General features: G+C 42.3%; 3 protein-coding genes across 3 annotated transcripts; all 3 read left to right on the top strand.

The window, feature by feature from the left end:
* Positions 1-447: 447 nt before the first annotated feature.
* On the top strand, positions 448-36,698 carry foxn2a (forkhead box N2a). Its single transcript, XM_080739886.1, is given in 7 exon segments — positions 448-627; positions 22,703-23,181; positions 23,183-23,281; positions 28,308-28,432; positions 28,975-29,024; positions 30,106-30,174; positions 31,902-36,698. Coding segments are annotated over 6 exon segments (1,254 nt in total). The 5' UTR covers positions 448-627; positions 22,703-22,716; the 3' UTR covers positions 32,348-36,698.
* Positions 36,699-39,740: 3,042 nt separating this feature from the next.
* Positions 39,741-81,255, top strand: ppp1r21 (protein phosphatase 1, regulatory subunit 21). Its single transcript, XM_080739824.1, has 22 exons — positions 39,741-40,686; positions 42,506-42,574; positions 43,741-43,887; positions 44,989-45,090; positions 46,062-46,226; positions 55,603-55,661; positions 56,443-56,537; positions 57,729-57,781; positions 58,029-58,178; positions 59,070-59,171; positions 59,279-59,367; positions 59,647-59,783; positions 61,339-61,431; positions 65,586-65,713; positions 72,080-72,232; positions 72,321-72,413; positions 73,262-73,519; positions 74,541-74,576; positions 74,761-74,877; positions 77,200-77,298; positions 78,078-78,206; positions 79,582-81,255. The coding sequence occupies exons 1-22, from the start codon at positions 40,633-40,635 to the stop codon at positions 79,609-79,611; spliced, it is 2,358 nt and encodes a 785-aa protein (XP_080595950.1). The 5' UTR covers positions 39,741-40,632; the 3' UTR covers positions 79,612-81,255.
* A 1,712-nt stretch (positions 81,256-82,967) lies between these two features.
* ston1 (stonin 1) lies at positions 82,968-102,789 on the top strand. The gene is made up of 11 exons (XM_080740673.1): positions 82,968-83,137; positions 86,513-88,471; positions 88,627-88,829; positions 89,339-89,400; positions 95,220-95,259; positions 98,935-99,028; positions 99,478-99,662; positions 100,190-100,405; positions 101,672-101,893; positions 102,170-102,259; positions 102,375-102,789. The coding sequence occupies exons 2-11, from the start codon at positions 86,599-86,601 to the stop codon at positions 102,480-102,482; spliced, it is 3,093 nt and encodes a 1,030-aa protein (XP_080596799.1). The 5' UTR covers positions 82,968-83,137; positions 86,513-86,598; the 3' UTR covers positions 102,483-102,789.
* The last annotated feature ends 19,107 nt before the right edge of the window (positions 102,790-121,896 follow it).

Raw genomic sequence — 121,896 nt, 5'->3', positions numbered from 1 at the left:
TGAACTATCCCTTTGCTTTAAGTTCTGTATACGTCTTTCTTGATATGTTTGAGTGTGTTGGTAGTTTTAGTTTTTAGTTACACCTTTAACTGGGCAACTACATTTACATGGCACTTGAGAATACAACTGGTAACAAGAAAACAAAAAAAAGATAGATATTCCCAACAGCAACACACACACACACACACAGCCCCCTTTTCCGTGTGAAAGCCACAAGGCAGCCAGCCGGCGTCCCAAAAAAAAAGTGAAAGCAATGCACATTGGACGCAGCGTGCGTGCGTGCGTGCGCGTTCACAGCGGCAGACTAGAGCGTCTGCGCTGCGGCAGTTGCCAGGGGATATAGGGAGGGGAGGAGCTTCTGATTGGCTGGAGCGGGGTTTGTTGCCATGGCGACGGTAAGGGGGTTCGGTAGCGTTGTGGCACTGTGTGATCTGCGTGCATGGAGGAAGCAGCTGCCGCTCTGATCTCTGACATTACTGTGAAGAGACCAGAGAGAGAGAGACGTCCGAATAAACTGAGAAATACACGTTTTTTATAGTTTTTAGGGATTTATTTTTTAGTTTTTGGTTGTTTTTTATATATTTATATAACGCCGGGCACTGGTCTTAAGGCACCGCGTGCATGATTGTGAGTATTGGAGCGCATGTTTTATTTATTAATAATGATAACTGTTTGGATACGGGTTTGAATATGAGCTGTGTTCCTGTAAAGTGAAATGTGACTTGGCTAGAGAGAGCCAGCATGGCAGACTGACTTCAAGCGACACAAGCATGTGGTCACACGCACACACAGTCAGAGCTAGCTCAACGTGACTTCCCCGTCATTGGTATTATTTGGGGTTTTTAAAAAGCTTCGGCTCGGTTTGAGTTTTATAATGTTTCATATTATCGGCACGAGTTGAAAGCAAAAGCCGTGAACTGAACCGCTAACAACAAGAAGGAACTGGTTGTATTATGGGTTTAGTAAACTTGCTATTGTCGAACATAATAATATCGAACAAAAACGAAACTTCGAGTTGCCCGATAGGGTCACCGTTCGCCACGCAGAGTTTCACCAAGTAAAAGTACTCATTATGTAGAATGTTTTCATATGTAGGTCTACCTTGTGTATCTTTTGAAAATGGCAGATCTACAAGCTCACAATGCGTCGCGAGTGTGAGCTTGTATATCGGCTATTTTCAATTGTAGTGGAGTAAAAAGTACAATATTTGGATCTTGTGATGTTGTGGAGTAAATGTAAAAGTATTGGAAATTGGACATGACAAGTAAAAAATACCTCGAAATTGTACTTATCAAGTAAATGTACTTAGTTACTTTACACACCACTGGCATTGGTCCTCTTGTGACTCGTCCTGTGCCTGTGTGCGTGTGTGTGGTTTTAGTGCTACGTCGCAGTGTCACACTTTCCTAATTGCTGTATTCGGTGGTACGACGGTGTCGCTCGCCAAAATAAGAGTAGATCTACAAGCCAACCATGCGTTGTAGCTTGTAGTAGATCTGATTGTTATCGCAGAGGCTCATGGGCAAAGTTTAGCTGCTAGATCCATGTTCCTTCATGTGTGGGAATGATTGTGACTGACTGACGAGGCACACAGGAGGAAAAAAACCCCCACAGAGAACAGTTTTGTTCTGGAAACTTGTTTATACAACATGTTGAACAGCTATAGGGTTGACCCACTGAGATTTAAATTGTTCAACTTTTAGAATGAAACACAAAACTAGTGCTACAGAATAACATTGGTCTTGTCAACTTATGTTGTTTTGGTTCCTGTGGTTGTAAGACATGCCCTCCAACTCCAGCAAACTATAAATAGTTCAAAGTTGTGTGTTGTTGTGTTGTATTGAGTAGTACTAGTAGTTACTACAACCAGCAGTGACAGGCTGGTAGGAGGCTTGCTATTGCTAAGCACATGATGATGTAATGGATTATCACAAGACTGTCCCACATACAGAATGCTCTCCAAAACATGTGTACGTATGTGTATTGGATAAATCATTTGTGCTAAATCCGCCTTTTGTGTGGAGTTATTGAATAGTTAGGCTATATGTTTGATGGCACAAAATACTATCCCTCACTTGTCTGCTGTTTTCTGACCCCGTTGCTTTCTCTGTGTGCTTAATTGTGCCCGTGAGTAATGTAGGCTGCCCTACAACTCTAAAAAAAATACATTTAAAATGGAATATGCACCATTTAATTAATAAGCATATATGAGAAAGGTAATGCGGAAAATGTATATATATTTTTTGTTTGTTTTTTTACAGCAAGGTCATGGCATTAATGTAGACTGACACTGTCCCGTCCTTGGGTGACAGATGTTTAGGCTTCAGTGATTAAGCAGAAGACAAAAGTGACAGGAGATAGAAGAAACAGATGTGATTAACATGTCATCGCTTTATTGCCAGGAACTCATGGCCACAGTGTAGGTAGGAACCATCTGTTGTTGTTGTTGTTGTTGTTGTGGTGTGTGATTTTCGTATGTATTCAAATGTATATGTTGGTGTGCACATAGAGGCCACTGAAGGGTATAAGTATTTTTGGCTCCCAGAGAGTTGAGTAGGACATGGTTACTTTACAGACATTCACTACTATAAATAAAACTACCAGAGCTCAGTGATGCTCTTATTGCTGGCATGAAATGGTTTTCATGGTCATTGGACAGTAGACACATGCAGCTAAAATGTTGTCACAAGTGGAGAGAGGGTCTAGTTTACTTGTGTGGCATAATAAGGCTGGCGTGATATTGTTAGTAAACTATTCCAGGGATTTCGGGTCTTTTTACGTTTCATTAAAGGGTGAAATAGAAAACCAGCTGCTCAATATGTGTGAATGTTCTGGTATTTTCCTTACCACATAACCAGTAAGACTCCCTAATCGGGAGATAAGCGACCGTAGGTCTCGCTAGAAGAGGGCCATGTGAGAAATGAGGGGTGGGGTCTCCGCGTTGCCTTGGCGGACGAATAGGTACCGGCCCCGGCTCTCCCAGACGCTCCTAGGCCGAGTTAGGGCATTTTATGTGAGCTGCAGTGGAGGGGGTCCTCCACTGGGGGCGCCACCACTTTTGCATCCGTTCTGGAGTAGCAGGAGTGGGTGGTCCCTGGTAATTCCCCGTGAGCAGCCCCGTGGGGGTGGTCATTTGGTCATTTTTGCACATTTGGTATTTTTTTTACACCTGGGGGTCCCTCAGGGACCTGGGGGTCCCTGGAACTCCGGGGGTCCTTGGAGGTTGTAGTTTGGCAGGTAAGGAGTGTGTGTGCAAAATCTGGCATGGATCGGGGCAACGGTTGCGGAGATATGAGCAGGGCAAAAGTGTGACGTCTGACGTGTGACGGACTGACTGACGGACGCACGGACACCTGGTGGAGCTTTCTGTAGTAAGTGCGACCTACGGTCGCAATAAACTCTAGCATCCCCGTTCTTAGGTGTAGAGATTTGGTGTAGAGGGAGAAAAGGAAGGGGCCTATTGTATATCCCACGGGGACTTTGGTCAATTAAGTATAGACAGTATGAGTTTAAGTATAGTAGCTGAGGAGTCAGTAATAAAACAGGAGGGTTGGAGCAGAATTTACCTACATAATGACTTAATACATTTTTTGATCTCTGATATAATCAGAGAGATCACAACTGTCAGGAAAGTCTGACACAGCCCAGGGTTATGGGTCTGCTTGCCAAATTAGGCCTATACAGATTAGATTAGATTAGCTGGCACCATCATCAGATTCATGGCTACATACTGTAGTCACCTTACAGACACAGTGAAAGCAGTTCATATAGCAGTTTTCCATGCTTTTCCCCATAATGAGATATTTGGTATTTGTTCACGTCAATTCAAGTGTCGAAGGGATTTCACCTTTCCAGTGCATCGGAAAATATATTTTTTACACCTCCTAAAACCACAGCACTAAATTGAATCGTAAGGTTCACTTTTTCTTTTTAAAGTTCTTCACTTGTACTGTGGGTTTAAGTGCTGTCTAGTGCAGAAGAAGTGTTCAGTGTCGACAACATTCCGCAGGACCCACATGGTCAAAATGGTGGCGTTGCCCTTTAAACTGCCTTATCATAAAATTCTGTACTCTGCCCCAGAGCAAATGAAAGGTTAGCCTACAGTATATCGCCACAAAGCAGAAGTGCATCTTGTGTTTCTCTGGATTTAACTTCATTAGGGAAGCTGAACCAATGTATTGTTACAGCCATGTATTAAAGTTCTCTATGGCGATGTCTTTATGGCTTATTGCTTGGTTTAATAGTTATCCACAACTTTCCAACATCCCATCGTGCATTGCGCAGAAGTTGCACGGAGCTTCTGGCGCCGCAGCCGAGTGTGATCTACAAGCTCACAACGGTTGCATCTGCGACGTGACGTGAGCTTGTATGTCTGCTGTTAACCGGAAGTGTGGTGTAAAAAATTCTCCAGTAAATTCCTGCGGAAAGAGGTGCATAAGATCCCAACAGTTTTATTCTGTATATGCTAAAGGGAAGAACCACTACTTGTACATTATAAACATTTGAAAGTGTTGTGATACACACACATATGACTGTGTCTGCCGATTGTGTTGGATTGTCCTAAATTGTTAGGTCGTTTTGTCCTTTTCATGACTTTAGATGCACTGGGAACAAACATGTATGGACGATGGCAGCACAAAGAATTTGACTCAGTTTAATTTAATGTACGTGCTCATTATATAATGGGTCTAATTTATGTCATTGACATTATACATGATGAATACTATATTACTCACATGGAATGATTTGACGTGCACTGCTGCAAAATCTGAATATACTTATTTTTTATTTTTAAATATCTTTACAAATATCAGGCAAGTTTGACAAGCCAGGGCATTTAGATTTTTAAAAATGTTTTTCCCCATCCTTCCCCCACATTGTTATCCTGAATATACTTTTCAAAGAGAGATTTATTTTTGGGGTATTTCTGATTGGTCAGTGTGTAGAGAGACAGGAAATCAAGGGCAGGTAGAGAGGACAGACGTGAGACCAGGCAGGGCCCTGATTCCATCTGGGTCCTCGCTCTTACAAGGAGCATGTCGTCCAGGCACCAACACCACCAGACACTGACCCCATAATCTCAATATACTTGTTGATGCCGGTAGTCATGACTTGTTACACTTGCCTCTCATGCACATGTTGAGCTGATTATGCTTACTGTTGTTATTACAGTTATTTGTTTACATTCTGGATTCACGCCTCCATCACAGTCAGCATAGCATGAGATGTGGGAAATGTACATTGTAACTATCACCAGAGCCATGCAACTGAGTCTATGACAGGAGGACGCAATGATAGTAGTTATCCATGGGGGAGAATAATGAATGGTGACCTATTGATTATACATAATTGCATTAAAACTGGAGTATTCAGAAAGGTATGGATTTTGTACGCAAATCACATTATCCCATGGTCATATAGTGAGAGTGGCATTTGATATGTCATCTGTGAAACATTTGAAATACAGTGTCTAGTAAGCTTCAGTAGTTCCCAAACTTTTCAGGTCGAGACCTAAAAGAGACATGCCCCGGGACTCAAACATGTGAAAATAGCAGATCTACAATTGCAGAATTTTCTCCAAATGCTCGCCCATTATGCCATGCCCAGAAAAATGATGCGACGGTTCCAAGTGTTTGGAAATGAAAGAAAGTTTCATCCCCCCCCTCCCCCCCACCTCTGTAGACATGGTCTAGTTTTGGTTTTACTCAAGCAATCATTGTTTTGGCTATTGTATGACCCCCACCCCCTCTCCTGTGCTGACCTCTGGTCTTACATTGACCCATCAAACATCCAATGAAGATCGAGTGGCACTCCTCTGACTACTGAGCTATCTGATCTTTGTGTGGCTGTGTTGACTGCCTCTTGGGTGCATCACACGATTTTGTGATGGTTGATTTGAATGACTGCAGCTGACACACTTTTCATTCCCTGTTCACATCCCTGTCCCCTTTTTTATGCCCTGACCAACCCAGCCCAACAGAAGAAGGGACATCCCCTGGAGTGACAAGTCGCACCACCTTCAGTTGTCTTGGTTACGTGACACTAGGGTGCACTAATCAAATGTAGGTGGTAGCCGTGAATTTGGGTTGCAAATGTGTACCTCTTGACAGACACCCATATGTACCCTGCCCCCTTCCCCCTTCCTCAACCTTGGACCTCCAATAATAAACAAACATTTCTCATGAGTGTTCTCACTCCCTAGAGATGTTTTTAATTATTATATCCCCCCCCCCCCCCACCGTTGGTGAAATACATTTTCATGCCCATACTAGTCTCTCTTTATGACCGTTAATGTCTTTTAGCGCAAAATATTACCTACGACTTGGTTCACCAGTGCAACCAGTGTAATAGATGTGTTTTGGATGGGTTTGAGTTGTGTATAATCTGCTGCCCCCCCCCCCCCCCCCCCCCCATTCCGTGTGTATCTATCTACAGGAGATTGGACAGTGTGAGTGTTCCTGTTTACGCGCCTCAGAGTCTACTGTTATTTATTGTTTAACATTACTTCAGTGGCTATGTGTTGAATCCATCAGGAACCCCTTTCCCTTGCTTTTAACCCCCCCCCCCCCCCCTTACTGTTGCTCTCTCTGTCTGATTCTCCAGGCGTGGACACAAGACGCAGACCCCATTAGAGCCTGCCTCATTGAAAGCAATGCTAATGCGACCGTTTACTTGATTGAGAGAGGGAATCACGGCTGTGTCCCCCGTCACAATAGGCCTTTGTTCTTGTCACTCGTGGCTGAATTAACCAGGTTTATTTAATTGAGATGGTAGTGTGACAATGAGCCTGTACACCAGTTTGTGTTAACCACTCAATCCCTATTTTTTTTTTTAAATCAAAATTTCTGTAACATCTTAACGCCATGTGGTTAAAGTGTCAAGCGTTTTTTTTCCCCACCCCATTTTTTTCCTCTTTTAAATAGAAGTTGCCAACATGTTGGTCAGACAATACATTTTGATGTTGGTTGCCACAGGACATTACAAACCATCTTGGATTATTATTATATTTCACTAAGGTATTTGTGTTGTAAAATAGTGAATAATGAGTTTACATGGACTTTAATCGAGAGTTGTCTGAAAATAAGTTTCCTTGTAAAATGTTTAGCAAATTGAGCTGTGTGTAAATAAACGTAAAATTAAGTATTTGAACAGATTGCGGGTTTGATAATGTATGTCATTTGAAAATGTGATGATGCCATCTCAGATACCGTTCCATTCGGTTGCTCTGAAATGTCTGTCTAAAGTCTTTTTTCTGACATTATCGTACCTGGAACAAGAGTACTACTGGCAATGACAGCGGAAAAAACATACACCTTTAAATTACGCTCTGCACCATGGGGTACCGCCCATAAGCAAGTACACAGCGCTGTTGTTTACTAGAGCATGTTAAGACCTGGGCTATTTTTAATTGTAGTCGTCCCCTACCATCTCATTGTTGACTTGTGAACCTTTAGCCTACCTCACTAGGCATATAGCAAAATTAGAGATGGGACATGATTGGTACTGTTGTATACTTTAGTGCAGTGGTTCTCAACCTGTGGTTCGGGACCCCCAGAGGGGTCCCCAAATTATTTTGAGGAGTCCCCAGATCTTTAGCTAAATGTTATACATTATTTTCTCACTCAACAGTAAACAGTCCAACATACTGAATACTGTAAGTGTATACAGGGTATCTAAAGTGACAATTTAAGGACTGGTCAAACATTAGTCAAATTGTCAAATATTAGAGGCAGAGATTGTGAAAATAGCCAATCTACATGCTCGTTGCGAGGCGTTTTGAGCATGTAGATGGGCTATTTTCACAATGGTATAGATAAAGTCAAGCTAAATGTAATGGCAACTCCTACAATTCCAAGTGGTTGTGCAGGGTGGGGGGTCCCCAGTTCAAATATATTATGATTATGTTGAGGGTGGCGGCCTGAAAAGATTGAGAACCACTGTTTTAGTGCAGCATGTCAGAACTCTACTTTTAAAGAGTATTGAGTAGAGTAGTTCAAACCACTTAAACCCAATAGACGTCATTGACCGGTGTCCCCAGGGCTCTCTACTAGGCCTCCTCCTTTTTGTCCCTCTGCACCAAATCTCTTGACTGATAGTAGCTGATCGCCAAGTTCTCAACGTGTCGAGTTGTGACACATGCTCGTAGCTGGTAGATAAACAAATGTTCACCTCAAAGTACAGATGCTAGAGTTCATATGGCCCACCATGAATTTAATTTTTTTGTCTTGTTTTTTGGTCTTCCCAGTGTCTCTTTCAGCCCAAAACCCCCCCCCCCCAAAAAAACTCTAAGCCTTGCCTTTCATTTCAGTGATTTTCTGAATGGGTGTGTCTGAACGGTACTATTTTGAAAGTCACAGGGGGCTCATTTCCTATTGGGCCCCCTCGAGCAGGGGGCGGTACTTTTTGGGAGGCTATATTCTATTGAGACTATATATATGAGGTGGAACCATGAGGTAAAGTGGTACTAAAATTAGAATGATACAGAGCATATTACAATGGACTCTACATGGTTCTCATCGTGGTTCTCTAATATTCTCTGTATCGTTCCAATTTTTTTTTAGCCCAAAGACAGTGCCCCATTGCCAACAAAGGGCATTTTGGTATTGCATCTGAAACGGCTTGGAATTAGAGACAGAAAGAACATGACATTTCAATATTCGAGTGGTTGTTTAGGCTAAAACCTGTATAAAACCGTATTATGGACCAATATTTATATAAAATATATATTTTGAAAAGCATGGTGGGGCCCCTTTAACTGGAGCACAAGCCTTATTTTCAGCATGGTGCTGGTGTTGCAAACGCTTCTCTGTTTATGATGGGTACAATAAAATCCTTGGTTGATGATGCATGCATGCTTTGTGCTATCAGGATTTCACTCAATACTGTGCCTCTGTGATTATTCTGACCATTCATTGATTTCCTTGTCAGCATTTGCTTACTAATCAATGTACAGTTGTAATGTAACGGCCAGGACAGTAATCATGAAAACTGCTCATTTACTTTACTTTTAGCAACTTACTTACAATCAATTTACACATTTGGAAACTCCCAGAGCTGTTGATGTTGAAACTAAAGGCACAATCAAATAGCCTACAAAAATAGCATTTCACTTCCCCCAATGATTCCATAATATTTTTAACTATTCAGTTTATTTATGTCCAAGACAAGTTGAGTTGTTTATTTTGGGTATTAGAGTATGAGGCACGTGCTAGGTCGGCCATGTTGAATTTTGGTGCATGTTTGCACTCTGGACTCTTAACCACATGACCCCAGGAGATAAGCTTTCACTGTTGGCTGGAGTCTGACTTGTACTTTGGAAGGCCTTCACCCTTTTTGACAGTCCAAACAGTCCTGTGTGTGTGTGTGTGTGTGTGTGTGTGTGTGTGTGTGTGTGTGTGTGTGTGTGTGTGTGTGTGTGTGTGTGTGTGTGTGTGTGTGTGTGTGTGTGTGTGTGTGTGTGTGTGTGTGTGTGTGTGTGTGTGTGTGTGTGTGTGTGTGTGTGTGTGTGTGTGTGTGTGCGTAAGGTAAACTAATGTCTGCCTAACCACATTATCAGCGTGTCGCCTTGCATTGCTTTGTGGTCATTTGATACATTGGCTGCATTTTCACATAAGAAATGAAGTCGCCAGTATGTGTTGGTAATATTAATTTACATAGATAACAGGGATAATTGGTTTATATTCACTGACAGATGAAATGTCCTGGAAATATTAATAAAAAGAATCCTTGTAGACTAACAAGAAAATGGGTCGATTTGTAGGCTCTAAGAGTTGAAGTACACAATATAATCCTTTGTTACTCTGTAACAATTTGTATGTAACTTATTTACTTATGGAGATACAGTGTGTACGTATGTGTCCATTTGGTTACATAATTATATACACTCTCAGAGTTGAATAACGGTGTAGAATGGGGCATTTTGTCATCATGTACTGGTATGGACGGTCAACCATACTGTATCAGTCCACAGCAGGCCCAACTGTCCGTCAGTGTGTTAAGGCACAATTTGTTTGCTGAAAATGAACTTCCTGAACAGGCAGGAGGTGTTTCCTTCCCTCTGTTTAATACTGTGAGGCGAATACTGAGCACTTTAGAAACTTTACTTGAGCAAAAACAACTGCTCCTTTGTACGAGAAAGAATGCAGGGCCAATTGTATTTGGCTTTGTGTGAGCTTGAGCCCTTGTTTGCTTTCACCTCGGGGACAAGAGTAGATCCATTCTTACTTGTGAGTTGTGATGTAGTCTTATTTAATTTAATAAACATAGCATGTAGATGATATAGTCTAACAATGCCCCTTAGTAGTGACATGCAGGAACTGATATTCTAATTTATTTATTTATTGTTGTTGTTGTGTGTGTGAGGTAGTTTGACCTAGTCTTGAAACTGGATCACAGACACACCTCTCAAAGAAGACCTTCACTTGGCTAACTCTAGTTCTCACACCATTCACTTGCACTCACTTGCACTTGATCTCTTACGCACGCACGCGCGCACACACACACGCACACACACACGCACGCACACACGCACACACGCACACACACACACACACACACACACGCACAACACACACACGCACACACACACGCACACACACACACGCACACACGTTTGTATTACTGTACGGCAGCGTCTCAAGGTGGTGATTTTATCAATGTCATTTTCATTCATCTTTTAAAAACAAGCATTTCTCTTGTGAGGAGGACCAGAAAAATGGTCCTCCATGTATATTTCTCAAATTCTATTCTACTATACTTGTGGGGACATTTTGGCCCTCACAAGTTTAGTAATACAAACACACACACACACACACACGCACACGCACACACACGCACACGCACGCACACACACACACACACACACACACACACACACGTACACGCACACATGAAGACGAAAGTAGCGAGCCAGACTGCAGGCTTGTAGCCTAAATATCGGTTAGGGTTTCAAATAACAACCCTTGCCATGGGATTCTGTGACACACCTTTGTGTATCTATTACATAGGTGTAACTTGGTTTGTTTCAACTGGTTCAGCTCCTGGAAAGCGGGTGTGGTGTATACACCTGTGTCATACAGACCGGCTCCGCAGCAGGTTCAAGAGCATTTGGCTGCGCTCTCATGTCTTGTCCTGTTATTGACTGGAGCGTATTCTAGTAGAAGTTATGGCTGGGTGAGATAACTTCAACTCAATATAACAATATAGAATTATTTCACACTTTAAAATAAATAGTAAAAATAAGCGCACACCTACAAGCTCACAACGCAATGTGATTCAACTTTGTTACTTTATTTTCCTTTCTGAACTTTCTTTGTGCAGTGGTTAAAAGACAACATATACATTCAGAATGCATACGTAGGTGGTCACCATAAAATAAAAACACTACCTACATTTAAAACTAGTTCTTAAAAGCATAATGTATATTATGATGATGAGTGATATCATAATATGATGATTGCTGCACATTATGAGCTTCTTGACCAGCTATCTTGGCTACGTTTGCACGCCACCATTGTACAACACAGTTTAATACAGTGCTTAAGTGGGTAATCGGACTAATCGATTTAGTCAGTTACAAAAAAATCTATTTGAACTTTTTTTTGTCTTGTTGATTCATTTAATTCAAATTATCATGCTCCTAGGTAATTCGGTTTACAGTTAGAGGTTCCAAATGTCGATTTTCGATATACTTTGGGTTAATTGCCCAGCCGTAGTACAGGTGATCTGCAGGGTGCGTTTATGGCCCTGTGAAGTGGTGTTATGACATCCGGGTTGGCCCTGGCCCCTCCCAGAGCTCTCTTTGTCAGACAGGTTTGCGGAGAATGGGGGTAGACTGCTGGCCTCAGCGCTTTGAGGACGTATTGATCTCCCCACATTAGGCTCTCTCTTCATGCACAGACATGAGTACAATTGCTTCCCTTAACAGCATTCGCTGCCCTGGCAACTGAGTACTGATTGTGAGATTGGCCCCTGGTATGCTGTCTCTTACATCACCATCATCTCCCCACAAAACATCTCAATCCAGACTCTTCATTTTGTTGCTGGCGATATCCCTTGCCCTCCTTCACGATTCTTGTGTAAATATTTGACATGGAATAGCCAGAATTTGCTATGAAAGCGTGTCCAATAATTGTCTTTGTGTTTTTTGTTCAATAGGCTAAGTGCTTAACAGGATAAAGGAGCTGTTTGAAAAGGGGGGTAAAAAGTGCCTTGGCACCTGCTGCTAGCGTCTGCCTGTTTGCACATGAATATGATTGGACCAGCGGTGTACCGGACTGTTTTAACTTGCAGATGAGCCATTGGGTCAGTATCAGTAGCAGCTTTGTTGTATTTTCAAGGATGAGCTGCAGTCAACAGGCTAGTTGAGCTCATTAGCTCAGTCCTCTCCTCCACCCGGTGACGGACTAGTGCTCCATTACACATGGCATCCCAGCCACCCCTCTCTTTGATGCCTTTTGATAAGAGCAGCGATAAGGGCGACAATCATAACAGCAAATGGTAATTGGCTCACAGTAATCGCATTAAAACACTTCCTGTGCTTGGATGGACTTTTTTGTGTGCGCCTCCTACCTTTTCCTTTGTTGATATTTAAATTGCAGCGTTCTAGAGGAGCACTTAGAAGTGGATAAGTGCTCTCAAGCACCCCAGGGCCCAGATGAGAGGTCAAAGGGTGTACTGATGGGCTGAGGTAAAACAAAAAGAAACCTTGATGGTTTCTTGAGGCTAATCGCAGATCTGATACGGTGCTTTTCCCGCTGCATAGTGCTGGCTCAACTTATTTCTATTTATTTCTATTTTTATTTCGATTTATATAATCGAAGATAGGGCAAGTGCTACCGTAAGTGCTATGGGCTAAGGTGGAGTCCTAAGAGGTGAGTCTTCAGATTACCTGTCGAGCTGAGACATGTACACACGGCAGACTACCCATTGGTCAGACAGAATCGTCACCACTAGCGCGGTAGTTTGTTTTATTGTGTCACGACGGACCTTAACTCATGGATGGAAAGTTGTAAACCTGTGAATACTGTGAACAAACCTTCAAACTAGTGAATCAATATTGAGCTCTTAAGCCATTAAAACCAGGGAAAGCATCTGTGTCCATCACTGATATAGCAACATATGTTTTTTTCTGAAAACGTTTGTGGTATCGGCCTCAGGTCTTTTTTTTCCAACTGGTGTCCCCTGTGAGTCTGTACTTGGCCCTCTCCTTTTCCTCTCCACAACAAAACTCACCACCGAAAATAGCCGCTCACAACGCGTCGCAATGCAACTCATTGATGATTGTGAGCATGTTGGTCGGCTATGTTTGGGTCAGGGTTCATGTGGTTAAGCCCTATTTAAACAGAAATATGTCCGCCAGCCAGGGTGAAAGCAGTTAAACTACAAGGACTGAGTGTGTCTTAGGGCTGCCCACGTCGTGTTGAAAGCAGATACGGGTGGAAACCAAAACAGCTCCTTTTTTATTATTCTATAACAGGGGTCTTCAATGTTAGCAGGCCGAGGACCCCTTAGTTGAGAGAGAGATGAAGCAGGGACCCCACAACCTTTCCAAAGATTCCATATAGTTTCATTGTTGACAGCACAATCATCAGTGTATTTTGGATTCATGTCAATTTGTGTTTTCAGATATTTAACCACTTAAAACATTAATGGTTTATAAACTGGACCTTTCACTCTGTACTTAGTCTGCTCTTTTTCCCCTCTACACCAAACCTCTTTGCCGAAAATAGCCGATCTACAAGCTTGTAGATCTGCTAATTTTGGCTAAGGTTCTCAGAATATGGACTCTAGGGTTCAAGTGGTTAATCTACTGTAAAAAGAAGAAACAAAGTTTCTATCATACAAAGATTTGGAGGACCCCCTGAAGTAACTCTGAGGACCCCCTAGGGGTCCCGGACCCCCTGTTGAAGACCCTTGTTCTATTAAGAAAATACATTTAAAATAGTGAAAATAGACGATCCACAAGCTCACAATGTAGATCTGCTATTTTCACTACATGTATGTGACACTCTTGTTTGATGAAGCCTTTAGCCTACTAACTAAGAAACTTAGATTATTGCCTGACACTGTAAGTCCAGGCCCAGGGTTTGATTTCGGAGCCCGAAGGACCTTTGCTGCGGGTCACTCCCTGTTGATCTTCACTGTACTAGCAGAAAAGCCCAACGTTTCAGTATGGAGATGGGAGTATTCAGTCTACAGCAGCGATAGGGTTAGGGAATGGATGGTATTCACAGTACGCTCTTGTGACCACACCTGTTTGTCAAATTCAGACCTGCAGCACAAACTGTGGTTTTTTGCCACACCTGTGATGGGGTTCTGCAGGGTATGTTATAATCGTTCATTGACCTAATTGCTCATGATGGATCTACTCTTAAATTTCAACTTCTAAGCAGTGATATTTGACCTACAGTGCACTGCGTATGCCACTATAGCCATACTACTGCTTGGGCATCTTTGTCTGAATGTAGCCCTATATACTGTACCTTGTACGATAATGTAAATGGACGGTCTACAATCTCACAACGTGTCCAATCGCAATGCTCACAACAGAGCTTGTAGTTGTAGATTGGCTATTTTACCTGGGGGAGTTTTTGTTTTATTTCTTTGAAAATGTAGTTCATTAATGGTTATTCATTGTAGTTAATTGAATTCTGACTGAGTAAAATAACTGTCAGTTGGCTGCGTGTGTGTCCATGAATGAATTAATCTGGCTGAGGAATCCATTATGTAACTTAAAAAGGAAATGCATTTGGACGTTGCGTGCAGAGTGGAGCTTAGCTGTAAGACACTTCTCTGCACTCCTTGACTTGTCTGATTGCTCTATACTTTAATGCTGAGAGTTGTGATTCATCCTAGACTGAGGATGACTTGTATCCTTAACCAAGCCATTCAGGCTCTCTCTCATTCACTTGCTCTGTCTTGCATTATCTCTGTCTCTCTCTCTCAATGTCTGTCTGTCTGTCTGTGTGTCTGTCTGTCTGTCTGTCTGTCTGTCTGTCTGTCTGTCTGTCTGTCTGTCTGTCTGTCTGTCTGTCTGTCTGTCTGTCTGTCTGTCTGTCTGTCTGTCTGTCTGTCTGTCTGTGTCTGTCTGTCTGTCTGTCTGTCTGTCTGTATGTCTGTCTCTCTCTCTCTCTCTCTGCCTATCTCCTGTCTGTCTCATGTCTCTCTCTCTGTGTCTCTCTCTCTTTCTCTGTGTGTGTCTCACTGTCTCTTCCTTTTCCTTATTGTTCATGTTCCCATGGTCTTGCTTCCTCTTCTCCCCTCCCTGTATTTCTGGTGTTCCTCTCAGTCTGGTCCTGACTGTTTTTCCTCAGGCTTTCTGTGTACTTTTTGTGTTGTTGCTGTTGTGCTGACAGCCTTAGACCCCCCCCCCCCAATTCCCTCTGAATTAAAATGTTGTCTGTCCTGCTCTATGCATTTATCACCTCATGGCGAGTGGAGGGAGCAAAGGTTTTGTTAATGCAGTCAGTGGTTCTCAACCTTTTCGGCCAGTGACCCCCAAAAATATATTGTCACTTTAGATGTTGTGCAGATACCCTCTATAGGTTGTGCAGATACCCACAGGTTGAGAACCACTGTGTTAATGCAGTGGTTCTCAACCTTTTTAGGCCGCGACCCCCCAAATAATCATATTTTAACTGGGGACCCCCCAGCCTGACGAGCACTAAGAGTTGAGGCATTACATTTTCGCCTCGCGTTGCGAGGCGTTGTGAGCATGTAGATCGACTATTTTCACAATTTCTGCCTCTAATATTTGACAATTTGGCCAGTGTTTAATTTGTCATTTTAGAGGTATTAAAAGGTCCTTAAATTGTCACATTAGAAATGTGCATATATACAGTACACTTAAACCTCATGTTGGTTTGTTTACTTTTGAGTGAGAAAACAATGTTTCACATTAAGTTTATCATCTGGAGACCCCCCCCCCCCCCAAAATAATTTGGTGACCCCCCTGGGGGGGTCCCGACCCACAGGTTGAGAACCACTGTGTTAATGGACCAGGGCATCCATCCTATTACCCTCCCTCCTCCCGTCCTCGCTGGTTAGCGCTCTCTCTCTCCCCCTCCTGTCTCACGCATCTTGTAAAACGCAATTCAGAGCTTGACCCAATTCCTGTCTCACAGCAGCAGTGAAAGGATATGTAGCCCCCCCCCCCCCCCACCCCCACCACCCATAACCCCCAACCAGGGGTGTCGCACCAAATTCTGGGCCCTGGGTACAAGGATTCACTGTGGGGCCCCTGTGCTTTAACTATTGAAAAATAGCAGATATACAAGCTCACAGCGCGGCACCGAGTGCCGCGCTGCGAGCTTGTAGATCTGCTATTTTTGAAAAATCATGAAAGTCTTTGAATATTTCAAATCCTTCTAAGGTTTTTTTTGAAAAACGATGTCAGTGGAGCTCAAACCTTTTCATGTGCAGGACCCCCAAAATGGTATGTATTTGGCCACGGACCCCCATCTCAAAATATTTAGTTCCAGGGACCCCCCAGAAGCAAGATTTGAGTTAACAAATGTTCGCAAAAAAAATACATATATTCAAAGATTTGCACACATTTTCACGACATTTTCAAAAATAGCAGATCTACAAGCTCGCAGCTTGTAGATCTGCTATTTTTCAATAGCAAAAGTATAAAATAATTAAGGCCCCTCCAACAGCTTGGGCCCTAGTAACTCAGTCCTACCCCTTGTGACGCCCCTGCCCCCAACCCTTATTCAGTTTCAAGATACAGTACCTCATTGTTTGTCAAGGTAGGGTCCGGGGTCCACCGGGGGTCCAAATGGACCCTTACAGTGTCGGTAACTCTGAACGTCTATAGGCCTACAGAACACGCTTCTGTAATCAGCGGTGTAAAGTAACTAAGTACATTTACTTAAGTAGAACTTTGAGGTATTTGCACTTGAGTATTTCCAATTTCCAATACTTTTACTTCTACTCCACTACATCTTGGATCCAAATATTGAACTTTTACTCCACTACATTGATTTGAAAACTTAGTTACTAGTTACTTTGTAGATGTAAATTATAATATTATAAAACATACATAACCCCCCTAAGCCCTATATTGTACCTACTAGGCCAGTTGAAAATAACCGATCTACAAGCTCACAATGCGTCGCAACCCGTAGATCTGCTATTTTCAAAGATTTTGTACTTTTACTTTAAGTACATTTTGATGCCAACACTTTCATACTTTTTCTCAAGTACCTTTTGAATTTCAGACTTTTACTTGTAACAGAGTAGGCCTATTTCTAGTATTGTTACTTTTACTTAAGTAAAACATTTGAGTACTTTTTCCACCACTTGTCTGTAACTTGTGTACAGTAAACGCTTCTCGCTTAGAGATAAGTTATCGCTGAAGAGGTTACAGTATAGATTGGGGACACCCAGAGATCAAAGGGGGTTAGTGGCCTAATGCACTGTTTCCCAAACAGCAGGCCGGGAACCATTTGTGGGTCACAGACCAATTTTTATGGGTGACTCGGGTAAAAATCCCGTAGTGGAAATATTTTCACTAGTTTGGGTCCGGGGCAAACATCGAATGTATTTTTTGGGTCTTGACTTGAAAAGTTTGGGAACCACTGGCCTAATGCATATGAAACTGGGGGACTTTTGAAAAAAAAAGAAAAGTTGAGAAAAAGAAGGTGCCAGCAGCATCCCTCCCTGTGATCCCAGAATGGGCTCTTTGGAGCAGAAGCATAATACACTAGCAGCGTTTCAGTTAGGGCCGGGTAATTAACCGAAAATATATCAAAGTCGACATTTAGAACCAATAACTGCTGTGTAACCGAATAATCGAAAGCAGCCTGATTAACCACTTAGCCCTGTATTATTCTTTGTTTGTTTGTTGTTCTTAGATGGTGTTGTTAGCATACATAAATGGCTAAAATAGCCGCTGTACAAGCTCACTGTGGGCATGTAGATTTGCTATTTTGACTTTAGGGAATTGATAAATAAATCATCTTTCATTAATCATAATCGAGGCGAAAGTTTTTAAATAATTGTGGTATTGATTTAAAGTCCTATCTCCCAGGCCTCAGTACAGGGTGAGTGCTGAGTGTGGTCCTTATAGTGGCAGAGCCGGCGGAGCCAAGATGGATTTCTTATTTTCCCATTACCTCTTTGTTTGGCAGATTTCTGCTCTTAAATGAAGTGACAGCATGGTCGTCATGGTGACACACAGAGAGCATAGATTAGAGGTTGTTGTGAGCCGAGCGGATGGACGGACGGACAAGCCATCTCTTTGTCCTCTTGGCCTCGTTGGCCATGCACGATCACAACCTACCTGTCGTAGCATGAGCGCTGATTTCAAGTAAGAAGTGAATTGTTGTGTTGTAGTCTATTGGAAAAACCAAAGCTCACCTACCTCCTAGATCCAGATCCTAGATCTCATTTTCAAACAAAAACCACTGTGAACCAAGCCAAGTACAGTATAAGGTTTCATATCGAATACCACAGATTAAGCACAAAGTTATGCTCCTTGTGTCTATTTTGTCTTGATTCATATAAGTTAGCTTTATACATAGCTGGTCAATTGTATGGTTACACAACATTTTCTAATGGGAATACATGAGCTGAGTCCAGTGACAACTGAGGTTTCTTTGAACAAAGCGGTAATCTAGGATGATTGATTGCAAGTCTGCTTACTGTAAAGGGAAGACTTTTTTTTTCTTCTCTTTTACGTCTGATGTATTGATCTCTATGTCAGGCCCAGAACCAGAAAACGTTTTTCACGCTGGTTTTGAGATACTAATTACTGTCTGGTGGAATAATAGTATGCAGAGGCCTTCTTAGTCGAGGAAGGCCTGCCAAAACTGCATGCAAGAACTAGAGGAACTGGAAAATCCAATTCATACTGTGGACGTTTTGTGTTCTTACGTCACACTCAGGGAGGGGATAATGATGTGAGCACAAAAATGGCAGCCGTGGTAGTATATGTTTTTGGAAACTGCTAATGGCTAAAATGTATTCAGATTCCAAAGGCAACAATAGGCGAGCATCCATAAATCACTCATCGGCTCCAATCAACGGCACCATTTGGCCGCGTGCTAAATGGGGACATGAGAGTTTGCCTGTTTAGAATCCTGTTTGTCCTGGTGACATTGGTGCGGAGTGGAGAGAACAAGAGAAGCCTGGTGCATTCTGAAACACATGTTGCATAAGGACATTATACATGACCTCGACATTCAGTGCTATGCGACCGTGGAAAACATAAACCGGACAGTTAGGCCATACATAGACGTCTATTCTACATAACTGTGTACATTCAACGCTCTGCCGCTGTGTGTGTTTGAGCCGCGTAACATGTGCATAACAAGTGCGTAAGAAGCCAGGCAGCTTAGCTAGCCTGTAGAGCGGGAATGTGTGGTGACAGAGCAGGAATCAGTGGTGGAACAAGTACTGCATTTCTTTACTTAAATAAAAGTATCAATACTGCAATGTAGAAATACTGTTACAAGTAGAAGTCCGGAATTCAAAATGCACTCGTGTAAAAGTACAAAAGTATTGGCATAAAAATGTACTTAAGTACCTAAAGTAGAAAGTGCTCATACTCACAATGCGTTGCATCGCATCACGATTCATTGTGAGCTTGTAAATTGGCTATTTTCAAATGGCTGAACTACATAGAGGGCGTTAAGTGGTTAATGTACGTTTTGTAATAATAATCAAAATCTACAAAGTAATTTGTAACTAACATTTTCAAATAATTGTAGTGGAGTAAAAGTACAATGTTTGCCTCTGAGATGCACAATAGTGGAGTAGAAGTAAAAGTATTGGAAATTGGAAATACTTGGTAAAAAACAAATACTTTCAAGATTGTACTTAAGTACAGTGCTTAAGATACATGTACTTAGGCCTGTCACGATTATGACATTTTACATGATGATTATTTGTCACTCAAATAATTGCGATTAACGATTTAATTGTGTTTCTGTTGTTGACAATTACATTTCTGCTTTTAAGTTGCACATGGTAGATATGACACATAATTACTGACATATTTGACAACTTTATACTTAAAAAAGAACATTGATAGTGGAAATAGCCGATCTACAAGCTCACAACGCGTTGCGATGCGACGCGTTGTGAGCTTGTAGATCTGCTATTTCCACTATTTTTTACCTTTTATTTAAATATATGAACATTTTTCAACATGGAAATGATTATGAAGATTATGAAAAATAACCACGATTATGTCCAAAAAAATCACGATTAGACGATTATGTAATAATTGTGACAGCCCTACATGTACTTAGTTACTTTCCACCACTGGCAGGAATACGGTGTGGTAAAATATGCCACGCACCATGAAGTTCCACCCAGTAGACTGGGAGGCTGCATGGGGATAAGTGATGATGAGCCTGGGAGACCTACATTCCTGTGGCTGAAGGGCCTCAGGTAGAAGGCACACAGACACCGTGTCGTTCAGTTGTACCTTTTGTTATCAGGGTCTTCAACAAGGGGGTCCTTAGAGTTACTACAGGGGGTCCTCCAAATCTTGGTGTGACATTTTTATATTAACCACTTGAACCCCAGGGTCCATAGAGAACTTTGCCAAAAATAGCCGATCTACAAGCTCACAACGCCTTGCGCTGTGAGGCGTTGTGTCGTCTATTTTCGGCTAAGAGGTAATTCGTGTTTTCAGATATTTAACCACTTGAACCGTCAATACTTAAAAAAGAACTTGACCTTTCACTCTACTTGGTCTGCTCTTTTTCCCCTCTACACCAAAGCTCTTTGCCGAAAATAGCCGATCTACAAGCTCTAGATCTGCTATTTTTGGCTAAAGTTCTCAGAATATGGACACTATAGGGGTTCAACTGGTTAATATAAAAAAGGAGAAAACATTTCGATCACACAAAGATTTGGAGGACCCCCTGTAGTAACTCTGAGGACCACATGGGGGTCCCGGACCCCCTGTTGAAGACCCCTGGTGTAGAGGGGAAAAAGAGCAGATGTGAAAGGTCAAGTTTATTAAGTATTGACGGTTCAAGTGGTTAAATATCTGAAAACAAATTGACATGAATCCAAAATACACTAATGATTGTGCTGTGAAACGATGAAACTAAATGGAATCTATGAACTGGTTGTGGGGGTCCCTGCTTCATCTCTCTCTCAACTAAGGGGTCCTCGGGGGGGGGGGGGGGGGGGGGGGGGGGGGGGCAAGAATGAGGCAGCACAGCTCTCAGCCACGATGCAAAGTATATTAAATGGAAGCAGCCATGGTGCCCGCGGCGCTGGCCTAGTGGTCCAGGTGCATACCACCACATAGGCTTAGATGCCCGACAGCGTGTTGCTGGTTCGAGTCCCGACCTTGACGTCCTTCGCTGCATGTCTCTCCCCATCTCTTTCTCTCCCTCTTTCCTGTAAATCTTCACTTGAACTATCAATAAAGGCAGAAAAGCCAAAGAAATCTTTTAAAAATACAAAATAAAAATGGAAACAACCAACATCTCGACTGTGACAATCTTCCTCAGAGTATCCAGACCAGCAGCACTACAAGCTCACAACATGTCACCTCATCGTGAGCTTGTAGATCTGCTATTTTGACCATTTGTCCAACAAAGATGTAGGGCTTAAACGGTTAAGAAAATGTCAACCCTCCCCCCTCCACTGTTATTTTCAGAAATATAACCCTGCTTGTTATTGGTTACTACTCTGCTGCATATTGATAAACAGTTAACTAGTTAACCATCTCTGTTACATTTTAATTTTCTTTCATGCACTATGTACTGTGTACTTAAAGTTTTAGGGGCCACCTGATAGCCAAGTGGTTAGGGCACATGCATGGCTTTCTTTTAAAGTTAAAAAAAATGTTTGCCTGTAACGGCATACCGGAAATCGGGATGCCAGGTTGGAAGGGGCATAAATAAATGTGCTGTAAAGGTGATGGGGGTGCCTATTCCAAAGCACAGGGCTTCTTGGATAGTATCACTAATAACTATCTTCGTGCCATCCCGGCTCTTGCTACGGCCGCAGATTAAATCCCAAGGGCTTGTTGTGGTGGCTCTTGTCAGAGATGCAGACCTGACAGAAACCTTGAATTTCTTATTACCACAGAATTACTGAGGACACGGAGGTCCCACAGCCTCTCTTCACCACTTCATCTGGCATGTGGCAGGTTGAGTGATCTTATGGCCAGAGGGCAGCTCAGTGTTTTTTAAGAGCCATCCACTCTGCGAGACCGAGGCCCTCCACTCGTCCTCGTAGCAGTGGCCATGATTTTGCGGCTGGTTTCATGCTCATTTACACTTAACGAGCAGCTGCGTCTGATTCCGAAATGAGGTGGGCGTTGAGGAGAGGAGCCTTAAGTCAGCTCAGCCCCTCGAGAGGCTCTCCTCCAGAGGTCCTCGGCTGGAGTCTAGAAGGGGAGTGGAGAGGCTCTCGTTCCTCGCCAGGTGAGAGGGGAAGCGAGAGAGAGCGCCAGGTAGAGCACAGAGAGCAGCGGCAAGTGGGGCTTACGGGGGGGGGCGCCCCCCCCCCCCCCCCCCTCCCCCCAGGGAACACCCCAGCAAAACAAGTTCAGCCGTGTGTGGAAGAGCGTGTCATTCCGACGCATCGCGTCCATTTACCTCTCATTGCCAGACGTGTTTTGAAATGGGCTCACCATCAATGCTGTTTATTTAATTTCCTCCCCCTGGTGTGTAGCCTGTAACTCTGTTTTACACTAACGGCCTCTTGTTCTCTTTCCCCTCTATAGACCTCCCTGGTTTAATGGGTCCAATCATTGGGATGTCACCAGACAAGAAAGTGGAAATTCCGGGTATGCAGGAGGAGCGGTCAGGCCTCCGAGGTGTGTGCGGTGCAGGGACCCTACCCGAGGCAGAGTGCGCCGCGAGCCCACTGGCCACCAGCATAGACTGCAACGGAGTTTCTGAGGACGAGGAGCTGACCAATCTCAACTGGCTCCATGAGAACCTGCTCCAGAACTTCACCCTGGGAGGACCTGAAGCCCAGGCGAGCACCAGCCCCCTCTTTGACATCGAGGGGGACAACGGGGCCATTCAGGGCCCGTCCTCGTCCTCTTCGTCCTCGTCGCACGGCAGAGGCAGGGAAAGGGACTCGTTGAAGTCCAAACCCCCTTTCTCCTTCTCTCTCCTCATCTACATGGCCATCGAGCAGTCGCCCAGCAAGTCCTTACCCGTCAAGGAGATCTATGGGTGGATTCTCGAGCACTTCCCCCTACTTTTCCAACGCGCCCACTGGCTGGAAGAACTCGGTGCGCCACAACCTGTCCCTGAACAAATGCTTCCGCAAGGTGGAAAGGAGTTTGGGAAAGGTGAGTTGGCAAAGTCTCTCGCTGCGCATCTCATTTACACTCGGCACGTGCAAAACCAGAAAAGCCTGCTAGTGCTGCTGCTGCTGCTGTTGCACGCATTTATATACAGTATGGCTATATGTATTTAGGACAATACCATCTCAGGTTTGACTTTTGACTCAGGGGGGATAATCTCTTCTGTACCATGTACCCAAACAGCCCCGTGTGTGCATTGAGAATGCATTGAGAATGCTGCTGTTTGGGAACAGTGGAGCAGAGAGCTGCAGTGCGGCTCACATAACAGTGGTCGGTGCTGTAAAGCAGTCACAGGACCTCTGACTCCTCTGCGATAAGGGGGGTGAATTCCTCTCAAGGTCATAGGCCCTCCTCGAGAGAGAGAAATGCAAGCACAGCACACTGAGATAGGGCTTTATCTGTCGCAGCACAGCGAGGTAGTGCAACTGTTTTAAGGGCAGGCAGATGAGCAGCTGAAAAGCCTGTGCATTCACACCGGGTGAGGGTGGCAAGCATGAACAACAGTGTGGAGAGAGGAGACGAGGGGACAAATGTCTGTCCTGGTGCAGCACCAGTCTCTGTTATATCTCAAAGAAGGACAACATGGAGACAGATATATCGTCGTTGTCGGGTGGAAACCTTGTATGTCCAAAACCGTTGTTTTGTATTTATAATTTTAAAGATGATCTACAAGCACACAAGCACGCCTCGCAAAGCGAGGCGTTGTGTGCTTGTAGATCATCTTTTTTCACTATTTTTGTGCGACAGTCTTGTGTGATGAAGCAGGGCTTTACTTTACGAATAAAACATTTGAAACTTTTGAGAGATACAAGGTTTCTGCCTGACAGTGAGGATATCCATCTTGTGCACTTGAGATACGTTTGCTGATGTATAAACAGACAGATCTAGTACACATTTCTAAGCATGTGTGTGTATAGGTAAATATAATGACAGGTAGCAAATAACACTGAACTCCCCTCATCAAGTGATTATTTTGTTGCTTTTTTTAATTGTTCCTATTATGCGATGCACACAGAGTCAGTGCTTCATCGGTTATGCCAGGCCTTGTTGGCCTCACACCAAATGCCTTTTCAAGCGATTTAACCGCTAAAGACAAAATGTCCAATGTTTGACTCCCATCATCTTGATCGTTTGGAGAGGCGGTATATAAAACTCATGTCCAAGCTGTCTTCATTCGGTCCTTTTCTCGTTCTAGCCTTCTGATAAAATCAAACATGCTTAATGTTATCGGAAGTCTTCTAAAGAGTAAAGACTTCGGATGATATAAAACATGCTTGATTTTTATCTCGCTGCATGGTCAGTCATGTGAAGTTTACATTGTCAACAACTGAACCAATGTCTTGCGCTCCCTCACCAACGCCAAACAGGACAAACCACTGCACACAAAACGGCTGCTGAGCCTCCATTGTTTCCTCTTGCATATTTCCACCGGGAGTATGCTGGGAAGTAATCTCAAAAGCAATCTTATTGTATTCCTGCAAACAGCGACCCTGGCTGCAAGTCTTTACAAAAATCCTATAATCTGACTAAAAACTCTGTGTGACTTATGATGCCACGTTGTCTTTAGACGTGTCGAGGGTGTTAGACTTGAGCCCTTTAAAAGTATTTAAAAAAGTGCATTGTCGGCATTTGGACGTCAACATGCACACGCGCGCGCGCCTCCTCGCTGCCACAAAGTGCCACTTACAGTAAGCGGCACACACAACAGGCTTATCAGCAATGACGGCTGACGCGACGCAGCGTTTGGTGTAAACTCTGTAGGGGTGAAGAGACTGTGCCAGCCAGGGAGAAAGCCGCTATACAGCGGTGGTTGCCGGGGCGGTGAGGCGGTGCTCGAGTGCAGTGCAATGTTGTTTTTGACAGCACATTTTGATTTAGTTTTAGTCATAGTCTTTTGAATAAATTGTCATTCAATTTTAGTCATAATTTAGTCACCTGAAAAGTTTTAGTTTTAGTCTAATTTTAGTCGACTAAATATCATACGTTTTTAGGCGACTAAATCTACAGTTGATTTTGTCAACTAAAATGTGTTTTGGCGGACCTTGATGCCATCATAATGACTGATTTTACACTTGGTTGCGTGCTGAAAATAGCAGATCTACAAGCTCACAACGCGCCGCAGCTTGTAGATCGGCTATTTTCAACACGCAACACCTGAGAGCAACCAAACATAAAATGACTCTCTTCTCCACTAGTCCCTCCCTAATGTTTTAGTCTCGTTTTTGTTTTGTTGACGAAATTGTCAATATATTTAGTCTTAGTTTTAGTCATCACAGCTTAGTTTTTATTTCGTTTTTGTCAGTGAAAAAAACGCAGTCAACAAACATTTTTCGTCATAGTTTTAGTCGACACAATCAACACTGGTGCAGTGGTTCTCAACCTGTGGGTCGGAACCCCCAGGGGGGTCCCCAAATTATTTTGGGGGGTTCCCCCCCAGATGATTAACTTAATGTGTAACATTGTTTTCTCGCTCAACTGTAAACAAACCAACATAACGTTTAAGTGTTTAGAGGGTATATCTGCACATTTCTAAAGTGACAATTTAAGGACTTTTTAAATACCTCTAAAATGACAAATTAAACATTAGCCAAATTGTCAAATATTAGAGACAGAAATTGTGAAAATAGCAGGCGCTGTGAGCATGCAGATCGGCTATTTTCACATTAGAACCGTGTTGTACAAAATGTAATGCCTCAACTCTTAGTGCTCATAGGGTCAGGGGGTCCCCAGTTAAAATATGATGATTTTGGGAGGTCGCGGCCTGAAAAGGTTGAGAACCACTGCTCTGGTGCAGACGCTCAGAATGCAGGTGCGCCGCAGTGAGCCCTCTGAGTGAGTCTGCCGAGAGAGACCAGCACCGGTTTCACATGACACTGCTTTGGTGGTTTCCGTTGCCATGGTGACGTTTCCTCCTTCCTGCCTTCTGAGCTGGCTGGTAATCTGAGTCAAGGTTATTCTCCTCCTCCCCGCCTCTCGCTCCCTCCCTCGCTCCCTCCCTCCCTCCCTCCCCAGACTTGGGTAAGAATACACCGCCATGAGATAAGGCGACCGTTTGCACACTCGCAGGCAAAACTCATTCCTCACATACTGCGTGTGTGTGTGTGTGTGTGTGTGTGTGTGTGTGTGTGTGTGTGTGTGTGTGTGTGTGTGTGTGTGTGTGTGTGTGTGTGTGTGTGTGTGTGTGTGTGTGTGTGTGTGTGTGTGTGTGTGTGTGTGTGTGTGTGTGTGTGTGTTCCTCCTTTTGCACATTTCTAACTCTGAAGGAATTCGAGGTGGGCCGGCGTCGGCTACGCACGTTGGTCATTTGAGACCTAACCTGTTTGATTATTTTTAGCTTTCGAATCGGGAGGGAAGCCTTTTCACGCCTGAGCGGAAGCCTGGGTGATGATGCTTTAGCCTCATTTATGAATTGCATTTCCCTTTTCGCCAAATTGTTTTCGTGGGGCTAAAATTAATGTCATTTAAAAGGAGTTAGAATAAGTGTCTGCTAATGTCTGTCTGTGTTAATATCTTTCCTGACAGCTGTTCAAAGCCAAATGATATCCAGAAGCCATATAGCAGTGCTTTGTCATATATAGTATAAACAACATACTGTACCCATACCAACTATCATACCTGTATACCATAGTCTGTGTGTGCATCTCACTTTGGCTGACAAACAACAAGGGTAATGGTTCCATGTCACTCATTCTGTTCTTTACAATCTCAGTCTTCAGAGAATTGTCTGACATTGTGTAAATAGGAACAACTGACAGTGCACCAGGGGTCTTCAACAGGGGGTCCGGGACCCCTAGGGGGTCCTCGGAGTTACTACAGGGGGTCCTTCAAATCTTTGTGAGATAGAAACCTTTTTTTCTCCTTTTTTATATTAAACACTTGAACCCTAACATCCATATTCTGAGAACTTTAGCCAAAAATAGCAGATCTACAAGCTCACAACGCGTTGTGAGCTTGTAGATCTGCTATTTTCGGCAAAGAGGTTTGGTGTAGATGGGAAAAGTATGGAGTGAAAGGTCACGTTTATTGTATTGACGGTTCAAGTGGTTAAATGTCTGAAAACACAAATTGACATGAATCCAAAATACACTGATGGTTGTGCTGTCAAACGATGAAACTATATGGAATCTATGAAAAAGATTGTGGGGGTCCTTGCTTTATCTCTCTCTCAACTAATATAAGGGGTCCTTGGCCTGAAACCGTTGAAGACCCCTGCAGTGCACAAAGTACCAGTAGAACAATTCGAGTGTGCCAGATGTCCTTATTGAAGAGTCCAATCTTTTGTTTTTTGCATTGTGTTGTTCTTGACTCTTGACTTTAGTTTTGTCAAAGAAGTGTGGCTTTTTTTTTTATAGAGGAAAACACTTCAGCAACACTTAACCACTTGTGATCTATTTTATATGTTGGATTTTTGTCCAAATAGAGACTTGAAGTTGATCGTGGTTAATGTTGTTGAATGATCAAGGCTTTGATTTGCGCCTCCCAGTCATGTACATTCTCAAAACTTTAAAAAAACGAAAACCTGTAAAGCCATAGGCTTCCAATGTCCTCCTGTGTAGGGCTGTCATGATTATGACATTTTACATGAAGATTAATTGTCACTCAAATAATTGCGATTAACAATTTAATTGTGTTTTTGTCGTTGACAATTACATTTCTGTTTGGCTTGTAGGCTTTGAATTTGCACATGTCAGATATGACGCATAACCTAAATATACAAAGAAATTACTGACATATCTGTCTATATAACGTTATACTTAAAAAAGAACATTGATAGTAGAAATAGACTATCTACAAGCGCTTGTAGATCTGCTATTTCCACTATCTCTGAAAGTTTTTGAAAATATATGAACATTTTTCAACATGAAAAGATTATGATGATTATGACAAAATAATTGCGATTATGTCAAATAATTGCGATTGGACGATTATGTAATAATTGTGACAGGCCTACTCCTGTGTTGCCTAACAAGCCCCCCCCCCCCCCCCCCCCCCATCTCTTTTTGTGCTGCAGGCCAATGGAAAGGGTTCTCTGTGGTGTGTCGACCCTGAGTACCGACCCAACCTGATCCAAGCTCTTCGGAAGCAGCACTACCCTGCCGCACATGCCTTCTGCACGCCACCCGCCTCCCCACCCAGGTGAGCCCTCACACCCACGTGTATCAAAACAGCAACGCATTATCGCCAGTGGAAGCTTGTGATTGGCTGAACCGGAGGTAGGGGGCTCCGTTGTGTTCGCCTGGACCGCGCGGAGGTGACGAAATTTGGGGGGATGAAGCTATTCTGTCCATAACAGCCCAAGAAACCGTAGAAATGGGGGAAAAAGTTAAATGTACTTCTTAAAATAAATGTATCATGCCTGTTGCTAAGGTATGGCAAAATGACTGGTGTCTTGCACGCGCGCGAAGTCATGTTACCATACCTTAGCTTTTTCTGAACTGACGCCACTGGGCGTTTCATGGAACCCCCCAACACCTCTCCCCCCCCTCCAAGGACCCCTGGTGGTCCCCGGGCCCCACTTTGAGAACCACTGGCGTAAGGAAGTTCAAAAACAGTGAAAATGTGGATATATAAGCTCACGACATGTTGCGTCTAGATCGTCTATTTTCGCTACCTAAATGGTTACTTGACCGAAAGACTCGTAGGGCCATACTGTAATTGTCTTTGCTTTTCCCCTACAGTGCCTCTTCACCTTCTCGCCACCTCTTCCTGCAAGGCTGTTCATTGAAAGGTGAGTGTCCATGACCACCCGTCTCTCTCCAGCTTCTCTACCATGTGAAGCTTTGTTAAGGTTCCGTCGGCACATGAAATGAAATTCCGATCGATCCATACCTGCTATGAAATGATATTCCTTCACTCCAGTTCTGGCTTCTGTTTAGTGCGTGTGTGTGTGTGTGTGTGTGGTTTTTATTTTCTTCGTCGCTTCTGCACATTCCAGTCACAGTGCATCCAAGCATCGCTATGCTTTTCATCCTCAACAATTGCGTTGCCATTGTTTTGTTTTTGTCAGAGTTTTTCTTTTTATCCATTCAAGTCATGGATGCCTCATGTTAGACCATAATGGTCTCAGACCCCTCTCTCTCTCCCTCAGCCTCACGCTTTCGTTACCTTGACGACAGGCAGAGGTTTAGTCGGTGCTGAGCGCGGAGCACTCAGTCTCAACATAATCATTAATAATTTACAGCCCCTCAAGTGAGTTACGGTGCCTTTGCTTTAGAACTGTAAAGATTGGACACAATGTAAACATGGCACCGATGGCCTGATACCTTCCTTACGCCTTGTGGAGATTCTTACTTTTTTGATTAATAAAATAATCGAGAAGCGTGTTTTTTAAATATATATATATATATATATATATATATATATATATATATATATATATCGATGGACCACCTTTTTTTTGGGGGACATTATTTTATGCCTTGTTGCTCAACAGTTTCGTGCAGCAATAAAGAAAATAGACGATCTACAAACTCACTACGAGTTGCATTGCAAGCTTGTTGATCGCCCATTTTCACTATTTTTGAACATTACTTAAAAAATAAAAATAATAATCACCTATAATGACATGCCCAAAATAGGGATTGATTATTAATCGATTATTTTATTAAATTATCAATATATACAGTATCTTTTTTTACAATCGATTACGATCTATTGCAACCTAACATTCCCAACACACCAACTGATCTTTAAGTCGGTGTCGATGGAGTTCGCGTTGATCCCGCGGACTTCCTCCTTGGAAGGCAGACTCCCGGCCCCGCTTTTAAGACCTCAGGACTGACCATCATGCATGTTCTCTCCTCTTCCAGAGTCTGACATTGACGCTGCCACTGCCATGATGCTCTTAAACTCGGCCCCCGGGCACCACGTCGACCCATGTAAGAGAGGCTGCACCCCACGCCGCCATGCATTGTTTTAGTTCTGCTCTGTTTGGTTTCTCTCATCGTCACGTGTGCCAGCCCACACCATCCATTGCATGATTTATTACTTTTTGTGCTGCACATTTATGAGACGTGGTCAGGGGTGTCGCACCATATTTTGGGCCCCGGGTACTTTAACTGTTGAAAAATAGCAGATATACAAGCTCGCAGCGCGTCACTGAGTGCCGTGCTGCGAGCTTGTAGATCTGCTATGTTTGAAAAATCGTGAATATGTCAAATCCTTCTACGTTTTTTTTTTTTTAAAAACCTATGTTTCTATGTCAGTGGTGCTCAAACCTTTTCATGTGAAGGACCCCCAAAATGATATGTATTTAGCCACGGACCCCCATCTCAAAATATTTCGTTCCAGGGACCCCCCCCAGAAGCAAAATTTGAGTTCCACATGTTCGCTTAAAAAAAATACATATTCAAAGATTTGCACAGATTTTCACGACTTTTCAAAAATAGCAGATCTACAAGCTCGCAGCGCGGCACTCGGTCCCGCGCTGTGATCTTGTAGACCTGCTATTTTTCAATAGTTAAATTTAAAATAATTCCAGGCCCCTGCACCTTGGGCCCTACTAACTCAGTCCCACTCCCCACCCCCCCCCCCCCCCTTGTGACTGGCTGTGGTTCACCCTGTTTATGCTTTATATAGCATATTAGCATATTCCTTGACTCATCCCTTTCATAAATGTCCCGAGGCGAGTTAACAGATTTTCATGTGTATAGATTTTCACCTAAAAAGGTGCTTCAGTGGAAGTGGTGAAGACTTCCATTTCCCCTTTATCTTCATTGCCATTCATTAAGTATCCTTTGACTCAAAGCAGCAATCCATACGCTTTATTGTCCTCCCACACGGGAGAGACCACATCTCCAAAACACTGGCAAAAGGGAATCCCTGCTTGCCCAGAGGAGATCGTTGTGCTTATGGGCTTCAGGCAGTACTATTTGTCAACCAGTAGGCGTCCTAGCTAACACCAGGGTCTAAATGACTCAGTGGAAGAGTAGGGAGAGACCACCTCCAAACACTGTAGATGTGCTATGTTATATTGTATGAACACACTTGATATACAGCATTTTATTCATGAAAACAAGTTCTGGATTGCAGCTTTTAAACCTTCTCTGTTTAAACGAGGGGTCTTAAACGTTTTCAGGCCAAGGACCCCTTAATTGAGAGAGAGATGAAGCAGGGACCCCCACAACCTTCTCATAGATTCCATTTAGTTTCATTGTTTGACAGCACAAGCATCAATGTATTTTGGATTCATGTCAAGTTGTGTTTTCAGATATTTAACCACTTGAACCGTCAAGACTTAATAAACTTGACCTTTCACTCCGTACTTAGTCTGCTTTTTTACCCCTCTACACCAACCCCCTTTGCCGAAAATATCTGCTGCGAGGTGTTGTGAGCTTGTAGATCTGCTATTTTTGGCTCAAGTTCTCAGAATATGGATGCTAGGGTTCAAGTTGTTAATATAAAAAAAAAAGGTTTCTATCACACAAAGATTTGGAGGACCCCCTGTAGTAACTCTGAGGAAACCCTAGGGGTCCGGGACCCCCTATTGAAGACCCTTGGTTTAAACGCCTGCTTAGTGCTTTGTAAACTCACCAAAAATGTTCACAAAGAAAACATATATTTTTTTAAACCATGTCTTTATTCTTGGGAATGTCTGTCCCGCCAGGCGACCCCGACAGTCCCCTGGACCTGTCCCGACCCGACACTGTAGTGGTGAGCAGCGACCCCAAGCAGGACCACAACTACAGCAGCATGGCGCTGCAGCGCTGCTCGTCGCGCTCTTCCTCCTCCTCCATGTCCTCCCTGGACGACGGCGGCTGCGGGGACAGAGCCGGGCAGACCCGGCGCGCCGGCAGCGAGGGCTTCCACAGCGACACGGAGGACTCTGACCTCTGGGACGAGAGGGGCGCCCCCCAGCAGCAGCCCGCGCGGCGCGCTCCCCCCTCCTCCGCCAAGTGGCCCGCGGGCAAGAGGGCACGGCGCGAGGCCAAGCCGGAGTTGGACGAGGAGCTGAAGGAGGCGGCCGGCTCTCTGCTGCACCTGGCCGGCGTCCGCAGCTGTATGGAGGTCTCCAAACGCACTGCCAAGAGCAAAAAACTGAGCAGGAAATGAAGCGATCCTCTCATCAGACTCCTGACCCCGTGGTCCCCAGCCTCTGACCCCCGATTAATGTGTCCTGGTGTGCCTCCTTCTCCTTATCCGAACGCTGATTGGCCATTTTGAGCCTTTTTCTTTTGTTTTGTTTTGTTTGTTTTGGGAAATCCCTGTCTAAGAAAACAAATGGCAATAGTATCGTTCACACAGGAGAACAAAGCCATATAGAGACTTTTGTAACTCGGGGGTTAACTGTTGGGTTGGGTGTCTTGGGCTATGGAGAAACATCATAATACCTATCCAAAATGACCTGCCCGCTTCCGCTGGACTACATCGTTGTGAGTCAAGGATTTTTGTCCTAAAAAAGACAAAAATGGGAAAAGCTGAAGGTTTTATAACTCAAAGCGTTGCATGCTTCCTCCTCAAACCTGTATCCTCTTCCAAGTGAATCTATTTATGAAGCAAATGAGTGCATGTTTGTAAGAAACAAATTCTAACCTCCTGGTGTAGTCAGTTCCTCCTCCTTTTTGTGCTGAAGAAAAGAAAAAGAAAAAAGCCACTGTTTTTTGAAAGGCATTCGTGGTCTTTAAAGAGAGATGCAATAATTAATCCACAACCTTAACTGCTCTTTTTAACGTTGTTTAATGGTGGTATTTTTCTGGGTTGTGTACACTGGTTAAACTTTGCATTTAAGTGAATGAATGAAGTAGTATTATGTTCATATCATCAGCTAACCTCATTATGTCTGAGTTTTGTCTCTCTTTTCAGGATTAGCACAGTGCGGTAGTTAATAGCAAAAATCAGCCACTGCCAAATGTAGTATCAAAGTTGTCTGTAAGTAGTTTGCTACGATTTGTGAAGCCAAGTCCATTACAGTGCTATACAAAGGAAGGCTATACAATATTTTGCAAAACCACTCAACTTATCAATCCCGCCTAGCCCATCTTTGTGTTGTTTTCGTTTTTTTAGTTTGATTTGTGTACAAACGTTACAACTCGCCCTGTTCATTGTTCCTGCTCACAACCTATGCAAGGTGTAGTGCTTAGTCCAGTCCTTGGCATGGCAGATGTTGACAATGTGCTAACATATGCCGTTAATAGATTTGCGAGGATGTGTGTATGCGTGTATCATACATATGGGATTAAGTTGCATGTTTACTTGAGCCCAAGTCTAAAATGGCTGGAAATTGGCATGACGGGAAAGTGTTCTATGTAGTCCGTCTGGCTACCATTGCTCCAGTTCAAATATTGGCCTATTAGTTATTTATACTGCCTGGGTTTGGGTAACCCCTGATGTAAAGACACAGTTAACAGCATTACTGCAGCTATACCATGACAGTCAGCTATGAGCCCGGAGTAGGTTTGCGTTATGGGTGGATGCTGCTTTGGGAAATTCTTACGGGTCCATTTTTACACTCTTGAGTTAAAATTGACATCGTTGGATTTTTATCTGTGGTGTTTGTTTTGCTTTTTGGTCCTTTTTAATACCGAGTGGGCTGAGAGTCAGATGAAATACCTTGGCTCTTTCATTTTCCTCATGCCTAATTTATACTTAGTCGTACGATGTGTCTTATGCCAAAATCCCCAGCTCACACCGCGACGCACTGCGATGCATTGTGAGCTTTTAGATCTACTGTTTTTTTTTGCTGTGGGACTCAATTGTGCGACAAAGTATAAACCAGATTTAACATTTCCCTCATGAGGCCAGTTGGTTGCCTCATATTGTCCCTGTGTGTTCTCCTCGGTTCTATCCCATGCACTTAGCGCTTTTTGATTTGGTCAAAAGCAAATCCACTGACAATGTATGCATCATTTTGTTGATGCTGGTATGAACGGAGGACTTATTTCTGTCGACTGTGACTGAGGGCAAGTTCATTCACTACTTTGGGAATTGGTCTTGTTTCACATGAACTAAGTATAGAGAATCTAGACTGAAGAAGTGGGAGACAATACAGACATTGCCAGGGAGAATTGAGCATGCATGTATGGTGCCAAAGGGAGTGTTCTTGCTCAGTCAATGGGTGAAATGTTACAGACTTGTCCAGTGCTTGTGTTGTGCACACGGCTCTGACTGGCTGACATGCAGGTCTCCTCCTCGCTCTTCCTCCTAGAACAAAATAAGGAAGTGTGCGCTCTCCTCTTGAGCTGTAACACAGGGAGGTTGTTGTCAGTTGACTGCACGCAGTTCAGTGAGAGGAAGTTGCGAGTGACTTATGGAGAAAAGAGAAAAAAAGACCACAGTCTTCTTACAGACATTGCATCACACAAAACTTCAAAAGAATAGAGGAATAGGGTGCAGTTGTAGCGAACCTGAAATGTATATGAACTTGTGTTCCTCTCATAAGGGAAAGAAACACAAAAGCTTTTGATGTGTCACACAATGACTGTTTAGTGTAGTTTGCATGAACAGTGCCAAACATTTTCCTGTGCCACTGAAATTAAACTGTTATGGCCATTGACCATATTCGCACGGTGGCCATACTACTTTTAAAGCTACAATCTGTGAGTTATATGTGCATTTTATGTCCCAACTACAATAAAGATGTCGAAGGATTTAATTGAGATTAGTCAACCAGTAGGCAACATGGTTGAAATTTCTCAGGGACACCACCTCCAACCACTACTGTAGATGTGTCAGTCAATGTATTAACACGCTCTACCATACAGATTGGTTAAAATAACCTTTTGCTTTTATGTATTCGAATAAGTCCCTGATTATAGCAGTCATACAATACACTGTCAGGGTGGGGTTTCCAACCCCAAATGGTTCATGTGTGAATATGGTCTGTGGTCACCCTGTTGCCAGAGTTGAGCTATGTGACTGACACTGACAGTAGCATTGCCCCAGTTTTCAGAATCACCCACAGGAAGAGGAATCTGACCAACAGTACAGTGACAAACTAAACCTTTGGTTTACTTTTTTTGTTGTTGCTTTTAGACTGGGGAACTGTTTTAGAAGTAAAGACTCAGTTCTTTAAAAGAAAATTGAAAATGTGCATACACTGGTCTTGTTTAGCTGTGAAAAGAAAGAACAAATTGTTGTTCATTTAATCATAAAGCTATTTATGACATTTAATTTATGGGTTTTATTGAAATATAATGATTTCGTATAATTGTAATTTGAAAGGAGTGACTTCTGCTATAGGCACATTTCTTTTCTCCCTTTGAATTTGTCTTGATAAATAAGAATATTGTTTTCTTTTTCCTTTACTTTATTTCACTGCAATACCAATATTTCCTTAATTGTTTTATAGCAACAAAAAACACTTTTGTTTTGCCAATGTACATCGTCTATAAGCGGGTGCTTTTGTTTTAACCATTACTGCCAGGACTCCTGATGTTTTGTCCCTTTTCTTTTTTTTCCTTGTGAGATTGGTTAGAAAACCATTGATTAACATATTGATCCTGAAACCTTTATGTTGCCAAAATAGATGTACAGAAAGAGCAGGGGTAGACTTTTCTGATGGACAGACATTCCCCATGTTGGATTTCTTGAATGGAGTTAATTTAATAATTTTAAAACCTTTATTTGATATATGGTTTCTTATTTTAAATATTTTAATTATTATTATTATTATTATTGTTTGACAAGAAAACGAATCGCAAGCTAAATCTGTTGCCATCATCAAAATAATTAACTCTCACTGCCATTGATAATAACCCATGCTTCCAAGTATTGTTTTGTGGTGTTTGAATAGATATTTTGAACTCCAAAACCATAGAAGACTTAACGTATTTCCCCCCCAAAGCTGCTGCTGTATTAGTTTGTCAAACTTAAGTCTTGAGTGTAAGGAAGGGCTGGTGAGGACTTCTAGTGCTTGTTCTTTCTGTAGCACTTGCAAGAGAAATACTCTGTTGGTGTCAAAAGTTTTATACTTAGTTGTACGGTGGTCAACGCAATGCCTTGTGAGCTTGTAGATGGGCTTGTTTTTGCGGTGTGACAAGGTTGTACGACTTAAGAGTATAACTTAGGCATGATTCTGACTGAGTGAATGTTAGAGAAGAGCTAACTAATAGTTAATAATGGTGTCCCTGGACTTGTGCAACCTGAAAACTGCATATGACTGCTTCATTGCTTGACAGCTGTTATTTGGAATACTGAGTAATTTTTATTTTTTCAAAATTGTGTTGCAATCATTATAGTAATGATGAGCATTTTTCTTTTGCATTTGACTAAAGCTGCCAACCCAGTATCTGTTTGTGTCAGTTTGTCTGTCCTGTCTGTTAGACAGACCACACCCTTTTGGTTTTTGTATGCTAACCTCTGTTGATAAAATGTTTATAAAATTTATTTTCGCCAAAGATATGCAATTGCATTATATATGGTATTACAAAATAATAAAACGTTCTGGTTTTATCACAAGTGGGCATCTGGGTTCTTTTTTGTTGTACTGGATTTCAGTGTTTTTCACAGGCCTATTATCAGCGAATGGCCTGTGCTGAAACAAGAATTAAATTCTGTTGTCTTACTTTCATGATACTTTTTGTTTGTGCTAATTTCTTGATCAACATTGCCACCTACTGTGTAGGTGTTGGTGACATGATTAAAATTATAACCACCTATAATAGTCCATCTACTTCATCTGCTTTGCTCGCTCTGTGTTTCTAGCAGTCTATAGTGTTGTAGTTTGCAAAATTTTCTTTCAGCCTGTTCAGATCTGCACATGCTTTTCCGCCCCTTCCATTTCATTTTCATGTCTCTTTGAGCACGTCAACAACACGTGAGGCAGGGTTAGAGTTGCCAGGACAGAAAGTCCAGCAGCCTATGGTTAGTTTTGATTTCCGAAGCTTGTGTGTGTCTTTTGATGGATGCATCATCAGATGTCCTAACGACACTTCTCTGTAAGTTAATTAGTCATGGCGGACTGCAGGATTGAACACAGCGTGACCCCGAACAAGGGGTTGTCTGACTAGCCCCAGGCTCATTGGCACGGCTTCTATTGTTCAGTGTGTGTGTTGGATGGGGGCTTCTCCCTATACTGACTGCCTCAGCTAGAACACTGTTTATCAATGTCTGGTCCGAGGCCCACGAGGGGTCCAAATGGACCCTCACAGATCTGTAACTCAAGTATACAATATGTTTTTTATCTCTCTCTCTGGGAACCCCAATCGACACTTAAAGTATCAGTGTTAATTGAGCTCTGAGAGTGCACAAATGGAACCAAATGGACCCTCACCAGTCCATTTGGTTCCATTTGTGTGTGCTCTCAGACTTACAGACCCTGTGGTGGTCCCCGGTCCTGACGTTGAGAAGCCAGTGAGCTAGAAATCAGAGCAGCACTACCTCCTCCTCCTCCCCCCTCTTCCCACATGGCCCTAGCAACCACGCCACGCCGACAGTTGCCAAGCAACCAGACAATACCGGAGCCACTGGCTGCGGGCTTTTAGTCTGAGTGAATGTGAGTGAGAGTTTATGTTTTGCCCGTATCCTTTTTAAGATCAAGAATATATCAACAAACAGAGCAAAGGGTCTTTTATTCATCATTAAAAGAGACGTCGACAAGCCTTTTCTTCTGGGAAAAGTATTGACAGACTGCTGCTAGAATAGCCTATATTTAACCGGTCCCAATTGTGAGTCATCATGACGACTGTTGTGTGAAGGTTGAAAATAATTATTATGAATGAAGTGTAATGATTCATGTGTTTGCCACTCAAAGAGACTCAAGCCACTGCGCTATAGTTATGGATTTGTGTTGTTAAACACTTTTCCTCCCAAGACTTTTTAGAAATAGCCAATGTATACTAGGGTAGAGTTAAGGTGATTTTATACTATATTAACTAATTTAGCTGGGGACCCCCTAAAGAACCCCTGGGGGTCCCCAAAACCCCACTTTGAGAAGCACTAGCTGGGCTAGTGGATGTCATGATGTGTACCATAGCATTTCATTGAACTTCTGTGTGAAACAAGGCCACTGATATCTTCGGGGGGGAAACACAAATTCTATGCTACACAACACCAGAGTAAACTGACCCACTTCTGCTTTAGACCTCACACCCTGGCATATAGGCATATCCATTACCACAATAATAATTATTATATTAATGATAAACTTTATCTAGCACTTTTCAAAACAGGGTTACAAAGTGCTTTAAACAAAAGAACACGATAAAAATAAAACAACAGCGCACAAGCAGCAAGACAAAGTAAGTAAACAACAATGGAAAGATGCAAAAGGTTTCTATTAATCAGGGATAAAACTAGGACTACATGGGATTATCCTGGAATCTAGACATTCATCTGTGAATTAACATGCAGTTGACCCCACAATGGTTGGATTATTTACCACCAGTTTGACTGGTGGTAAATTTGACATCATTATATTCTTGTTTCTTTTCACTAATTTAAGACCTTGTAAAAACTATTATTATTGTTGTTATTATTACCCTTTCCTAAACCTTAACCTAAGTGTAGGCCACCGCTTAGCCTACTTTGTAGAGGTAGGCTAAGTGGTGGACATTGCTCTTGTCTTTATGTCTTTATGTATGTAATCTCGATTTTGTTCTTTGTTATGTCAAACGTGTGTATCGCATAAATTGCTCCTGGGTCGCAGCTCGCAAGACACATTTCAGTGTGATCTGACAATAAAGTAGTAGGCCTATATCATATAGGCCTACTACTATTTCACATCATTCCTCTTCTACGCTGGATTTGAACCTGGTTTCCTGTGCAAGTGCTGACATGTTACCTTTGAGGTAATAGCTCAGGGTTAAATTGAATCTTGGCCATCAGGTCAAGATTCGTGCCAGAGCCTGTGTCTGGGTGAGACATGACCTTTGACACAATCTCGATGTCTCAATAGAAGAGCAGGGAAACAATATACAACCAGACAAATTGTATTAGTTAGTAGCCTATATTGTATTAACATACTGTCCATTCTAGGTCATTATGACATTTTATTAATTAAAAGAAAAGGGGTTCCAAAATGTAAATTAGTTAATATCAAAATCAGTTTAGTCTGCTACTAGATTTGGATTATTATCACAAAACATAGGCCTACATTAACCACTTCAGCATTATACATTTCGGTGATTTGAAAATAGCAGCTCTACAAGCTCTACAAAGCTCACACAATGTGATGCATTGTGAACGTTTATACACTTGAAAACTTGAAATGGGACATTCTGCAAAATTAGTACTTTTACTTTTGGTACATTAAGTTAATTTTGATGCCAATACTTTTGTACTTTTACTCAAGTAAACCTTTAATTCAGGACTTTTACTTTGGTATTACATTTTGCTATTGGTATGAGTTTTTCTTTCTTTCTTTTTTTTTTTTTTACTAGTAAAAGTAAATGTGAGTAATTTTCCCACCACTGGATGAAATAAACTGCCCAAAAAAATACATACATAATAGCCTACACACTAGACATCCAAACGCTAGAGGACAGTGTTGGTTTGGTTTGTTAATGGTCTCATCCTTGGACCTTTGAACCGTGTGGGACTTCTCTCCGGTCCGACGACGATGATGGTCTTGATAGAAAATGAAAGTAATGGGTTGAGTTGAACGTGAAGGAGAGCCTGTCAGCTGTTCGTTATCGCTACTGATTCTCTACCGTACTGACACATGATAATCATCATTCACTATCGCATCTACCAGGACGTGCTGGCAACGAAATTACTTTTCCGGCTGTGACACTGTTCGGCATTTGTTGTTGTCGTGGTGGTGAAAGGCTAGTCAGGAGCAGGAAAAGTTGCTTTGCAAGTTGCTGATCCGGTCTGGGTCTAATACCGGATACGGAAACGTTTCTCGCACGTAATGTGTGCGTGTAAATGACCGGATACAGTGGGCGGGCTCTAGACCGGATCACACTGGTTGATTCGCAATAGAAACCAGGCTTCCCACGGGTGCTGCGCAAAGCCTGGCGAAGAAGCGAGGTTTGTCGGGAACAGGTTAGCTAGTTAGCTTAGTTAGCTAGCATATCCGACTCTCTTTTTTTCCCCTTCCTCCAAATGTAATCAGATGATCCCCCGCAGCAGCCAGAGACAACGGTTCCTCCGTCCCCGTGTCATCGTCACAATGCACCCGGCGTCAGTCTTCACCCCGTCTGACCACAGGGAGCACAGAGCCGGGGACAGACTCTAGTTGTCATCTAAATGCATGCAAGCAAAGAGTCCATAGCAGGTTGACGACTAGCCTCATCCATCCATCCAAGCGGCACCGGCCGTATCCTGCCAGTGTCAGTGGAAAAAGCAGCTGTCACCAAGGCGAGGAGCCGCAGAGAGGAGCAAACGGTCTGTCTGGTGGTTGGTTGGTTGTGGTAGGCATTATCTGTGTATTCAGTAGCCAGGGTTAAACCTCCACGATGGCTGCAGACCTGCAAGCAAAATACACCAAGTTGGCACAGGAGTATTCCAAGGTAAATGACGCTATACGTTCAATATCTCAGTGTTTCTCAAACTTTCAAATGTCAAGGTCTCCTCTTAACCCTGACAGTGTACAAATGGAACCAAATGAACCTCTCCTGTCATTTGTACACTGTCAGAGTTACAGACTTGTATGGGTCCATTTAGACCCCCCTAAATGAACAGAGTCCCACTTTGAGAACCACACACACACACACACACACACACACACACACACACACACACACGTTTGTGTTGCAGAGTTTTGTGGTCATTCATTGCATTGACTTACATTAATTCCATCTCCTGACCCTATAACTAACCACCCACAACACAACCATATGAATCTTCAGTATTATATATAATTTGGGGACAACAATTTTGGGCCCCAATTTGATATGCCTTCCTCAATTAACAGGCTTTCATAACCGACGTTTGTCCCCAAATGTGGCATAGGCTATGATGGCATTGGCAGGATCATACTTAATGATGACCTGGCAGGCAGGCATTGGCACTGGCAGACACAAGCTGTCATTGTTCTAATGTGATTTGTGCTACAGTACACTGAATGGAAGTTAGGTGAAAATATAATGGGTTGATTCATTAATCATTCACCACAACTTTTGGCTTTATAGCCCCTGTCTTTAGTCAGTGTTTGAGATCAAAAGTCCCTCTGTATGTAATGTCATTGCTGAATCAGCATTGAATGACTGCCATTGACGAGCAAAATTCCTACCTTGTGGTTACAGAACATTAAAACGTGTAGTGTTACTTTATGTTACTCTACTGGGCACACAGTGTTGCAGAAAATTGTGGACAATAACCTTTGTACGGGTACTTTTATTAAGTCACAATTTCAAATGTAAACAGGACGTTTTACAGGAAGACTTTAAGGCGAAAACGATGACACACAAAAAGTACGGAGGACTTGTAGCGTCGTGTTTCTGACTGTGTATTCAATTCAGCAAAAGACAGATCTGTATAATCGCTAGTCTTGCTTCTGACATGTGGGGGGAAAACATTGAACAGTAGTGTCATTTTGTGTGGACTACCACACTACTACACATTGTTTTTGTACCCTTTGTCACCGTCAGCTGACAACACGTGTGCTGCTGTTTCCTGGTCATCTTCTAGGCCTATAAATCTCCCTGTTAGCTGTGCACTAGTCCATATCCTGCCCAAGAACAGCTGACTCTTGTGTTTTTTACTCATGATTCTGCAACAATTCAGTGTAACCCCTACAAAACATGTAGTCGTACAGGAGGACACAGGAGATGAGTTATGAAAGCTATGAAAACCCTTGCAGGAATGAACGATAAAGATGACATCGTTTTTACATAATTTTCTTCGCTTAAGTTGACAGGTTGTTCAAGATATTATTTTCATAAACCTCATTTATGAATATATAAGTGCAGTGCAACATTTACCATTTACCATGTACATTTTAGCCTATTCTCTTTTATTCTTATTGCAGTAGGCCTAATGTGTGGTTCCCCCTATAACGTTTCTGTTATTATGTCAATTAGAAAGGGAAGCTTAATGAGTCTATATCCACAACTTTCCAACATCCCATCGTGCATTGCGCAGAATGTGCAGGCAGCTTCCGGCGCCGCAGCCGAGAGTGATCTACAAGCTCACAACGGTTGCATCTGCGACGCGACGTGAGCTTGTATGTCTGCTGTTAACCGGAAGTGTCCCGCAAATAATGCTACAGTAAATTCTCGCGGAAACAGGTGGATAAAGCTTGTTATAGTTATTAATAGACTTCTTGGCCATGCGCTCCAAAGCTGTCTCAGTCTCTACATGTCATGTTCTGTTTGTTGTTCTGTACAGCTTCGTGCCCAGAACCAGGTCCTGAAGAAGGGAGTGGTGGATGAACAGGCCAACTCCGCCTCACTCAAGGTAAATCTTCATCAACCACTTTCAACAATATTCTCCAGTAGCGCCGATCTACAGGACTCTATTGTCAGTCACAATTACAATACAGCTTAAGCTGTGGCAACATTGCAGGTCCTTTTCACTGCAAGCAATGTTGCTAGTGCTTAAAGCCTTCTCAACAGTGTGGACCCAAATATAAAGTACAATAAAAAATATTAAATGGTAGATTTGTGTGGTTTAGACCAGCGGCCCCCAAACCTTTTTGCTCAAGACCCCAAAAATACATTTGTGAAAATAGACGATCAACAAGCTTACAACGTGTCACGATGTGACGTGTTGTGAGCTTGTATATCTGCCATTTTAATTTTTTCGTTTTTTTTTCTCTTCTAATTCATGGCATTTCTTTGATTGTTGTATTTATTCATGAAATTATTAACTAGAAGCAGTGCTCTTCCGAGCACAGGTCTCCGCCAGGTCAGGTACGTTATTGTGGCCACCTGGTGTCGCTATAATAAGCCAATGTGAAAAGGGTGCCATGTGTTCTTCGGCCTTTAACAGCAATTGGGTGCTGCATGCATGATTTGAAGCATTTTGTTCCAAAAAAATGTTTTGCAAAGGTCGACCTGCTGGTGGCGCTTTAATAGGCCAATGTGAAAAGGGTTGCATTTGTTCCTTGACCAAGTGGGAATATGCTTACAAAATGTAACGGAAATCGCAAGCTGCGTTCGTGATTTGAGGCATTTTGTTGAAAACCGAGCAAGCCTGAAAAGTTTGGAAGGCAATATTAGCCAATTAGGAAGAGATATGAAATATCGGACAGATCCGTCTAGATCACGACTGTAGAGACACTGTACTGATTTGCTGATTTTTGGATAAAATCTGAAGGAGTAAAATCAAAAAATGTGTTTTACATAAGTTGGCCTTCTGGTAGCACTAATAAAAGGCAGATGTGAAAAATGCAGGACAAAGGTTTTTCCGTGGTCTCTAGGGAGTGTGTATACAACGTTTTACAGTCATTTGTGGGTTTTTGAAGATATTTTGAAATAAAAGATAAAGATGCTTTTTGTCGTGACCCATAAAAATGGGTCTGTGGGACGTGGGTTAGTCCCCGACCCAGTGTTTAGGAAACACTGGCTTGGACGGGTACAGTACATTAGCCCTGATATGTGTTGTTGCTTTCCCCACCTCAGGACCAGCTGAAACAGAGGGACCAGAGCCTAAGGAAGGTGGAGCAAGAGATGGACAGCCTGAGCTTCCGGAACCAGCAGCTAGCCAAGAGAGTGGAGCTGCTGCAGGAGGAGCTCACTGCCAGTGAAGCCAAGGGCAAAAAGGGCAAGGTAGGCTCAAGGAATGGCTAGCTACTGGTGCTGTCACGATTATGATATTTTACATGACGATTAATTGTCACTCAAATAATTGCAATTTAATTGTGTTTTTGTTGTTGACAATTATATTTATGTTTTTAGGCTTTGAAGTTGCACATGGCAGATATGACATACAAATCAATGACTGACATATTTGACAACTTTATACTTATACTTAAAATAACATGCTTGTAGATCAGCTATTTCCACTATTTTTGAAAATATTTAAAAATACATGAACATTTTTCAACATGGAAACGATTATGACGATTTCCCAAAAATAATTGCGCTAATGTAATGACAAGTAACTGCAATTATGTCAAATAATTGCGATTAGGTGATTATGTAATAATTGTAACAGGCCTACTGGAAAGACAGCTTGGAACGTCTTGTCTGATGCCACAACATTTATTTAGTATCGTAATTTGAGTGTCAGGTATGACCTGACGAAGATCCCATTTGGTTGTCACATCACAGGTTTACAGTTTAAAGTAAAGACGTGGGTGAAATTTGTTTTCCTGCAAAGTTCCCATCGTATCATTATTTCTTTAGAAGAAAGAAAAGGAAGAAGAGATTGGGGAGATCAAGCAAGAAAAATAAAGAACAAAATATATAGGTTGTAGCATGTAGAATGGATGGATTGACTTGGAGGTGACGATTAACATTTGGGTTTAAAAGGTCAAGCTTACAATCAAGGACAAGATCAAAAGGACATAATTAGTCATATCTTGGGAAAGAAAATAGTGTAGCAATAGCATGATGAAGTTTGATGTTTTGGATTCCTTGTGTGAAATTGGATAAAGTAATGTAATCCTTTGCGGACAGATAGACAAACTTGGTGGGAGTAGTCAGTAGGCTGCCGTGGCTGGATTGATACATGATTATTACATTTCTGGGGTTGAAAAGTAAATTCAATAATATCTGGTAGAAATCTTGACAGTTGCATAGTATTGGTCAGACGTATGCAACATACTGGGTGCTCTTTGTGGTTTCACACAAGTTGGGTACAAATGATCCCAGGAGATCTTACCATTTACTATGCAGTGTGCACCATGTTTTCTTTCTCGCCTCCAGAATAAAGGAGAGTCCCCGTCACAGCAAGGCCTGCAGACCCAAAATGTCTTCGATGAAGACCTGCAGAAAAAGATCCAGGAGAATGAGAGACTGCACATCCAGGTTGGCAGCTTATCCATTAACCACAATAGTAGATCACACCGCCTCGCATCGTGACACGTTGTGAGCTTGTCAAGCTGTTTTTGAAATATTTAACATTTTTGTTGAACAAAACATATATATATATATCTTGAAACTATGACATGCCCAAAATAGGGCCACAGTTTGCCATTATTAGCTCACTGAATGCAGAGCTAATGTGGAGTGTATCTGCTTGCAAACAGATGCACTCCACATTAATCACTGAGTGCATCTCTGCACGCTGGATGCGGGCTGGTGAAGCTGACACTGTGTTATAAATCTAAAATAGAGGTAACACTGTGTATTGATCACACACCAAAAGCCTGATATCTCCTGTGACCCAGGGGGATTCCCTCTTGGCCTAGCGATAGAGGTTTGGTTTCCCATGCTGGGGACCCCTGTTTGAATCTCAGGTATTAAAGGAAAAGTCCAGAATAAAACATATCATCCCCTTAATCAGCCTTTTATCACGTATGTACCGTACATACCTTGTATGATGGATTTCTGTTATAGTTGTCCCTGTTCCTACATCCCAGGACTCCTCCAGATCCCTCCCCACTGCCAAAACGGGGGTAAATGCAGTCCTCCAAAAGCGCTAATTTTCACCGCTGCAAAGTTACTTTTTTCTTCATAAATCATCTATTTATAGTTCCAAAAGACGTTGTAGCCCGCAGTTAATCCCCTAACAGCATTCCACATCCTGAAATGGCGATGTTTACATTCAGAGAAGAAGAATGAAGTCTCGTCCGTCTATATCTCAAGGACTCTTCGACACTAACTCTGGTGGGGCCCGGAATCGAACTGGGAACCTTTACGGGAACCCTCCGTGTTCTAATGACTCTACCCCTGAGCCACTGCCGACTAGAACTAAATCCAAATTTGTGGTCAAATTAAACTCTGGTGTCAGTAAATGTGTGTGACTGAAGTCTTTGCTTTGCGTTCCCTCCTGTCAGTTCTACGAGGCCGGTGAGCAGCACAGGAAGCAGGAGGCCGAGCTGAGGGCTCGATTGGAACAGCTTGAGAAAGACACTGAGCAGCACCAGGCCGTGGTGGACGGACTCACCACCAAGTACATGGAAACCATCGAGAGGCTACAGAGTGATAAGGCCCGCCTAGAGGTGAGGGGACTAGGGATGGGACGATAGGACAATTTCATGTCACGATTTTTGTGACCAAAAGAATTGTGATTTACGATATTATCGCGATATTTAAAATATCCCCAACCCCATACATTATCCTGGGGCGGAACGTTTGCCAAAGAATTGCAGTGAGCTTGTAGATCAGCAGATGCAATTCTTTAGGCAAAGAGATTTTTGTAGAGAATGAAAAAAAAAGACTGTATCAAGTACGTTATTTCCAGGTCCGTTTTACCAATTATAGAGGTTATAAATAGTACCGGATATGCAGCTCAGCAAATAAAAGGTGAATTGATCCCAGTGCATGATGGAGGATAATTTCATGATAAATGTAAATCTCCACGATACGATTATTGTGAGTTTTTGTCACGATAAACGATAATAACGATTATCGTCCCATCCTTACAGTAGGATGCTAGTGTCACATGCCGGAAATAGCTGATGCACAAGCTTACGATCTGTTGCATGGCGATGCGTTGTGAGCTTGGCGTCTCTGGTCGGTAAAAATCTCCTAGTGGCCGTTCCAGCCGCCGTTACCGTACGTCCTCCATTGGGTAAACAGAGCAACACTTGAATTTGATTTGCTATTGCCAGGACCATGTCATCCAAAAAGATAGAATATTTTCATGTTTTTGGACGACGTTCCTCCACCTACTTTTCGACTATTGCCTCATCGCCTGCTATCGCCGGTAGTTGCCGGGTCCAATAGCATAGACAAAATAATTAGTATATATCTATACTATAATTTTGCGAATGTCTGACTGAGTGAGTGAGTGAGTGAGTGTCTGTCTGTCCCAGCGTTTCTCCTCGGTGGCTGGAGCAATTGATCTGAAATCGCATCACCATCAGCATATGAACACACCTTGTATGGCGACTATCGTATCAAACTTATAATAGTCACCGAGAGGCTAAAATCGGAGAAATATATACCTGCCAGACGCGCTGTTCGTCATGATCATGAAATCACGGCTCCAGGGTACTCCGTTTGGTTCATTTATTAACGTTTAAAAACAGTTCATTTAATTGCATTCATTTAAAAGGAAATCATGACATTACGTTGTTTGTGTGCTTACGAGCGGTCAGCAAAGTGTGACTTCCCCGTTCACCCCCTCTCCATTCACTGAAACCCGCGGGCCCGTGAACAGCTGACTTTACTACTACGTGACTGACGTAGGCACGTAGCCACCAACACCACGTGACCGATTTGTGAATGGTGATAACAATGAAACCATAACGACTCATTCAAATTCATAATACCTGTCACCAACATTCCGGCCCCTAATTATTACATATAATTACACAGTAATAATTACCAATGAATCAATTCATAATGGGAAAACAATACATTACAATTTTCTTTGCCCTTTTTTCTCTTTTTCACATTTCTGGGCACTTTCTTTTGCGATTTTTTTGCGCAAGACGGTCGATCATAGTTCGTTAGTCCATTGCAGGTCTTGGTTCACTCTTCTTGAATCGACCCCCACCCCAAAATCAAGTCAATTGAAAGTCACGCAAAAGTCAAAGAAGTCAAAGCACTCCGATGTCTTGCAAAAGTCAATTAATCCGTATCCATGGAAACAAAGCGAAGCCTTCACGCTTCTGTCGACTCCTGAAGAAGGCAGATCTTGGACACAGGTCTGCAGAGAATGCTGGTCCGGGTCTTGATCCGGACCTGTCGCACAAGTCCATTCCTATCTGGCATTGTCTCTATAATCCTCCCAATGATCCAAGAATTCCGAGGTGCGGAGTCGTCCATTATGAGCACTATGTCTCCAGGGATAAAGTTCCGCTTGATCTTTGTCCACTTCTGTCTTTCCTGCAGTTGTGGCAGGTACTCCTTAATCCACCTTTTCCAGAATAGATCAGAGATGTATTGCACCTGCTTCCATTTCCGGCGTGCATAGCTGTCCTCCTTGTGAAACAGACCAGGTGGTAAGCTGGGCTTGACTTTAAGAAGCAGAAGATGATTGGGGGTTAAAGCCTCCAAGTCATTCGGGTCTGTGGATTCTTTAGTGAGAGGCCTACTGTTGAGGATTGATTCCACCTCGCAGAGTACTGTTTGGAGTCCCTCCTCATCCAAACTTTGTGTCCTCAAAGTGGAGTTAAGAATCTTTCTAATGGAACGGATCAACCTCTCCCAGGCTCCGCCGTGATGTGATCCGGTAGGAGGGTTAAAAGTCCACTTGATTCCTTTTGTTGAGAGCACATCGTTGATCTGCTCCAAGTTCCATCCTTCAATAGCTCGTTTAAGCTCACGCTCTGCACCGATGAAATTAGTGCCATTGTCAGAGCGCAGCTCTTTGATCTGTCCTCTTCTTGCAACGAAGCGCCGCAAGGCGTTGATGAACGAATCTGTGTCCAGAGATGAGGCAACTTCAATGTGCACAGCTCTTATTGTCAAACATGTGAAGATCACTCCATATCTTTTCACAAGACTCCTGCCACGCTTGATGTCAAATGGGCCAAAATAGTCAACTCCGACATAAGTGAACGGAGGTTCTCCTGTTGAAACTCTGTCACCAGGCAAGTCTGCCATTTGTTGTTGACCCGCAGCTCCCTGTAGCCGACGACAAATAACACATCTAGAAATGATCTTCCTTATGGCAACACCTGCAGCAGGGATCCAATAGCGCTGACGCAGCCTCGACAACATATGGTTCCTGCCACTGTGGCCAACTTCCTCGTGTATTTGGCGTAGGATGAGGTCTGATATGTGGAGATCTTTAGCAATTATGGCTGGATGTTTAGACTCTTCAGGCATGGCAGCCTTACTAAGTCGGCCTCCGACTCTCAACACACCTTCTTCCAGTAATGGACTGAGTCTGTAAATGTGACTGTTCCCTTTCACACACTCTCCCTTTTGGAGGCAGGAGAACTCTTCAGGGAACCTTCTTCTTTGACTGTACTTGATTATCTCCAGTTCAGCCTCTTTGATTTCTTCCAATGAGAGACATTTCTCCTTGTCGAGAACATCTTTGTGTCCCGTAGCCTTTGATGCTGGCTGAGAAGCACCTCCAGTGACTTCTCTCCTCTTCCTGTTATCACGAAGTAAGGTTCTGAGCCTCAGGATCCATGCCATCACTCTTGTGAGATGTCTCCAAGATGAGCTGCGGTTGATCAATCTTGTCACAGCGTCATCCTCCTCTTGCTCCACAGAGACAGTAGCAGCTGACACCTTAACCTCTGGGTCTTCAGGTGAAAGTTCTCCCAAGTGGTCTGGGTTAAGAGGCCATGTCTCCTCTGGCTGTATAAGAAATGGAGGTCCAGATATCCACGTGGCGTTCTTAAGGAACAGCTCTGCCTTCATGCCTCTGGAGGCAAGGTCTGCAGGATTGTGTGCTGTATTCACATACCTCCACTGTGAAGCATCGGACATCTTGAGGATCTCTGTTACTCTGTTCGCTACAAAGATGCGAAATCTTGACGATTCGTTCTTTATGTATTTCAGTACAGAAGTACTGTCTGACCAGAAAACACTGTCTTGCAGCTGCAGTCTTATTTCCTTCCTCCATAGCTTGTCCATGCGAGCTGCAACGACTGCTGCAGTCAACTCCATACGTGGGATCGTCACAGGCTTTAAGGGTGTCACCCTGGATTTTCCCATCACAAAGGCAATGTGAGTTTGAGACTGGTCATTGCGCAACAGCAGGTACGTGACAGTACCGTATCCCTCCTCACTTGCGTCAGCAAAGTGATGCAACTGGGCGCTGGTTGCTTCTCCAAAGTTGTCTGGTTTTAAACATCGTCTGATGCTGAAGCCCTCCAACAGGTGTAACTCCTTGAGCCAGTCAGCCCACTCCTGTGCCACAGATGTTGGTATGACATCGTCCCATCCTAGTCCCTTCCGGCATAAGTCTTGAATAATCCTCTTGGCTGTGAAAACCACAGGGGACAAGATTCCAAGGGGGTCATAGAAAGAGCTGACAGTAGAAAGGATTCCTCTACGTGTCAGTGGTTTGTCCTGAAAGGTTATACTGAACTTAAAGGTGTCTGATTGGACACACCAACGCACTCCCAGTGCCCGCTCAACTGGTAGGATGTCGTTGTCCAAATCCAGGTCTTTGACCTCCTTTGCTCTTTCCTCCTCTGGTATCGCTGCCAGCACACGGCGACTGTTACTCAGCCATTTTGTTAAACGGAAGCCTCCCATGGAGCAGAGGTTTACCAAGTCCTGGTAAAGGGATATGGCTTCATTCTCTGAGGCTATGGAAGCAAGGCAGTCGTCAACATAGAAACTGTGCATGATGGTCTCGAACGCCTGCTGGCTGAAGAGCTGTTTGTTATCTTCGGCGCACTTTCGGAGAGCGAAATTAGCGCAGCTTGGTGATGATGTCGCGCCAAACAAATGGACAACCATCCGGTATTGCACCATTTGTTGACTGAAGTCCCCATTGGGCCACCAGAGGAATCGAAGCAAGTCTGCATCTGCTTCTGGCACTCGAACTTGATGGAACATGGCCTCAATGTCAGACATTAGGACAATGGGCTCCATCCTAAACCTGGTCAAGACTCCAACCAACCCGCTTGTCAGGTCCGGTCCTTGCAAGAGATGTGCATTGAGCGATGCACCTTGAAATGATGCTGCACAATCAAAGACCACACGGATCTTTCCTTTCTTGGGATGGTATACCCCGTGATGAGGGATATACCAAACCTTACCGTCACTTCGCTCCAGTCCTGTAGTTGGCACTCTCTCAGCGTATCCACTGGAAATCAGGTTTTCCATAAATGCAGTGTAGTCCTTATGGAAGGATGCATCCCTGCTGAACCTCCTCTTCAGGTTGAGGGTGCGTTGCTCAGCAACTTTACGATTGTTGGGCATGATTATAGTTTTATCCTTCAGTGGCAATCCAACAACGTAATGGCCGTCAACCATTTCCACAGTTTCAGCAGTCATTTCCAGAAATCTACGATCCTCCCTTGACTGCCCTTGCAGTTCATCCTGGCTGTTTTCAGGGAAATCTGTCTTGAATTGTTGGTTCCAGAGCTCATCGAGGGTGACAGCAGAGATTCTGTTAATGGTGATAGCGGACTGAGAAACAGGATCATCACTGCAGTATTCTCCAAGTGGTCCATTTACAGTCCATCCGAGCATTGTCTTGACCGCATATGGCCCTCCATCAACGCTTCGGATGACTTCCAGGGGTTCCAAGGCTTTAGGAACATTCAGGCCAATCAACATCTCCACATCCGCATCTATCTGTGGCAGATAGACATGCTTCAGATGAGGCCATTTTTTCAGATCTTGCTGTCGTGGGATGTTCCTTCTGTTAACAGGCATCTGATGTTGTGTGAAGACCTTGGGCAAATCACAGTACCAGTCACTGTCCAATCCAGCGACTTCCAGGTCGGATGCAATGCGACTGTCAACCACCTTTTCTTGGCCCATGGTACGTAAAAGGATCCTTGTTTTCCTCCCAGAGAGTCCCAGTTTATCCATCAGACCAGTCGTGCAGAAGGATGCTGAACTCCCTGGGTCCAGAAAGGCATAGGTCTCCACTGACCTTTGACCTTTACTCGATTTAACCTTAACTGGTACGATGGCAAGTTTACATTCTTGATCACCGGCCCCAGTAAGACCACCGGTTTGGATTTCAACTAGAGCTCGGTCCACTGCTCTGTCTGAGTTGCTCCTGCCTTTCTCTGCATCACCATTCTCCTTAAAGTGGATGTGAAGTAGGCTAGGGTGTCGTGAGCCACATGTCTTGCAAGACAGACGTTCCCTGCATTCTCTGCTGATGTGCCCAATGCACAGGCAGCCAAAGCAAACTCCATTCCTTTTCAGGAACTCCATCTTCTCACTGTGAGCTCTACTCTCCAATAGAGTGCACGACTCCAGTTTGTGTCCATCATTTTTGCAGAAAAGGCAAGTCTTCCTATGGTTTTCCTTAAGAGCTTCTCTTTCAACAGTTGCAAAGGTTGTGGCAAAGCTGCTCCCTCTAGCCTGAAGACGAGGTACAGGTTTAGCTCTGCCACTTTCTTTGAAAGCCCCCATCGTTGGAGCGTCTTGTATGTCTCCAAATACAGGGTCTGTAGCGATTCTCACTTCACGCTCAATAAAGTTCACAATATCAGCAAACATAGCTCTTTTGCGAAGTCTTTCTTGGATGTTACATGCTTCTGTTCGCCACTTGTCCCTTAACTTGTAGGGCAGCTTCTTGATCACAGCGAGCATGTTTGCAGATGTATTCAGGTCACATAAGTCGTAGACATCTTTCATGGCATTGCAGCATCCGCGTAAGAATAAGCTATACGCTTGCAAGGCTTTCCCATCCTCTGACTTGATTGCTGGCCATGCAAAGATTTTGTCCATATAGGCAGATGCTATGACGTGCTCATTTCCAAAGTGCTCCTGGAGTAAAGCTTTTGCCGTAGCATATCCAGTGCCGTCAGTCATGTGTTGGCAGCTTCTGACTAACTGTTGAGGCTGCCCCCTGGTGTATTGCTCCAGGTAGTGCAGGAGATCAACAGTATTGTCAGTCCTCCCTTCTATGGTCTGCTCAAATGACTGCACAAAAGCATGGTACTGCAGAGGGTCACCGTCGAATAGTTGGACGTCTCTTTTAGGTAGCGAAGCAATGCATTGCTGGTGCACCAACATTGCAGTTATTTCGTTTTGCTTTTGCATTATAGACATAATGTTGTTCTGTTCAGTGCTGGCGTTCCTAGAAAAAGATTGCATGTCTTTGTACAGGGACAATGGAGGCCCCGTAACCTTTGGGACCATGCTCTGTTTCTGTGGAAGAGCTAAGTGCTCTGTAGCATAATTTGGTACTGCCCTCCGAGTCTGTGTGAGTGCTGAGGGTTTCTGGAGATGTCTGGCTCTCTCAGGCTGCCTTTGTTTTGGCCTTGTGCCTCCAACACCTGCAGGTTGTCCCCTTCCATCCTTATATGGTACAAATGTCTCTGCATTAATGTTGAGGCCCTTTTCAAAATAGGATTCCATTCCATCCAATTTATGAGAAGCAGCACTCCTCACTCCTGACTGAGAGGTTCTCAAAACGTTCAGTTTTGCCGCCGATGCGGCTATGTCTGCGTCCAGTTCAAGTTGTTCCTTTTGTTTTCTTATTTGAGCTTCCTGTTCCTCAAGGGCATGTTTCTGTTGAAGCAACTTTTGTCGAGCCCTCAAAGCGGCCATTTCAGCCTCTGCTTTGATGCACGCAGATGCAGTCGAGGAAACTTTTGATCGTATAGATTTTGTGCCACGATTTTTGCTGCTCTGGTTTGATATGCTGTCAATTGGTCTAATATCCTCCTGAGCATCATGCACATGTTGTGGCTGAGGCACAATCACCTCCACAACTTCCACGCCACCATATTCTACATTTTCCTCTGGAGAAACATTATAGACCTGGTGTGACTGCGACACATGCATTTCCACATTTCCTACAACAGGTTCTCCATTTTCCTCATCAGCAGCCCCATAGACAGGGTGTAACTGAAGCACAGGCATTTCCACAATTTCCAAACCATGTTCTCCATTTTTCTCCTCAGCAGGCTCATGCTGCTGAGCACCTTCAGAAGGCTTGTTGTGAGCCTCTAGCTGAGGTCCTCTGTTTATTGAGAACCAAGCATCAACGTCCTTAATGAAAACATTTTTATATTTATTGACCTTGGAAAACCATTCATTTTGCTTTTCATATTCCTCATTTGGAATCAGAGGCATTAAGGAATCATGCAGTGCATTGGAATCATCAGACAATTGCATCAACACATCAAGTTGTCCTTTAACCAGTGAAACATTTTTCTCATCTTTCATGAGTTCTTTGGTAGAGGTTATCAGAGCCTTTATTTCATCCACTTTCTTTTTGCGTTCCTTTTGAATTGATTCAATTTTATTTCCAAGGGCCTTTTCAGTGAGCATTATTTTCCTTTTTTCCATGTATTGTTTCCCAACATTTGAACCAACATTTGTTCCACTCATTTTGAATGCACAGCGAAATGATCACAATGAGAATCAATCCAAAGCAAAGCCAGCCAGAATACATAGAACAGCCACAGCGATCGGCGACAGCACAGCAAAGCAGCGCACGTTAATTTGTTTGTTGCACACAATACAAGCTTGGCCCGGCGGGCCGCGCAGACGTCCAGCATTCAACACAATGACATTTTCTACTCAGCGGCAGAAACGGCTCCAAACGAACCAACTTAGTTCAACAACAGAACGCAACAGGTTTGTGTAACATTACCGATGGTCCATTGATGCGCTCCGGTCCTTTGTGTGTCGGTGACTCGGTGCGTGCGTGCATGCGTGCGTGCCGTGCATGCGATCGGATCATTCCATTGTTTGCATATCCATGCATTGATCGCTTGTTCCGCGTCCAATGCGTGACTTTTCGGGTCCTTCCGTGGCTTCAATCCTTCCGTTTGTGTCACGTTTTGCTGACAAATGTATGGCGACTATCGTATCAAACTTATAATAGTCACCGAGAGGCTAAAATCGGAGAAATATATACCTGCCAGACGCGCTGTTCGTCATGATCATGAAATCACGGCTCCAGGGTACTCCGTTTGGTTCATTTATTAACGTTTAAAAACAGTTCATTTAATTGCATTCATTTAAAAGGAAATCATGACATTACGTTGTTTGTGTGCTTACGAGCGGTCAGCAAAGTGTGACTTCCCCGTTCACCCCCTCTCCATTCACTGAAACCCGCGGGCCCGTGAACAGCTGACTTTACTACTACGTGACTGACGTAGGCACGTAGCCACCAACACCACGTGACCGATTTGTGAATGGTGATAACAATGAAACCATAACGACTCATTCAAATTCATAATACCTGTCACCAACACACCTGACAGAACTGTGAAGCCCGTTTGTCACTTTCACAAATCGTATGCTGTATAATAGCATTTTTATGGTGTATCTATATCTATTTAGCCTACAGTACCTTTTGTGACCACACATGTTAAGGGAGGGGCGCTGTTGTTCAGGCCATGCACAATCACACACAAACCCACACACACACACACACACACACACACACACACACGGGGGGGGGGGGGGGGGGGGGGGGGGCCCTGTTACAGATGTTGTCCAAAATCATGCAGATCGGTACACAGTATCTCTGTAGCCGTTAAATGGAACGGGTATTTCTTACATTGATGCTCCTACATATTAGCATGCAAGCACCAGTTAAAGTTACTTTCCATCCCTCATATACTGTGTGCACAGTGCACATCCCATAATCCACACACTGCACATCATTTCGGAGCTCATATCTTTGAACGGGTAAGGGCTAGTTAAATATGATTTGTGCTCTGTAACTAATCCATAACAAGCGATTTGACTGGATTTTAGCATGATGGTGTATAATTATAGCGTAATGTGTGTGTATATTCTGTCCTCTGGAAGGTGAAATCCCAGACTCTTGAGAGGGAATCCAAAGAGTGCAGAATGCGAACAGAAGAGTGGTGAGTGCTTCCTTCATTTCCTCATTCTCTGGTCATATTGTTACTCTGACCCATTTATGTATTATTCTAATGGTATCCCGATTTTATTGAAAACAAAGCACATAGATCTGTCCGTCTATCTATTTATTTAAACTATCTAAACTATCTGAACTATCTATCTAAACTAATGTATCTCAATCAATAAGACAATGATACAGGTCATATTAACCCCACAGAAAGTTGAGGTTATGTGTATATCTGTGACCAAATGGGTGCATGATAAAATAATTAGTGATGCTGATGAAAAGATTATTTATTATTATTTATACATAGGGGAGCTTGACTTCCATTGTGCAGATAATACATTTCTCAATCGTTTGGCTCAAATGAACCACAGTAAAGCAGTCTAACAATAAGGACTTATTGTTTACTAGTATTTGTTTCTAAGCAGCCCTCTCTCTGCTCCCGTTTGAGTGTTTATCATATTCCTACCGTGTCATTGCGGGCTGACAATGAAAACGAGGTGAAATGTAATAAACTTTGGTAATGATGTGGTTTGGAGATGGGGGAGGCTGTTGGCAGTAATGTCTATTGATGTGTGGTTATTGGCCCTTTATGTCTCTGTTCTCTACTGCGTCTTCTACCGCACCGTCCGTGCACAATAAAATATTGTTAATGTATCCATTTGTAATATGGGTCCATTTGGTTCCATTCGTACACACTCAAGAGTTACAAATGAACACTTGAGGATGTGATTGCGTGTTTGTACTTTGTTGTCATGTTGTCGTGGTGGTTCCTGCAGCCAGCAGCAGCTGAAGAGGTGCCAGTCGGAGCTGAACAGACAGGTGAAACAGAGCAGCAGTGTCATCCAGGAGAAAGTGCCCTTCAATGACACCAGTGAGTGTTTGAATGACATCCATTTAGATACAAAACAATAGCAAAACAAGTCTGACAACAAACTACTTCCCATTAGGATTCTCAGAGCTGATCAGTTACCGTAATCGTTTTTCTTTGCGCGTTTTCAAACATCGCTAACTAATATGAAGAAGACAGGATCTAGTAACGGATGGTGTGGCTTCCCTGAGAATCTCTTGACTTTGATTACTTCATATTGATGATATTCTTCTTCTTCTTCTTCTTCTTATTCTAAATACGAGTGGAGGACAGATACACATTTTCTTCTAGATGGATCGACCCTTAGGCGTAGCTGTTTAGAAGTGGCTAATCTGACAACCGCCTGGACAGATGAGCGCTAAATGTCTTGATGCACACTGCCAGTAGGCGAAGGAAGTGACTCCCTGATTCTTCACATATCGTCAATATTGATTTACTTGAATATTTACTGAATTAAAAAATAATAAATTAAAAGAATCTATACTAGAAGTCAATGGCGGTCGAATCAGGCTGAAACTTCGAGAATGACGTCATAATAGCCTACTGACGTCATAGACTGACCACGCACCATGTCGTACGAGGTACAGTACACGTGAAAGCAACGCCGCTATTGGACCCCGTCTTGTTGAATGAATGACGTAGAGAGGTTTCCTCTCATCTTGGACGTCCCCCCCCCCAAAACCATGAACCCAGAACTCTGCACAAGAACCTCTAAAATGCAACGACCTCCCAGAATAATTCTATGCGTGGCCGTTGTGTTAAAGTGGTCTAGCTAAATTATTAGTGTGGTTGCCCAACAGGGCAACACACTGTAGTCCTGGGGAAACTTTATTCTAGATAAACTTTATTTGTGAACAGGTTTTTATCGTGAATCAGATGAAATTGGAAATTGGTGGAAAAACATTTGGGAGTGGTGCTTTCTTCTCTTTTCTAGTTTTGTGCATTCTCAGTTTTATGTGTAACTTTATTAATCCAAGTGATGAAAAAACAGAACATAGTGACTCCACTGATTCCATTGTAGTGAACAGCGTAATATGAGACTATCATATAATAATTTCATATAGTAATTTCGCATAGAGGGTAAAAATACATTGAGTTGTTGTAATTCATATAGCAAGGTTTAGCAAATTCAGAGTAAGGTTTAGCTCAAGTCTAACAAGTCTAACAGATGGTCTTTCCTCTTGTCTTCTCCAGAATTGAGTGTTTACAACAGCCTAAATGTTCCACCACACAACCGAAGACATCAGGTGAGTGAGGATTTCCACGCAGATTTTTTTGTTTGAAAGCTGTGAACAGCGTGCACACACGTGGTGCATGATCTAGGCATGGCCGTGCGTGATCCGTGCACTATGAATTACATGGAAGTCTATGGAGACTTGTGGCAGCCTGGAACTTCAAAGAGATTTTAAGGTGGCAACAGTTGTGTTAACATGTGATGTGAGTGGGCAGTCTGTTGAGACTTCAGGAGTTGTGTGCTCTTCCTTTTGAATTCAGCTGAAGGCTCGGGACGTGGCGGCTCAAGCATTAGGACTCGTACAAGACCTGGTGGCGGCTCTGTTGAACTTCCATTCCTACACCGAACAGAGAGTACACATCTATCCGCTGGACTCCTCCATTGAGCCCATCTCCCCTCTCAACCAGAAGGCAAGACCACTTTTAACACAAAAAAACCCCCACACATGGACATTTAGTCATATTCCATTTCTACACGTTTATTACCAGTGGTGTAAAGTAACTAAGTACATTTACTTAAGTACAGTATTTAAGTGCAATTATGAGGTATTTGTACTTCACTTGAGTATTTACAATTTCCAATATTTTTTCTTCTACTCCTCTACATCTCAGAGGCAAATACTGTACTTTTACTTCACTACAATTGTATACCTAGGCTATTTGAAAATAGACGATCTACAAGCTCACAACACGTCGCAACGCGTTGCGAGCTTGTAGATCTGCTATTTTCAAACATTTTGTTTCAAACATTTGTTTACTTTTGGTACTTTAAGTTCATTTTGTTCTCTTAATTACATTTTGATACCAATACTTTTGTACTTTTACTTGAATTCCAGACTTTTACTTGTAAGGGTGCCCTCACACCAAAATACCTATGAGAGTGGAAGCCGCGTTCTGCCAATGCATTTCAATGAGAGTGAAGCGGTTTCATGCCAGCAGAGAATTTCTGCAAAAAACGCTTCCCGCTTCCTTATCATTGAAATGCATTGGCGGAACGCGGATTCCACTCTCATAGGTATTTTGGTGTGAGGGCACCCTAACAGAGTATTTCTACATTGCAGTATTGATACTTTACTTGTAAAACATTCAAGTACTTTTTCCACAACTGTTTATTACGTTCATGTCATTTTCAATGACACAAGTACTACAATAAGTAGTACGGTAAGTAACACAGTAAGTAATACAATGAACGGTTCTGCATATAACTGTGTGCATACAGAGTACATCAACAAAAAGTCTGCATATTGTCTGGCTGCACAGGCATTATTCTTCCCCAAATACTCATTCTTGCCCTTTATCCAGTTTTCCCAGTACTTGCATGAGAATGCAGCCTATGTGCGCCCTCTGGAGGACGGCTTGCTGCAACTACACCAGAGCATTACAGAGGACACAGTTACCATGCTTGTGAGTGAAGTCTTTCTTTCTTCTGTCCCCCCCCCCCCCCACCCAATATGCAGTGACCTTCTAGTAGGCACTTGTTGTTTATTGACTTGTGCTCCTTTGATTTGCAGGAGACGGTGGGTAAGCTGAAGAACTTTGCAGATCACTTTTCCACGTACACCAATTTCCTGCAGAAGATACTTCCTTACCAGCTGAAAAGGTCAGCTCTCACTGTGTGTGTGTGTGTGTGTGTGTGTGTGTGTGTGTGTGTGTGTGTGTGTGTGTGTGTGTGTGTGTGTGTGTGTGTGTGTGTGTGTGTGTGTGTGTGTGTGTGTGTGTGTGTGTGTGTGTGTGTGTGTGTGTGTGTGTGTGTGTGTGTGTGTGTGTGTGTGTGTGTGTGTGTGTGTGTGTGTGTGTGTGTGTGTGCGCGCGCGTGCGTGCGTGATAGAGAAATAGACTTTGTTTACTTGATTTGATTATTCTCCTTTCCTCTCATCAGTCTGGAAGAGGAGTGTGAGTCACCTCTGTGCCCCGCTGCCCTCACTGCTAAGAACCAGCAGCTGCAGAGCGACATGAAGCGGGTGGCGTCTGTGTTTGGGAAACTACAGAACTACATAAACCTCCTGGCCTTACCTAGTAGGTCACCGCCTCAATGCATTTACTTTGTTCTGCATGCATAAAAAGTATGGCGGCATATTGCAATTTACAATTTAGGCATTTAGCAGACGCTAAATCGCTTAAGACGCTTTATCCAGAGTGACTTACAATGAGAAAGGACAGCACAAGGTAATATATAAAATGCATAGAAATAGTAATCTAGGGTTACTATAAAACAAAAATTCATATCAACGGTAGAAAAAATACAATCTATAATCTGTACATAAACAACAGTTTTAAAATAATTATATTTTCGGGCACGTTAATTACAAAAGAATGCCCTGTGTGTGTGAGGACGTTTATGCTTTAAAACAGGGGTCTTCAACGTTTTCAAGGACCCCTTAGTTGAGAAATAGATGAAGCAGCCAAGCAGGGACCCCCACAACTTTTTCAGAGATTCCAGAGATATTTATAGTTATAGATATAGTTTCCTTGTTTGACAGCACAATCATCAGTGTATTTTGGATTCATGTAAATTTGTGTTTTCAGATATTTAACCACTTGAACCGTCAATACTTAATAAACTTGACCTCTCACTCTGTACTTAGTCTGCTCTTTTTCCCCTCTACACCAAACCTCTTTGCTGAAAATAGCCAATCTACAAGATCACAACGCTTCGCGCTGCGAGGCGTTGTGAGCTTGTAGATCTGCTAGTTTTGGCTAAAGTTCTCAGAATATGGACACTAGGGTTCAAGTGGTTAATATAAAAAGGAGAAAAAAAGTTTCTATCACACAACAATTTGGAGGACCCCCTCTAGTTACTCTGAGGACCCCCTAGGGGTCCCGGACGCCCTGTTGAAGACCCCTGCTTTAAAATGATCAAACTTGTCACTTAAGCCTTGTTTTGATTCAACGCAATGATTTACAGTGGTACGTTTGTGAAACGAACCGACAGCAGCTGCTAGCGGTATTGAAGAATTCACCTTTCGTCTTTATTGGAGGGACGGAGGGTTAAGGGGGTGATGGTGGTTGTGATTTTTACAATGTGTGTAAAATGTGTGTCAGGTGCAGGGGTGTCGCACCAAATTCTGGGCCCTGGGTACAAGGATTCACTCACATTTTGTGCTTTAACTATTGAAAAATAGCTCATATACAAGCTCACAGCGAGCTTGTAGATGTGCTATTTTTGTTTAAAACGTGAACATTTGTGAAAGTCTTTGAATATTTTAAATCCTTCTATGTTTCTATGTCATTGGTGCTTAAAACGTTTTCATGTGAAGGACCCCCAAAATGATATGTATTTGGCCCATGGACCCCCATCTCAAAATATTTGGTTCCAGGGACCCCCCAGAAGCAACATTTGAGTTACAAATGTTCGCTTAAAAAATACATATATTCAAAGATTTGCACACAGTTTCACGAGTTTTCAAAAATAGCAGATCTACAAGCTCGCAGCGCGGCTCTCAGTGCTGCGCTGTAAGCTTGTATATCTGCTATTTTTCAATAGTTAAAGCATTACATAATTCTAGGCCTAAATGGGTTAAGGGGGCGATGGTGGTTGTGATTTTCACAATGTGTGTAAAATGTGTGTCAGGTGTGCGACAGGATGCCATGCCACAGAGCAGCTCGTCTGCTGTCTTCACCCAGCTGGCTGCCTGCCTGCACGGCTTTCACGATGGCATTAAAGGTGAGCTGCACCGTTCAGTCACACTTTATTTGACCTATGTTCACTCTAGCACTAACAATGTCAGCCGACCTGGTTGTCCTAGGGCAGGGGTGGGCAACTTTGATGATGGCGAGGGCCACTATATTTCCACCTTCACTCCAGAGGGCCACATTGCATATTGTTAAGTCCTACTTTGTCATTCTAGTAGTATCTCATACAAAAGAAGCAAAAATAGCAGATCTACAAGCTCAAAACGCATCGCGCTGTGATGCGTTTTGAGCTTGTAGATCGGCTATTTTTGCTTCTTTTGAATTGGAATCCTGAATAATTTTTTGTTGTTTTTGAATTGGAATCCTGAAATGTAAAATTTTTATCTAATTTCAAATGCATTTAGTTATATACCGTAGTAATGTTAACTTAAAAATAAAATACATTTTAATACTACTATACTAGTCATTAACACCTTCTAAGCCACGGGGAGCCCCTTAATGTTAAAACCGTACTATATCGCACATCCCCCCAGGGACTCTCAGCCACGTCGTACATTCCCGGACTTTGTCTTTAAAACCGGAATAAAAGCTTTTGATCCGAAAATCGGCGATCGTCTAACCTTCCCTAGTCACCACTCGTGCACTGATAGCTCATGCAGACCGTGCATGAAGCAGAGGTGACGTCAGCGCCTCTCCTTCTCCAAGGCTACTCCCAGCCATCCGTTTGCTGTCTGCACACTCGAGCTCCTACAGCAGCCATGCTTGGGGCTATGCTAGCAAAACTTTTCAGTTCTGTTCTTCAGTCACACATGGACTATTTGCGGGGACATTTACGTGAAAGGATCGCGCACGCGAAACGCACGGGGACATCGACGATCGGCCAAAACCCCCATTCTATCCCAACGGAAATCGAGAAAATCATGGTGAGTTACTGGCCTGGGGAAAAAAAAAAAAGAAAAAACAGCGGCGCTGTTCAAGATGGAGGGGCTGCGGGGTCATGTTTATAAACATAATATTATGTCTCAGATCACAATACAATAATAGAAATGTCACGGCTAATCTACCAACCACCATTCTATTTCGGACGTCAAGGTGTTAAGCTACTAATATTGACTGACGGAATTAAAGCAGGTCATGTTTGGAATTGTAACAGCTGAAATCAGTAATATATCAGTATTCCGGTATTAACCTGTGCCGCATTAAGTGAAGATGGGGGCCGCATGTGCCCCCCGGGCCGCCAGTTGCCCATGTATGTCCTAGCCTAGGGCAAATGGCCACAGGCTGCTGTAAAATGATTGTGGTCTCTAGTTGAGTAGAGTTAAGGTCTTTGCACACAAACGCAGCAGTGTCACTGCTGCGTTTTTCGGGCCGAATATCGGAGCAAATTTCGGAGCACGTAAATAAAAAAATCAGTGTGCGACCAGCTTAACTTGATGATAATATCAAGCACAGTGGAAGTGTACCACCTACCCAGCCCCATTCTGAGTTCCCAGAGTTTTTTTTCCCGCCACTAGGTCCAGCCCCATCCCCTGAGTGTGATACCAAAGATACTTGATGAGACCTGCAATTTGTCAATGTTAATGTGTTACTAAGATTTATAACACATAATTTTGCTTGGAGTATTGTTGATTTACAATTCATTTGAGTACAAAAGCATCCCAGAACTGCCTCCCAATGATTTGGCTGGCAGTGTAAATCAGGCTTTATTGACAACACTGGGGATACATCTCCACCATTATGAAGGACAGATGTAAACAGGAAAAAGGAATTGTCGAGCCATACAAATAAGCGATGTGACGTAAAATCCCACCGCTCGCGCTCGGAGCTGCCGAGGACTCGAGATGAAAAAACTAAACTAAACTCTACCGATCGTTCTGGGACATCACAACATCAGATTAACGTAATAAAACGTCTAGTCTGTAATCCTTCAACCAATTAACCCATTTAGACCTAAGTCCGCCTGGAAAAAAGCCTTAAAAACCTATGGCCGATTGGAAAAATACCCCTAAAACCTGAGATTTTATGGAAAACTTCACAGAGGTGTCAACGTCTACTAAAACATTTATTTCTCAGCCTCTGTAGCAGCTAGAAACAAAATTTCAAAACTGTTTGATAGTTTACACATTTGGCTTTCATGGGAAATTATTTGTCATGGTCCAGACCTTTATAATTTTTTAAAAAGAAATCTGCAAACTCAAAAATTGTAATAAATCTTATAAAACGTCTAATAAATAATATATTTCTCAGCCTATGTAGCTCATAGAAACATAATTAGCAAATATTTGAGACCTTACACCATAGGCCTTACACCATAGACCACCACTTTGACAAGAAACAACAAGCACCAAAACTTTCATTTTCAATATTTCAATTCTAGTTGTTAGCTCCATATAACGGTAAATCTGGCGAGCGACATTTGTCATTATTATTATATGTGCGTGCGTGTGTGTGTGTGCCTGTGTATGTGAATGAATGAACCATATCATCATAATCATTTTATAAGTGTTATTACCTCTATAGCTGCAAATCTGTTGTTCTGGAGTTTGGGGTTGACTAGCTGTTCGGCTAACGTGTTGGTCTCTGAAACTAGCCGTCTCAAAGTGCGTCCGTGAAAAGTAATCCAGTCCTCATGAAATCCATGAAACACTTCTTCATCATCGTCGTCGTTTTCAAACATATCACGTAACAATAACAATGCCAATTCCTGCGGGTCCGGTTTGCCTTCGCTCAACGCGTCTTCCATTTCGCCGCTATGAGAAGCTTCACTGGGATTCTCCCAGTGCAGCCCCCTTCCAAACAGAAAAAAAAAAACCAGAATGCTTTGCGGTAGTCATAGGGAAGCATACGTCATCGCCTCCTGATGCATTTCATTGGCCACGAGACCAGAAAAGGGTAAAAACTACAGGAAACGCAGGAAACGCATTTTCCGTTCCCAGTCTGAAAGGTAAAACAGCATTCTGCGTTCCCGACCTGAAAGGTAAAAACGCATTTTGCGTTCCCGGTCTAAATGGGTTAAGACCTAGAACGCATCTGTGTCACGTAACCACTTCAACCATTATTTTTTATGCTTTGGCTATTCAAAAATAGCAGATATACTGAGCTCGTAGATCTAGGCCTAATAGGCCTAAAGGCCTAATACTGCATATTGACATTTCTCATTATTTTAACAGGCTTAAAAACATATCTTTATACCATTTCGTTTTTGTTTAGATCAACGATGCTGCAGCAGTTCCTTCTGAACATTGTCTCTCAACAAAATAAATGTGTCCATGTCCGCATTATTCAATAAAAGCATAGCCTACCCTATACTTTATTCACATGTTGCTAGAGCAGTGCTGTGTCCAGTGTGGTCCAGTCTAGCATGCTGTGAGCTCTCGTTAAGAGCTTCAGCAACAATCAGCGCACATATCAACATCTGGCATTGATTTAATGTATTACTGAAGCCTGCCAGTCACAATGTGGGACAGTGTCTCAATTTGTGGGACGCCTGAAAAGTCGGAAGTCGGAAATGTGGGACTGTCCCACGCAAAGGGGGACATCTGGTCTCCCTAACTGCAGTACAGATAACGAAACACATGTTTTTTAGGTATTTTTCTAGCCTAGTTCCAGACCCTGAATCGCTAGCCACACCCCTTTAAATTTTTTGTTTTGGCGATTCAGGTCTAGAATCGCTCTCAATGAAGAGGTCTGCCTCGGTTGAAAATCCGATCGGCGAATCAGCGTCGTGAATCAGCGTCTTGTGATCAGCGTGGGTGGGGGTTTCCCAGAACTCATGTGTGTTTCCAAGTACACCAGTGCTGCCGCCGTACCGTACCGCGCATCGCGATAAAATGCGGTAAATTGCGGTAAAATGCGATCGTATCGATCTCGCTATGAAACACCAGTAGCAGGCATGTTATGTTGTGTTTGATTACTAGTTCGTGGTGCTCCTATTCTGACTGTTTCTTTGGTTAGCAAGTAGCACTAGCAAGCAACAGGCTAACCACTAGCCAGCCACACTGAACCAATCGCTGAAGACTGCCTTTTTTTTGGCAACGCCCATCCCTGCAATCGCCTTCGGTGGAAGTGAGTTCAGACTGAATAATGGAGTGAAACGAAATGTCAATTCAGGCTGAGTGTCAGGCTAGTATTTTTCAGTTCTTGCCTGTCCTTTAATTGCCTCTCCTTTCTTCTGGGCGTGTCCAGAGATGTCCAAGCACTACAACCAGAAGGCCAGCTTGGAGCAGGAGCTTCCCACTGTCACCCAGAAGCTCCGCACCACCACAGACTGTCTGCTGGGATCCCTGGCCTCGCTCACCAGCGTCACTGGCAAGGTAAGGCCAGCAGGGGGCAGCACCGACACCCAATGTGACAATAAAAACCATAGACCAGGGGTCTTCAACGTTTTCAGGCCAAGGACCCCTTAGTTCAGAGAGAAATGAAGCAGGGACCACCCACAACCTTTTCATAGATTCCATATAGTTTGACATCTTTTGACAGCACAATCATCAGTGCATTTTGAATTCATGTCAATTTGTGTTAACCACTTGAACTGTCAATACTTAATAAACTTGACCTTTGCACTCTGTACTTTTCCCCCCATACACACAACCTCTTTGCCAAAAATAGCCAATCTACAAGCTCACAACGCCTCGCGTTGAGCTTGCAGATCGGCTATTTTTGGCCAAAGTTCTCAGAATACGGATGCTATAGGTTTCAAGTGGTTAATATAAAAAAGGAGAAAAAAGTTTCTATCACACAAAGATTTGGAGAACCCCCTGTAGTAACTCTGAGGACCCCTTAGGGGTCCCAGACCCCCTTTTGAAGACCCTTGCCATAGACGTCTACCTCCTCTGGCTCTGGGCCGTTGGTAAAAAAGGATAGGCATTTTTTTGAATTCCGGCAAGCTTACGGGAATTCTGAAGCACACTTCCGTGTGTGTCACAGTAGGAGATGTCCGGTAGGCCAATCAGAGGCAGGACTCTGACTTTTGGCAATGTAAAACGTTCGTTGCCTCTTGCCAATAAAGCTTCTTTGAATTGAATTGAAATCCCGAAAAAGGAAACACTGTGATTGGCCAGTATTCACCATATTCCTGGCCATTCTATGGAGGCTGCCATTTTCCTTTTACAGAGGGCGCTGGAGCATTTTTCTTTGTGTGCTGCTTCATAAACATCTTTTCACTTCCTCCCAAGTAAGGAAGTGACATGGAATTGTCTGTTGCCAGATTTTGCCAAAGAAATAAGCCCAACAGAAGCAACTACAGTATGCTATACTACTTTACATTCACATTTGAAAATAGCAGATCAGCAAGCTCACAATGTGTCACATTGCGACACATTGTGAGCTTGTATATTTGCTATTTAAAAAATATTGAGGGAGAGAAAAAATTTTTTTTTGAATATTTTTGAAACATTTTAACAACATAAATCTGTGTTGAGGTCCCTGGCACCACATATTTTCAGATGGGGGTCTGCGACTGTGGACAAATATGTAATCTGTAATCTGATTAATCTTTTCAGATTAATCAAATGTAATCTGAAAAGATTTGGGAACCACTGGTTTAAACTAGACCAGGTCACCTGGTTCTGCCAGACCCGCAATGAAAATCAGAATGCAAGGAGGGGGGGGGGGGGGGGGTGGATCAATCTTAGTCTGGCCTCTCTCCTTTGACCTGTCCGGCAAGCGTGACGCTGGCAGGAGTGCAAGACTCCAGCTGGTTGGCACTGAACTAACACATGAACACACAGGATTGTATAGGCTGAGCAGCTGGAAATGTTTCTGAGCTTGTAGATGGGCTGAGGAATTTATAGTGTCAGCAGCTCGTCAGCCAACTCAACTCAGCTGGTCCTGTACAGGTGACGGCACTCAAGGCAATCACCACTCTGCTGTCATGTGCATGTTCCAAAATGTTCATTCTGCCTGCACCTGCCTAACATGATCAATGCTTCGCTAATCTGTCGCCAGGAGTTAGAATTACACACAATTCCACCCCCCAAAAGAGTTCAATAAGGGAATAATCTTTTACTTTTATTTGTTTAAAATGTATTTTCATTGAGTCTTGGATACGTGTGGATAATAAACATATCCCTGCTTGCACTTCACTGTCATAGGGGAAAGAAAAGTGGATAAAGATAGAATAAACACAAACAATAGTTAACAATAGTGCTACCAAACAAAATGACACAACTCCACCTCCAGGACAACACAGCATAAACCAGGCATCACATAAAACTATTATTGACAAAAAATTACGATAATGGCAGCTCTTTCCAGTGTCAATATGACCCAGAACAACACCCCGTTACCCAATACCCTGGTGAATTGCTTGTTGTCTCAGATGTGTGGAGTAGATGATGTAATGCATTGATGTCTGCACTGCTCAGGGCCCTGCCTTCCTATTGTGTACTCTCATCGCCCTGGTAACAGCTCAAATAGTAACCAGTAAGACTCCCTAATCGGGAGATAAGCGACCGTTGGTCGCTTATCTCCTGTCACACTGCTGACATCAGTATGACATCACACCGTACACAAATGACCCTTATATAAGACCGGCATTATCTACCGACAGATTAGTAACAAGATGTCAAAATCGTTGAAGGTTGAATCTCCAGATATGGAGATAACCAACACATCCCTCCATATATGGAGATAACCGACGAATCTCACTAAGTCTGACCTCACAAGCCCCATATTTGGACACGAACAACATATAACTCCATATATAGAGACATAGCTGCTGACATCAGTATGACATCACACTGCTGACATCAGTATGACATCACACCGTACACAAATGACCCTTATATAAGACCGGCATTATCTACCGACAGATTAGATGCAAGCAGGATCTCGACTCTGACACAACTCATCGGCTCATAAGCTGGTTCTCCCTCCATATATGGAGATAACCGACGAATCTCACTAAGTCTGACCTCACAAGCCCCATATTTGGACACGAACAACATATAACTCCATATATAGAGACATAGCTGCTGACATCAGTATGACATCACACTGCTGACATCAGTATGACATCAGTATGACATCACACTGCTTGGTGCGGAGATATGAGCAGGGCAAAGGTGTGACGTGTGACCGACGGACGGACGGACGGCCGGTGGAGGTTTTGATACTAAACTGCGACCTGACGGTCGCAATAACAGAAGTGGAAGCTCTAGAAATGCTGCACTGTGCACCTAGGGGGCACGGTGGCACAGCGCTGTCGCCTCACAGCTAGAAGGTCCTGGGTTCGATTCCCACTGGGGGCGTGTTCTCTCCTCCGTGTCATCAGTGCCCATACCCTAAGTGGGGTTGGCAAAACCCTTTCTGTGTGGAGTTGGCATGTTCTCCCCGTGTCTCCTAGGGTAGGTACCCTCACAAAAAAACATGCAGTAATCCTGGTCTCTATACTGCCTCCCCCTGGCCAGCCGGGGCGCCTGATGGAGGGGAAAGGAACTGGTTGGAATAACGTGTTCCTTCCACGCACTACGTCCAACCGGGGAATGTAGAAATACACTAGTCCAGAATTCAAAATTGACTTGAGTAAAAGTACAAAAGTATTGGTATCAAAATGTATTAAAGTACCAAAAGTAGAAAGTACTCATTATGCAGAATGTCCCGTTTCACACATTTTCAAATGTCTAAAAGTCTTTGGAAAATAGCAGATCTACAAGCTTACAATGTGTCGTCATCTTGTAGAGCGGCTATTTTCAAATGGCCAAAATGTATACAGGGCTGAAGTGGTTAATGTATGTTTAATCAAAATATACAAATAATTAAAATTTGCAAATGATTGCAGTGGAGTACAATATTTGCCTCTGAGATTTAGTGCACTAGAAGTAAAAGTACTGAAAATTGGACATACTCTAGGAGAGTCAAATTATCTCAAAATTGTACTTGAGTACAGTACTTGAGTAAATGTACTTACCTGTAGTTACTTTACACCACAGCAAACAAGCCAACGGAACACAACCCAAGGAGGGAAGTATGAACCAGGCCGTACAGTACGCCATTTCAAGTTGCAAATGTCATTTGCTCTGAGATTTCAGTGCAACTGGCCCTGCTGGCTTTTCTCGCTAATCGCTTTGGCAAGCTATTGCCAGCAGGGGGCAAGTTGCCATTATGACATTTCAAGTATAATGTGGCTCTCCCAAGGTTATAGAAATACATAAAATGATATAGAACTAGAAGCAGTGCTCTTCCGAGCACAGGTCTCCACCAGGCCACACAAATCGGCCTGTTATAGCGCCACCATGAGGCTGATTTAAAAAATGTGGGGCAGGGGTTCTGAATTAGCATCCAGGGAGTGTGTGTGCTCAGTTTGGCAGCGATCGGGCCAACGGCGCCGGAGATTAGCTGGTAACAACCAGGCCACACAAATCGGCCTGTTATAGCGCCACCATGAGGCTGATTTGAAAAATGTGGGGCAGAGGTTCTAGATTGGCATCCAGGGAGTGTGTGTGCTCAGTTTGGCAGCGATCGGGCCAACGGTGACTGAGATTAGCTGCTCACAAACTGCGAGGACGCACGGACGCACGCACGCACGCACGGACGCACGGACGGACGGACGGACGGAGGGGAAAACATACTCTCCCCCATGCCTTCGGCTGGTGGAGACAATAATAATCATAACCAGTGCAACTGGCTCATTTAGCATTCCAATAATGGTACAGAACGTGGGGCTCAGGTGGGTTAGCAGTGGAAGGTTTGAACACGCTGACCAATGAACTGTCTCCACAGCTGATCCCTGGACCAAGTGTCCATTAAGCATGTAGAGCAGTGGGTCAGCTGAGCCGTCAGGTTTGTCAGTCACGCTGTCATGGAGAAATAGAGCAGTGTGTGAGTGCTGTTGGCTGTGGTCATCTGGCCTAGTGTGAACTCTCTCTAGTGGGTATAGTGGTGAACAGCACTGTTGGCTGTTGATGAGTAGAACCAATGATGATTCATGTGCAGCCAGGTCCACATAAAAAAAAGAAAAACGAATAGCCCGGACGCTTCGCATTTTGCGGCAGATTTGTCCTTCCCCTGACCCGGCTGTAGAAAGCAGCCCTCATTGAAGAGTTTTACAGCACTCCCTCTTATGCAAACATGGTTTAATTAAAGGCTTAACCAGCCACTTGACACAGGGGATGACATTGAGGAGTGTGTGTTCAAAAGTGTCCTTGTCCTTGACTCTGTTTTCTTATGGTGTGACTCTTAAGGCCAGATTTACACTGCAGCCAAATCCAGCCTGAATCAGATCTGAGCCACAGACATCCAGATGTGAATCTGATTGGTGTAAATGAGTTATGTGACCTGTTTAACTAATCAGATTCCAATCTTGATTTGGCTGTGTAAATCTGGCCTTAGTGTGAAGACCTCTCTGTTAAATGTTAGATGTAATTTAACAACTGTGGCTCATGCTTAAGCCCAAACCACACCAATAATTTGCCATGCAACTCCTTGTAAGAAAACAGTTTTAAGGTCAACCGCACCAATGCAACTCCTTGCAACAGCCATTGGGGATAGTGGTTGCAAGTGGTTGCTAGTAGTTGCATGTTGCAAAGCGAATCATTGGTGTGGTTTGGGCTTAAGTAATGGGTAGATGGATTGTCTAGTCTATTTAGACCCCCAGGGGTCTATATTAGGACCCCGACTTCACCCTTCTCTGTCACTTTGTGAGGTTATAGACTGTAAATGTTTTAATGAAAGCAGGTGCTGGATCAAAGAAGACAATAATATAAAACAAAAGAAGGTCCACAAACTAGCTCATCAGACTCATCTGATGAATGCCGGCTTTGATTGAAACGTCACTCGAGCAAGGCGTTATAAATTGTGTTTAAAGGAGCTGCAGTGTTTCAGGGGCTGTGCAACACTATCTCCCTTGCCAGGTTTGACCTACAAATTTTAGTCCTGAATGCCTTCTGTCCTCCTCTGGAGTGGCACAGACAGCAGGATTGAGAAGCACCAGGGTCGTCTTCCACCTGGACTCTTAACTCAAGGGAGAAACGGGACAGTCTTACAGTATTACTATTTTGCTCTCTAAATACAGCCTTTTCAGCTTTTAAACCATGTGCTAGGCTTGCTTACTGGAGGTTGTATGCTTAAAAAAGTTTATATGGGTAATAATAATAATAATAATAATAGGGAGTTATCTTGAATCAAATGAGTTTGAAAGGAGCAGAATTCAACCAGCCATGCATGGTACCAAAAGTCATAATATAAAAAATGTATTTATTACACACATTAATACAGTGGTGGAGTACAAGTCATGCTATCTTTCCTTTGCACAAAAGCCTACCTCAATTATGAATACTCTTCTGTCTCACCAAAATAATACTTACAAGACTGCTGAGGAGTTGGCCTTGGTTCGGCAATGTGTGCTCTCTAGTCTCCCTCCTTCTCCATAATTTTGTTTCTGCAGCCATTATTTACACCTAATATCTACCCCCAGCTGGCTCAGTGTGGGTAATAATAATGTGCCAAATAATGACAGAAGCCCTGTAAATTGCACCTTTGTTTCAACCTCCTCTAATCTCTCAACTATCTGATGAATTCCCCTAATTGTTGGTATCGACTCGACACAAACATGCACATATCCTGTGGGGGCGGCAGTGGCTCAGGAGGTAGAGCAGCAGTCTTGGAATACGAGGTTTAAAGTTGTTAACAGATCCTTCGGTGCTGTTTTCTAGATATTAACCTTTAAGCTACTTCTACAGATCGCCACCTTCTTCAGCAACAACCTGGACTTCTTCACCTCCTCCACAGGCTATGGGCCGAGAGGTGGGACTGTAGCCCTCAACCCCTTGCAGGCAGAGAGCATGCTGGCCAACAAAAAGAAAGCAGCTGCTTACATCCATGCCATCAGAAAGGTCTGTATATCACTGAATACACATTGTCATTTCTTTTCCCCATGTATTTTCCTTGTCTTATTTTGTTTGTTCTCATTGTTTTATTCAGCCCAGACCACAGTCTGTTCCATACAGAGAAGCTCTCTCAAACCGTCGCATACTGACCAGCTCTACAGAGAGCAGAGAGGGTCTCACTCAACAGGTTAGATCAACAAGTCCCTCTCAGAATTTCCACAAATTAAAATGCTCTGTTGTACTATTTTCTACTAAAAAGTGTTTTACCTGGATGGGTATAGGTAGGCTGGGCATAGCAGTCCAAGCTTACGAACAACAAGGCAGACAGCAAGGCTTTGGGTCTCGTGAGGTGCACCCAAGCAAGCCACACCAGGACTGTGTGTTCCCACGCCACGCAGACGAAATTAGTTACATATCGATTCCTAGTAATTATAGGACGGGTAAATGTGTAGGACAAATTTCACTACGTATGTGCAAATATACAGTGACAAAAAAAACACCCCAAGGAGTGGGGACTAAATTATTATTATTATTAGGGCGGGAATCAGTTATAATCTATTTCAATGCAAGTTGCTCAGTGGTGTTTTGAAACACCCAGAAGAGGCAGAATCCAGGTGCATTGTGGGGGAATTGGATCATCTGGATGGTGATAGTTATTGAGCAGGCGCACTAGGGTAAACAGTAGCCTTAGCAGTTAGCATACCCACGCACAGTAGCGTTTAACTGCACTCCCAGGTTTGACCACTAGGTTAAAGCTACTTCAATGCTCTACCGTGGTTCTGGGGGCTTGGTGGGTTCCTTTAGGGCGGTCTAAATGGACACATACAAGTCTGTAACTCTGACAGTGTACAAATGGAACCAAATTGACTCTTAACGGGTGCATTTGGTTCCATTTGTACACTGGCAGAGTTAAGGGAAATTGAAATTTAAAGGTTTTGAGAAACACCGAGATAAATGACATTACCCCACCACCTTCCCGTCCTGATCTCCCAGTCTGCTCCTCTCCTCTCCTCTGTGCACCGTGGCCTCCTTCAGGTGCAGCAGAGCCAGGACAAGATCGCCCGCCTGGAACAGGAGAAGGAGCACTGGCTCCTGGAGGCCCAGCTGGGGAAGGTCCGACTGGAGAAGGAGAACCAGCGCATCGCTGAGCTGGAGAGCCAGCTCTCGGCGGCCCTGGGGGGCGCCGTGTCCCCCCACGCCGCTGCACCACCGGCCGATGAGGTCTCGCCCGGCGAGGAGGACACGGAGATGGAACAGAAGGAGAAGGATAGCACCCAGTGCAGCACCAGCCTGGTACACACAGCCGTTATGTCCTAGCTTTGCTTCATATGCTCATATCATTGTGGATTGCCAGATGATCGGAGATCTATGCCTATTGATAGGACTGATCATCTAAAGCAGTGGTCCTTGAGGGGGTTCCAGGTGGTCCCCAGCTAAATGATGGACAGTTGGTAACCAAATGGACCCTTATAGATCTTTAACTCTTGAGTGTAAAATGAATGTAGAAGAATTGTTATTTCGATCAATATATTATCTTTCCTATGGTACCAACGTCAATACAGCATGAAATTCTGTATCCAACGATGAGCAAATATTCAAGTCTTGGGTCTGAGAGGATAAATCTCATCAAACGGTGGTCCGTGGCTCAAATGCTGAATAAATAAATGACCTTGATTTGAAAGCGGCGGAAGACCACTGATCTAAAGACAATGTAGTGGCTAAAACTGCAAACACTTTAGAGATTTCAAACGAAGGTTTCATATTGGGAAGGTGTTATGATTCGTTTTCAAAGCGGTATGAGTAGGTTTGTGTGTGGCAGTTTTTCTCTGTTTTACATTGAAGATGTGTCGGTATGCGAAAATCTCAGATTGTCTCAGTCTGGCGACACGACTCAACTTGAAGGATTTCAATGGCCATAGCAGGGGCGTTTGTTTTTGCCTTCAACAAAAGGAGCATTATCAGCCTCTCTTCTTCTTACTCCCACACTAGGCCAATTTCTTTCCCTTAGTAAAACCCACACTTCCAGTGTGCTGATGTGGCAGGGTGGCAGAATGCTGTTGTTCGTGCAGCAACCCAGTTTCATCACACAGTTGCAGGCTCACTCTCTGCATCTGGTCGTCTTAATACGTAGTCATCTACGTATTTTAGATTTTTATTGTTGTTGTGGCTTCCATGGCAAATGTGGTCTATGAATGTAAGAATCCTGCCGGGGCTTCATGGGGAAACTTGCCAAGATGTTGAATTTTTGCAATCATTGATCCATGACGTCGGTCCCTAATGTGTTTACTTGCCTTGTGTCTTGTCTTGTCACCAGGTCGGCATGCTGTCAACAACACCTACTGTTGAACATGTAAGTTGGATTGAATGTCAGATCTAAACAATGACATCCTCAGTCAGAGTTTATTTTATCCATCTGTAACTCTGAGAATGTACAAGTGTAACCAAATGGACTCTTTCGGGTCCAATTGGTTACATTTGTACACTCAGAGTTAAATGAACAAAGGGAGTGTGTTGTGTCTTATCGACGTGTGCAGGTGGGAGATGAGGAGTCCCGGGAACAGTTGATAAAGACTCACTACATGACCAGAGTGGGAGAGCTCACCACCATGCTGCAGATCTCTGACAGCAAGGCCGTGCACTTCCATTCCGAGGTGAGGCTTCCGCTGTCACAGGAGAACGTTCTGTCCGTCCGCTTTTCTGCCTTGTTTGCACAAGACCTGTGTCTTTCACAGCAGTGAAGTTCAGGCTAAGCCCTTTTTTTATCTGGCAGTGTGCACGGAAAGAGGCACACGCATGCACGCACGCAGCTCTCAAACCTCTTTCCTTCCTTCCCCTAATCAGAGCTATTTTTGTTTGTTTCTTCAGCTGTGGGCATTGAAGGATCTAAGGTTGTTGGGGACTTTTGGGTGTATAAATAAAGAAAAAAAGAAATGAAAGAAATAAAGCCGAGTTAAAAAAGGAAACACCGGGCAACCATTTTTGTTTCCTCTTGCCCCTTCCTCCTTTGCTTCTCACAGCTGCACGCTCATCATGGTTATTAAGGGACGGAAACATTAAAGCTTTAGTTTTTTCTAACCCTAACCCTTACGGAGGAGGCTGCGTCTGAATTAAGATCCGGTGAGGGCCTGCTGAACTGTGACTACTGGACACGTGTTGGTCATGTGTGTGTTATTGTAGAATAGCAACAGGAATACACCTGACTGTGACTCAGTTTATTCCTAGGCACTTCCTCAAGACACTGATATGAACAATGGACACTAACAGCCTGATGCCTCTGTGACACACACACACACACACACACACACACACACACACACACACACACACACACACACACACACACACAAAGCTTGGTCAATTAGCCAAGTGCCGGACATTAATACATACATGCATACATACATATACATACATACAGCACATAACGACAGACAAAGCCAGATGTAGGAGCGGTTAGCACAGGTCGACCGTTGTTGTGACATCACTTTGTTCCATCCTTGTCCCTTGTATGAATTCCGTCCTTTGTGAATTCCTCGCCCTTTAGGTCATCATAACTTGGCTATCATAACAAACCAAATACAGCTCAGGTGGAGTTAGAAGGGTTTTTTTACCATTTATTTGAGATGGCTGGTTTCTGCCCGACTTAATAACTGTGCACATGTGCACAGTTATTAAGTCTGGACCTGCTACACACATACTTACACACACCACATATTGATATTATTTCAATGCATCCCACACACAGACAATTAAAATACATAAGTGTACACCTAAACATTCACACGATAAAATAATATTAAGGTAGGGTAAGTGATGTTCTTTGGTTAAAATAAGTGTTAAATAGCTCTATATTCTGATGGTACTCATTGCTATGAGTGTTGGTTCAGTAACAGGAGTCTCAATGTCTCTCCAGCTTTTTAAACAGAAAATGCATTTTCAGGTCGGGATACCAATTCTATCCAATCAGGATAGAGAACTCAGACAGGATACAGATTAAACAAGTGTAGTTTTAGTCAACAAAATAATTACTTTTCTTTTAGTTCTACCGGATGTCCGGATCCCTTCTCCACTAGTCCCTATTTTAGTCTAGTTTTCTATTTGTTGACGAAATTGTCAATATATTTAGTCTTAGTTTTGGTCATCATAGCTTAGTTTTTATTTAGTTTGACAGCGAAAAAAGGTAGTCGACAAACATGTTTCTTCTTGGTTTTAGTCAACAAAATCAACATTGAATGTAACAAATTCAAATATTTAAGTTGCCTTTGCTTTCATCCAGTGGTGTAAAGTAATCAAGTAGATTTACTAAGTAGTGTACATGGATAAACCACTTTAGCCTTAGTAGCCTTTAGCACATTTTTCAGACTTTTACTTGTAACAGAGTATTTCTACATTGCAGTATTGATACTTTTACTTAAAGTTATACTGTGTAAGTTGCTCAACTAGTGGTCAGAGCTGTATAGCAAACCGCCGTTTTTCGCCGCGGACCGGGCCTCTCACCACCGCGTCCGCCTGCAGCTCGCCGAGATCTATCTTTAGAGGGGTCCCTGGTTCCTGTGCGTTCAGGCATTCCGGAGAAACGGACTCCTTCACCCGAGTATATGCTGCTGTTATGTTGAGTTAAGCTACTTCCTGAGAAGTCAGCAAGATGCGCTGTGATTGGCCGGCAGTGTATAACCATCGCTGTGATTGGCCGGTAGTGTATGATGACGTAATTTTGCCGCGAAATCCGGTCCCCGGTCAGAATCATAGAAAACATATTTACAGAAGGCTTTAGGGGATGAAATTCATGGAGTGGGTGTTCTAAAACTTTAGCGATTTAACAGTTAGGACAATTTTAAGATTTGTTTTATAAAAAAAGTTACATGGTGGTATAACTTTAAATAAAACATTTGAGTACTTTTTCCACCACTGACAAAATCAACACAGAATGTAACAAAGTCTAATCTTTTATTTGCCTTTTGCCTTTCATCTTCCAGTGCCGAGCCTTGGCCAAGCGTTTAGCCATCGCTGAGAAGTCACGAGAGACGCTGAGCGAGGAGGTCAAACTGGCCAATCAGAACATCACACGCTTGCAGGTACAGTTTCACAAATGGAAAACAGAAACGCTTCTGTAATAAATGCAAGAAACCAGTTCTATCTTTCATGTCTTTAACATTCTCGTTCGCTAAAGAGGCAAATGGACTCGCTCTCATAACCCTGTGGTACATTTTCATGTCATGGACCCCCAGATTTATATGACCCCGGACCCCCATTTGAAAAAGAATTGTGACAGGGGCACATAAGTGAAGATTTATCCAAATGTTCTCAGAAATGGCACTAAAGCTCATAATGCGTCGCAATGCTTTCCCTTGTGTTGTGAGATTGTAGTTTGGTTGTTTTGAATAGCAGAAAGATTCAATAGGGCTTGTGTGTTTAAACCGTTCCTTATTTATTTGGGGACCCCGTGGAACCCTACTGTGTCATAACCGGTGTCTCGTTTTACAGGATGCGTTGTGTCCTAACTAGGGCTGTCACGATATGACATTTTACATGCCGATTAATTGTCACTCAAATAATTGCAATTAACGATTTAATTGTGTTTTTGTCGTTGACAATTACATTTCTGTTTTTCTTTTAGTCTTTGAAGTTGCACATGGCAGATATGTATGACACATAACCTAAATATACAAAGACATTATTGACATATTGACAACTTTATACTTAAAAAAGAACATTGATAGTGGAAATAGCCGATCTACAATCTCACAAAGCGTTGCATCGTGACACGTTGTGAGCTTGTAGATCTGCTATGAAAATATATGAAGATTTTTCAACATGAAAACGATTATGTCATAACCAGTGTCATGTTTTACAGGATGAGTTGACCACAACAAAGAGGAGCTATGAAGATCAGCTGAGCATGATGAGTGACCACCTGTGTATTATGAACGAGACACTGAGCAAGCAAAGAGAAGAAATTGACACACTTAAACTGGGCAGCAAGGTACAGCTGTGAGGCTACTTCCCCTTGTGTGCTCTAGGGGTGCAACAGTTAACCAGATAAACAAGCACTTGGTTATTTAATTAATCAAATTATCAATAGAATAATTGCTAAGAAAAGAATCATTAGTCAATGCATCCTTTGCAAGTAAAGCTTCAATCCTGTCCTTTTTAAAACATAAATAAATCAAACGCTTCTGGCAGCTATCATACCCTGAAATACATCCTCCTTCTAATTTGAGTTTTACATACTTTATTGAAAATATAACATTACCTTTTAGTAGTGTTGATGGAAACTGACAATGTTACAACTAGGAGATGTAAAGTGAAAACAAAAGCAGACACAGCGACCTCTCAGAGAGAGCATAGTTGGCAGACTCTCGCCACTTTAAACTCAAATCCAACAGAGCATAGATGTTACAGCTAGCTGTGCAGTGACACAATGGAAATATTCTCTCGACCTTTATTGTGTTTTATCCTTTTGACAGATATGTACTGTAGATATGGTTGTATTCATTTTCAGATTATTCATCTTCATCTATCTATAAAAATAAAAACAGGGCCACTGTCCCTCCAGACAATCTGGATTTGAAATTTTGGACTTGGTCCTCAAAATGCACATATTTGTCAAGAATGATCTACGGTTCCCCCTGGAATTAATGTACAGTATCCACAAGTTTCCGCGGGAGTTTACTGGAGACTATCGGGACCAAACTTCCGGGTTTAACAGCAGACATACAAGCTCACGTCGCGTCGCAGATGCAACCCGTTGTGAGCTTGTAAATCGGCGCCGGAAGCTCGGTACAGACGTCTGCGCAATGCACTATGGGGCGTTGGAAACTTGTGGATATAGTACTGCAGGTTGGTGCTGGAAAATATCAAAGAGAAACACTGTGAAGGGATTTCTGTCATTTATGGAGTGAAATGTCTTGAAACTAAAGGAAGCTGCTTCAAAATATGAATACAGTCAGAAGCTTTTGGGAGTTGGAGCAATAATTTGGACTTATCGTGTAATGTGTGACATTCTAAAGTTTCGGGCTGTTGGCAGCTGCCTGGCCTGATGGGAAAAGCACCTGTCAGCGCCATCTGAAAAAGTCATTAAGTAAAGGTTGGCGAAGTGGAGAAGCCTGTTAAAGTACCGGTATGTGCGTTAGACAGTTACAAGACAAGGTGTGTGGATAGGGATTATTTTTCTGCCAGCCCAGAACTAACTAAACCTCCCAACCCCTTTCAATATTTTGAAACAAGGGGGAAAGAGAGAAATTCTTGCCCTTTTTATTATTTGTCTTTCAACTCTATTAAAGGTGAAATTTCATTGACGGTCACGGTTTTAAAGGCTATCATTTATATCAAATACTCTTTTGTTGTTCTTCCTTTAGGGAAATGCCAAAAAGAACAAAGGGCGCTAGGGCTGTACGGGAGCTGGCCCTGTTTGGCATCACACGAGCACCCTGAGAGAAGATCTGGACTGTGGGGTAGAGACCTGTTACTACTATCATCACCCAAACCACAGGGAGGAGGAGCTATACCTGACCCTCAGCTCTCCACTGTCACACAGTGGCCACACACATGGGGTGGGAGGTTGAAAATGCCTGACTGAGGAAGAGTCTTAGTTTGTTTTCTTTCTTTCTTTTTTTCCCCTTCTTTTTACAGCACTAACTATGAGATGACATAATTTGTCAAATGCTTCCTGAAACTTCAGGGAAGCAGCTGCTTGACCTTGTGGCCATGGCAGGGTGGGAACACAAAGCTCTTCCTCGAGGGGATGGACAATTGAACCCTTGCTAATGCTTACTGAAGTGAAGACTTGAAGACCAAACCCTGTTGATTACTGTGTGTGTGTGTGTGTAAAGTGGTGCGAGCATGTGTGTATGTGGTTTTTCATTCTTTCAGTCAAAAAGGTGTGTTTGTCTAATCGTGTGTCTGTCGCACTCGCACCAGGCTTGCAAACAAACTAAAATGGCTGTTGTTGAGCTTTGTACTGAGCTTTAGACTGAACTGGAGAATATTTGGGCAAGTGCTCAATAGGGCCTATATAGCAACATATAATCGCCCCTTCTGCTTCATTTATGTTCCATTGTACGACGGTGTCGCTCGCCACTAATAGGAGATCCACAAGCTGATGACACACTGCGTCACAAACTTTGGGCATGCCCGTTAAGTGGCAGTCTGTAACCAACACCTAAAGAGAATGATAGGTTGTCGCTTTGATGACCCAGAGGTCCAGAAGGTCTTGAACCTTCCCCGCGTAATAGGCTATTTTTGGCAGGTGTCACCGTCGTACAACAAAGTATAAATAAGGCACACCACAAACTTATGTTGTTGTTTATTCTCAACAGAATGAACCATTTACACAGACACTTGAATTCATTCCTCATGTTGATGCTCTTCCTGTCCTCTGGATGCTAAGGAAAAGTGTCTAGCAGCGTGTACGGTAAATACGCAGCCTAGCAGCGTTTCACTGTTTACCCAGAGGACGGCACAGGACGGACAAGCTAGAGTTCATGAACTGGTGTCTGATTGTCTTTGTGAACTTGCTCTGTAACAATGGTAGTTTTATATCACCAAAGTACATCGATGTGCACCTAGAACATTGTGTAGCACAATAGTCAATTAATGGTCTATCATATTATGGATAAAAAGGGTTAATGTGAATATACGCTCTTTTCAATTAATGATTATACATTGTTGTATTGTATAATTTTTTTTAATGAATATATAACAAAGGAATTTATTCAGAAGTAAAAAATGTCTGTTTTCCATAAAACAGAAAAGTACCACTATACAATTTTGGGGCTCTTATAGATCATTCATTTTCTTTGAACTCTACGTTGCTGTTATACTTGGTCATGCACCTGAAAACAGCAGATCTACAAGCTCACAACACCATGCTGTGATGCGATTTCAGCTTGTAGATGGGCTATTTTCAGTGCATAAATCACCCTCTAGTCTAGTCTGTACTCTGTGCAGTGTACAGTTAACAGTACATCAGGACCTCTTTGGTTTGTTGTGGTACAACATAAGTTACAGTTGCGATCACAAGTTTACATACACTTGTAAAGAACATGTATGTATGTCGTGGCAGTTTTGACTTTCCAATAATTAAAAAAAATCATATTTTTCTGAGATAGGTTGATAAGAGAAAATACTTCTTTGTCACACAAAGAAATCGCCAAGTTAATGTTTAATGTCTCTTGGCCATCTAAGAAAGTTGTGTCAAACAAATAAGCAACTGCAGCAATTGTTTTAAAGTATAAACCCAAGAGAGAACCCAAGAGAACCCCAGGGCAGACCAAGGGCCAGATGGGTCGATACATCTCCACACTGGCCTGGGAACGCCTCGGGATCCCCCAGGATAAAGTTGCTAATGTTGCTCAGGAAAGGGACGTTTGGAGCTCACTGCTGGAGCCCTTGCTTCAGAAGTGGCACCTTAACTTTTGCGTTTGTCCATGGGATCAGCCGTTAACTCTGCCTGAAGGTGCCACTTCTCTTGATCATCCTGACCTGCTGTCAGGATGACTGCCTGCTGACTTGCTGATCCCCTTTTAAAATTCACCCAACACTGTGGGTGTGGCTAACTTCAGCTGGGTCACCACCCACCTGGCAACCAGGCATACAAATGAACTGGTGGGTGTGGCCACATAAAAAAACAATTTTAACACTTTCTGTACACTTTTTTGGAACAGAATCTTCCTCCTAGTATAATCATAATACCTGATTATGTTTTAGGGGGTGAAAAAATCACAGCACCACATCCTTAATGAACTGGTATGGTGGGTGTGGCCACATAAAAACATAACTTGAACACTTTCTGTATACTTTTTTTTGTATAATCATTGATAAATATATTATTTGTAAACAACACCTTATTCCCCTATGAGATACAATAATCCATCACAAAGAAATAAGACAGGAGAGTGATTCAGAGTAAGAATGGAATGTTTACTATGGAGAGAGAGAATTCAAGACAGGTACAGTACAGAAATAATGGTTCAATGGTCCGTGCTCTCTCTGACAAATGATGTTTTGACATGAGTTTAAGTATGGTCATTTGGTCAGTCAATGGATGACGTTTCAACAGTTCATAGGATGTATGTCCACAAGTGGGTTCCATATACGTGGCAAAGAGTTCATTGGTTCCTGAAGGGATGTCCTTCCCTGGTGTCTGCATGACACCAGGCTGAGCCTTATAAACCAAAACAATTCTCATTGTTTTAGGTACAGGCTCCATGGCAGTAGATAAGGCCTCATTTCAGAGACCTTGTGGGTATGGCACAGTCACAAGCTGTGCCTTAGGGTCAGTTGGTCATCAATATGAATTGATAAAAAGATGATATAAACCACAACAAAATACCTAACAATCATAATACCTGATCATGTACCTGATTACAACGTGCGTTGTGAGCTTTTAGATCGGCAATTTTCACTACTTAGACAATTTTGTTTTCTAATTTATGGAATTTCTTAGATTTTTATTTTTTTCTATTAATGACATTACTAATTTATTAATTATATTGATGATTTTTTTACATTCATGAAAATCTTTTTTTTTTGGTATGTTTTTGAAATAAGAAAGTGTAGTTAACAAAAAACAAATGACCTATAATAATCTGTCTGTGACCCGGCCACATATGGGTCCCGACCCACTGTTTGGGAAACCAGTGCTTTACACACCACTGGAGGAGGGAGGGAGTGAGTGGAGGCGGGAGGAGTAGAGTTCATCACCCTCCTCCAGTTCACTTCATTCCTTGACAGGGCTGTCCTGTCCCTCCCGTTCTGTCCCGTTCCAGCGCGGACCACCGCAACTCTGCACAGCTATTAACAAACTCCCCACCAGCTTTTTTTTCCCTTTTCCGCCGCTGCTCTGCCATTTTGAGGAAAAACCGTCCCGACATCACTCAGAAATCAGGATGTGTTGCTGCTCTCTGAACCGAGGTACTAGTCATGAACTGACTTCATAGATATCTAGGCTACAGTCGTGTGTAGTATCTGTGTGAGTATTGTTCGGTTGTTGTTATTGTCTGCATACATCTTTTGAAAATAGCCGATCTGCAATGCGACGCATTCGCATTGTGAGCTTGTAGATCTGCTATTTTCAAATGGCCGAAATGTATAGGGCTGAAGTGGTTAATGTATTTTGTGATATTATCTACAAACTAAAGTTTCCAAATAGTTGTAGTTGAGTTAAAAGACTACAATATTTGGATCCGAAATGTAGTGGAGTAGAAGTTAAAGGAAACCTGTGAGAGTGCAATCTGTGCATTGTTTGGTAGTTATTTTTGTTCGTCTATCGTTGTTTTTAGACAACCAACAACACTTTGAGTATAAGTAAACGTAAACTCCCCCAAAAAGAGGTGGTGTGTCTTGTGTGGGACTGCACTCTTGGAAGATATTGCAGAAGTTAATAGTTGGGTCAAACATGTTGTTGCGAGTGTCATTTAAAAGTTAAACCCTCGGTGTAACGGCGGACGAACCAAACTTTACACAAGGATTTGAACACCAAAAACAACGGGCGATTTCTGTGCGAGTGCGCATACCTGGGCCCCATACAAGATAGCCTACTGTAGGCCTAGACTAGAGTATGTTGTGATTCTTGATCTGTAGCCTACATCGTGCCTGTATCTGGGAGTTTTTGGTTACAATGTTTTGGTAAAATGTTGATCCAACCTTTTACTGATGATGATGTAGTAGCTTATCGGCTACTTTCACGCCACGGGTTGCTCTACGTGAATCGAGTTTTGCTCTCTTTAGAAAACAAGCTGTGAAGTTATTGAGCGAGCGAGTGCCACGAAACAGCTGACACAAATGCCAGCCACCCATCCATTCCCATTCGATTTCTCTCCAGTCATTGCATCTCTGGAGGCTAAATATTATGGAGTGGAATTTGTGGAATCGCTTTGTCTTTGCAGCAGCCCACTATGCAAGCTGTTTTGTTTGTTAAAGTTTAGCCTATTCCTTGTTCTAGTCTATAGCAGTGGTTTTCATTTTCAACCCTTTTCATTAAGGACCGTTATTTATTTGTTTGAGCCGTACGGACCAATTTTGATGAGATTTAGCCTCTCAGACCCACGACTGTGAATATTCTGTTGTCTTTGGACACGATTTTGTCCCCAATTCCATGATGAAGGCCTATTGATGTGGTAGGCCTACCACAGGAGAGATGACAGGCAAACGTTGATCAAAATAACAATTCTTCTACATTCTCTAATTGATTTGTGACTGTAGACTTCTTGTAAATTAAGTAATGCAGATGTTAAACAATTATAATTTAACTCTTTGAGAGGTTACATTGAAACCAAAAGGGTCCATTTGGTTTATTTTTATACTCAAGAGTTAAAGATCTATAGCAGCCTAATGCCTCATTTACACTACGAAAAGCCAAGCTAATGGTTTGCTTGGTAATACAATATGTAGGTCTATTCTCTATGGAAACCAGCTTTAAAAATTTCCAAGCTGGAAAAAAAGCTTGGAAATGTTTAAAGCTGGTTTGCATAGAGAATACATTGAATTACCAAGCAAACCATTAGCTTGGCTTTTCATAGTGTGAATGCAGCATTACTGTCCATTTGGTTACCAACTCTCCATCGTTTAGCTGGGGACCACCTGGAAGGCTGGAACCCCCTCAAGGACCACTGGTGGTCCCCGGACCACTGGTTGAAAACCACCACCAATTTGAACACACACTCACAGACAGTTCTCTTAATGAGTCATAATAATCATCATAACCCACACTTCTGTCTTCTTGGTCACATTTGGTTAGTTAGGCAATGAGGATAAGAAAGACCACATTTGATACATTCTTGAAACATTCTTAACATTTTATAAAAAAGTAATTAAGATAGTACTTGTTGTGAGGAATAGAGTAGGCTGGTATTTCCTGTGTGAAAGCTCCTTGTCCCCAAGGAATGCGTGGAATGTCTCATTTGTCCTCTAGTCTAGATTCAGCAACCTCTCATTTCTAGCTGCTTCCTCCACTTGAGTTGAGGCTCACTGCACTGCAAGTGGGCCTCAGCAGTGCACAATACAAGACAGGATGACCTCACCTTTCTTCTTGGCTTTCAGAACCAGTCAAGGGACTATAATAAGATGGGGAGAGGAGTGGCAGTATTTGTCTACCATGACCGCTGGAAGTAACTGATTTTGAACATAAAAAAAACATGACTCATTGTGTCACGTTGTTCAGCTGAAAATCAGTTCTTTTCGGTGAGCGACGTGCTCCTCCAGGCTTTGTATGATGCATTCCCACCCAGCACATGACCCAGAATCAGAGCTCTTGGGTTTCCTGTTTATCAGTAGCTAGGGAGACGCCACCGGTTGTCTTCATGAAAGGCTGTGATGAAAGGGGGGTGAAGAGGCTGTAATTGTGGCTTTACACTTTCAACTAATTTCTCATGCGGCCCATCTCTGAGATGTGGCTTTAACGCTTTTGAAAGCGGTTGCCTCTATATGTGGCCCCTGATGTTTGCCATGTTGCCAACACATCAAACAGGCTGACAGTTTTTTTTTTTTTTTTTTTTTGACTATTCAGTGAATGATTAGCAAGAGAATTAATTGCAAGATAGCATGTAGATGTTTACTCTCTGCCTTCTGTGCTAATGATTATTGCAGTACCTGGGATATTTTCGTATTTTCTCGTTTCAGCATGACATTTTCTTCTTTTATTTTTTGCTCTCTGCTGGAATAAGATTTAGAGCCATGTACTGCGTAAAGCTTTCTAAAACAAATAATTGTCTCTGGTATTACAATGCACAGTAGCGTGTCCCATATTAAGCCAGCTGTGGTCCCTTCCAAAGCCTCATGCAGCAGCACCAGCTGTTCTGCCCTATAGCCTAGTTCTCACAGTTCACTGCATACTGGTTAATGAAGCTGGTTGTATGCAGCGGTTTTCCCCACAGGAATACTTTTTTTTAGAGTAGGTTTACCATAAGGCTCTTCATTTCAAAGCATGGCATGTTCAGAAGCATCTTAACTCTTAAATTCACTTTAAAGAGTCTTTGAACATTAACTAGCAATTTAACTTGTCAATTGATTAAAGATCACTTGTTTAAGCTTTTACATCTGAACCTCAGTTGTATTGCTAACAACAAATTTACCTGGAAATATACATAAATACAATAGCATGGTTTTTATATTTGGAAGTGAGTTATTCATGCTCACAAATCAATTTTGATCTATCCCAGATTATCTAGGAATTGCATAGCCGTTTCTTGGAAGTTGGATTATTGCCATAATAGCCTATGTACATTACAATGTGAAAGGTATCACAGGAAAATTACAGGTACTAAATGTTGCCATTTTGTTTTTTTACAGACACGCAGGCCTCTGATGAGGGCGAGGATTAATCCAACTGAGGCAGAACTGTTGTTTTGGACCTTGTACTCCAGACAATCTCCGCAATGTGTTCCATGAACAACTCAAACTGGGTGACATTTGATGATGAGAGCACACCTTTGTCATCCCCTCAGAAACCATCATCTTCATCAGGGTCAAACAAAGGATCAATACCCCGTCCTAATGGTCTGAAGCTGGTTCTCCCTCCCATTAGAGATCCATCCTGGAGCTTCAACAGTTCCCTGGACTCATCTCAAATACATTCGAGCCTAAATGGAAGTTCTTGTGTGCCATGCAACACTCCCTTCTGCACTCCAGTGAGTGCAAATCCTAGCACTGCCTCCCCATTTAACTATGGTTCATGGGAAACGAACAATGTCTTCAACAGTTTTTCCAGCACATCTGCCATATCCATGTCCTCTCCAGGCCCAGAGGACAGTCCACAGGTCCTGAATAAACCGTCAGATGGACCAAACCCTTTCCCTTCTTTCCAGGGGGACTCGGGACACTTCAACCCCTTCTGGGAGGGGGCTGGCCAAGGAGTTGATGTGGGGAGCTCCTCTTCAGATTCAGAATGTGAGACCAGCCTGCCACGTTTCTTTATCCGGACTAAAGATGGTGCTGAGCCACCGCGAGACCAAATCCAGAGCTCCTACTCTTACATTTGCCACAAGCTGGAGGGGCTTCGAGCAGAGAAAGATGATGATGAAACGGAGATGCTAAGAGATGGTGAGAGAAAGATAAGTTGCAAAACAGATCCAAGCAGCAAGGAGGTAAGGGAGGGTCCATCGCACTTTGTTCCCCAAGGTCTGTTCCGTAGCCAGAAGAGAGACGGCTGGTCTTTGATGCTCAGGATCCCAGAAAAAAAGAACCGCATGTCCTCTCGACAGTGGGGCCCAATCTACCTGCGCCTGCTCCCGGGCGGCGTGCTGCAGATGTACTACGAGCGAGGGCTGGAGAAGCCATTCAAAGAGTTCCAGCTCCTTCCGCACTGCAGGCTTTCCGAGCTTAAGCAGGAGAGTAATGGCGAGCCCCGCAAGATCCTCACGGTAAAGGTGGAACATTTCTCCTATGTAGAGAAGAAACGCTACCATCCCAAGTTGGAGGTGTCGCACGAGGCTGAGATCGAGCAGCTGCTCAAGTTCGGCACCACAGAGCATGGCGATATGGAGGACCTGCTGGTCACCATGGAAGAGGAGATCTTTAAGTTGTCTACACCTCACCCACAGAGACGCCATTACGAGGAACAAGAACTGTCGCTGCAGATCACTGATCACATGTGGGTACAGCTGGATAAAGCTGGTGGAGTCATGGAACGAGCAGCCTTCACACAGATTCATTGCCTAGCTTTTCTAAGTGAAGATGCTGATTGTTTCCTGGCACTTAATGACCTGGGGCTACTCCGGTTTGACTCCAATTATGGATCTGAGGAAGATAACGAGATATGGATGGAGATCGCCGATTGCCACTTTCACAAATGCATCAACGAGGTGGAATTTCAGAGGTCCCGTCTCATAAAATTCTCTCCTCCTGATGCTTGTAGGGTGGAACTGATGCGATACAAAACCGTAGCGTTAGGATGCACAGAGCTACCTTTCTCAGTCAAGGCTGTCGTCACTGTACAGGGTGCCTATGTGGAGCTCCAGGCTTTCCTGAATATGTCAGCATATTTTGCCGGAACCTCTGACATGCAGCCACTCTGTGAGAATGCAGTGATCCGTGTACCAGTGCCAGGGGACTGGATCAAAGTGTCACAAACAGTGGCCTTGCTGCGGCAGAGGTCACTAAAGGCTCGTATGAACAGAAACGCCTGCCTGGGCTCAGTCAGTGCGGCAGAGTCTCAGCCTGTCATGCAGGTGTCGATTGGCACAGTCAAGTACGAGAATGTATATTCAGCTATCGTCTGGAGGATTGACAGACTGCCTGCGAAGAATACAGGTAAGAAATCAATTTCCGTAAGGTCAATTGTTACACTACAGTGACTACAACATCACAAGTCACTTGGAACAAGTCTTCTCATACTTTCCTGAGATATGTGTGCCACTTAGTGGTACAATAAGCTAACTGCACATGTTCTTTGTTCTCATGGGCAGCAGTGGATCATCCCCATTCATTCTCCTGCAAGCTAGAGCTGGGGTCAGATCAGGAAATCCCAAGTGATTGGTACCCTTTTGTCACCATGGAATGTGAAATTATGGGAGCAGTTGTGTCACAGACCAGGATCAAGTCGCTGGGCACAATAAATGACATCCAGCCTCAGAAGAATGTGACAAGCTGGACACGGTATCACTGTCAGGTAAGATGTATGATATACGTCATCTTTGGAGTTGATGCCTTGATAAAAGTATAGCCTAACATTAAACATTTATTTTTCCTGTTCGCAGAACAAAGATTTTGTTCTGTATTGTGTAAATCTTGTATGTCCAAAACTGATACTTTTCAGGATCCAATGCAGTTATTATTTAATCCCAAGCGCTTGTTAATATTTTTGATTGGTTAAATATTTATAAAACTTAACAAATGTCAAACCTCATGAGCTTGTAGATGGAATATTTTCACTTAGTGTGACACAGTATAAAGTAGTGCATTCATTTGTGAAAAAGAAGAAAAAAAAAAAAAAAAACTTTGCCACCCTAGTCCTTGACCTAGTCCTTGACCTACCCTTTTGGTTTCAATTTAACAACATAAAAAAGATGAAATATGGAGATGCATCATTCCTGCTTGTCAGACAGCGATGATTTGTTATATTAACCTTCATGATTTGTGATATTAAGCTACATGATTTGTATTATTCTGTCCCATTAGGTGGAGATAGAGAAGAAGTGGATTGAAACAGAATCACAGAGGCAGTCTGGCTGTATGACCCAGTGATCTCTTCAGCAGTTGCTCCTGTGGTCCAAGTCATAATCATGCAGAAAAGGGAATGGGAACACTATGATGAAAGACTTTGTGCTTCTATATTCGATTGCCAAATACATGGAATCAGGGTTCTCCTGCAATTTCTTAACCACTTTCAACCTGGCATCCCTATCTTTGATGAACATTTTCAGAAATGGTTCATTTTGATTTAGAAAATGATCTTGACACATATACTTGACAAAGAGCTTAAGGCTGTGTTCAGACTTGAGCCACAAATTTGGCCTATTCAGATTGGAATCAAATTGGTTAGATCAGGTCTGAACAGGAAAAAAAGAGAAAATGAAAACAGATTTTTACTAAACAGATTTGAACCACCTTTGGTGGTTTGAAATGCGATTAAAACCTATCCGATCTGATCACAGTGTGGACAGTCAGTCCTAAACATTAGATTTGAGAAACAAATCAGATTTCTTAAGTGGTTAACAGAACAAACCTTTTGAGACCAGAACCATTAGACACACATTCCCACACAGTGCACACTTGAACCATTCATTACAGTATGGCTGCACTACTCCTGCTGTTACTACATCTTTGTGTTAATGTCAGAAATTAAAGAACAATTTCACTCATTCAAAAACACAATGAAATGATCAGAGATGCAAACAGAAATTGAGCATAAAGCAAGTCGCTGCTGCAATGAGAATAAAAGATTTGCTCTGGCTACTAAATGGTAGGGGAAACCTTGAATCGCACAGCCTTGGTGGAATGTCTTACGTCACACGAACAGATGTATACTTATACTAAGCTTGAATTATTCTAGACTGGTTGAGCAAGTAACCGTTGCCTAGCACTTTACATTTAACTAATGACTTTATTAATTGTAAAATTAACAGTTCATATAGAATGTAAGCTTGTATTTGGATCATATGCACTCCCCTCCAGAATGATTTCCAACCTTCATAAAAATGAGCTAAAAGTGAATGCAAGAGATAAATACAAATCTCTATTATGTTCAGAAATGTCTTTTTTTATTACTTAAATGGCTTTTGTAATAGAAAATAATTTACAAAAACGGGTTTACCAATCATTAAACTATTTGACTTCTGAAGGTCGGACCGTGGAGGAATACTACTTATTTAAAACCAAGCAATTATGATCCATTGTTTCGACTCTGATTGGAATTGTCTTTGAGTTGGTAAAAAAAGAAAGAAAGCTCTCATCAGTCTACAACAGGGATTTGATTTGTATGAGCTATAGGTGACTTGACAAGTAGCAACTGGTATATTTATATATATATTTTGTCAAAAGTGAAACAGAATTACATTTGTATGCCTTGTTCTATTAATCTTCATAAATTATCATGAGGAGTTAAAAATGCTGTCTGTCACTCTCTAACACACAACTGTTTTTTTTTTTAAAGGGTTTTGAATGTATTTAGGAAAGTGGCTCAATATATGCATATGCTATTACAATGGCTCACAGGGAATTCCCAGCGACCACCGACTTCTGGTGCTCCAGAACGGATTCAAAAGTGGTCCCCTGCCACTGCAGCGCACATAAAATGACGTAACTCGGCCCCCGAGCAACCGGGAGAGATCGGGCCGGCACCTAGGGGGTCCCCGGGGGCCCAGCCACCGCCAGGGAAGTAGCCAATACATGTGACCTGACGGTCGCTTATCTCCCGATTAGGGAGTCTTACTGGTAGACCCACTGGTTAAACTACCTACGTTTGATTGAATAATTTAACAGTTCACAGATTGTACAGAGGTACGGTTTACAAAGGATAACGAAAAGCTATACGGGCTTACAATAATATACAATACAATAATGTACAATAATAAACAAGACAATCAACACTAGTAGCAATGAACGTATATTGACAGTAGATAATGGGGGGAGTGGGTGGGGGACTGGGGTCCTTTTTGGTGTTAAAGGGGTACTGTCACCTAAAGGGGTTGAGGGGCAGATTACACTGTGACATGAGCTTCTCTGAAAAAAGTCTGAAGCTCATGTCACAGTTTAATCTGCCCCTTGCCCCCCAACAACAGCTGACCAGTACAGTAAGTAGTCATACAGTCAGGCTATACAGACAATTAATTTGATTGGATTATAATTGCGCATCCCCACAATGAAAAATAAATAAAAATATTAACTTTTTTTTAAAGATGATTCTTAAAGTGACAGTAACCCTTTAGGTGACAGGCCCCCTTCAAAAATTTAAAAATGTTGTGAACACATACCACCTGGTAAAATGCTGTAAAAATTAAATAAGAGTACAGTACAGTACACTACAGTCTATATATAACTTGTATAACTATGGGTACAGCTGTGGTGGAAAGTAACTAAGTACATGTAGCCTACTCAAGTACACTGTAGGCCTGTACTTTTGCTCCACTACAATTATTTGAAAATGTAAACACTAGATTTTCTTTGATTATCACAAAACATAGCCTACATAACCACTCCAGCCCATAATGTACATTTAGGCCTGTTTTTGCGACCGTAGGTCGCATTTACTACCAAAACCTCCACAGGCTGTCTGTCCGTCAGTCAGTCCGTCACACTTTTGCCCTGCTCATATCTCCACAACCGTTGCCCCCATCCATGCCAAATTTTGCACACACACTCCTTGACTGCCAAACTACAACCTCCAAGGACCCCCGGAGCCCCAGGGACCCCCAGGTCCCTGGGGGACCCCAGATGTAAAAAATGACCAAATGTGCTCACACGTCACACTTTTTCCCTGCTTATATCTCCGCACCCGTAGACCCAATCCATGCCAGATTTTACACACACACTCCTTGCCTGCCAAACTACAACCTCCAAGGACCCCCGGAGCATGTAAAAAATGACCAAATGTGCAAAAATGATCAAATGACCCCCCCAACGGGGCTGCTCGTGGGGAATTCCCGGGGACCACCGACTCCTGGTGCTCCAGAACGGATGCAAAAGTGGTGGCGCCCCCAGTGGAGGACCCCCTGCCACTGCAGCGCACATAAAATGCCGTAACTCGGGCTAGGAGCGTCCGGGAGAGCCGGGGCCGGTACCTATTCGTCCGCCAACGCAACGCGGAAACCCCACCCCTCATTTCTCACATGGCCCTATTCTAGCGCCACCTTCAGGCCGATTTTTAAAACACATTTTTGGACACTGCTCCTACAGTTTTTGCCATAAAATCACGAATATCACTACACAGCATGTCTACACTCATGTCATCAACATGGATCAGGAAGATTTTGGAAAAACACATTTTTGCCCTATTTGTGGAGATAAGCCACCTACGGTCGCTTATCTCCCGATTAGGGAGTCTTACTGGTCTAAAGACTTATACATTTGAAAACTTGTGAAACGGGACTCATTATGCAGAATAATGAGTAACCTACTTTCTATTTTAAGTAGCCTACTTTAAGTAGGCCTACTGCATTAGGCATACCGGTAGGTAGGCCTACTAATACTTTTGCAGTGATGTCATTACGTGCGCATCCCGCATCAAAAACTCATTCAAGTCACCCAGGGACTCATTCATGTCATGGTCCTGGGGTCCCGGGGATGCGCCTCCATTGGAGTCCATGTTAAAATAATTTACTGCGTCGCGGTAAAAGAAAAAAAAAAGTCCACAGACATCACCATTGTTCATGGGTGAAAGCATCCTACTTTACCCTACGTTAACACAAATAAAATCCACGTAGAAAGTCTTAAACAGGCGATAGAAACGTCAATGTTTTGATTCCACCGACGTCCGACGCCATTTTGCGCGTGTAAACTTTATATTGAGGACTCATAAAACTTTTCTGGGACCCATTTGAATGACCACCTGTGGGTCCCGGGACCCATTACATTGAAAACCTAGTAACATCACTGCTTTTGTACTTTTACTCAAGTACATTTTGAATTCCTGACTTTTACTTATAAGGGCACTGTCACACCAAAGTATGGTTGCCAGCCGATAAGCGGATGCCAATGCATTTCAATGGGAATGGAGTGGATTTTTTGAGAAATCTGCCATTTGTGACTCCGCCAGATGGCGCTGACACTATCTGGCGGAGAGATAGTGTTTTTTACTGGTGATTCAGTCAGAGTGTATGAAAGGGTGCGCTCGTTTTATTGTCCACGACATTGCAAGCGGCGCGAAGGCCAGCGGACCTTGGTCCGGCTCTTCGCCCCCGAGCGCCGCAGGCGCGAGTGGCCGCGAAGAGCGGGCCAGGGCCGCGCGGCCGGCGGAGCGCCGCGCGAGTTACGAAGCCGTGGTGAATGCAATCGTTATATTTATGCCCAGGCCGTAAGGCCTGGGCAAGCCCACGATAAACGCCCGCGCAGTCCGGTGCGCATTTCCGAACGCACCCTTTCCCCACACTCGGACTGAAACACCAGTAAAAAACACCATCCCATCTGGCGGAGTCAGGTTATGCCATTTGCGGTATTTCCGTATTTCCCATTGAAATGCATCTTGGCAGAATCCCCTTATCAGCTGTATGTCTACATTGTAGAATTGATACTTTTGCTTTTGTAAAAAATGCGAGTAGGCCTACTTTATCCACCACTTTACTCTAGTAGCCTCCAAACTGTTAGACCACTTCATCATTAATTTCTGACATCATTGTGGGCAGTGCACCTGCCACCTAACCTCGCATCACCAGTCTTTCCCAGTGTGCGTGTCTCGGAAGAAAAGTGTGCGTGTCATATTCGGCTGATTGCTGACACCTGTGTGACACAAACCTGTTGCATGAATGAAGTGTCTGCCGTGTTTTAAACTAGATATTGGAGTCCAGTGTCCTGTCACATTTCCCTTTCTTCTCTACTCTGAGTGATGTTGACAAATACAACAGTGGTAAGCAGAGCTTATGTTTTACTCAAACGACTGTTATCTCAAGTCGTTTAGAACTTTAATTAGGTTAATGTTCCATAATGATAATCCAACCTAGATAGTTATGTTGGCTGATTTACCACAGGGTGTCTTGTTTAGGTAACATTATCGAGGTTATATCAGCTTTCAAGTTACTGATACTGAATCTTACAGCTTTCAAGTTACTGATACTGAATCTTTGTGAACTGAAATTATCCCAGTCCAAACTGTACCTGTCCATCATTGATGATGTGATTGAGAATATGAGGGAACTGTACTCGGAAGAAGAACTGGAGTGCCGTGTCCTGGACAATTTGAGACATGTGAGTTGAACAACGTTTGTTATAAAACTGGTCAAATTATTTATGTTACGTTATTAATATTTATGTACACCCAACGTGTTAACTTCCAAGCATATTGCAAACTATATTCTGATAGTAAACAGTCAGTGTATGTTTCTCCAGCTATTTCTTTAGTAGACAGAATATATTATTTCCAGGTTGCTAGGCCTATACCAGTTTAATCCAATCATTAGAGAGAACTCGTATGGGATACAGGATAAACATACAATTAGAGCTGTCTGGAACACTAACATTAGCTGATAAATGGGTTTATGGCTTCTCTCTCCTTACTAGATTCAATTGATGACCCACCTGGAAATGTACTTTGTTTGAGCAGGAGAGACTACTAATGAACAAACATTCTATACATGGCATAGCCTATATATATTTTTTTATTATTATTTGTTTTATAAAAAATAAAATAAAATCACTTATAGCACAAGTAGAAGTATTACTTGGAAGCACTTTTCTTTTTTCCTCTTTTTGATTTATGTTCATCTTCATTTTTTTTACAATTGTATGATGACTTTACAGGCATGTTCATCCTAAATTGTTTTCCTTACAGCTTTGGGAGTCAAAGATGATGCAGTCAAAAGCAATGCATGACCCAAGGCAAGATAACCCCTCCAACTTTGTGCTGCAGCTTCCACCTGGCTACAGTCAGCCTGCTCCAGATCACACAGGTACACACCATTTCCATTTAGAACCACCTAAACATAATTTATCTGTCAAATTTACACCCGAATGTTATGCCCCAGACACTCATGCAGGTGTTGTCACTGTCAGTAGGAATGCACAGATATGGAAATTCTTGGCCGATACCGATGTTTAAAATAACAATTTATCAGATTATTTTGTTTTCAATGTTGTTATGTCCCCTTTTGGGCCAGGGAAACAAATAAATCAACATTATAAGAAATAACTGTTATTTCTAACTGAAATCTACTCTTGGCAGGCTGCAAATAGCCAACACACCAGCGCAAAATGTATTGCTTAACAACAGATCGGCAAATAAAGCTGGCACTAACCGATGGCACTAGCTGATACATATCAGCTACTGCCATCGGTTAGTGCCAGCTTTATTTGCAGATAACGGCAAACATTGGCCGATACCGATGTGTGGCCGATATATTGCTGCATCCCTAGTTGTCAGGCTGATTCATACCTCTTCTCAGGGCTGTGGGTGGGCACACACTAGTCTTTTGACAGCTCCCTCATACCAGTTACAGTAGTTTGGTTGCACCTCTTAAACCACTGACCCCAGGGCTTCATGATCGCATTGAGACCCGTCATTGACCTGTGGACCCCCCATCTCAAAATATGTTATTATTCCAGGGACCCCCAGAAGCAAAGTTTTGAACATGTTTTAAAGCAAACATTTTTTACTCAAAAGATTTGCACAAATCTTCACGGTTTAATTTCTTTTTTAGCAGATCTACAAGCTCATAGCGCGGCACACATATTTGTGTGTAAATATTTGCACACAAATATTTGCATCCAAAATAGGGACTTGGGTTCAACTGGTTAAGGGCAGGACAATTGACCTTGCTGTTCTTTTTGGTCACAGGTTTTCAGCATGATAGTGTTCAGGACCTTTTTAAAAACATACGTTGTGTCCAAATTCAGGGCCAAATCGAAGGACTCTGCCTACCTAGCCTTTGTAGACTTCAGGCATCAAAAGACACAGTTGGTGTTCAACAGAATTGCATGCAATTAAGGACGAGTGAGTGAGGATGGCTAAAATGGTCCAGAAGGCAGACAGGTGTTTTTGTTTTGTTAACTCTCATGAGTCAATTCTAATCTAACCAAAGTGTTAAAGGACAACTTTGGTTTTCTACAACAAGGGTTCATATTTTAGATTGTAATTAGAGAAAAGATGTTTTTATTTACTGCTTTCTATTGTTTTAGCTTTCTTTTTTTTTTTTAGATTTCAGAGGGTGGGGGCACCCATACAAGTAGCTAAATATGTATTTTTAGGCACTTTATGCCTATTTACAGTAACACTTCTAGCCCCCATAAGTCACATCTGCCCATGAAAGATTGCGGTGCATCCTGGGAATGCTATCTAAAAATACATATTTAGCCAATTGTACGCATGGCCCCACCCGCTGATAATGACAGAAAGCAGTAAATGAAAACATTTTAACTAATCTTTTCTTTTCTCTGATTACAATCTAAAATATGAACCCTTGTTGTAAAAAAGTTGTCCTTTAAATGCTGTTTTCCAATCTGTATCCCCAGCTTCAGCACCAGTTGTGATTCCCACCGGTCAACATATCCGCAGTTATACTGTCAAGGCAAGTTGCAAAACCATCTGATGTTGTTGACACTTGGTGCATAAACCTCATTTAGCCTGCATGTTTTATATTGTCGGGTAATAATGTCAGGTCAAGATGACCAGGGTTTCCTGCAGCACTTTAGAAAACCCCCCCGCCCCCCCAAGGGTATAATTTTTTTTTTTTTTTCTTTTTTTTTCAAAAAAACTTTTTGGACCTCCAACAATGTACTAGGCATGATCGCGATCGCGAAATTGCATGTTTAACCCCCATACCAACCCTATCTTTCAAACATGGCAGCCATGTTTGTTTACATTTGAAGAAAACATAAGGGCTGGTATCTCCTGAATGCCTGAACGGATTTCCAAGCAAATTCTTTTGTTTGAAAGCTGTGAAAAGCGTGTACATGCATAGTGCATCATCTGTGCACGAATTCGTACACCAGCGTGCACACTATTTTTTTAACCCTTTGGTGGCGAACCGGCAATATAAGTTATTCAATGTTGAATAAATGTGGATGATAGCATGTAGTTGTGTTTTCCGTCATCATGGGCACATTCATGTGTTTTTTATAGGGCAAAAATAAGAATTAATATTAAAAATTAAGTGAATTAATTACTCGAATTAATTAATTAATTAATTATCAAAAAATTTCGGCGCACGCGCTTTGCGCGTGCGCCATGAGATCCCCCCCTGGTCAAGACTTTTTCCTGCAGGAAACCCTGATGACCCATGGCCATGAACAGAGACGACTTTTGATCAACATTGAAGACGGGTTACTGGTGTCCCAAAGCCTAATTTATGTCAATCTGCAAAGATCTATTTAATAGAGGGTTCGCATCATATGCCACTCATCTAGCCTGAGTGGCAAAACATAAAAGCTGCATGAAGCATTGGAGTTTGGAAGCGCTCATTGGGAAACTCCTCCTCACTCCTACTGACTCCTCATGACCCCTGCTGACTCCTCATGACTCCTACCGACCATTTTGTGCCACTCAGTAGGCGTGCCCGCATAACTTCCAGGTACGATGATGTCACGAGCATACACTCTATACTGTACATGCGCAGCTCACGGCCCTGAACAAAGGGAACGAGGGTGGAGTCTATATTCAATTTGCAACATCGTAACATTTTACCAACCCTAATGAGGTTGTCCGCGTTTCACGGAGTGAACTTGAGTGAGTATTTTCACCGTGCTACTTTAAGTTGCTACCGGAAAAGTGAAGAGGTACTCAGAAAATAGAAGGAAGAAACGACAGTGGTAAGTGAAAGCGGATGACAGAGTAAATAATACTACTGTAAGCTAATAAATGACATGAGATGCCATTTATTGCATGAGATGTTTATGGCATGAGATGTTAGATTAGACAATTGACAGAATCTAAGCTAAAGGTAAACACAATATACATTAAGTAAACTATTAGCTGGATGCATGGTACTTCTAAAACCCAGGAGAAATTCTTAAAGCTCCACTCTGCACCTTTCATCGGTTCCTAGGTAGGACCTAGGATTCAAACCGGGTCCCTGCACTAGTGCTCAGATGTCTACCACTGAGCCAATAGAGCCTGCCTGATTGAGACATTTATTTATTTGCCTTCAGGCAGTACCTGTATTGGTCAAACCAGACCACAGAATATACTGTAAATGTCTACGTAGAAGAGCAGGGAGACAAAATACACAAGTCGTATTAACATACTCTACTATACAGAACATTTTATTATCTAAAATGTTTACATAGTGTAGCTTTAAAACAAGGTTGATGCCTGCTTAAGTTTGGGTAACAGAAGTACGATGTGATCACATTGAGAAAATAGATTCATAACACTTGTTAATAGCTTAACACTACTATCAATGACCTTTCTTGGTATGCAGCCTCCATCTCCTCAGCCTTGAATCTTACCAAATGATCTGCTGCAAGTTTTGCTGACATGATGATCTTCATAAGGCCTTGGGAGAATAGGGCTATTGCTTGTGTCTCTCTCTCTCTCTCTCTCTCTCTCTCACTCACATACATACATATTTGCATGCATGTTTATGTGTATTTTTTTTTATTCCTTTTAACCTTAACATTTTAATCTGCAGAACAACTCTACAGCCCTTGCTACCTTTTCGCTTCCTGCTGGCCTGAACTGTCCGGTGCAAATACCAGCCGGAGTTACTCTGCAAACAGCCTCTGGTATGGCAATGTGATGCGTTGATAAGCCAAATTATACAACAGTAGTTCCTACCTGTTGATGATGACAAGCATTATGGAACGGGTCTCGCCAAACTAAGAAATCGGCTGTGCCAGTTGTGAAATAGCTGCCGGGCTCCCTCTCCTAACACTATGCTAAGCAGTTTTCATGTGAAGTTCAGGGAGATGGTAGCTAAATGTGGCATTAAAAAATACAAATTTCTATTGAATATCTTAATTACAATGAAATGAAGTTGACGTGTGCTTGTATTTTAAGGGTAATATTAGTAATACGCCTATTATTCCGCTCGAGGGTTGTGCTTTACCGTGATTATCACCGTAAAGCGCACCCTTGTGTAATATTGCTTAAATATATACAGTACATTTCTCTCACATATTTTTGTTGATAATATGCGGAAATGTCCTTTTTATTATAACTGTGTTTCTCTAAGGTCAACTTTACAAGGTTAATGTTCCAGTGGTAGTTACCCAGGCCCCAGTAGGCCAGCAACCATCCTTCACCCAACCCCCAACAAAAGTAACTCGGTGGAAGGAGCCTTCTGAGCCTCAGTCAGCCAAAGGCCCACTTGTGGACATGATGCAGTCTCAAGAAGTGCAGAAGACCTCCTCTGTTCCAGTTAAGTCTACGGCGATGCCTCAGTTGTCCGAGCAAACCACATCCCTGCAGCCACAAAGTGCTGTTGATGGAGGGTCCCAGCCTGAGATGCTGCCATCTGCCGTGGTGGGCTAACTCACTTTTTTTACTTGAGTAAAAGAATCATATGTAGAAATACTGTTACGTTAAGTAAAAGTCCTCAAAATGCATTAAAAGTACAAAAGTGTTGACATCTAAATGTACTTAAAGTACCAAAGGTAAAAGTACTCATTAGGCCTTTTTCAAGTTTCAAATCTATACAAATCTTTTGAAATAGTAGATCGACAACATGCGACACATTGTGAGTTTGTAGATAAGCCATTTTCAAATGGCTGAAATGTATGTAGGGCTGAAGTGGTAAACACATGTTTTGTAGTAATATTCATTAGTAACCAGTAACTAAAGTTTTCAAATAATTGGTATTCTTTTACTCCAGTACAAATTGTAATGAGTACACCACTTGAGTAAATGTACTTTTGTTACTCTTCCACCACTGCCTGTCTGTGCAGGCAGCCGTCTCCTCAGAAGGCAACGATCCTCTGACCATGGGCGTGGCCTCAGCCAACAACAACTCTGTTGATTTTGATGTCAAGATGGGAGAGGCTTCGGTGCCTGCATCGCAGTTCATGGCCAGTGAGATCGAGATCCCACCAGAAGTGATATCAAGTGGTGATGAAGATGAGGCCAGAACAGCAGGAAATGTCGTCCCTCCAAAGACCAACAAGGTAATTTAGAGAATTGTCTTAAAATAGGGATACAAATGCCAAATGCTTTTTTTCTTTTTTTGTGCCAAATTATTCACATTGGGATTGGGTCACAAGGATATTTTTCTTTCCAAGGCTCAATGCCAACAGCAATACATGCACCCACTGGCCACTTTCATTAGGAACGCCTGTCCCCAAATAACATGTTAACAACATTTTTGAATTGGCTGCAACTCAATGCATGTAGAACTGTAGAAATGGTCAAGATCTGCTCTTCAATGCGGGCATGAGAATGGGGAATGATTTTTAAGTTACCTTCGTTTGAACGTGGCATGATCCGTTGATACAAGGCAGGGTGGATCCATTCCTTCATGATTTAGGCACTAAATTGTGACCCTACCAAACGGATGCCATAGCAGAAATTGAGACTCATCAGACCAGGCAACGTTTTCCCAATCTTCTATTGCCCAAATGTGGTCATCCTGTGCCAGTTTCCTGTTCTTAACCTGCCAGGAGTGGCACCTGGTGTGGAGTTCTGCTGGGGCATCTGCTTCAAGGTTTCGGAGATGCTCTAAAGCAGAGGTTCGCAAACTTGTCAGCAGCTGATCCAAAAGAGAGATTAGACGTTTGCCCTGGACCCAAACTAGTGAACTAGTGTGTGTGTCTGTCCGTGTGTCCTACCGTCTTGTTACCAGTTAATCTCTGTCACCGTGTGTGTGCAAACTGTGCACACACACTCCCTGGATGCCAATTCAGAACCTCTGCTCCACATTGTGCTTGTAGATTTAGCCGTTTTCGACGGAGTGCATGTTGGTCAGACCGTCCAAGTTCTTCCCGTGCATGTTGCAGTGAGAGCTAACAGCCAGCTTTGTTTGCTACTGCACTTTGGTCTGTTGGCTCCATTCTCCTCTGACCTCTGGCATCAACAAGGCATTTCAACCCACATACCTCCCGCAAACTGGAACATCTTTCTTATTCACACCATTCTTTGTAACCCCTAGCAATGGTTGTGTGTGAAAATCTCAGTAGATACTGTAAATGCTCAGACTAGCTTGTTTGCCACCAACAACCATGCCATGTTCAAAGTCCCTTAAATCACCTTTCTTTCCCATTCTGGTACAGTCTAAATTGCAGTCTACAGTTCTAAGTGCATTTAAAAGTGGTATGTATGAATGAAAGACTATTTAAAAGCGTGCAATCTTGAATCTATAGGGGTGACTTACACAGACCTTAGCTTCATTGCATTTTAACTATTAAAACATGCGTGTTTCTCTTTTGTGTCCAAAGCCAGCGATGAACTACATGTGTGATCTGTCAGACATTATTCAGCTGGATGGTCCAGCGGATGACTCTGACATCGAGGAAGAGGGAGTTCCATTGGGAGAAAATGATTTTCTGCGTATGATCAACGCAGAGGCAATAAATGTTGATGAAAGTGGGGATGGTAGCAGCGACTCGTCCTCCAGCAGCGATGGAGCCGAGGAGCTTGATGATTTTAAGGAAGAAGAGGCAAGGGATAAACATAAATTCTCACCACCTTTTCCCCAAAATAAACAGTGTCCTCTTTGATTTTGTCATTGAACAATCAGTAGATGGGGCTGTTTTATAAAATAAGAATTTTCTCATGTCCATGGAAGGAAATCCAACCATGGTGGAATACTAAATGTAAAGAATTGAAGAATTTCTGGCCTGTTCATTGTTGCCTAAAATACAGCATGAACCTGGCTGTGCGGTTTAATGAACTGATGATTATTATTATACCCAACGACTTTTTCTCTCCAACAGGATCCTTTGAATTCGGGAGATGATGTAATCGAGCAAGACATTCCTGATCTCTTTGACACAGACAATGTGATTGTTTGCCAGTATGACAAAGTAAGAACAACTTTGTTTTCCTATAGGCTGTAATGTTTCTTTACAAAGTCTATTTATGTATTTATATTTATTTATTAAAACATTCTTTTCCTTCTTTTTTCTCTTCAAATTACAGATTCACCGCAGTAAGAACCGCTGGAAGTTCCATTTTAAGGATGGCATAATGTGCTATGGAGGCAGGGACTATGTGTTTTCTAAAGCTGTTGGGGAGGCAGAGTGGTAATGACTTAGTCATTCATCTACTCAGATTATGTTGACAGAGAGAATACAGAAACATTAAGGGTATTTGCTGTTGTCAGTTCAAATCAATTGACACACTTTTGGGTTTATATTTTTACCTTCACTAATAGTGAAGGTTCGAGCCATTTGAGCTTATGGCCAGTCAAATTTATTTGAAGGTATGGACATGTCTATATTATTTACTTGCAGATACCATTTAATTTGCCTCACTGAGGAAAAATATAGTCTGATCCTGAAACGTATTCCTCTGTCTCCTACAGTATTGTTGTCTTGCCTTGATGGTAAATAAAAATGCTGTTTTGATATCCATATGTCATGGTTTCTCATTATTCATACATAAATAAAACATGATTCAAGCATTCAACATTTGTGCATTTGTTTTTAGTTGAAGTCAATATGACTTATGGACATTTCTACATTTAATTGGCTGTATGCATTTGATTCTGTATGGTAAATAAATAAAATGGTAAATGGTGCATTTATATAGCGCCTTTATCCAAGGCGCTTTCAAGAGATTGTTACATTCACCCATTCACACACACATTCATACCCCGAAGGCAGGGGAAACCTTCCTCCAAATAAGTGCCATCATGTCTATACATACAACAAAATGCCATAAATAATTTCATTGAGCACCGGTTAAAAAATATATTCTAAAGGGTTACTGTTGGGCAGTTTTCACATTCTTTCCACCGGTACACTCTCCTTCGGACAGCCCTGTCTCACTCTCCATGTAGGCCTGTACATCGGCCCGGCGTTCCCGACGGTCAAACCGGGCCTGGTGCAGTCTACCGAACTTCCGGGTGCAGTTTGGCACCCATGGTGTGACGAATCTGCCGGTTGGAATTGCGAGATAGCGAAAGGGGCGTGGGTGTCTTTACCTCCCTACCTAGGCCTGGTCAAGGAAGTCTTTATAGCTGCACTATCTACCTTGCAGTAAGTAAGTGATATATTTAGGTTATGATGGTAATCACTGCTCTAGTGTGTTTGTTCAGGACAAGCCCACAGAGGCCTTCGCTCCAGCTCTTTATTAAACACAAATACGTTTTCAGGTGGGTCAGCAATTTCACCCAATGAGGAGAGTGCACACATTTATCATACATTTTATAGTATTCTATTGTTTATCCTGTAGTCAAGTATATGATTGGTATACGATCTCTCCTGATTTGATGAAATTGGTATTCTGGCCAGAACATATTCTTTCTGTTTACTAATGAGCTGGAGAGACGGGCAGAACCCTGTTACCGATCTAAAACAATATCACTTACCTCATTTTTTAGAAAGTTTTGTTGTCAGCTGAAATTAATCAGTGCCAAAATGAAGTGTTTTGTGACTTGAATGAGGCTTGTGAACAGGAGGTTATTTCATGGAAGGACTACTTACATTTCACTCTGTTGAGGGAGAGCAAACCGTGACTCGTTATCGCAGCAATGCAGTCACTGGGAAATTTCACTGTGATATAAAGAACAATTTCTTCATTAATAAAGAATCTTTGTTTTGTTTTGAGTACTGTCTACAACACCTAACTTTCTGATGTTTGCTGGCAACTCAAGGGTGTGCAATATTTTCTAGCCTATTTTAATTGATACACGTGTGCAAATACAGAAGGAGTCTGTTTTGGACGGTTTTAAGATATTGATATTGAGATACGTTTTAAGTGTTTCAATGTCCCTGTTCATTCACCATTCACCGGGTCAAGCACGCACGCACGCACGCACACACACACACACACACACACACACACACACACACACACACACACACACACACACACACAAAATTCATGGCCATGTTTATGTAAAAGCTTGGAAAACAGATTATGCATGGATCTGGGCCAAAAAGGACAAGCACAGATATTTAAAACAGGAAAACGGCACAATGACCAAAAAAGACAACACAGTCAAGGGGACTCTCTGATCTGTCCTTGGCTGCTGCCTTCACCGAATGAGTCATTGCTATCTTCTATGCTGCTTACCCAAGCTTCTGTGTTCATTCTAAACGTTAGAATCCAAATTTGTATTATTTGGTGAAAAATGTAAAGCATAATCTTTAACACTTCTGATTGTTAAACTGTCAGAATTACATCAGATTAACATAATTCTGATCTAAAACTGTACAACGTATATTTAAAAAAAATAACTAATAGTCCATCAACAGGCTCACAACAGGCATTGTGAGCTTTTAGATTGACTATTTTTGCTATTCATCGAATACTGTTACAAAGTATATAGTGTGGTTAAGAACATTAAGTGACTACTTGCACAGGTTAGATGCTGGGGGCAGACATGTTGCTAATATGCAGTCAATGCTATTGTCATTTTTACCTTTTGTGGAGTAAATTCAAAATAAGCTGCACATCAACATATAAATGTAAATGTATTTTTGCTAGAAAACAACTTTGCATCTAACAGCTCTAAGCGTAAAGGTTTTTTTTCCCAGGTTTTTGTTTTTGCAATGAGCATTTTACAGAACTCCTGAAATTCAAACCATTTACTGTACCTAGTAGCTATTAGATCCTGTAATATGCAACTGCAACATCAAACGGCTCAAAGGCAGAATAAGGTACACACTTAAAAGAAGTTCCCAAACCCAATTAATCCCAAGATTAATTGGGTTGTTAATTAAGGTATTCAATATCAAGTGAGTTTTAGGCTATTCAGTTTTCATAAACATAAACAATTAATAAAGAGACACGATTTGCTTACTTTTTATCCAAAACCACAGCCTGAAATTACTATAATTTGTCTACTGATACAGGATGAGGGCCTAACATGCATCAACAGTGCCAGTGGTGTAAAGTACATTTAATTAAGTACTTTACTTAAGTACAATTTTGAGGTATTTGTACTTTACTTGAATATTTCCAATTTCCAGTACTTTTACTTCTACCCCATCTCAGAGGAAATATTCTACTTTTACTCGACTCCAATTATTTGTAAACTTTAGTTACTTTGCATATATACATTATAATATTATAAAACATACATAAACCAGTTTAGCCCTATTTTATACCGTGGCTATTTGAAAATATATTATAGTGCCAATATGTTGTCTCAAGACACTTCACATATAGAGCAGAGACCCAACAGTGGCAAGGAAAAGGTCCACGGGAGGAAACCTCAGGCAGAACTGGGCTCTAGGGTGGGCAGGGAGGATACATATATATATATATATATATATATATATATATATATATATATATATATATACTCTGTATGCATGCAGCCCATAACAATGCATGCATTGTGTGATATTTTTTAAATGGGTCTGAAATAATATGTACCATTGTGAGGTCCGGGAAGGAAGGGGGGGGGGGGGGTGTTATACATGTGAGCACACAGGGGTACCACCCTCTTAGAGGCACCAGAGGGCACTCTTAACCACTGGTAATAATACAGAATCTCATGATGGATCTCAGGATCCACATGATGTGAATGGTGTGACTCCCATGTGGATCACAGTCAGCATGGCACATGCCGTATTTGGCTTATGTCTGAGTCATAATAAACTCTGTTTATGGTTATGTCTGAGTCTATAGTGGCCCATGCAAGTCCCAAGGGCTGTGGTCCAACCACCCATTAGAATACTGTAGGATTGTGACAGACCTAGTCTCAATGTGTAGCTCACCAGTGTCTTCCTTTTCACTGCTGTCGCCTGCCTGATCCCTTCGTTCCCCCTCTCTGTGTGCACCTCCCTGGAGAGTTTGGCTGTCCAACCCTGTGCAGTATGCACAAGGCAGCACTGTCCCTTTCCCAGCCAAACCTCCCAGCGTCCGCAGTCAGCACAGTGGCAAACTTGGAACACAGTTATTAATGCCTTGTTGATATCACATAATCCTCTCAAGTAGAATCCTCCGTGTTAGAGGTCATATTGATAACATCTTTATGTAATGTATTAAATAAAATGAAGAAGAATATAATACATACGCAGATTGTGTACAAAGTTTTGGAATAAAAGTATTGTTTTCCCCAAAACGCAAGATTTGTTCAGGTTCATGATTATTGTTGTTTACCTCTGTTTACCTCGGGTTAGGGTTATCAATGTGATTGATATCATTATCAATGTGTATCTGCTCTCATTTAGTACGGTTCTTTCCCCCTAAAGATATACTTGGCAGGCAGCCAGTGTTGGCATTCACGTGCTGCCTTATACGTAGATGGGAATTAGCGAAATAACAGACCTTATACAATAGAGGTGTTTTAAGTGAAACATCTAGTACTAAATGTTTTCTATTGCACCTTTAATCTTTGTGTGTACATATATCCAAATGGCCACTTTTGGTTATGTTTGAACATAATAGAATAAAACAAAACAGCATCTGCACAACCGTAGATTTATGAATCTGAACAGTTCATGCCAAACAGGTGCATTTAATTCCATACCAGTGCACTACATGATATAATTAAGCAATTAACATCCCCACATGCTCTGTGGGATGTATACAGTATATAAAAATGCTCAGCATGGTGACCTTGTTGAGGATAGCAAGAGAAAATAAAAATCTAAGTGACTATGAAAGAGGATTATTGTGGTATGGATGGCTGGACCCAGTGAGCAATAGTCGACTATTAGACGTCTGTCTAAAATTGGTCTAACAGTGAAAGTTTTTTAGACGTCTAAGCCTAGACAATTGACCTTGATTAGACGTTATTTCAAGCGGCTATACTGTCTATACTGTATATAGACGTCTATTAGACGTCTTATCAACATCTAGTCTAGTCTACAAGCTCCCAACCAATAGCTGTACTATAATAATAATAATAATAATACATTTTATTTATAAGGCGCCTTTCAAAGCACTCAAGGTCGCCGTACAACAGTATAAAAACAGCAGATAAAGACCCATTCTTGTAATAAGAATAGGTATTCCCCAGAATCCATTTTATACCCATATATGGAGATCCCTGATGTCATCGATATACATCACTGGCCAGATGGCCAAGACATGCCCATATCTGCGTGACTGGTTCGGATAGGGATCTCCATGTATGGGCATAAAAGGGATTGTATGTTGTGATGTCATGGGAACCACTCTAACACAATCCCTTTTATGCTCATACATGGAGATCCTTGATATTAAGCCCATATCTAACAGGACTTCATATGGGAATGCCCATATATGGAGGAGGACAGCCCATATCTGTGTGGCTGGTTCAGACAGGGATCTCCATGTATGGGCATAAAAGGGATTGTATGTATGATGTCAGATGTGATAGTCGTCATAGGATTTTCACATAACAAATAATTGAGTAAGCATGTTTGTGGTCTCACAGCATATCTCCATGGAGCTCCATTATGGGTACCAGGGGTCTCTATATATGGGTAACTGGTCCGAAATACATCACACAAGACATGGCGTGACCTCATCCTTTAGGGCAAGGTTGCATGTCGCCCTGAGGTGTCTTGCCTTCGAGATGTAGTAGAGTAGAAGTAAAAGTATGGAAAATTGTAAATACTCCAGTAAAGTAAAAATACATGAATTTGACTTAAGAACAGTACTAGAGTAAATGTACTCAGTTACTTTACACCACTGGCGCAGGAGTCCCTCTGGCCTGTGAATAGGCCATAAGAATGCTACATCAGGTTCTGATGCTCTGTATACGTGATTATTTTGCATGTGTCGATCAAAACAAACATTGTGGCATGACTGTAGCAGTAAACAAACCTATCACTTTGGCCTCAATGTGAGTGTAAAACATTACAAAGCCAGCAAACACGTCACGTGTGCACATTTAGCTGCTTATTCACTAGCAGAAAAATAAAATATATAAGGGCTGTATTTTCTTCATGTTTTTGGATCTTGAGTACACTCTCCAAGCTGGCTCTACAGTCATTTCCATATGCCCTCTAATCATTCTCGCTCACCCTTTTCAAACGAAGCCTTGCAGCAGGCTGGCATCTTAACGAATGTCAAGTAAACAAGCTAGCAATAAACAGCAGAGTCGTTATTATGATTTATAAGGCTGAATTTATGCATTTACTGTTTTTAGGGGCATATAACCTTGAGGCTCTCTCTCTATATCTGTTCCCAATCCCTCACACACACACACACACACACACACACACACACACACACACACACACACACACACACACACACACACACACACACACACACACACACACACACACACACAGGTTTATGGACAGGGCATCTCTCTTGACATCTTATCAGATGAGGAATGCACAGGTCCTTGGGCCCCTGGAATGCTACAACCTTAAAATAACAGGGTGGTTGTGTGGTCAGTCCCCAACATGGTACACACGCCTTCAGTTCTATATGAATATAAGTTTAGATATAACTTTAGGGTTAAGCATAGCTTTACTGAGGTTAAGATTAGGAATAGGGTTAGGTTTTGGCACCGTTTCACTGAGGTTAAGTTTAGGAATAAGGTTAGGCTTAACCGTTTAGGCATAGTTTACCGAGATGACGTTTAGGTATACCAAGCAGGGACCATTCTAGCGCTCTGCCGGATAGACGCCTGGGGCGACTGTGTTTTAGGGCAAGTCTTCTGGTATTCATATGCAGTGGTGTTAGAAGTACTCAGATTTCTTATAATTAAGTAAATATAGCAATACCACTAATGTATTAAAAAAATACCGAAGTCTAAAATGCGGCTTAATAGATTAATGTATGTTTTGTAACAATAATCTAAATCTACGAAGTAACTTGTTAACTGGAGGTTCAAATAATTGTTGAGTAAATGTATCCTTAGTTACAGTTACAGTAACTATGATGGTCAAAAGTACAGAGACAGTTTAGTAGTCTTAATTGTCAGACTAGAGCAGGGTTAAGGCTCATTCATACTCCAGAGAAGGTGAAGAGCAGTTGACCGCAGTGTAGTTTTCTAAAGTCATACTAGTGAGACATGAAGTGAGACTTTAGAAAACTACACCGTGGTGAACTGCTCTTCACCTTCTCCGGAGTATGAATGAGCCTTTAGGCAACCTGCTGCCATAGAGCCGCGTGTGGCTCTTGAGTCCTCTCCCGTTGCTCCCTGTTGCTTGGGCAAAGAAGTATATCAAAGAATATATATATATATATATATATATATATATATATATATATATATATATATATATATATATATATTACATTTTAATCATAATGTATTATTATAGTAGGCATAAAGATATTCTTACGTTCTCATATTGTAAAGGAAGAAAGTGCCTAAAAAAGCCTATACACGAGATAATAAGAACAATGTATTATTTTTTTTGCTTTCACCACCAACACTGCTGGCTTTAATGGTTGATCTGCTTTGAGAAATTTGCAAACAAAAATAAAGTAATATTGAAAGACATTTCCAGAAAAAAGCACAAATAAGCAAACATATTTTGCGGCTCCAGACAGATTTTTTATAAATTCTTGGACCATAATTGGCACTTTTGATAATAAAGCTTGCTTACCCCTGGACTATAGAGTAGAGAGTGGAGAGAGAGAGAGAGAGAGAGAGAGAGAGAGAGAGAGAGAGAGAGAGAGAGAGAGAGAGGAATTATATGATATAGATATCATCTAGGGATGCGGGGGTTAACACTAACAGAGCTGTTCTGCAGCTTAAAATCTCCACTCTCGACATATCACGAAATATCAACAAGCCAGTAGAGAAGCAATTATTAACCTATATAACAGACTATATATATTCACATCAACAGTTGACAAACTGGATGCACAAGACGGCCATCTCCATCTATTCATAAACTCTTTGGATAGAGCCAGCAGAGAAGCAATTATTATTATAACCTATATAACAGACTAGCGTACTATTTTAACAGCAACAGGGTGGCATTTGGATTTCAGCAGCTCTCCGGGGACCGGGGTTTGCTCAAACCTCCAGTTAGTTCCTAAAACACGCACCACTGACTGTGATATGCACTGATTTTAATTCTTCCATGCAGTTGTAGTTCTCCAATATGATCAACAGGTGTCAGAAAGTACCTTCATATTATTCCATCTGGGAGACGGGCTCTGGTCTTGGATCCCAGCTGTGAACAGACAGCTGGTCTTTGATCACTTATTCATTGCCATCCAGCGCTAAAGAATAATAAATGTTCTGAAAATGGGACACGGGGGTGGGCTGCTGTGCTATAGCGTCCAATGTTCACAATGTGACGAAAATAGGGTTATAGAATTGACTTAAACATGTCAAATTGTGTACGATTTTAGAATAGTGACTTAATAGTGATAAATAAAAGAGAAATAAAAAGGAAAATTAAATGTTTGTTTCAGAGTGAAGCGGTCCTCGACTACTACTTGGCATGGTTTGTTTGTGTGTGTGTGCGTGTGTGTGTGTGTGTGTGAGTGAGGGTGCACGTTGTGTGCGTGTGCAAGTGTACGCATGCTTACCTGAGGCTAAAGAAGGCACTGAGATACATTAGACAAAGAGCTAGCCCTTACATAAGCCTGGCAATGTCTACTGTGACACCGTTGAACAGGAGCCAGTGAAAGGTATTGCATATCTGTTGATGTATTTATATTCCAGGCCCTTTCAAGCTATCAGTACAAGTCATTCTCTAGGTATCCTCCAGGTACACAAGATGCTGTGTACCTGGTACACATGAACAGTGCTCTGTCTGTGGGAGGCTCCTTGCATCTAACCATGGCCATGTCTATATCTGCTTTAAGAGGAGGACAGGGTTTCACTGCCAGGTCACTGACTTAACAATGCACTGAATGTTCCTGGAGGGAACAACATGAGAGAGACAGAGACAGAGACAGACAGTACAAGTACGTACAGTAAACAATTAATATAAGACAATTAATTGTTTTACATTTAAGTTAAAATAACTTTTATCGAAAGCCATGACAACAAATGATTGGTCACATAATGTAAGTTGAGGGCAAAGACAAACCATGTAGTGCTTAAATGTAACTAGAAGTCCAGGCAAACATCAAGCCTAGCATAAACTGGAGGTGATCTAACTGGAGTCCCATTTATCCAGAAGATGCCATACCCGTTTCCTGTTCCAGTTCACTTTATTGGTTCGGCAGCAGATGTGAACCGAAAACACAAGTGTTTCCGTTTTAAATCCGCTGCCAAGCCAATCAAACAAAGCGATGGAAAAGTGAAATGAATATGGGTAACGGCTAACGGGTATGTCACCTTCTTGAACCCATTACTGCAGTTCCTCTGCCATCAGTGTAATGAATGTGTGGGAGAAAGGGTGAATGTAAGGCACATTCATTATAAAGCGCCTTGGATAAAGGCGCTATATAATGCACTGTTTACCATTTACTATTTACCTCTCACCAATTTGGGACTCCTTATTGTCAGAGTTGTAGAATGTTGGTCTCTAGGAGAGTGCCTTAAGTTAGTCTCCTTCTATGTGATGAGCACCTTTTCTTGGAGTCTTATATACACAGTACAACCCTCAGTTAGGTTTGCTATGTAATTTCTGTAAATAGTTCTTGACACATGTACAAAGCTGACAAAATGAGTAAGCCAGATTAACAACCAGAACTGCTATTTTTACTTTTGTTCATGTTCCGTATTTGAAGAAGGGGTTTTACCCTTTAGAGCAGAAGTGTATTACAGAAGTATACAGATAGTGAGTTAAGGCTCGGACATACTTTACGATATTGAAGTGTCTGCGACTCGTCAGATCGTTAAAGTATTTCATATCAGGCGCGGAACTACGTAAGGCAAGGACAGGCAGTCGCCTACCCTGCCTTAACGCCTGCCTTCCCTCAGCGAGGCAGCCCCCTCATCATGAATTTCGCCACCCCGATAGAAAGACCTGCCTGGATGCCTCCGCCCGACTGCTCTGGTCTTTTGTCTGTGTCAATGTGTATTGAGATTCTTTTTTGATTAGGCGTGAAGGTGTCTGTCTGTCTTGCTCAAACCCACTTTGCGACGTCATGACACGGCACACAACAAGCTCCCCTCATTCTTGATGTTTGATTCTTGAAACAACACAGCAATGCCCCATTGCCCCTGCCGAAGGGCTCCGCTGTCCAGGTGGAAGGACAACGCATCATATTTTGTATTATATGGGATTGTAATCGCAGAAATGTAACAACATGCTTGGTTCGTCGATAACATCTACAGAGAGAATAGCTTAACAAACTCCCCACAATAATCGCCTAAGCTACTGGACAGGACAACTGTCCTGTGAACATTTTTCCAAATGCGCCACTAACCATCTTAGCCTATAACATTCTGCCGCAACAAACATACAGAATGAAAGCATCTGAGAATGAGATCACCACTATGGTTGCTTGAACTTGATACTTTGAAAAATAACTAGACGCCATTTAGATTACCATGACATTATCAGGGGTTAAAACCTTTTACATTAGTGTTTTGCGTTACCCTGTGTAATTTGTAGTGCCTGTTATGTTGATTGATCTCATTAGCCATCATCAAAGTAGGAGTAGGGTGACACAGATATGGCCATTTATTAATCGCAAAGTAATATCTAAAGGCTAAAGCTAAAAGGTGTAATTAAATACATAAATATTATTATTTCGGGTTACTTCGTGAGGTTATTCAATCAACTCTCCCTAACTGTCTTTCAATCGCACGTCATTTGCGATTGCGAGCTCATGTGGTTAAGTAACACTAACACTTGAAAATACTCTTATCCTATCATTCTGAGTGTACAAAAAATTGACGCATACAGGAGGTCCATTTGGTTAGATTTATTGACTCTCAGGTTAACACGGGGGATTTTACTGTGCACGATAAAGATCAATCCCACGGCACACCACTACCTCTATTCACAGTTTGCATAAATTTGGACCATTGCACTCTTTGCATTAAAGTCTAATGGCGAAATGGTGTCAAGTGAGGAGAAGAATATGCTTATGGTCTATTCAGAGTCAATCAACCTTCTAGTCATTCAGAAGACACAAAAGGGCCCCATCCATATCAGCTCAGTCTCTGAATGAAAAAGTAATTAATTGGCAGCCAATCATATATAGAGATAAGGCAAAGAAAAACACCTGCAGCGTTTGCATGCAAGTCTGGTTCTGCGGTTGCTGCAGTGCTCCCTCACTGAGTCTTTGACTTGTCAAAGTTCAACACACACACACACACACACACACACACACACACACTGTTGTAGAATTTTTCAAACATCATACTTATATAAATAATAACATAATAAATTGAATTGAATTCTTAGAGGGTGGAGTATAATGAATACAACATTTATTGAACAATCTTATCAAGAGCTCTGAGCGACACGCATCCCCATCTGTCGCTCAGAGCTCTTGATAAGATTGTTCAATAAATGTTGTATTCATTATACTCCACCCTCTAAGAATTCAATTCAATTTATTATGTTATTATTTATATAAGTATGATGTTTGAAAAATTCTACAACAGTGGAGGTCCTGCCGAGACCGGCATAATCTGTCTGTCAGCTTTTCTCTTTTTCCGTACAGGACACACTGGCTATTGATTCAGAGCAGCTGTCGGACAGGGATCGCCGGTCGAACTTAACGGGGTGAGAGTATCGTGAATACAATATGATTTGGGAGGCCAGACGTGGTCATTATAATTGCATGTACCCGGGACAGGCCACGACATTTTTATGCGGCTGTCGTACTTGCATGAACAAAATTTAATAGAGAGATGCCTTGCATGTATAGAAGGTATCTACCGTATCTCGGAAGTATACTGTTTAAACGTACAGTACCCGTGTAATTCGGGGTGAAAGCTAATACATAGCTCCACGTGATCGTGGGTTGTTTCTGTTAAAGTACAGTACCTGTAGGAAACCAGGGTTAGGGTTGATTATCGATTGGGGATTCGCCTTTCGGCAATAATCATCTCGGTATAGAATATTGCATGACGTAATCAGACGAAATATTCTATAGGACGCCGCGAGTGGGCGAATAATTATGAACGTAATCAGCCGATCATAATTCATGTGAGACGAAGACGTTAAAGGACGTGAATAAAACGTAACCAGACGTGTAATATTTAACTATGTAAGCCGGACTTGGTTGTTAAATGACTATGCATTTATGACTATGCCATGTAGTACAGGTGATACTGTACAACTAATGTTTTAATGTGTTGTGAGCATCTTTCTGGATGTAGGCCTACTGTATTTTGGGGTGACGTCGATCATCCATAGGCTATCCTGTGATAAGCTGCTCACAATGGGGGGATAATATAGTATGAATTTAATATATTACATGGTAATGATATTAATTATGCATTTATGATAATCAACTAGAAGTGGGTAGTTGAAACCAGAACCAAAATAGGAATCGGTAGGCTATTATCTTTTCTTTTCTCTGTCTGGGGTAAAAATGGCCTGGGAGAATAAAAAGGTCTTATGTCATTAGGACATTGGGTAGACTGTATATAGGTTTTGCCACGACCTTAAATATTTTGTGAAAGGCGTAAGACTCGAGCAGCTGCTGGGGGTGTGAATGTGAGTGCGTGAAAGTAAGGAAATACATTTTTGGCTTATATCAAATAAAGAATACCAGGCGGACGGGAGAGTCTGTTACCTTGTATACATAGTCAGTGGTGGTCGAGCGATCAATATATCTGAAATGAAGAAACTGTCGTTTGACTGGTAATAAAGAATCCCCGACCACCATGGTCAGCTGGGAAAAACCGGCTTTCCGGCGAGTTTAGGCTATAATTTAAGCCTATAGACTTCAAATTACACATTATTATTTGTCTAAAGTGGTAAAGCTACAACAATACCTAATTAATTGAGGTCTATGACCTGTCAAACTCTTGTGAGTCTGTCTGATACGGCAGCTGTCTGCTTCTGTTACGTTCTATTCTCGCCGTACAACAGTTACGCGCGGTGGGGGGGTGACAGAGCGCCTATGTGAAATGAGCAGAAATAGCGTTAGCAGAAATAAGGCTTCCGGCGCTGGTCTCTTAAGAATAAGAGTATCCCTAAAGCCGGCTATAATATACATTATGTAGGCCTACTGCACCTTTAGTTTGAAGGCTGGAGCCTGGCATATTTCTGCCGTCTCTCAGACCGGAAACGTTCTTTCTGCTCACTTCACTTCACGGACCCGTCAGAGCTACAAGCTGACAGCACGGTGAAATGCGCTGCGCTGTGGGCTTGTAGGTCTGCTATTTTTAAATGAGATACAGGGTCACAGCAGGCAAGGGTTCCTTTGCTGGCTATTTTAGTAGCGTACCGCACCGGCCATACGAAGAAGCGGATAGGCCTACATTGAGGAGACGATTGTTCTCGTGCGTCAACGCTTGCATAATCATACAGCAAAGGAAACCTCGGCACAATTAAATAGACATTATTTGATTTAAATCTAAAACCCAGGGACACGTTGGGGTCAGGGAAAACCCATGAGAGTAGACCATTGTAAACTTGTGAGTCTGTTCTAGCAGAACGGTAGATCAGCGGTTTTCAAGGCATGTTGGAGAATATTGATTATAATTTATAATGGTTAATGAAGGCTTAATTTTGTCTTAATATTTAAGTAGGACATAGAAGTCAGTTTGACTATTGAGACTGTATACTGTACTGTGAATGTTAGCTGCAGTGATTGGACACTAGGCTATAGTTGTGACAGAGTATCTCATTGTTTGGTAAACAGTGATGTTTGAAGGTTAAATGGATGAATTTACATGTATGTGTTGACCAGATCATTCTGGGTTGACCTCTAAAGCTTGACTTAGATTATTTTACCAGGGTTAAATTAAGGTTGGGTAGCAGTCTATTCTTAATTATTAACACTACGGTAAAATCGGTTGGCATTGCTTTGTGCCAGGTATTAAGTGAGGTAATTTGTGGGTGAGAACCACATCATAGACATGGTAGTGTAGAATAGCTGGACATGGGGAACAGGTGCCGTGCTTTAGGAATGGTGGGGGCCTGTGGAAGACAACCCCTGCTGTGAGAATAACATTTCTGTGGTCCATCACAAATGTGTGTCAGTCTGGGTGGAATGGCTGTTTCAATATTTGGGCCTATTTGGCCTTTGTACGCTCATTTAAAAGGAGAATGTAACTTATTTCAGCCAGTGGACTGAAGAAGAGATTGTCCAAAATATATCTTTAGCTTTGCAGTTTAGCAGTTGTAAAAATAAAAGTGACCATATGAACTAATGAACATTGATTTAAAATAGGCTGTAGTCAGCTTGTTGTCAGGCTATTCTCTTCATAGGTCAAGCAAGGACTAAGGGTAAGGGTAGGAAATAAACAGTAGTGCAAAATATATATGGTTGGCTGAAAACTTTATTGATAAAATGTTTCTCTAATTCAGTGAAACTCAAGCAAAGTGATGGTGTAATCTGGTTACACAAGTATGTCACATACAAGAAGTTAAATGTTTCAGTAGAATCTAATTTTTCCTAATATAGACAGTAAAAAAAACCGGTTGCCACCCTGTCAGTATATTTTCGCATACTTCAACTTGTGTGGAGACCAGTGCTCGGGGGAGCACTGCTACTAGTTTATTTTTAAAGTCTTAGCAGCCAACATGGCACTTTCTTTGAGAAAGGATAAACAACCGATTGGTTGGATGACTAGCTTTTAAGTGTAACCATTTTAAATTCTTAGATGTGGCATGTAAAATGTATCTAAAGAAAGGGAGCTGAAAAACGGGCACTAAATAGTGGTGAATGTATGTACTTAATATTGTAAGAGGGGTAGTGAAATTATCCAATGTACTGGGGTTTTCCCATGTGAAAAATAGACATAATATTATAATATTATATTATTTGTTATTAATGGAGGACATGTGGTCAGATCTAGAGAACTGTTTCCGGACAGTACAATTACTGTAAAATGTACAGGGCCTCTAGAAGTAAGTGTGACAATTTCTCTCACAGCAGCTGTTCAGGAATACACTGTCGGTTCATGACATAGTATTGACAGAATTGCCTTAAGAAGGATTCTGTGTAAATGTAAAATACTTTTGAGATTGCAGGGCATTATAATTAGATAGCAGATGATTGTAGCATTAGTATAAGGATAATGTCTGGTTGTGTTGTTTTATCATATTGGGAGAAGCCAGGTTTTTCAAACATAGACTTTGGGAAATCCTTTACTCTGCTTACTGCGTGTCCATCAGGGGTTCACCTGTCACTTGAGCTATACTGGGAGAGGGCAAATGCGATCACATTGACAGTCTGGTCATCAAGATGGACTAGTTCCGCATCTGGAGAACAATGTTGGACTGGGGACAACATGACACTGAGAAGTTACTCAAATGACATTTTGGGACTGCAAGAATTCTATAACAACACACACACACACACACACACACACACTTAATGAATGCTGCTCTGTATTTGTAGCCAATGTATCGATACACTGTAGCCTACTTATAGCACAAATAGAAGAAAGTGGATGTGTATGCGCCTATGCGGCAAAATCCTGATGGTCAAATAAACACTTTAAACCTGGTGTTCCTAGTTGACGTATGTTATTATTATTATAGGCAAACATTTTCAAAGATTTTCAACATGTTTTATTAGATTCTTTTCAAAAATAGTTTTGTGAACTTGTAGATATAGGGTATTTCTTTGCTATTTTTAGGGCCTCACCCCAACCACGATATCTCAGAAACCACTACAAAGGTGATTGACTCCTTTCCCATTGCCAGTACAGATGAGCACCAGAACCATTAGGTTGGGAGTCATGTTCATAAGTTCATCTAGACTTATCAGATCATAATGGGTACAAAAGTACAGGAGCTATATCCACTATTATGAATAAAAGAGTGTCTGTTCTTTTATCTTATCTATCATGACATTATTTCTCTAAAAAACGAAGTGTTCTGTTCCATATTCTGTAAAAAAATAAGTGCAATCGTGAAGTGCCTGCAAGTAGTGCTTGCTCTCTCTGTCACACACACACACACACACACACACACACACACACACACACACACACACACACACACACACACACACACACACACACACTCTCTCTCTCTCTCTCTCTCTCTCTTTCTCTCTTTCTCCCTATCTATCTCTCTCTCTCTCTCTATCGGGTGCGTGTAGAGCCAAACCAATGACAATAATAGTTTTGGGATTGCTTGCGATTATGAAAAGGCGTGGGGCTGGCAGGGTAGGGGCGGGTGTGGGCTTGTAATAGATGATTCTGATTGCAAAAAAAGTTTGAATTACTTTGAACGAATTCTCCTCTACTTTGGATTGTGAAGATTATGCAGTACTGTAGGTTGTAATCTTACTTGCACACGGTGGTTGTAAATTATTTCCTGGGTTTGTGGTACAATGAATGCAAGGACAAATATGAGTGAAATACTTGCCCTTGGTCTGAATGGTTATTTACTCTAACCCTTTGAATCAGGACAAGCTCTCATAGCATCACACCAGGAAAAGGGAACATTAGCATGTCTGCCTGGGTGTCAAGTTTCCATCACTACTTATCAGAGCAGTAAATACAATACAATAAATAAATACAATAAAATTAATGAAAAAAGAAGACTCAACAAAACACATCCCCTTACGTATTAAGAGTGCAGTATGAGTCACCAGAACCAAGGACGGGTGTTTTAGATGTATATCTATAATAGTAAAATGGAGTTTGAAGTTATAATGGGTTTATATAGGAAGGGGCGTGTCTGTTAAAATGAATATCAATTATCTAATAGTAAATACTGAATCAAGCAACTTAAAAACTTTCTGGGGTGCTCACAAGTGGACTTTAAAATGACAGTTGAAAGTGAAATATTCCATTAACTGAACCGTATTTAACAATTAGTTGAACATTGCTAGTACTTCTGTTTTGGGGGGTATAGTTTGGAGGTATCACAGTAGAATGTTTCCAGATAGCAGAGATTTGTTTACAGTCAACAAAGATCTAGAATATCCTGTGAAGGTCACTGCTGTGCTAAGCTGGTCAGTTCAATATTGCAATGCATGTGCACAAATGTGATCTAGACCAGTAACCTTCCTGAATCCTGATGTTTATGCATTTCAACAGCACATTACTGCCTGATAACGATATCACAGTCAGAAGAGACTCTCTAAGGAAAGAGATTCAGAAAAGTCATTACATTGGGGTGATTGGCATCATTTATTCCCTTGATTTTAAGGGTTCCTGTCACTGTCCCTCTGAGGACATGTGATGCCTTTCCTCTGAGCTGTCTGTAAATATAATGACTCTGAATCTGACTACTGTCACTGTCATTTGTTCCTGCAATGAATGCCGAATTGCAACCATGCCCATTAACCAATTCAACCCTAGCAACAATATTCTTGGGGGAACATTTGCTGCAAATAGCAGATCTACAAGCTGTAATGCCTCATTCACACTACAGATATATAGTTGAACGTTTTGCTTGGTAATTCAATGTAATCTCAATGGAAACCAGCTTTAAAGGCTGGATTCCAAGGACAGCCGACACGCCCAGCCTTTAAAGCTGGTTTCCATTGAGATTACATTGAATTACCAAGCAAAACGTTCAACTATATATCTGTAGTGTGAATGAGGCATAAGAGTTGTGAGCTTGTATATCGTCTACTTTCGGCAAAGATATTTGGTGTAGACTCCGGACAAATAAATATGTATACTAATTAGTGGTTAAAGACAAGTCAGATCTTAGTGGGATCCAAAGTTTTAATACATATGAGCGGTTTTGCCAACAATTCTGATCTATTATCACCAACGCATTTTCATTATTATCTCTGCCAGGCCAAAGGCTTGGCCCTGTGTCTATGACCTCTATGTGTCTAGACTAGAGCTATGATCTAGCAAACCGATCAAATTTCTTGAGCACGTTGCCAGTAGGCCAAAGGAAGTCAATCCCAGCCTCGCGGTGGAGCTGTACCAGCCCACTTTACGATGGGCTTATGACTCGGGACTTATGACTCTTGAACCATATAGACCTAGACTCAAAGTTAAATGTTCCCTAGATTCTAGCTGGCAACTCCATTTCCACCTACAGTAACTAGATTTTCACACACAAAGAGACGACAGGGAGAGGACGTAGTCTGACCTGAACAGACATTATAAGTGTTATTATTGGGGCGTGATCCAGGTACTTGATCATTCTGGGAAGAAAGAACATTATGTTCCCTGTAATAATATAATTTATGCTATCCAATGAGAAACGGTTGCATCATGTATTCTGACTTTATCTTTGTGCGCCATCACTCAAACAGTACTGCTGTCATAGGCCGACAGCTTTATGTTCCAATTGTACAACAGCTAATCAAAAAACACATTATCAACACACAAGACGCCTACGCCTAGTACAGTTGATACAATGCTGCACATCGTCCCTGCAATATGTCACATTCTGCATCTTGCACTCGGTAGGCCACCCGGCCTGGTGGACAGTATGCGTTCCGCGGTGCACCTCCATTTCACGTTCCATATCATATACTGTAGCTGTATTGCAATTCCACTTGCAAATTCCCCTCCTTTTGGAAGGCTGGAGGCAACATTTCCCATCTCACGAATTGCTTTAACCCCCCCCCCCCCCCCCCAAAAAAAAAAGTTATCCCAGACATTTACACACATAAACAAACACGCACATTCATGCTTACTCATTAGTGTTGATTTTGACTTGATTTATTGATTTGGTCGTCATTTTAGTCGTCTAGTTTTAGTCGACTAGATATAAGATTTTAGTCGACTAAATCTACAGTTGATTTTGTCGACTAAAATGTATTTTTTTGGTGGGCCTTGATGGTGATGTTACACTTGGTTGCATGCTGAAATGAATAGCTGATCTACAAGCTCACAACGTGTTGTGCTGTGATGCGTTGTGAGCTTGTAGATCTGCTATTTTCAGAGCATAACCAAACATAAAAGTTTAGTTTTACTGGATCTCTTCTCCACTGTAGTACCTCCTTAACATTATTTGTTGACAAAATTATCAATATATTAAGTCTTAGTTTAAGTTATCATACAGTAGCTTAGTTTTTATGTAGCTTTCATTTAGTTTTCGTCAATGAAAAAAAGGTAGTCAACAAACATTTTGGGTCATATAGTCGAAGAAATCCACACCATCAACACCGCCATACGCCGAAAGTATGAATCAGGCTTAACACAGTTCATCAACCATGCAAAAGTAAAGCGGTATTCTGACTGTTTTCCTGTAGATAAACCGAAGCATCACGCTGTAAAACGGCTCCAACCCCAGCAGCTGTTGCATACTGCTGGTGACCTGTAGCAGCAGACAGGCAGCTGCAGAGCAAAACCAGTCCACATGATGGATGAAACGACCGGCTCTCCCCTGGTTCAGATTCACAGGCTGTTCAGTACAATCATCCATCCGGCCAATCTCATCCTTCCCTAATTAAGTTGAAAAGGGGGAACGAGGGGGTCGTTAAGCACTTGTTTATTTGGCAAACCACTGGTACAGAACGACAATCGTATTTCCCCTCTCCAGGTCATATAATTGGTCTGAACAATGATAGGCTTAGCTCCACGCGGCGGCGATTGGGCAAGGGCACTTGGAGGTGCCGTAAA

Source organism: Nannobrachium achirus (genome assembly GCF_963921795.1).
Source record: "Nannobrachium achirus genome assembly, chromosome: 13".
Lineage (NCBI taxonomy): Eukaryota > Metazoa > Chordata > Actinopteri > Myctophiformes > Myctophidae > Nannobrachium > Nannobrachium achirus.
Note: the sequence above shows the minus strand (reverse complement) of the source record. Positions and strands in the feature narration are given on the sequence as shown.

Excerpts from the sequence above, each read along its gene's own strand:
- ppp1r21 (XM_080739824.1), top strand. The coding sequence starts at position 40,633 with ATGGCTGCAGACCTGCAAGCAAAATACACCAAGTTGGCACAGGAGTAT. Across the intron at positions 59,784-61,338 it reads AAACCTCCTGGCCTTACCTA|GTGTGCGACAGGATGCCATG; the intron begins GTAGGTCACCGC and ends AATGTGTGTCAG. Across the intron at positions 72,414-73,261 it reads GAGAGGGTCTCACTCAACAG|GTGCAGCAGAGCCAGGACAA; the intron begins GTTAGATCAACA and ends GGCCTCCTTCAG.
- ston1 (XM_080740673.1), top strand. The coding sequence starts at position 86,599 with ATGTGTTCCATGAACAACTCAAACTGGGTGACATTTGATGATGAGAGC. Across the intron at positions 88,472-88,626 it reads ACTGCCTGCGAAGAATACAG|CAGTGGATCATCCCCATTCA; the intron begins GTAAGAAATCAA and ends TCTCATGGGCAG. Across the intron at positions 88,830-89,338 it reads GGACACGGTATCACTGTCAG|GTGGAGATAGAGAAGAAGTG; the intron begins GTAAGATGTATG and ends CTGTCCCATTAG.